The 142,963-nt window shown below is 47.3% G+C and overlaps 4 protein-coding genes across 10 annotated transcripts in view; 3 read left to right on the top strand and 1 right to left on the bottom strand.

Moving 5' to 3' along the window:
- Window positions 1-6,929, top strand: part of atp11c (ATPase phospholipid transporting 11C) — a 21,569-nt gene extending 14,640 nt beyond the window's left edge. Inside the window, exons 24-30 of the mRNA XM_047024536.1 lie at window positions 1-107; window positions 227-292; window positions 409-512; window positions 695-851; window positions 2,511-2,619; window positions 3,951-3,982; window positions 4,320-6,929. The exon at window positions 1-107 is cut by the window's left edge and continues 29 nt beyond it. Of these exons, the coding sequence (XP_046880492.1) occupies window positions 1-107; window positions 227-292; window positions 409-512; window positions 695-851; window positions 2,511-2,615 (539 nt within the window). The 3' untranslated portion in view covers window positions 2,616-2,619; window positions 3,951-3,982; window positions 4,320-6,929. The remainder of the gene's footprint in view (window positions 108-226; window positions 293-408; window positions 513-694; window positions 852-2,510; window positions 2,620-3,950; window positions 3,983-4,319) is intronic.
- An 880-nt stretch (window positions 6,930-7,809) lies between these two features.
- On the top strand, window positions 7,810-28,515 carry mcf2a (MCF.2 cell line derived transforming sequence a). 3 transcript variants are annotated; one of them, XM_047021565.1, is made up of 30 exons: window positions 7,810-8,578; window positions 13,006-13,074; window positions 13,208-13,322; window positions 13,857-13,947; window positions 15,725-15,844; window positions 16,311-16,427; window positions 16,667-16,816; window positions 16,981-17,096; window positions 17,256-17,370; window positions 17,468-17,587; window positions 17,861-18,052; window positions 18,169-18,360; window positions 18,542-18,713; window positions 20,283-20,362; window positions 20,529-20,614; window positions 20,752-20,818; window positions 20,957-21,072; window positions 21,653-21,722; window positions 21,873-21,965; window positions 22,071-22,163; window positions 22,389-22,514; window positions 22,617-22,838; window positions 23,224-23,316; window positions 23,507-23,585; window positions 23,738-23,801; window positions 25,110-25,210; window positions 25,342-25,454; window positions 25,852-25,964; window positions 26,159-26,262; window positions 26,497-28,515. In XM_047021565.1, exons 1-30 carry the CDS (start codon window positions 8,461-8,463, stop codon window positions 26,535-26,537), a joined length of 3,348 nt encoding a protein of 1,115 aa, XP_046877521.1. In that variant the 5' UTR covers window positions 7,810-8,460; the 3' UTR covers window positions 26,538-28,515. The 3 variants fall into 3 exon arrangements, with proteins under 3 accessions (XP_046877521.1, XP_046877530.1, XP_046877539.1); XM_047021574.1 differs by lacking the exons at window positions 25,110-25,210; window positions 25,342-25,454; window positions 25,852-25,964; window positions 26,159-26,262; window positions 26,497-28,515 and adding an exon at window positions 24,061-25,102; XM_047021583.1 differs by lacking the exons at window positions 7,810-8,578; window positions 13,006-13,074; window positions 13,208-13,322; window positions 13,857-13,947 and having other exon boundaries at window positions 15,826-15,902.
- Window positions 28,516-28,520: 5 nt separating this feature from the next.
- On the bottom strand, window positions 28,521-31,193 carry f9a (coagulation factor IXa). Its single transcript, XM_047024535.1, has 7 exons — window positions 30,921-31,193; window positions 30,807-30,831; window positions 30,457-30,570; window positions 30,140-30,274; window positions 29,606-30,003; window positions 29,332-29,458; window positions 28,521-29,215 (listed from the first exon to the last, which is right to left on the bottom strand). The coding sequence occupies exons 1-7, from the start codon at window positions 31,191-31,193 to the stop codon at window positions 28,635-28,637; spliced, it is 1,653 nt and encodes a 550-aa protein (XP_046880491.1). The 3' UTR covers window positions 28,521-28,634.
- A 7,524-nt stretch (window positions 31,194-38,717) lies between these two features.
- fgf13a (fibroblast growth factor 13a) lies at window positions 38,718-124,196 on the top strand. Of its 5 annotated transcripts, none has more exons than XM_047022539.1 (7): window positions 38,718-39,362; window positions 41,450-41,618; window positions 80,265-80,432; window positions 105,261-105,371; window positions 110,651-110,754; window positions 121,011-121,209; window positions 123,938-124,196. In XM_047022539.1, the coding sequence occupies exons 2-7, from the start codon at window positions 41,570-41,572 to the stop codon at window positions 124,072-124,074; spliced, it is 768 nt and encodes a 255-aa protein (XP_046878495.1). In that variant the 5' UTR covers window positions 38,718-39,362; window positions 41,450-41,569; the 3' UTR covers window positions 124,075-124,196. The 5 variants fall into 5 exon arrangements, with proteins under 5 accessions (XP_046878495.1, XP_046878487.1, XP_046878512.1 ...); XM_047022531.1 differs by lacking the exon at window positions 38,718-39,362 and adding an exon at window positions 40,881-41,154; XM_047022556.1 differs by lacking the exons at window positions 38,718-39,362; window positions 80,265-80,432 and adding an exon at window positions 40,881-41,154.
- The last annotated feature ends 18,767 nt before the right edge of the window (window positions 124,197-142,963 follow it).

Genomic DNA, 142,963 nt, shown 5'->3' with positions numbered 1-142,963 from the left:
GGTGCCCCTTCCTGTACTGGACCTTGCTGGGGGTCTTTCAGGGCCTTCTGTTCTTCTTCGGGGTCCGCTATCTGTTCAGTAACCCTGCCCTCCAGGATAACGGCCAGGTAAGTCCTCCTGATATCCAGAGGAACCCCTCCACCACCACGGGTTCACCCAGGCATACTGCAGGCGTCAGCAAATGCGGTGCTATAAATAGCCCCTCTTTTGTCTCGTTAACCTCCAGGTGTTTGGGAATTGGTCGTACGGGACGATAGTGTTCACCGTCCTCGTGTTCACCGTCACACTCAAGGTGCAGCTCTTGGTTTTCATTTCACATTTGTATTTATATTTGTTATTATTAAATTAGAAGAAAAAAAAAAGATATATATATATACATTCTTCATCCCTTGTCCTGTGTTCCCCCAGCTGGCTCTGGACACCAGACACTGGACATGGATCAACCACTTTGTCATCTGGGGCTCCCTAGCCTTCTATGTGTTCTTCAGCTTCTTTTGGGGAGGCATCATATGGTGAGGAACAGAGCCTCCTCTCTGGCCACACACCTCTCCCTGCTCTGCCTTGGGATTCTAATGTGGACGGTTGACTTCTTTTAGTTCATGACTGATTTAGGTGTCCAGCTCAATGACACTTGACCGAGAGCAGAATTCCTGGTGGTTAGTTTCCCCCCTGTCTGTCCTCTCCTCTGCCCCAGGCCCTTCCTGCAGCAGCAGCGCCTGTACTTTGTGTTTGCCAACATGCTGAGCTCGGTGTCTGCTTGGCTGGTCATCATCCTGCTCATCCTGCTCAGCCTGCTGCCCGACATCCTGCTGGTGGTGCTGCGCAAGCCCCGCGGACCCCACTCACGACAGGTACACACACACACGCATGTGCCAATGCACACACTGTCACACATACACCTTAGCATTGTCACGCACATTACTCTGTCACACCCAGACATCATCCAATATTTCATGTTTGTTTCTTACGTACTTTTTTTTGTTTTGTTTTTGTAAGTTGACGTTTTCCAGTTATGATGTTCACTTGCAGGATCACTTTTTGTGGGTCATGTCGTTATTGAGACACACGGATTCCAGCATTTCCATTTAAAATGTTTATCCTAGTTTCCACTGGATGGAGTTGGCTCTTGTCCATGACTGGTGATGTTTCTGTCCTGCAGATGGTTTGGTTTTGGTAACAGAGCCCACTCATCTAACAAAGATCACCAGAGCCAGCTGTTGTTTTTTGCTGATCTGGAGAAAATTTGAAGAATTATTCAATTTTGTCCGATACCAAACACGCTGCCTGCATAGAGGTGTTCAGTCATTTGGTTGTTCATCTCATCACTAGAATTCTCAGGGAAGATAGTCCCAGTCCTTTTGTGGAACTATGAGTTTTGTCCTGAAAACGTGACTGGTTGGTTACTGTAGCACCAGGGAGCTGTCCATCCAAAAGAACCTCAATGAAAGACCCTCCCTGCTTGTCTTTACTCGCTAACCTGCAGTCTTTCTGCTTACCTCCTCTGTTCTGAATCTTATCACTACTGTTACCCCTACTGCTCTCACTCTACCCTCTGTCTCACCCTGCGTTTGTATCTCTCTGGTCTCTCTCTCTTTCCCCTGCTGCTTGGCCCCTCAGATGAAGCATCGCCTTCCTTCCTCGGGGACGTCGACTATCTTCATGCTGTCGCAGACCGCCAGCACTCACAGCTTCTCCTGGAGTGACTGAGGTCTCTCCGCCTTGCTCTTTTTACCTCTCCTGGCCCTGGGTTGCCATGTTTTTCTCCTAAGTGTCTTGCTTAACCCCCCTACCTTGTGTCCCCTTCCCCTTCCGTTCCCCTCCACACCCCCCTTGTTGTGACTATGTGGTGCCTCCCTGGGTATTGCGAAGGTCAGGCTTGTTTCCTGTTGCCATGGGTGTTCCATACAGTACTTACAAGGGTCATAGTGAGTTTAGAATCGGTTCTTTCCCCTGTCAAAACGTGTTTGGTCGTTCACCCCAGATAGCTAGCTCCAGTCAGCTTGTATGGTAGCTATCCCCAGAAGCTAGTCAGCTAGCCACGATCATTGTCCTCCAGCTGCCTGTGCTGTTGTGCCTGCTGTCTCTGCATGATGCCCATTCAGGTGAATGCAGTGCACAAACACGTGAGGGTTTGACCTGCATGTGTGCTCAGACTCCTGCCAGCAGCCCTGCCTCAGGACCCACCGCAGCTGCAACGGCTCCACGGCAGACAATTGTGTGTGTGTGTCAGTGTGGATTTCATCAGTGAAAATTGTGACGAGAAGTATTAGTCACACATTTTTCCACAACCTTTCTTTGTAAGGATCAAACTTACGCAGGTTGTAAACTAATATTTTTTATCAACATTTTCATTTATGAAATTAGCTCTGGTGTGTGTGTGTGTGTGTGTGTATTATCCAAAATGCTTTGTCCACTGTGAGTTTGTGTGTACGCTGGAATGTGAGTGTGTGTATGTGTGTGTGTGTACTAGCATGGAGGTGTCATTAGTGTCTCTTGCCTCACCCTTCCAGAAGAAGCCGGTAGAATCGAGCGCAGGGGACCCCCAGGTTCCCCCATCTTCAGCCAGGCCCCTGCTCATGAGAACCTTTTCAGATGAGTCCAATACTGTGCTATGAACAGGTACCAGACTCACCTTCACCCCGCCCCAGAGACCACATAAGCCAATCAAAGACCTGCTCCCTTTAATCCAGCAGCCTATATTGTCAGGGTCAGCGACCCACTGCTCCACCTAACTTTAACAACAATCTAACAAGACGCCCCAAATCCTGCTCCCTAGCCTCCTCCACAGACGGTGTGTTGCTCTTTAGTCCAGGAACCCGGTTTAGCCCTTCAGCTACCTGCGTAATCCCCGGTTTCCTGTAGGAGGCGCACTTTCCTGCAGTGTACCGAGCTCTAATTGGTTGGCTGAAAAGGGTCTTCGTCATCACAGCCTCTTGGTTTTGCACTTTAATGACCTAAAAAAAAAAAAATTTGTTAGGATATTTTCTTTGTCAAGTAATGCACAGAGTCGTCAGATTCAGAGAAAGTACAATAGTTTAATGCTTGCCAGCAAGGACACAAAGTCTGATCGCGATACAAAGTTTGTCTAGCTTCCCAGTCTTCAGGTAAGACCATTTATATTACACAATCCCAAGCAAGGATTTAACTTTTATCATCTGCCAATCTCGCCATGAACATGATTTTGGTGGAGCACAGACTGAGCGGTAACGGTGTGTGTCCACTACAGCAGCGTGGGCGGCGAGTGGGCGTCGGCTTCCAATCCATTTTCAATGAAACCGTTGACGCTCGTGTAGGGCATTGTGGGAGCGGTTTCATTGAAAATGGATTGGAAGCCGACGCTCCGCTGTAGTGGACACGCACCGTAAGGATTATGCTTGTGTGCTTGAAGGGTCAAGCCAGAGAAAGATGAATGCTCTTCTCAGCCTGCCATTGGATGCCCTCTTAATCGGCCCCTCGCATGAGCTCTGTACTGTTGTTGATGTTTGACAACTTTCAATCGTTTGACAATAGTCCTTCCCAGTTGCGTTGTGGATTCATCTGTCATCAGGTGCAGTGGGTGTGTGTGTGTGGGTGTATTTGGGGTGCTTATCTGGACTGCTCAACTGACTATATGCCATTAATCCTTCTCCCCGTGGCTGGTGGTGCTTGTGGTCATGATTGTGTTCTTCTGTGTCACCTGGGTGCACGTTTGAACCTGCGTCAGCTGTCGGCCTGTTGGGTGTTTTTTTGTTGTTGTAATTTGTCGGTAATGCTCGGTACACGTCAAGCTTAGCTCACCGCATGTTGCGCCCAGCCCTAACCTGATGTCGAATGCTGCTGGCTCTCCACTGGGTCCTAATGCCTGCTGTTCTGTGGGACCGAGGGGCTGTTTGTGTAACACCAGATCCAGGTTTACACCTTTTGGCTCTGCACTGCACCACATGTTTAACCTCATTTTTTATCCCCCCTAGCTGTCAGAGGACTCCGTCATAAAGACCTCCAGGTAAAGCTCACCTGTCTCTCTCAGCGCCGCCCGCCCGCCTCCTCCTCTTCCCCCTCCTTCAGATCACCAGACACCTGGGTGGCAAATTAGAGCTGTAGTTTGCAGGACACCTGGGGCTGATTTCTGATGATCTCTAAGCCGGGAAGATGGGTCTAATCGGTTCTGCCTGTTTGGGTTTGTGGCCAATCCCGCTTTGATTCCGGGTGTGTTCCTTGATGTCTTATTGGCCACCGCTCTGATCATCTCCAAGTGATTGGCACAGGGCCGAGGGGTAATCTCAAGGTCAGAAACGTGGAGGGGCTGAAACAGTGTGTATGTGTGTGTGTCTCCTCCCCAGATCGCTGCTGTCACACCGCTGTCCTACAAGTACTTAAAGGAGGGGGAGTAAACGGGCAGCAAAGAAGACCAAGCCGCATCCTTCCTCTTTCAGGACTTGAAGACAGTGGATCTTTGCTGCCTGCCGTCCTGCCTGATCAGAAGGAATGAGGCCAACAACAACAACAAAAAGCAGAAAAGGATCTAAACAGAAAAGAAGCTCAAAGGAACCTAGAGAGGGGCTCTGAGTACAGCGCTGGTTAGAAGCTGCTGGTTCTGTCCCCCTCCTCTCCTGCTCCCTTCCTAAGTCCCCCCCCCACCCCCTCTCCCTCGCATGCCTGCAGTGCAGAACACTGCACCACTGGCCCACGCAGAACCCCCACTGCTCGTCCTTGTTTTTGGGTCTTCTTTTTGATCCCGTTCTGTCCATTGACTCTTCAGATTACGGGCAGTTTCCCCTGTTCCTTCTTGGGCTTCCCTCCTCCTCCTGGGCCCTGTTGTGTTGTTTGATATACTAGCTTACAGATTGAAATGAATGCATCTACGGCTGCCTTGTGAGGGGCTTCGGGCTGCGTGTGTTCCAGCAGGCAGTCAGTCGCACCTCCACTGTCCCCAAGAATGATTCATCTGCATGAACCAAGGCTCCACCCAAGGCCACATTCCACTGATGTTGCCATCGTCATTATATGTTCATCTTTCTGGAAGGTTTGTTAAAAAAAAAAAAAAAAGAAGAAGAAAAGTTGCGACAACATGCTGATTTTTAAATTGTATTTTGATCAATGATCCAAATTGTCCATCAATGTCCAAATTGAAATGAGTTCCTCGTTACATGTTATGTGATTCCAACCCAGTCCAGCAAAGACGTTGTGTTAGCTAGCACGCTGAGGTTACTGATAGAACGAGTTCAGGATATATTTGCAGTGTGTTCAATACTGAGGTGGGCCAGTGTGGAGACCACTCACCCCCTCATCTCTCCAAAAACGGTATGTTTGTTTGCGTGTGACTATGAGTATCCTATGCCTGTGTGTGACAGAGTTGAATGAAATCCGGGCAATGAGCCAGTGATCCAGACTACCTTTCTACCTTCTCATGTGGTCCGGTAAACCTGACCTGAAATTGTTTAATCTCAGTGATCATTTAAGAGAACTTTATTGGAGTTAGAAAATTAGTATATGTGTATATGTTCTGTCTAGAGTTTAAATAACTTTCCTCAAAGCCAAAAGCCAAGGAATGGGGAGATACAAAATGTTACGTCCAACTTGAAGCATCTGAACTGTAGGTGACGAACGAGGTGTGATTGTGTTTTAAGTTTCTGAGTTTGTCGTTCGTGTGCCTAGCAGCACAGTTGTACTCACAAATGCACACATGCACTAAAAGCCTAAATGAGGTATATTTGTCCCATTACAGGTTAGTTAGCCACATTGCTTGTCCAAGATGGGCTGCAGTGTGAAAGTAAAGGTCCACACTGCAGAACCATCTTGGTTTCTGATCACCATAGTTACCACTGTGAGGCTCCCCCTCCCCCCGGCCTCCTGCAGGCTGGGTGGGGCTTGGGTTAGCCTCCTCTGTCCTGTCCTTAGCGTTATTGCTTAATACATTCCATTTTACATACCACGGTTTGCATCACTTTTAGAAACTATCCAGAACGATTCTTTTTGTTATTTCTTTTTCTTCTTTGCAACGTGTAAAATCTATTTGACATATTTATTGTTACGTGTAATTTTACTCACAAATGTTCTATTTTTTATGACATAAATCTTTTTTATCGCCGAGAATGGATCAGCGTTTGCCAGTTCCTTTAGCCTGTGTTGTGTATCAGACAGATGTGTGCCCATGCCAACTCATTTGACGGTTGTCTCCCAGACACACCCATCCCTGCTCCCCTCCACCTCACCCTCTCGCATAGTGGGCAAACTAACAACGCCCCCAAGCCAAATGTTATAGAGATTTAACGTATTTCTCTAACCCACCATCTACCTTCATTAGGAGAGAAAATACAGTATTTTTCTTCACTCATGAGGTCCAGATTAGTTTGACAGGGGTGAGTAAACATCAGCTTTGGGATGTTTCTTTTCCAAACCCAGAAGGCAGGACAGATACCTGTTTGGGTGTGAGAGGCAGGTGGGTGGCAGCTCATGCCAGGGGGTGTGTCCTAGGTCAGGGAGCAGGAGAGGTGTGTGGGGGGGAGGGGCTTCCTGCATTGTAAAAAAGAAAAATGAACATAAACAAACCTTTAAAACATCAGAGATGCTATTTTCAAAGCTTATATCAAAAAATATTGGATTATCATGTTTTGCCTGACTAAAAATGAAAAAGAATGATTGTATTTTTAATGCAACCTTTTTCCAGCCACCTGTTTTGTAAGAAAATTTGAAACACCCATAAAAAGCGCAAGAGGCTCTATGATTGTGGAGACTGGCTGGATGATGGGGCTCAACGCTGGGGTGCGGGTGCTGCCTGGAAGTGGAGGCTGGCACAAGCAGGCACCTCACCCCACCTCCAGCCCCCTACCCACAGTCTCCAGCCTCAGAACTCTGAAACCTCAGATCTGAATGTACCTCTTTAAGACCAGTATGTTCAAGGCTGATCATTTTCTGGAATAAAACTGAATAATGTTTTGAAGAAAAAAAAACAACAACTGTTTTTGTGTTTTGCTTGGATCTTATATTCTACTGTGTGTTGTGCTGTTGTGGCATCCATGTTAGTGTTACGTCTTCAACTCTCAGGCCGTGTGTGTGTGTGTGTGTGCTGCGTAGGCTTGGCTGTGCTAAGCAGATGCTGTGCAGTAATGAGGTGGATGAGAAGCTTAAGAGGATGAACTGCGTGACTGGGTCCCTATGAGTTCAGACCTCCCACTTCCTGCTGCAGCGCCATTCAAGACGCCACACTGTGGCACCACACACACACGGCAGCCTCTGGGATTGACTGTGTGTGCGAGCAACTCTCTAACTTGCTGTGTGTGTGCATGTGGGTCTTACTGGAAATGTGTATGCAAGTAACTAAGTGACGTGCGGTGTATGTGTGTCCCTGTAAGTGACTTACTGTGTGTCTGATCTTAATTCATAATGTCTGCTGTGTCCTCTTCCTCTCCTGTTTGTGTGTGTGTGTGCTCTGTCCAGAACAGAAGCAGGTTGACTTCTGGGGGTGGAGGAGATGAGTGAGCCTCTCTATCATTATGTACACAATGACACCCGTTCATTTTCTCTGCTCTCTCTCTCTGTGTGTTTGTGTGTGCAGTTTGCATGGGCAGAACAATGTGTTGGCTTCGTGAAGAAGAGAATACAATTCTACAATAGATCCACTGTGTTTGTGTAGAGTCTGCGGAAGAGTTTAACAGCAGTGTCAGATAACCCAGCACTGCTGTAAGCTGTATGTCAGCCAGCTCTGCAGCCTCTGCCCACATCCTGCCCCAGGAATAGAGTGACCACTAAGAACAGACGGAGCCCAAAGGAGGAGGAGTCTGAAGTGAGAGAGGAGGAAAAGTTGGGAGGGAGTTGGCAGTGTGTCAGCAGCCTGTGCCTCACACAGCGCAGAGCTGACGCACCGAAGCCTGGACGGAGAGAGGGAGAGCGAAACAGAGAGGGGGGTGAGCGTCGAGCCCAGGGAGACGGAGAGAGATGTCCAGACGGAGAGGGTAGTGTTTGTTTAGAAGGGGTCTTCATTAAGGCACTGCAGTTTTTAACGCAAAGACACTTTCTAGGCAGAACTACTGTTTGTGTGTGTGTGGCTGTCTGGTTGTGTTTGTGTTTGTGTGTGTGTGTGTGTTTGTGTGAGGGGAAAGTGCATCATTGCAACAGAAGGACTCTTGACTACATTGGCAGGAACAGCCTACCATTGATTCTTGGTTTCAGTGAGGACAGCCCTTCTTCCTCCTCCGTCAGTGCAGTGCTGCTCTGCGTGGATGTGCTCCATGCAGCTCAAGGTGACTCAGGATCCTGAGACGGCACCAGGGATCGCCCCAATTGCAGCCCAGGACGGGCAGAGGCAGGTGGGCTTCCATTTCCACGCCCTCCCCCTGCATGTGGAGGAGTGACAGCAGGTCCGTCGGAAGGGTTCAGGAGGATATGAGGCCTTGACAGCGTCCAGCACCCTCCACTGCACTGACAGCCACGGACGTGGAAGTGGCTAACCCTGGGGGGAGGAGCGAGGGAGAGGGGGAGGAGATGGGCCCGGCCTCGGAGCAGGAGGAGAGCGGGCAGGACCAGGAGGAGAGTGAGGGAGAGATGGAGAGCTATCGCAGCCTGCTGCAGGCTGGCTCGGAGCTGGAGAGCACTCTGCAACGTGAGTACTCTTGTTCTGCTTTGCCCTTCCATCACTGTGCTCTCACCAGGCAGACGCCCTCAAACTCATACTTGAGGGCACATCATATTATTTCTGTACCCCTGTTCAGGTAGGGTATTGAAGTCCCCTCTTCTACACACACACACACACACACACACACAGGTCGAGGACTCTCCATATGTTACTGATGTTGTTGCTCTGCCTGAGGCTGGGTTGTGACGTTGCCTTGCAGGGATTATGTGGGCTATTTTTAAACTGGAACTAGTTTGTGTTTTTTTTCATCCACAGCAATCATCTGTAGCATAGATGGATGTTTGTTTGTAAGTAGGTTGCAGCCACATCTGGGTGGGCTTGGCAATGGCTCATGGCCAGGCCACAGATTTGACAGCTGAGCACCTTATGGATGTGACTTGACCAGATAAAGCCCAATTGATCCACATTTTCTTTCAGTAAAATTATCAGGGGGCGTTTCAGAGATGAGCCTTTAAAGCTGAATCTTGATCAGTTTAGACATAAAGCATGATGTTGCATAAACCTCAGAGGACACTGCAAGCATTCTGGTGGACATGAGAATGAATCAAAATAGATGGAAATAGACCCCAGACCTGACCAGAGGGCACAAGGGTGATAGGTGATAGATAACCATGTGATCCTGTTATCTACATGGCCCCCTCTCCCGTTCTTGTATTTCCTCTGAGATGCAGACACACACTGCTGAGGCCTGCAAGGACTGTTATTCTCTCATTAGTGCTGCCTCAATCGGAGCATCTCTGCCAGGAAGTGAGATTGAGGGCCCTCAGAGAAATTATGGTAGTGTTTTTCCTCTGAGCCTGGAAGTTAACAGGGACATCAGGAAACCAGTTACCCTCAGCTTCTATTTTTACCAGGTCTAGTTTGTTCAGCCTAACGATGTGAATGTAACCTGAGCCACGCTCCACACGTTCAGATGGACCTGCCAAGACTGAGGGAGGAGGGGGAGAGAAGAGGCAGGGGGGGGGGAGGGGGGGGAGAGAAGAAGCAGGGGGGAGATGAGGGAGGGGGAGGGAGGGAGAGGGAAAGAGTAGGTGAGGTCGATATGTGTTTATACATGACCTAGCACACAGTAGGAGAGGAGAGAGCTAGCAGTGACTTTGGTAAACAAGTTGAGTTATGAATATGTCCAGAGGTGGTCAAACACGTGTGCCTCTCCCACCGTGCGCTTTGTCATTAGCTTCCTGCAAAACAAACATCTTTTCCCAGCCATGTCCGAAGCATGGGAGAGGCTAAAAGGAGGCTGAATGTTTTAAGTAGATAATCCCTACATTGAACTTTGACCTGTGGGCTGTGTGACTGAGGTAAACTGGGAAACGTTGTATGTGTTGTGTACTGTGTGTGTTCTTTACATGGCCTCCTGCTTGATGTTCTGTAGGCTCATACAACCACACACCCACACTTCCAGATGCTTCTACATCATGCATCATTAGCACAACGTTTTAGGGAGCTAATCCACTGGCATTTAAAATCCCATTTCATTTCAGTGTGCACATTATACACAGAGGTCTAAAAAAGCTGCTTGCATCCTCGCAAATGCTAAATCAGGGTGCCTTAAAGCCTAGATGGGGAAGCGTGGAATTTCCTCGAACTCCCTCCACAAACTTCACCAGCTGTATTTTAATCCCATTATCACTCAAAGTGTTGTTTGGTAAAAATATCTGCTGACCTCAAGTAAGCGTAAGCTGGTGCCTTTGTGTACTATGCACGTTTGTGTGTAAGAGGGGGGGATTGCATGCTCTGTGTGGGATTTCATGCTTGTGACTGTTTCTCTCTGTCCCTGTTGTAATAATGTAGCTGGCTGTTGCTCATACATGCCTGTGTCCATGTGCTCTCTCTCTCTCTCTCTCTCTCTCTCTCTCTCTCTCTCTCTCTCTCTCTCTCTCTCTCTCTCTTGCTTTATTTTTCTCTCCATCTCCCTCTCTTTCCCTCTCCTTCTCTCTCCACAATGTGGCCTCTATAAGAAACCAGCCATGACTGCTCAGGACAAACCTTGTCCCCTCTATATCCTACATTCACTGTTTTGCACCTTATGGGTGATGGGTGATCAGGTGTGGTGGACACGTCATCTATTGCATACTAATCTTTCCCCCCCGACCCCTAAAAGAGGGATCTGTTTGTCTGTGTAGATACAGTAAACAGTCCTGACGCCGACTCATCCGAAACAATAGTCCTATCTCACTGGGCAGTTAACAGACACTATCTCACTGTAGCTGAGGGGTGACATCAGCCAGGCCTGATCTGTCTGGCTGACTGGAAGTCTCGTTCCCTAGACACTCTGGTTGGGTAACATCAGTCTCTGTGCCACAGGCAGAACAAACAGGGGCTATTTGTGTGTCCCAGACAAACAGTGGACACTCCTGTCACCTGACTGGCCCGGGGCTTTGATGAGGGAGAGCCGTCTGCACGGCAGCCAGACAGCAGCCTCTCTGAGAGGGCCCGGAGGCAGAGGCAGCCAGACAGCAGCCTCTCTGAGAGGGCCTGGAGGCAGACATCTTAGTTTAGCAGGCAGGGAGAAGGGAGAGGGCCACGTGATGAGCGTGCTTGCAGATTTGAATCAGGAGGAGGATGAAACCAGCCCGCATGATGAACAGCCCAGGCTGCTGTAGCAGCGAGGCAGCCTTCTCCCCAGCGTGTCTGGATGGGGTGGTGCTGGAGGGGAAGGACTGCAGAGGGGAGGGGGGGAGCGGAGCTGCGGAGACGTCACCAGACTGATTGTTATCATTTTTCTGAACAGTGTTCTTTGAGTGTTCATGTCTGGCGGACATGATGTTTAGATGTGTTTTTCAGTGATAAATGCTGTTTGGGATACAATGGGGATCAAGCTCTCTTTGTGTTTTGATGAAAAAGGAGAGAAGCTTTGCAGCGTGAATGTCTTGTTGCTCTCTAGCCATGCTTTTGTCCCACTGAACCCTTTCTGAACTGCTGGTAATGCAGGAGGTCTGGTTAACCTTCTGAACTGCTGATACTGCAGGAGATCTGGTTAACTGGAAGTATTCTGCCAGAAGAGACAGATAGATACAACAATTTGATGTTCTTGAACTTGACACTGAGGCAGTAATTCTACACCTTAGCTGTGTATTCTTAACCCGTCCTGTCCTACCTTGTCCTGGCCTGGCATGGCCTGGCCCAGCTCAGCACAGCTCAGTCCTGTCATTCTCTTGTCACTGTCAGACACACTCATTAAATATTCAGCAGCGACCAGTGGAGCTCATTATTGTCTCGCTGACATTCCGGCAGACACTATTACAGGTGGCGACGTGGAAGAGGACACTGCCGCACATGGGACACCTCTCTCTCCCTTTCTCCTCTCTCTCTCTCTCTCTCTCTCTCTCTCTCTCTCTCTCTCTCTCTCTCTCTCTCTCTCTCTCTCTCTCTCTCTGTCTCTCTCTCTCTCTCTCTCTCTCTCTCTCTCTGTCTCTCTCTCTCTCTCTCTCTCTCTCTCTCTCTCTCTCTCTCTCTCTCTCTCTCTCTCTCTCTCTCTCTCTCTCTCTCTCTCTCTCTCTGTGTCTCTCTCTCTCTCTCTCTCTCTTTCTCTCTCCGTCTCTCTCTCTCTCTATGTCTCTCTCTCTGTCTCTCTGTCTCTCTCTCTCTCTTTCTCTCTCTCTCTTTCTCTCTCCACCTTCCTCTCTTCCTTCCGCTCTGTGCCGCTGTTTGCGCTCCTATTCATAGTTAATGACCTCCAGTCTATTATTCATGAGGAAGATTGATTTGTGTGTGTGAATCAGCTGCCCTGTTGATTTGCAGCACAATGTAATTGTCAAGAAAGAGAAATCTTCACTTTGTCTTTTTGTGAAAGACGCAGAAACAGTTCCAATCATGCTGTGTTTTTGTCAACAAACATTTTGCCACACCCATAAGATGTTGCAATACGTTGATGATTGTATATGATGATTGTACCACTGCACAATACAACAGGAGAAGTAGGTATGTGAAGGTCTTGTATAAACGTCAGCATGAGGTGAACAGGTCAGCATGGAGCCGCAGCTGGACGTGTGAGTCCGTGCTGCCCCCCCCCACCTCCCACCCGGGGCCAAAAGGTTACAAGGAGGTTATGTGTAGCCTCCTGGAGGGTAATAAGGGGAACTAAGACACTGACAGCAAAGTGAGTCTGCTTCCGTTGATTTACGTCGGCACTGCAGTGTGGCTGTAGTACTTAGATTGACCACATGGTGGCAGTATTTCTAACTTCTACATTTTGCAGTTTCACCTGAAGCAGGCCTATGCAAAAAAAATGGACATCCCTTGACAGCATATCCATGGCCCTTTCCTCTACCATCAGATCACTCAGCACAATCCTACCCCCTGCTCACAACTATCTTCTCGTTATCCTCAAATTCCATGGATAATAAATGTACTCTCTCTCTTTCTCTCTCTCTCTTTCTGTCTCCCCTCAGAGGTGTCTGTACCTGTGTGTATGAAGGAGGTGGGAGGTTATATAGAGAAGCAGGTGGCCTACATCTCAGGTAGGCTGTTGGACTTCATATTCATCTGGGCCCCTTCCCAGCCTCTCATACCATGTTTACACGAGCGTTTGAGGGTGACCAAACATGGCTACCCTCATTGACACTGGATGTTCACATCATTGTTTGTTCCTAGGTGGCCGCGGCGAGGATTCCAGCGTCATCATCACCCTCCCAGAATGCTCTGCTTTCAGTGATATTCCAGAGGAATCTTTAGCCAAAGTCTTGACATACCTCACACTGATACCTCGGTGAGTGATCTCTCTCTCTCTCTCTCTCTCTCTCTCTCTCTCTCACTCTCTCACTCTCTCTCTCTCTCTGTCTTTCTCTTTCTGTCTTTCTCTCTAGCTCTCTCTCTCTCTTTCTCTCCCTCTCTCTTTCTTTCTCTCTCTGCAATGCAGTGTGCCCTCCCCTCAGTTATCAGAGTTAGTATTCTGAGCACAGACACAGATGGCTTCTGGTGCCCTCTGTAGCTACACCTCCAATTCAGAAATTCTAGTCATGTCCTCTGTGGTAAAACTCAGGTAAATCCCAAAGAGAAATAGGAACATAGGACACGTGCCTAAGGGCAGTGTTCCAAAAAACTGTCAGACTAAATAAAATGATATCCCTTTCAACGACATTGCATATATTAGGTTTCATTAGTGCTGACTGCGTTCTTTTTCAGTTGTACATGATTCCATTACTTTTCCTGCATAACTTTTCTTGTTGAAAGTAGGCTACACTGTGCATTTTGCGGTGGATTTAAATACATGTTCAAGGAGTTTCATTGCTTGTGTTCCCAGAGCTCGGCAGCCAGGCGTCAAATTTATCATCATTTTAGACCGAAGGTTGGATACTTGGAGCTCTATCAAAACTGCACTTGCCAGAATTGCGGTGAGCATTTTAAAGCCTCTAAGAAGACACTTTCTTATAAAACTTGATATCATTATTACAAGTGTGTGTGAGTGAGAAGGCTTATGCATCTGTGATTGTGTGTCACACTCAGCATTCTTAATACATTAACCACCTTTTTTGTGTGAATCTATTCTTCTTCAATCTTTACAGTAGTTAGATTTGCTCGAGTAGCTGTCCATGGTACTGAATTTCTGTTCGACCACTTCACGAATTTTGAATCAAGTCTTGATTGCTTCCGTTTTTGCACACACCTTTGTTCTAGTTAAATATGGGATAGTTTTAAGTTACAATTTTTTCATACGTACCCGAAGTTTTTAAAGGGTATGTTCTGTGCTGGCTTACTCACTGTAACCTGAGCCGTGAGGACACGAATGCATGAGCCAGCAAAATCTGCTGATGACGCTTTTTCGTTGGAAGGGAGGGAGGGAGACAGGAGGGAGGGAAAGATTTACAGACAGCGCTGCCACCCTCTTTGTGGCAGCAGCATCAATGCTGCGGCTGTACTCCCGCCGCCGAGAACTAGCAGCATATAGGCTACCTTGGCACCGATCTAGTAACTGGACGGTCGAGGCTCCCCGTTACAATGGCTTCTAACACCATGATGGCGGAGAGTTTCCAGCGCCGAGGGATACCCAGAATGCGGAGAACACCGGTAACGCGCTTTTGACTAGTTTCAATAAGTCACTGAAGAGTTATGCTCAAGTTTTGGTGGGCTAGGAATGCGGCAGAGCTCCGTTCCTTGGCTGCAGCTGGTCAGTGTAGCACTGCGGTGCAAACGGAATATAGCTTAGTCACCCGTTTGATGCAGTGAGATCCACTATGGGCCATCATTTGTATTAGTGTTTTTATCAATACTTTTCGTTCAGCGTTTTTACCTAGTAAGATTTCAGGTTTATGAATACCTCCTACATTTGGGAGCGAGGACAAATGAATGTCAAACGTAGATCGTACGCATACGCAAGAAGAACTATTAATGTTGCAATGGTATAATTTTCTGACCTTTGTCAGGCATCGTGTTGTATCATATCAAGTTGAAACGGTGTCATGCATGTAGACGTTAACCAGTAGCCTACCGCTGCATGGGACAGACCTACCCCTCATCATTGCACATGGGGGTCAATGAAAAAAGATTCATCCTCCAACTTCATCAGATCATGGTATCAAACGAAGCAATGTCAGAATCCATCTGAACCATGATCCCTAAATATTTTCAAGATAGTGGCTCTCTATCCTCGACCAACCCTGTCTCTGTTCCTCATTTGTGAAGACATTTTGCTGCACTGCAACTTCAGTACACCTGTCAGTTCACAAATATACCTGGATATCCCCACAGCAAAAAAGCACAGGCACATTAATAACAAGTGCAATTCATGTTCATCTTATACAAGCAGAACAAAACTGATAGAGGATTGTTTAACATGTGCAAGTCCCTGTAGACCCCACGTTCTCAGGCTAGACTCACCGGTAATCTGATTGACCGTGTGGGTGAGACAGAGTGTCTTTCATTCTGTGTAGAGACAGCTAGTTGATTCCCTTGTCAGAGTGGTTGATTGTGACTATTCCACCATGGTTAGTCATGCTGCTCTCCACTTACAGGTACAGTGCTATCAGTTCAAATAGCCTTTTTATGATCAGAGTTTCTAGATGGATTGGGGATTATTTTCTTCCATCCGTAGACTGGGGTCTAACATCCCTCTCTCCCCAACATCCCACCTCCAGAGAGGGGTCTTACGTATGTCCTTTCCCCCTCCCCCAGGCCTCCTTCCCTGGGAACCTCCACCTGGTCCTGGTGCTGCGCCCCACCAGCTTCTTCCAGCGCACGGTCACAGACATCGGCTTCCGTTTCAGCCAGGAGGACTTCATGCTCAAGATGCCCGTAAGGCAGCCCCTCCTCCTCCTCCTCAGTTACCAAACATGTTTCAACTCACCACAAGGTATACCTTATCCTTACTCCCTAGAATAACGCCTACCATCTCCTCTTAGATAAATACAGGTCTTTTCAGGGGACACACAATGCTAAATCATCTGCCACAATGGACAACGTATCTATTGTACTGTGATCTATCTGTGAAATGTTGAACAACTGAAGTCTGCGTGCCTCTACACCGGTCCTGGCTCTCCCCAGTGGTGTGGTCCTGTGTGAAGTAGCAGGCATACTGTCCAGTGCTGTTTCCTAGCCATCTATCACTGCTCTTTTCATAGCGACGCACAGGAAATGTTTAGGTGGCCATACAACGTATGCCTGCGTATCACGTTGACCACAGCGCTGGCTGGGAGCAGTGGCCATGTGTGTTGTGTCGTGGGTGAAGAGCAGCCCCGTCTCAGAGTGTTTGGTCCTGCAGGTTGTGATGCTGAGCTCCGTCACAGACCTGCTGCACTACATCGATGAGAACCAGCTGACCTCGGAGTTCGGGGGCACTCTAGACTACTGTCACAGCGACTGGATTGTCTTACGGACGGTAGGGTGACGGCAGCCACACTTGTGTAACTCACCTGACCTTTCAAATGACACCACAGCACCCGGCAACCTACGGTACATGCTGCCCTACACGTGCCAGACGCACAGCAGTGTGATGTCACATTGGGAACACACATGTCCGTCACGTCATTTGAGTCTTCGTAGACTCTTCAGCTTTGCTCTGTAGATGTCGCTGCTGGAGTGACATCACCGCTGCAGGGTCTTTGGCTCCTCCTACAGGCCATCGAGAGTTTTGCAGTGACAGTGAAGGACATCGCCCAGATGCTGCAGGCCTTCGGCACAGAGCTGGCGGAGACCGATCTGCCAGATGAGGGCAGCGCTATAGAGCACCTCCTCCGCTCACACACAGAGAAGTACAGGAAGCTCAAGGTAGAGCACGTCCCTCCGTGGCACAGCGCTTTAGCAACCTTTAAAAGAACGTCTCATTAGACACCATTAATGTCATCGTTTTGAAATGTATGAAATATTTATATCATGGTTGATATGTTGTCGGTTTTCCATAAGCGCTTCTCCCCTTTGCTGTCTCACCACAGGAGGCGATACAGTCTGTGTCAAAGGAAGGGCGCCACCTACTCTCCAGCCTGGAAGCTTCTGGAAAGGAGGTGGACTGCCATTGGGACGTGAGGCTGGACTGGGAGACTGTCCAGAGGTAGAACCTCAGAGTCGTTCAACCTCCTATCCTGTTCTTACAAAGAAGTCAATTTGTGACTTCAGAACGTTAAGTACGTTCCACCAGCTATGTTTTCTCTCTCGTCATTACCCTCCCTCCCCCCGTCCATCTCTCTCCCTCTCTCCTCCTCTTCTGCAGGCTGCTGGCTCAGCTTAGAGACATGGAGTCTGCCTTCGATGGCTTCTTTGAGAAGCACCACCTGAAACTGCAGCAGTATCTGCAGCTGCTCCGCTACGAGAGCAGCTTTCAGCAGGTACAGCTAACTCTGTGTGGGACAGTTAGTGTGTGTGTGTGTGTCTGTGTGTGTGACTCAGAGTGTGTAGTAAAACTCTGTGTTTTTACCGCATTAGATGGATCTGTGTCTGGAGCGCGTGTCGGTCCAGGAGAGGGCGCTCGTGCTGAGCGGAGACTCTCTGGCTCAGACAGAACAGACTCTGAGAGAACTGGACAGCCTTCAGAACCAGGCCCAGGTCAGTGGCTCACTGCTCCAGCGAGCACAGAGGATTACACTCAGTTATGCTGTGTATGTTGAGGTTTACTTTACAGTCGTTGCAAACCTAGTGCAACACTGTATACCTTGTTTCTTTTGCCCCGTTGATTGGTCTGTCTGACTCCCTTTGAGTTTGCTGTAGGATGATGTGGTTTATGTTATTATTGTGGATGTTGATATTGTTATCAAGGTTGTACTTGTTGTTGGTATTGTTGGTTTATATTGTTGTTGTGGTTGCTGTTGTTGGGGTCAGGAGGAGATTGGCCGTGCTCAGATCCTCATCCTCCACGGTCACCAGCTGGCCGCCAGCCATCACTACGCCATGGCCCTGATCGTCCAGCGCTGTAACGAGCTGCGCCACCACTGTGACACGCTGAGCGCCTCGCTCCGGGCCAAACACACACACCTCGCACACACACACCAGCTGCTCCTACGCCTCGACCAGGTAGAGGCACACCCGTGAATACAACCACACCCACTTTGGGGCATGACGATAACATATCCCTAGAGGGAAGGAAGTGTGCGTGATGTTTGATGGGCCTGTTTTCTCTCCTCCTATAGGCTCTGACCTGGTGTGATGCGGGGGCCTACCTGTTAGCCAATCAGATGGTCGATAAGTTCCAGTCGAAGGAGGGCGCCCAGGCTGCGCTAAAGGACATTGAGAAGTTCCTGGAGGGGGCGCCGTCCCTGTTGAGCTCCAGGCCTGATCTCCTCTCCATGGAGTTCGAGGCTGTCATCACCACGGAACTCCAGGTGACCACAATCCCAGAAGCTGTTGATAGCTTACATTCTGACAGTGTTCTGAAGCAGGACAGTAGACGCATGAGACACACGGTTTCATCTTCCGCTCCCTTCCCTCCTCCCAAACCATCTGCCCCGCTCTCTCATCTCTGTCCTTCACATCCCTATCTCTCTCTCTCTCTCGCCGCTCCAGGCTCAGATTGAGAGGACGTTTGAGAAGCACACAGCGGTGCAGGAGATGGTCCAGAACAGGCAGGCCTGCCTGAGGAAACTAGCTGACAAGCATGTCCGCCCAGTCCAGCTGGTGGCTCCTCGCCCAGAGAACCCCCCACGCTCCAAGTCCCCCCTCTTCTCCCCCAAACATGGTACTGGGTTCTGGCACAGCCTGCTGTGGACACAAGCACACACACACACACACTCACTAAAGCATGCATGTACGCCTGGGTCATCTCAAAGCCCGTGCCTGAAAAAATGACATGACAACTCAAGAAATATACAAAAGGAGATAAAGGTGTGTTAGGTTTGAACTACGCTGCTCTTCTCCTGGGAGGCTCACAGCTCACCACGTCTTTCATCATCCAGACCCTTCATTCTGCCCCTCCAGCCTTGGTCCAGTCCGTGGTCCCTCTCCCCTGGGCGCCATGGGAGTCTTCACAGCCCACCGTAGACCTTCTCAAACAGGGCTTCCATCCCATCACTCACTCCCTGGTCCAGCATGGCTCCATAGTGAAGTAATCAAAGCTGCCAACAAATCCTGTTTTAATGAGGAGGATAACACAGTGTTTAGGGCTTAAACCTGTGCAAAAGGCCCACCTTCCAAGCGTAGCATTAGCATAGTACTTTAATCAGTCCTTAGGGATGTACAGTCAGCCAGCAGGATGCCAGCCACAGTAGCAAGGAGCCATGTGTAGTTCATATACATTAAAGACCCTTTCATCTCCCACTAGCCTTCTGGGAATGGCAGAACAAAGGCTGCCATGCTGCTTTATGTGTGTGTGTGTGTGTGTGTGTGTGCGCGTATCTGTGTGAATATATGTATGTGTGTGTGTGTGTAGTATGTATGGTAAGGGGAGGGGATAGGCCTTTGCCTTTCAACCATTAATGTCGATCAGTGAGTTGCTTTTGCTGGTCCTGTGATGTAAGCCAGGCCATAATGAGAACCATGATGAAGCTCAGCTCCATCTCTGGAACACAGGAGGAAACTCCTTTCAGAGATGAAGGGAAGCATGTTAGATGTGATTCATGTGCTACTGTGTGATAACACTGTACACACATGCATACACACACACACACACACACACACACATGCATACTGTATGTCAAATCAGAGGCTGGTTTCTCATCATGGGTAAAGAGCATACGATAGAACCAGATCAAACGCGTCCAGCCAGTGAACTGCATGCGCTGAAGTGGTTGCTAGGCTCTTCTACAGCCAGTCTATTACCCTTGATTAGGTAAACTGTCCATCAGGGCTGGTCCCTGGAGTATGTATCTACCAGCCTGCTGTAAGGGGGTCAGGGGCAGGACATACCTACCCAGGAGACCTATAAAGCTCATATACAACCCCAAGGCCCAGAGCTCGTCTTAACAGGACCCATGGTCATGAATAAGACATCTCGATAGAAGAGAGAGCACCTCGTCATGACTTCATGACAAATCCTGCAGAGACACCACGCTGTTTGAACTTGTCATGATGATGTTGGGGTCGTGACGTGGTCCTGCAGAGACACCGTGCTGTTTGAGCTTGTCATGATGATGTTGGGGTCGTGACGTGGTCCTGCAGAGACACCGTGCTGTTTGAGCTTGTCATGATGATGTTTGGGTCGTGACGTGGTCCTGCAGAGACACCGTGCTGTTTGAACTTGTCATGATGATGTTGGGGTCGTGACGTGGACTCGATGGATCTAAAACATGACGGCTGCTCTTCTTTGCAGGCGTGGATGGTCTGAAGTTCACCTTTGATCTCTCTCTACCTGGGAAGAGGACGTCACGGAAGAGCCCCAACTCCAGGAAGGTGAGATGAAGCTGGCCAGTGGAGAAGGAAAACCTTTTCTCTCTAGACACACAATTGTGACACGCAAATGACAGTTCTTTCGCTGAAATTGTACTGTATTCTTCACCTCTGTGCTCTACTCTCCTCTTCTCACTGTGGAAGGGCATTGTACTGTGTGTTCTGTCAGATTGAGGTGATGCACGACTACCAGGAGAACAGGGTCTGTCTGTCCTACACCCTGGAAGGGGACGACAGCCCTGACCTGCAGAAACGGTAGGGAGGAGGACGACTCAACGGTCATGATCCTCGTTAAGACTCCTGTTCCCTTTGTTCAGTGGCCCCCTGTCTCTCTCTCTGTGTGTGTGTGTGTGTGTATGTGTGTGTGCGTCTTTGTGTGTGTGTCTCCACAGCCGTGTGATGAGGGAGCTGATCGAGACAGAGAGAGTGTATGTTGAGGAGCTTCTCTCTGTGTTACTGGTGAGCATACAATGAATACACACACACCCCCAAAGACACACACAGCTTCGATCTATTATTTGGTATTTTTAGTCCCAATTGTTATACAGTTGGTGTTGCCAGAAGCAGCGGTGGTGCTGAGTATGTGGGTGATTACAGGGCTACAGGGCTGAGATGGACAACCCTGCCCTATCAGGACTCCTGCCCCCACTCCTGCATAGCAAGAGAGACATCTTGTTTGGCAACATGCCTGAGATCTACAACTTCCACAGCAGGCAAGGACAAAGAATGCACACAGATGACAGTGTTTTGTAGAGGTTTATTATTTATTGTATATACATGAACAGATTGACCTATGATTGTTCTCATAAGCTGTTTTTTTCTTCTTCTCTTGATGTGTGCATAAACAATTGCACCCTATACGATTAAAATCACATTTACAATATCCTCACAGTGTTTTTTTACAGTACAGTATTTCACAAGCAGCATTTCCTGTGAATGAGAGATTTTTTTCCTGCCCACTGGGCCCGCCTCCCTGCTGTGCTGACTGGCAACATTGGATGACTGTGTGAGGCCTGTTAGCGAATTAGAGCTAACTAACTGCTGCTAAGTGGCAGTTGCAGTAATGACTGTCTGATTAAGCTGGAGAGGGTTCGAGGCAGACGGGTGGGTGGTTGGGGGAGGGTGGGGGGGGGGGTGCACAGTGACATCATGACCTCATATCTGATAGTCAGTCAGCAGGCCAGGGAGGCTGGAGACAGTACCTTTTTTGAGCCTGTGAATTGTCGGAGTATAGTGTGGTATTGTGTCCTGTAGTTGGTGTGTCACCTGCTGTGTTTTGACCTGGCTCCACAGGGTGTTCCTGCAGGATCTGGAGAGCTGTCTGGAAGCCCCCGAGCGGGTAGGGGCCTGTTTCCTGGAACGGGTGAGACAAGAATATATTTACTGTATGTCAAAGGACGTTTTTGACTGACAATGTCATTCATGTGTGTGTGTGTGTGTGTGTGTGTGTGTGTGTGTGTGACGGGTCCTTCCTGGGTGTTGTGCACTCACAGCAGGTGTTTCTGTGTTCCAGAAGGAGAGCTTCCAGGTGTATGAATGCTACTGTCAGAACAAACCTCGCTCGGAGACTCTGTGGAGGCAGTTTTCGGACTGTGCGTTTTTCCAGGTAGGGCTGTTTTGATCTTTTCTGCTCTGCAATCATGGGGCTGTGGCTTGGATGTCTTAGAGATGCTCCCTTTTTTCATTGTGCTTCATCCGTCTGAACCGACAGGAGTGTCAGAAGAAACTGGAGCACAAACTGGGCCTGGATTCTTACCTTCTGAAGCCAGTCCAGCGCCTGACCAAGTACCAGCTACTACTAAAGGTTGGAGACAAACACCAAAGTGCCACCACTTGTCTGCATGGTCCAAAACCCCATCACCACAGCATGACGCTGTACAAGAAAACATGAACCAATTAATAGATTCAATGAGTGATGAGATACCATCTAGATATTAGGTTAGCATTTGTCCTGTACAGTATCACTGTGTATCTATTGAGAGAAACCACCACCTGTGTGTTTGTCAACCTGTGTGTGTGTGTCTCCCAGGAGCTGCTGAAGTACAGCCCAGGCAGTGAGAGGACCTCCGAGCTGCAGGGGGCGCTAGCAGCCATGCTGGAGCTGCTCAAGTCAGTTAACGACTCCATGCATCAGATCGCCATCACAGGCTATGAGGTAGAAATCTTCAACACCGTCACAACACTACCTATAAGTGCGTGTGAGTGTTAGCAAGTCTGTCGTCCCTCAACTCCCCTCCGCTCTGACCTGTGTGCCCAGGGAGAGTTGAGCGACCTGGGCCGAGTGCTGATGCAGGGCTCCTTCAGTGTGTGGATCAGCCACAAGAAGGGGCCCACCAGGATGAAGGAGCTGGCTCGCTTCAAGCCCATGCAGCGTCACCTGTTCCTGTACGAAAGGGCCCTACTCTTCTGCAAGCGCAGGGAGGAGCACGGAGAGGGCTGCGACAAGACCCCCTCCTACAGCTTCAAGCACTGTCTCAAGGTGTGTCTGTGTGTGTGTGCTTACTCCTGTACCGCAGTCGCTGTCTGACACCTGACATGCACGACACATGCTTTCCGTCAGAGAGACTCCCAAATGGGATGTTTGTTTCGAGGTGCGTGTGCGCACGCGCCTGTCGACATGCCCACAGCCTGACGGAAGATGTCACACCACCAGCTGTTCCCATGTATTATTGAGGGTAAGGGGAGGAAGCTGCTACACACTGCAGACGGCTCTGTCGAAAGCAGCAGCTGTGTAGCATGAAGACGATGCGTGTCTGACACTTGACGCACGGCATGTTGTTTTCAGGCCCCAGGTTGTGTGTGGGGGCGTGTAAGTGCGCGTGCGTCTGCGTGGGTTAATTAACAGGAAGTGTGTCTCTGGGTAGATGAGCGCGGTGGGGATCACGGAGAACGTCAAGGGGGACGTGAAGAAGTTTGAGATCTGGTACAGTGGCAGAGAGGAGGTCTACGTGGTGCAGGTGAGGGCACCCTCCGCTGTGTCGTCTTCCACAGCGGAGGCACGCACCAGTGGTTCCCCCCTCAAGTGACATATTTAGTGGCTCTCACACGGGGCACCCAGCCAGCCCTATATAATATACATGAAGGAGTGTGGATGATGAAAGAGTTGAAAGGAGAGCAGCTTCCTGTCTTTGTGTTGCTGTCTCTCAGGCTCCCACAGTGGAGGTGAAGATGGCCTGGCTTAATGAGCTTCGCAGGATCCTCACCAGCCAACAGAAACTTCTCAAAGGTCGGGACGACACTGTGCGCGGCATCTAAGAGCGTGTTGGCGTCGGATTGCGTTTGCTGCTAACCTAGTTGGTTTCTTTCACTCTCTGTCACTCTATTTTTATTCTCTCCCCCCCCCCCCCCTCCCCTGACCTTTCCGCTACATTTTCTCAGACGAGTCGTGTCAACCCGGCCAAGCAGTCGACCACATCCAGCTGTCTCCTCCCCGGTCTGAGAGGTTAGTCTTGTTGCGTGATGGGTACCACAGCCTACTCACACACACACACACACCACACACACTCACATTCACACACAGTCAACCCTGGGGGCTCCGCACATGCTCTCTCTCCCATCTCCCTGCCAGCTACTGACTCACTGCTTGCGTGAAGTAGTGTGATGGGTAGAGCTTCTGCAGGACACAGGTTGTGTGTGTATGTGAAGGCCCCGGGCCCCCCACTCTGTCCTAGTGTGTGTGGTTGCCTGTGCCCCTCCTGCAGGGGCGTGCGTCCATCCAGAGGGGTCCCTAAAGGCTGTCTGCCGGGGCTGGACCTTGTCTCGCTCTCCGCCGATGTCTTTCTGTGTCTGCGTGCCCGGAGTCCCCGCCCCCGAAGCCCCCGGCAACGCCCCCGGCCACGCCCCCACCACCACCCCCAGCGCCACTGACCCTCCCTGACGCTCAGTGGTAAACTCAGGCCCAGCTCAGCATGGCCCGGCATGGGGCCCAGCTCCACCCAGGGCTGCTGTGTTTTCATACTGACCGTCATCTGCACCTATGTAGCCTGCGTGCCGGCTCATAACTGACCCCTCCCTCTCCGCCAGTCCTTATCTCCTTCAGGTCTTCATACTGGAGCCACCCCAGACATGGTACCCCAAAAGACTGCACCCATGTTTGCGTTGGATTTGCAGTTTTGCATGACATGCAAAAGAACCTAAATAAAGAAAAGAACAAGGACATTAGGTTACATCGGAATGTTTGGGTTTGAATCCATTGTTTTTTATTTTTTTATTTCTTCATGTCAACTTGAGACCTGCTTTGAAGATGGGTCTCGTATTTTGAGATCTGATCCAACTCCAATGAAACGATGACCCATTCTGGCTGTTTCGCTCTCCATAAACCAGTCCAAGTAACACGTTGAACACGCTTCCATTCAGGATTTGGACAAATCAAGACCAGATCTTTCCCAGGGCTCACCCGTGTGTGTGCTGAATGGGGTTGAGCCCCTGCAGAGTGCCTGTGTGTCGCCTCTTCAGAGAAGCTTGCTCCCTGGCTGCTCTCTGTCTCCCGCTCTGCTGCTCTGCTCCTGTCTGGCTGCTGACTGGTGGCCCGTAGCTTTGGGTTACGGAACACGATAGAATTACTCCAAGCCTCTGATCTAAGATCAGTATCATATTGCCTATTATATTGCCTTCCGTTCGGGGTTTGATTACATTTCGGGGCAGGCAAGCTGGTCCTGGATCTGTGGTGGGGGTCAAGTCTATCCAGAGTGTGTGGGTTTAGGTCAGGCAGTTCCATGTTTAATGTTGTGTTGTTCTGCTACTCCCACAGCAAACAGCAGAGGGCGTCAGTGAGCTCTGAGGAGACAGAGTCAGGCCGGAGCAGTCCAGACCCCCAGCCCCACTCCCCACAACACCAGCGCAACCGCAGGAGTGAGTACACACACACACGCACCCATGCCAATACCATGTGAATACCTGCTAACTATTTGAAGAGCATCTTAGTTTTTCTTGGAGAAATACTCAAATGTAACATGTGTACAAAATGTCCCTGTGTGATCCAGGCTGGCCTGGTGCGCCTCACTCAGTAGACGTCTGTGAGGGTCTGGAGGACTGGGGAGGAGGTCTGGACCCCTCCCAGCTGTCTGACACCGAGGAGGACGACCTTCTCCAGCTGGTGAGACAGACCTACCTACACATACCTGCACACTTCCCACACACTACTTATAAACTAGAGCAGAACCTGTCCTGCATGTTTTAGGTGTTTCCTTGCTCCAACACACCTGATTCAAATGAATGGTCGTTAACAGGCTTCTGCATAACTAGATAACGACCCATTCATTTGAATCAGGTGTGTTGGAGCAGGGAAACATCTAAAATGTGCAGGACAGGGGGTCCCTGAGGACCAGGGTTGAAGACCTCAGTACTAGAGCCAATGAATTGGTTACAGCCAAGGTCTGTATTTGACCTCAACTGCAGTGCAACCTCAACTACTAAAGTACTTTTCCACATGGCTCAGATCAGTGCATTTGGACCCAGTTGTATTGCTCCTCTAAGTGTGTTGTGTTCCCCAGTCACCAGGCAGGTACAGGGCCCTCGCTGACCTTCCCCCACACGAGCCCGACAACCTCACTGTCAAGTGTGGTGATGTCATCCAGCTGCAGAACGAAGACGCCACTGGCCAATGGTGAGCGTCCTGAGGGTACCATCATCTGGACGGCTGGATTCGTATGAGGGCCTGGCTGGATGTGTGTGATAGCCTGGCTGGCTGGATGTGAATTAGGATGTAGTAAAGCTCGGGGTAAGGATAAAGTCTATAAGATGACTAGATCTTTCCTTACCTCCTTTCACCCCCCCCCCCTTCCCTCCTCCCTCCTTCAGGCTGGTGAAGAACCTGAGTCGCAGACAGCAGGGCCTCATCCCCCCCGCCAGCCTGCTGCTGATCCTGGGAAACAGCAGCAGAGGACACTCCTTCAGACTGGGGGGTAAGAAGGGAACACACACTACCTTATACTGTATCTTACACACCCCACATCATGTTCTGGGTACATTATACCTTTAGTGCCACAATTGAACTAGTGGGTGCTTTGCACATAATTGGTTCTAGTCAGTTAATGTTGCTAATAGTAATGACAAGTTGCACCGTCCCAGTCATATACCTGAATTTAAAGGAAGCACCTCTCTCTGTCTCTGTTTCTCTCGCTCTCTCATTCCTAAAGATCCAGGGAATTTGAAAGGCAGAAAGCTCAGCTCACCCTAGTGGAGACAAACCTGGATCCCAGTGTGAGTGATGGCTCTATGGACAGACACACTGAAAAAGGAGTATCCTCAAACCGACCCACACATCTTCCCTGTCTGCTGTCATCGGCTCATAGCTCTGGTCTCTAAGAGAAGAACAATGGAGTCTGATGATCAACAGCAAAACTGATGTTAGCTGATCAATACAGATGGCAAGTTGGCTGGTACTTTTTTATGGATCATTACTTATGGACCTTGTGTGTTCTCTCAGGATGGACACACTTTAGACAGCAGAGGGCTGTACCAGCACAAAGACACAGGTGGTGTGGGTCCTGTTGGACAATCAACTGCCCTCTTTTGGGTCAACGCTTTTATCTTCCACTTCCTCTTGGAAACAACCAATGGCCTTTTCTGATTGGTTAGTGTAGCAGAAATGGGAAACTATTGGACATCTATGAACTCTACCTCGTGACTTATTGAAGAGGTTCTTAACCAACATGGCTAATCAGTCATACTTTGGTGGTTGTGTGTATGTGTATGTGTATGTGTGTGTGTGTGTGTGTTTTGTCAGTGCAGGTTTCACCTGAATAGTTTCTTAAAAAGATTTTTGTACATATGGTACATCTCTCATTTTCATTGCATATTATTTTACCTGAAGGTTTGTAAGTGTTGTTGGTTTATATTAATTTTCTCTTATACATTGCTCATATGTACCCAACACTCATTTCTAGGGCACCCTACTCTTACACTCTTATAAGAGTCTGAATGCCAAAACGTGCCGTGCCATAATGCCTTTTTACTCCTTCGTATTTTTATCTCAGTATTCTCTTTGAGAAGCTTGGTGTTGCTAAGCAATATCTAATGCTCTTTTGCTTCTGCCTGTGCTCAGAACTATGCTAACTTGCACTTTATTTAAGGCGAAAGGTCAATATTGTAAAAAAGAAAGGCATTTCCTGGTTTATGCAGAAGACTGTCACTCACATACCTCCATTTCACATCCAGGCTGACTGTGTGTCAGTAGGGATGCAGGCCTGCATACCAACGGTGGTTCACCTGTCACAGAGTGTAAATTCAGACATCCGAGGGGATGATGATGATGGATAGGCGTGTATTCATCAGCCCTGAGCTGTGCTTTAGAGGGCTGGGAGGCTCTGCTAGCAGCATGGAGCCTCACACTGCTGTCGCTCCCCTCCACATGGGGAGTTGTTTCTCTATGACAGCACAACAGAGAGAGGCAGAGCACGAGAAGAATGTTCTCTCTCTGCCTCTCCCTCTCTCTGTGCCTCTACATAGCAGAGGCAGTCCTCTGCCTCGCTGCCACCGCGAGGCAGTTTTTTTTGGGCTTCCCATTAAGGGGGATCATACAGCAAACATGAAGTATACCAACTGTGTCGAACGCTTAATTAAATATTGATTGCGGACTTATATGAATTTACCACATCAAATCAAGGCCTCAGTTGGTGGGCTGCCTTTGATATGCCGCGTTTGATGTGGAAATGAGCCTGGAAAGCAGCAGGAGTCGCTCCACACTACACATTTCGTATGTTATTAATTTATTTATTTGCTATCAAGTTGTTCCCTCGCAGCATGAGCTAGCTATGCAGCCCCGTGAAATCATGTCTATATAACGTTAAAAGGAGCAATGCTCGACTGCATCGCTGCTCATCACCAGCTTTTTTTCCCCTCTTAAAAGGATAGATTCGCTGTTGGAAGTCTTTTTTGGTGCCTTGATTGCAACCCCTATCCCAAATGATGCACATTTTGCACTGAACTCTGATGTTCAAAAATGTTAATGAAAAATTGCTGGAAAATGCTGTGTCTTGACAAGCGCTGTTGGCTTGTCACTGAATATTTCTTTTTGGAGGCAAAACGCATGGTACCTGAATAGTGAACAAACTGAGCAGATTTATAATTTTTATTGTTTCAAAAGTTATTGTTACCAATTTGTTATTTTGTACAGCTTCAATATTGTACATAGACAAATAAAAGTATTTATTGAACATTGTTTTCTTATGTTTGACCAGGAATGTGTGTTTCATGTTACTGTAGTAACATCACATGGAAAGCTTTTCTCGTAGATAGGAGTGATGTATTTCTGAAAACCGAATACTACCCCTAGTTACTGGTCAACAGATGTCAACAGGCTGCCTCTGGTCACCTGCATGACATGGCGTATCCATCGGTAGTAGTGGGCCACCCTGGTGTACACTCCATACTTCCCCTCCTTGGCACACTCCTCCCCCCAGCTCACGATGCCCGTGAGGAACTGGGTGTCATGGAAACGGTTTGTGTGAGGCCCCCCGCTGTCGCCCTGGCAGGCGTCCTTTGCCACGTCTCGGTAACCGGCACAGAACATGTAACGGGTGATGCGGGCGCTGCTGCTCTCCTTACACTCTGTCCTCTCCGTGAAGGGAACCTCCACCCACTGCAGCATGCTGGCCGTGGCCCCCTGGAAGCGCGTCCTCCCCCAGCCGCTCACGGTCGCTGGGGAAGCCTCCTTTATCAGGTTCTCTGTGAAGTCCTTGGGGCCCAGGCAGACGGGCCGTACGTTGGCAGAGAAGGTGATGGGGGTCCGGAGGCGGAGCAGGGCGATGTCGTGGTTGTACAGGCTCTGTGTGGAGTCGTAGAGGGGGTGGGGCACGTGCTGGGCCACCTCCCGGTCCTGCTCGCTCCCTTCCTTCCTGTTCACATTGTGCTCGCCTGTGGGAGGGCAGGATGCACAGGAAATGACATGATGTTCAGGGATGGATACTGCATAATGTAAGATTCAACAATACAAATCCGGATACAGGAGTGTGTGAGAGAGAGATTCTTACCCACTCTGACGAAGTAAGAGCCGTGTTGGGCCTCGACCAGACAGTGGGCAGCAGTGATGACCCACAGCTCACTGAGGATGGAGCCTCCACAGAACAACTGACCACTGGACCGTACCACCAACGCCACCTTGCGGGTAGTGACCAGGAAGTGCGGTTTACAGGACATACTTATAAAGCAGTCTCTTTCCATCCTTGAACCCCCCCTTTCATTTACGGATGGTAATCCCCATTAATAGTCCATTACAGACCTCTCCATCCACCCAACCTCTCTTACCTGCCAGGGGATGTCCCCAGGGCTGGCTGCGTAGCCCCCAACGATGCGAGTCTTATCAAACAGTGTTTCAGTGGGAAGGATGTCAGTGGGGCGGGGCTTGGTGTAGGCCGTCATGGTGGGGCGGGGCTTGGTGAGGTGAGGCTCTGTGGGGGGGGGCTCGGCAGGGCCGTACACCCAGTTTGGCAGTCTGCTCCGGGAGCGGCTTATCGTGGTGGTGGTGGTGGTGGGAGGCCGGGCTGTGGTGGTGGTGGGAGGCCGGGCTGTGGTGCTGTCTGAGGTGGGGGAGGGAGCTGGAGGGATCTGGGCCACTGTGGTGATGTTCACCAGGCCTGAGCTCCCCTTGGTTAGTAGAGATCTGGTAGACACCATCCGTGCATCTCTGCCACATGGGAACTCCACTGGTGAGGTGGCAACACACACACACATACACACATTGGGCTAATAATGCTAATCCACCCTAATCCACTGCTGTTCCAATGGCTGCATTGGTTAGATAGTCCTGTGGGGTAGGTGGTTTGTAAATGCGTGGTGTACCTTCAGGTAGACAGGTTTGCCTGTCCTCTGCCAGCTTGTACCCATCTGCACAGTGGCACTGGGCCCCGGCTGTGCCCACAGACCGGCAGAAGTGGCGGCAGCCTCCGTTGTTCATCTCACACTGTCTGTCCGTCACTGTGGAAACCAGAGGAGTCCAGTATCATTTTTCTGTCATAAATCATTGATAGACCCCAAAGAGAGAGAGGGAGAAAAAGAAGGGTGTGTGTGTGTGTGTGGGGGGGGGGGGGGGGGGGCTGGAAAGAAAGAAATAGAGAGACAGAGACAGAGAAAGCAATAGAGAGAGGGAGATCACTGACCTATCTCACAGTTCTTGCCGGTGAAGCCTGGCTGACATAAGCAGGCGTAGGAGGCCAGCATGTCTCTACAGGATCCCTGGTGCTGACAGGGCTGAGACCTACACTGGTCCCCATCTGACGACACACAGCGCGTGACACCTCTGAGTGCCGAACCATCTGGCACAGCTAAACACTCTGGCAACAAGTCTGAACCCTATTACTCATACACACGGGCACGCACACACATACACCCACTTCCACTCTCCCGAGATATCTCTCTCATGAGCACACACGCACGTTTAGAGGAAGCTGGTGAATCACACAGCTCCGTTTATGTCAACATGACAGTCAATCATTAAGCTGAGTTCTACCTGCATAGCCGGCCCAAAACGCCATCTGAAAATAGAAACTTCGGTTAGAACGATATGTTTTCAAACTTCAGGACCTCAGCAGGTAACGGTATCCACACACACATGCGCACCCACCGTCTTCTCGTCGTTCTCAAAGACTTCTCTGGCTTCCTCCAGGTCACACCGCTCCTCCAGACACTCCCTCTCCAGATTGCCTTTCAGAAGTTCTTCAAACAGGCCAGTGTTGGAGCGTCTCTGTCTCCTCAGCACTGTATCGGCTGCCTGGCCTGACAGGAACACCTCGCCTGGGTCTGGGCCTGGGCCTGGGCCTGGATCTGGAGCACCATAGCCTAGCAAACAGTCCAGCACCAGTAGGCACCACAGCAAAGATAGATGGACTGCCACCATCCCTGTTGATTAAACATATGCTTCTAGAAGGTACATACATAACCACAATCCCACACGCTCTTAGCTTTCATTCCAAAGTGCAGCAGCTGGGTGTTTACATTTCATCACAAACGTTTCTCGCTGTTTAAAAAAAAATGTCTTTGCCTTTAGCACATAAAGCACTTCATAGTCATAATAATACTGATTGATGTAAAAAAAATCCACCAACAGTTAAAAATATAACGGAAAATGTTTCATCCACTTAACAGATCCCTCAAAAATTCAACTTGGATGTTTGCTTCACAATATTCACCACTAGATGGCAGGCAAGTACTTGAAACTAAATCCTCAAACTGTGTCAAGTTGACACTGTGCACTCAGATCAGTCAATAGGCAGACTGAGGTGGTTCTCCAGGGGTGTATTGGAGAGTGCTGAAGCAGCAAGCCCACCAGGATCCTTGTTTGAAATTCAACCCCAGTGTCTCTCTGTGGTCTACCAGAGGGGGTCCCTTAGCTGCTTAGACAGAGGGGAGTATCGACTGAGGCCATCTATATTTCATTGAGTCATTAACAAGCTAAATAATTCATACTTATGTAATTAACACTGACCCCTCAATATGCAGTCAAGCTCTGCTGTAAGACTGTCAATCATTTTATATTGGAAGTAAATCACATGAACTCAAACATTTTAATATCCTAGGACCTAGGCTAAGAAACCAACAAAGGGTTAGCTAACTTGAAAGAGATATAAGTATATATATAAGTACAACAGAACTCTATTTCTCTATTTCTATCAACAGCACCTTGCTTTAAAGTAACAAACAACTCACTGTGTGTCTCACCTTTGACTCTGGCTGTCACCATCCAACAAACCAAACAAGCCTCAGGTTGATGGACAGGAAGGCTGGAGGAGAGCAGAATGATGTATAAACCTGGGGCGTATTGATCTAGTTGACGTATTCTCTCTCTCTCTCTCTCTCTCTCTCTCTCTCTCTCTCTCTCTCTCTCTCTCTCTCTCTCTATCTCTCCATCCCTCTCTCTCTCCATCCCTCTCTCTCTCTCTCTCTCTCTCCATCCCTCTCTCCCTGGCTACCAGGAGTCCAGAGCTGGGAATCTCCACCGGCTTCAACTTGATTAGGAGCTACAATCTGGGATCAGGCTAGGCTCAGGCATATAATAACACTCTGATACCTTCTCAGTGCTATCGATCCTACCGTAGCTCATGGAGGGAGTTATCGAGAAATGCTGGGAGACTCTGGGCTCCTTCTTTTATAGATTTCAAACAGGGCCATGTTGTTGCATTTTCATGGCCTATTGAAGGTCTCTCTTTGGGGAGCAGGTGTAATTTGTGGTGAGGTTATTTCTTCGCTAGTAAAACATGACCAGATGGACCCTCCTCCCAGCACTGGGAGAGCAATCAGATCTTCTTCCTGTCCACCATGTCCACTACAGTAGTTTTTCTGCTGCCCATAATAACAGTGAGAATGCTTTCCAAGGACTGGAGCCTTATCTGCCCATCATTCAATGAAAGGCTTTGATAGAATTGGGGCTGATGTCCCTTACATTCTTATGGTGAAATCCATCTGATCTATATATAGAGAGGAGTTGAAGACTTTTACCCTCACAGATGCAAACTTGAATTAATGAGTGAATCAGGCCACTAGGGGGCAATGTTAACAACCATGTGGCACAGAGGAAGGAAGCCGCCTGACTCCCCTTTGATCGAACTGTATTACCCAGGAAAGGGGTGCCAACCTGGGGGTGGAACTGAAGCCAGTCCCCTTACACCCTCTGTGGAAACCAAATAGGGCCTGTCTGTCCCAGTAGAAAGCCAGACGGTGCGGCCCTCTCTGTATTGACGACAGCGGAGCCAAGCTTCCTGACTCCTCACCCTCCAGACTCCAAACTCAGCGAAAAGTCTTAGGAGTAAAGCTTAGCCTAATCTCTCGCTTAGTCGTCAGTCTGGGTGAAGCCTCACATCTCTGTAAGCTTGCAAAGGCTCGCAGTCACCTTACATCTTCATCACCAAATTGAAGAAAGGGCTCCTCAGACTCATGATTGGAGGACTCTAAAAAACCTATGGCTTTGACGCCATAGTAAACTAGTGTCTTTGAGTTGCATTCTGTTGTGGAATTAGACTGGGTAGTGCAACTGGCAAAATGTCATTTACAGTAAATGACCCACCATGGCTGCATGAGAATTTGGATGATGGCTGTGCTGGACCTCCTGTCTGCTGAGTCCCTCTCTCTGGGTCTGTCCACCTCCAGAAACCTCCTCACGAGCACAACGTGTCTGGAGGGACGTTGAAACGATGACAATCACCTTCATCCTTCGATACTGTAATCATCCCAGAGGAACCATGATGCTGATGAGAGGCTGTCAGAGTTTATTAAGACTCGACTCCAAGGAGAGAGAGAGAGAGACAGAGAGAGACAGAGAGAGACAGAGAGAGACAGAGAGAGAGAGAGAGGTTGTGAAAGTAAATCTGTGTGTTTATTGTCGTGGCTGTGTCGGGCGTGTGAGGAGTGTCCTCCCACTCTTCAGGTAGGTACATTAATTGCTCTCCAGAGATGTGGGAAGGCAGCGCGAGGTCAGCCATTGGAAGACTGCCGCCCGCCTCTCACAAAAACTGGATGAAACGAGGATTACAGTCGAGCGGGTGGGAAATGCTGTAATTATGTCCACTCATGGTTGAAAGTGAATATTTTGGGAAACAAGTGAAGAGAGAGAGGGGAAACAGAGGTGTACGTTGCTAACTGAGAATAGCAAGGAGTCTGAGAATAACCTTGAGGTAACTTTTTGGTCCACTCTTCCTCAGGTCTAAGGCCTTGAGAATGCAGACTTCTCAGATACTGACAGTGGGCGTCCTTCAGTGGTGTAGTCTGGTATGAAGTAGTGATTATAATTTCATTCAACCAAACCCCCCTCCCTTGCTGTCCCCACCATCGCATCACTGCTCATTTATAAAATGAATCCACAGTGTATCATGTAAACCTACATGACTGACTTCATTGCTCTGTCCACTGCTATACAATACTATATTGAACTAGAACAACTGAAACCTGGAGTTGAAAGTGTGTACAACAGTGTATACTGTGAAGGACTGCAGATGTTCCTATTGCCAAAGGCCCCCTTTACAGTGCAACACGGAGGCTTGTACCATCCACAGGGATCTCCTCTGAAGTGAGCTCCATGAAAAGGCCCCACAGGCCTCAAAGCTGCCCCCCTCCCTGCCTTCCAACCCCCTAGATATAGCCATTGACATTAATGTGATATTTGAGAGAGTCTACCACTGTTAATTAGCGCAGTCGTTCTTGAGTCTGAAAGGCTAATGTTTCAACCCCGTCTCTCTCGCTCCGCCTGCGTCTCTCTCTCTCGCTCCGCCTGCGTCTACACCAAACCAAACACGCTGACATTTGAACAATCTGCTTGATATTTTGCCAGTGATGAAAAAATTGAGCTCTGGCTCACATCATAGCAATGCCATCCATTGCACTGGGATGGACTCTGCGGAGCCCAATCAGGTGAAGTTCAGCCAGCAGTTTGCCTCGGCTTATGAGACATTTAGAAGCAATTAATTTCTGTTTTCATTGGGAGAAAGTGGGAATGGTACAGGCCAAAAGTCAGGCCATTTAAGCTGTGGTTTGAATTTGAAGCAGACCTGACAATCAGACAATGTATTCATAACAAATCCATCTTGCACATCACTTGAGTAAAGTGAGATATTCCACCCTGCTCGCCCCCCTTCCCCCTCCCTCTCTGCTGTCCCTGGCGCTGGGAGCTGGGATGCAGGCAGCATGACAGGAGCTCCGGGCACAGGGATGTTCAGTCACCGTTAACTAGCTCCTGGACAGCACTGCCTGCAAAGCTCACTGTTTGCCGACTGAATGTCAAACATGATTCAGCTGAAAGCTGCAGTAGGCATAGACGAGAAAAGAGGTGGAGTAATAGAAAGAGACAGAGAAGGAGAAGAAGAAAAAGGAGAGAGAAAGTTTTGGGGATAGTCCAACTAAGAGATTCATCATGTAACACAGAACTAACAATCAACACTTGAGTCTAAATAATACAACAATTTAAAAAAGAGATTAAGAAAGATAAAGATCTATGTTGTGCAGAACTGACATACCCTGATAAACCCAATTCATCCACCCCTCTGCTCTGTGTTTGATTGTGCCTAAGGTCACATTGATTGGATGGGTCTGACTGGGAGAAGAACAGAGGTCAGAATAAGCCTGCAGGCCTTTTAAAGCATTACTGGGACAGCCTTAACTACAACCAGGGGATGACCAGGCCAAGTCTTCATCACCAGGGGTAAATGGGAATCTGTCAACCACTGTGATTTTGGCACAACAAACAACGATAAATCACCAATCCTGATGCCAAACAGTAAGTCAGTGACTGAGTGGACATGAAGAAGCAATCTGGAGTTTCGTTGAGTCAATGATTTAGGGTGTGATATGATGCAACCGAAATACAAAGTGAAGTCATGACCTATAACCTTTGCCCCTGCAGGTGTGAACGGCTTATTGACATGGGTCAGGGCCATGACCTCAGGGTTAATGTAGCTTCACCCCACGAGAAGCTACATTGACCCTGAGGTCAGAGACAAACATGAAGGTGGAGGGAGACAGCCAGGTTAGAAAAACACTTGTTTCATTTATATTCTCTTGTAAAGAGAATAAATGGTTGTCAACCATTTTTACCAGGACCTGGAGATGGAGAAACGTCTTTAACCAATACAATAGCTGCAGTAGTTAGTGTGGCCTACCTTACCCCAGAATATCGTTTCGGAGGATGAAATCCCACCCAGCTAGTATACAGTCCCCATTCAGGGGCCTGTACAGTACCCACCCTAGACCAGCATATGCTGCTGTCATCACCACCGCCGCAATGGAACCAGAGGGATTCCCTTATCAGCATCTTCCAGAACACAGCTCAAGCAAACATCTGCAAACAAAGGCATGTGACTAAAGCCCCATATGGCGCAACACACAGCATAAAACACTGTTCCCTCCATCCCTTCCCTTCCTTCTTTCTCTCTCTCCATTTCTCCTTTCATCCCTCCATCCCTGTCGCAGAAAATCATCTTGAGGCTGATCTCTAGTCGTTTCAATACTGTCTTCACCACACATCACCTGTGTGATTTTGCAATCCCCAGATTTGCAAACCACGCCCCAACCCCAGGGCCCGTGCTCCGTGTGGTTCTATCCAGTTGATTTGTAACTCTGCTCCTTGTGCCGATGAGGTTTGTTGTGTTAGCTGGGAAATTGATTTGGAATGAATCATTGTGGTGAAGTGGGCACTGATTGAGCAGAGCCTGTAGGACCTGCATGCTGCTCCATAGACTGGGGGAAGGTTCTCAGACTAGGAACCAATAATGAAATCACATGACAACAGGTGAGAACCCTGCCTATCCAGAACAGAGCTTCTATGAGAGGATTTCTAGAACTGGCGTGTGGTGGTGGGATGTGATGATCATCATCAGAGGATTGGAGGCCATGTGGTTCTGGGTCAGGCTGAAGCTGCTTGGGTAATTGTCACTTCCTGGTACACCATCTGTCTATCCTCGCAGCAAGGACGGTCTTCCAAGGACACATGCGCGCAAACACACACGCGCCCTTCAAAAAGACTGACCAATCTAATAATGCCATGTTATCTGGGCTCATCCTGCCCGCTAAATCTGCTGTAAACATAAGGTCCTTGTGTCGGACAAGATATACACAATGTGTTGTGTGTGTGCGTGTGGCTGTTTATGTTTGCAATCTTGAGTCAGGCATCGGACATTTGGAATAGGATTAACATGGTTTGGTTCCCCTTGATGTTTCAACCTGGCCAACTCAATGGAAAAGTATCATGTCATATTTGAGTGTGGTTCAATTGGAGGACCATTCTATGTCTCTGCCGGACAGAGGCCTGTGCTATGACATCAGTGAGAACAGAGTGTAATAGTGAGTTGATGGGGCAGGGGGCTGGGTGCAGGCAGAGGGGGCGTGTCTTCACTGGAAAGGTCAGGAGGGCTTGCAGCTAGCAAAGCAGGCTGGGCACACAGTGGGAACACCACCCAGTGACATTTACACAAACACACACACACACAGCATTATGAGTCAGCAGACCATGTCACCTCTGCACACTGACTGGACGTAAAGGCAGCAGTTTGGGAATGTTAGAACTGTGCGTCATCAAGAAGTCATCATACTTTCAAAGTCATGATGTCTGACCATGACAATTTCAAGGTGAGTCACATTGTACAGTTGATAAGAAACATAACGTTCATTACATATATAATTACTGTAAAGTTTGTTTTAACTAATGCTCACTTTTTTCACCTCTATTTGAGGCCCCTTAATGGGCCAACATGAACTGAGTGCTTGTCTGCATTTCACATCATCATCATCACCCTCATCACCCTCATCATCACCATCCTCCACACCTCGTCAGTCCCTCTGTGGATGTTGAACATGTCAGCTCTTCATCCAGGCACAGCCTGGCGCCCCCTCCATGCTTGGGCCCCGCCTGCCGGATTTCTGACGGTCCTCGGAGTGGAAATGGTGTGAAGACTTCTGTTTGGACTTGAAAAAGAGATGGAGAATTCACACCAGAACCACTCTCAACCGACTGGAGGGATTGTAAGATCCTTGCTTAGAATGTGACGATTCCTGCCAACTGGTTCTTTATTTATCTTTTAACAAACTTTAATAAACTGTTAATAAACAAATTAATGAGAGACAGGGACAGAGTTGAGGTGGAGGTCAAAGGTCAGATTTGTGCCAGGGGTCCAGTGCTTGTGTGCTCTGTATTGGGGTATTTCTTAGATCCAGAGTTACTAACCTGAGACAATCTTCAAGCTTCACCTCGACTAGCTTTTTCTTTTGCTTGACACCAAAAGCAACACTCAGCAGTTCATTACTTATTGTGATACCTGCAAATTTGTATTTGAGATCCTGTTGTTCCAATGTCTGGCAAGATTGCACCTGCAAAAAAGATTGATGTTGTACTCATGACATGTCGATGTATTATACACAATGGTATTCCGCAGCTATTCAGCTAGTGACTGTGGTCAGCTCTCGATTGATCCCCAGACTCCATCTACATCTCTGAAGGCCTGCCCTGGTCCTGATAACTTGGCTCACAGGCAGATAAATCCATTTTCCAGAAACACAAATTTGAGGTCAGCTCCCTCTTCTCTTACCACAGAGATGTAATCTTTTTTAATGGGTGACAGCAACAGCAATACAGTGTAACTAACTTTTATCAAAGAACCCCATATTTCTGTCTCTATTCTCATCTCAATCATTTGTCCATTTTCCAGCTTCCTTTTCCAAATTGGCAATTTTTTGTAAAAAAAAAAAAGCTGCCCTAAAATTGAAATGTCACTATGTTGAAGGACATATATCACAGGGGGTTCCACCAGCATTTATGGCCCTCCAGGGGTCAAAAGTCATGTTCAAATTGTCAAATGAAAAATCGAATTCTGACTTATTTTAGTTCAGATAGATTTAGAAGTGAAATGTGTATTTTTTGTCTACTGTAAGTTTCATTTAACACATGTAGCCTATCTGATTTGATGGTTTGCCTTTTGATGGATTTATATTTAAATGTATTTTGTCTTCACCAGATTGTAATTCGTCCCTTTAGTCATTACACAGATTATGAAGAACTGAACGAATCTGTTAATGTCAATTAAGGAGGTCTCCTAAAGGGGACGGCTGACGACATTGGTTGAGGAATCAGTACTGGCAGTGTTTCCTGAACTGTCCCACGGGTATACGACGTGAACATGCAACCAAAGTTTTGACAGGAGTCCTGTTTCTCCTAAAATAGTAACCAAATAGATCTTGTAACACTCTACCACTACGGGTTTTTTCCCCCAGTCTCGGAAGAACAGACCTGCAAGAGCCAGGTGATGAGACACAACGCTGGCAGGGGTGATATAGGACTGTTGGAGTTGCTTAATTTCGTGACACAAATTCAGAGGAAGACAGGAGAAGATATATTAAACAGTATAGCTTACCAAACTATTTGTGATTTTGCCCCTACAGCGGTGTTAATTACCTTCTAAATTGATCCTGCCGTCATGAAGTTATGCACATTTCGCATGTGTTAAATGAGGGATAGACACTGACCTTTACCGTTTCTATTTTCATTTTCTCGTCTTCCCTCGCCAAGGCCATCATTCACTATCAACACATGGTAAGATTGATGTTATTTTATAACACATTTAGCACATTGACAAGACATAAATCTAATATTTCTTTACTACAACGTCTTCCAACTAAAACATTGGTGTCCATTCTGATGAGGTACAGCATGGATTCGGTAGGGATAGCGATGTGAATTGTCCAACTGGACGATAGTATGGCTAAAGATCAGACCTTGATGTCCGTTTACAGATCAATTAAATGCACTGTAGAGATAATACATTGTGGGTTTATAGACAACTAAATATATTAGCTTGCCTGGTGTACTGTTATTATCTATACTTAGTTAATGTGTTGCTTATGACAACTGTTAAAGGCTGTTTAAATATTCAAGGCACTAAGAAGTAAACTGTTGATTTTGAATGTGGCGCATTAAACTACACGTCCTCTTCGAATCATGCTTGTAGTGTCCTTTACGGTGTTAGATCAACTTGTATCGACCCATTGAAAGTGGCACAGTATGCCTTCCACTGCGCATCTGTCATTCAAGACTTTGGGGGATTGAAACAACACCAGAGACAGACTTAACATAGCCTACCTTTCCCCATGGAACCGTGCACGAACATATCACTTTTGAATAATTGCATACAATGAACATTTGAAACTTTGGATTAATTAATTTGTTGGCTGCAGTGCAAATGTAGGATACTACACGTTTCGAATCAGCTGTCTTTTGCCTTCAGTCTTGCACCCAGGTGAGCGCGCTTCCAGGATGGATTCGATTTTGTCCAGCCCAATTCCTAAACGTGCATGACTGCTTATTTGCTTTTTCATTTTACCTTATCTAGTTGCTTAACTTCTTCAAAATTACGAACGACATCTGCCAAATATGTGTTGGAAATATAGCTAAAAGGATGCGTAAAAGCCAGCCTACTTTTGTTTTATGACTATAAAGTGTTTCGTCTGTCACTGAGCTGAATTGTCGTGAAGTAGCCTAGGTGTGTGCTGACGTGTACACTTCCCACACCATATGGTGATACATTTGTAAAGCACATTGGTCTATGCTGATTAATTCCAATGTTTGCTTTTTCATCACCATTAACTTTGCTGCTACTGGCAGAAGATGTTTGTTACACCTTACATACATGTATGAAGAGAAACAGACAAGCTACTCAAAGTAACACAATGTAACCCAGCAAAAGAAGAAGAAAAAATACGAAATTGATTGATTTAAGTCATTTTTCTAGCTATTACTGCGCAATCTGCTCCACGGCGCTGTCCATGATTCTTTGATTCATCTGTCATAGCGCTCCCAGTCCAACATGTATGCTACGTTTTACAATGGTGGATGAAAGCGGACATGTCGGCAACATAATGAAATACGTGTCGTAAATGCATTGCTGTTATTAACTTTGAGATAAATCCAGTTTGTTTGCATACCTACATTTGTCATATATTCTCCAGGACCGTTTTCACTTTGTAGATCCTGTTGATTCGCCTTTATTTCGCGTAAGCCTACATCTGATGCTAGAAAGGAATAGATAAAGCTTCACAATAAAACCTGGTCGCGTAGGTTGTAGGCTCGTGGATGGCATTTGGGGATATATCCCGTGTGCGCAGAGTTTAGTTTCTTTGAGGTGATCTTAATTTGATCCCCTTTCCATTTCTCTGACGTCGACTGACACCCGCTGGAAGCCCTGCGCTAATTTTCTTTGCTTTTTGCTTCATTCCTTTGTCACAGCTGAGAGGGTCGTGTATTTGTATGCAACATAGCGGAATTCATGGTGAAAGGGCATTTCTTTATCAATGTGCATTGATGTAGCAGAAAACGTGGAGGAGATAAGGTAAGGCCATTTAAAGACAGATATAAAATATTGACGGATACATGCTCGGGAAACATTTATTTGTGTTTTTCCAGACTTGAAACCCATTTGCGCGTTTGTGAACTCAGCGGTCGTGTTGCGTGTGTGAGTAGAATGTATCAATAACTGGATACATCCATTGATAGCTTTTGCAATCGAATACAAGTTCGACATTATTGCTTCCAGTGTTCTCCTTCTTTCTTTTTTTGCACAACTTGTTTAACCTTTTAATCATATTAATTACAAGACTATTTGCATTTTTCTTTATTTTTTACAGAACCCTTATCTCAGCATCTGCTACATTTGTTCAAGATTTCATTGAAGAAACGGGCTGTAAGATACTACAGGGATTTCGATTCTTGTCTAAATCGGGAATTACACATCCAAACTGGGATCTATGAGCGGAAAAGTGGCGAAGCCTAAAGAAGAAAAGGATGCTTCCAAGGGTAAGAACAAAGTCCCTAACGCACATATTCTATTCCTAAATAGCTGGTGTAAAGCGACCGTGCGTCCATTCATCTCCAGCACAGCCTTTGCTCACGCTTTGAGATTTCTGGAAACAATAGTAGCTTGCCCACTGCATGGCGCGTCATTCTCCCAGAACAGGGTTGCTGGTCTCGTTGAGAGTCAAACAGCATGGTGGGCAAAGGTTATGATGTGCATGCTGCCTATAATTGTTATATTTTCTGTTTTGACAATCTGTCTTGGTCAGACAGTAGTGTAGGCTATCGCATAAGACACTATGTGTCCAGATAACAGTGAATTTATTAGACTATTCTAAAGCAAATATCCTCAATGGAATTAGAGAATGGTCGCACTGTCGCTTTAACATGATGACAGTGGAACAACAATGTCACTGGCATCCTGTTGAAATATCCCTCCGTGTTTCATGCTTGCACCTTGCCCACATTTGCTCGACTCTCAAAAGCACGTTTTGATACAATTACAGTATTGTACGCATGGGTATGACGCGTGTCCACGATGTGTCTTGCTATCTTTTGCGTTAATGGCCAGACACGATGTCACAGCACGTCTCAACAACCCGCGCTTTGTTTCGGGATGTAAACTGGCTGTCCATTGCCATGGAGACAAAGGGTTGATAGGATTGCTAGAGAAACATCAGCGAGATTTAATCGATGTGGTCTCTACACCGAGGTTTTGCATGACAGTTTGTGTGCTGACGTATTGTATATATATACATTAGGCTACTGGTTTGATCAGATATTTTTGATGATTGCATTACATCAATTTAATCACTTGCAAAGAAAACCATCAAGACAGGATGCAGAACTCGACAGCAAAAATGCCAATTATATAATAATTTCCGTACCTAATTTTTGTAATGAAGTAACTTCTGACCGGTGACTGATAATGCCTATTTGATTTCAAGTCACCATCTGAACTTGTTAACGCATAGGCCATCAGCCAATTGACTCAAGGCTGATTAGTTCCTATCCATGTCCCTTTTGAAAAGGGTATCTTCCTAGCGCTTGAGAGTTGAAATGTTAGACGTGCATAGTTGGTCACAGTATGACCGTGAAGGATGTAGACTACACATATTATGTTATACTGGACTGGCAAATAGTCCAAATGTAAGTAAAACCTGAATAGATTTAAATGTTTCTTAATTCAGAAGGGAAATAATGGGTATACTTGCTGTCACCCAAAGCATTTGAAAGGTTCATCGTGATGGTTTTGATTGTTACTTTTTTTCGTATACTTAGGTGAACATGGATCTAGGCTACAGCAGGCACCAACACTTTCATTTTGGACCATTTTTGTGCCCTGCAATTTCTTAAAGAGGCTAATCTCTGTGGTCGGTTAGATGAACAATTGCCTTCTGTATGTTTTCTGCCTGATCCACTTGATTTTCAGTGACAGAAGTGCATGCTTTCATTCAGTTATTGAGATATGTCGGTATCATTCATGTTTGGTTGTCATTGGTGAATGTTGAAATGTAAATACACAGTGTGTCTCAAGGGAAAACAGGGGAAGCGTGAGTCCGTTATTCGGCATCCTCTTTATTCTGTTTTCAGTGATGTGTCAATCTCTACATCTTTGTAATCTCTTCCCCCAGTTCAGCTCAACATCTCTTTTTCAGAAGGACATTGGATTGTGCAAGTGGAGAATAAGAATAGTGCAGACTATGGAACTGTTATAGACTTTCTTTCAGAATCGGACAAAACTTGTTGTCTCCCTCATCTTGTATTGTGTTTGGACCAACGCATGGTGTGATGGTCCTTCTCTCCAGAGCGAGAAGTAGAGTCGGTGAGGAACATTACTTTAATAGAATAGAGGGATAAGAAGCAAACCCATCTATCCCCCATCCTCTGGCTCACTCAGTGAAAGGCCATGCTTCACTGCTTCATATGATAGGATAACATCCTGTGCTAGTAGGAGCATACCGAGAGAGAAAGAGAAAACCTCCAATATCAACTCATGTTCCTCAGTTTGTGTTCGCTTCCTGGTGTTGCTGTGAAGCAGAGTCCTCCGGACAGAGTGTCGCGTCAAGCCACTGTGACACAGCCTGCCCCCTCCCCCTTCTTTGCACACACCTCAAACGGGACAAAAACGTGGTTACATGAAGGCAGAATCTAGTCTGCATATCCATCTTGTCATGTGACAATGAAGCTCAGATTTGACAGAGGGTGTATAGCGACTTCTTAATAACCCCAGTCCTGTGGTCACTCATTCTTGCTTTATTTACTTTAACGGTACAATAACATAAGACAATAGACAAGACATTGGCTCCTCCCAGGGGACTGGACTATGAAGAGCAGACCCCCTCTCTCTTCATTCAGGACTGTTTCAGTGGACTAATATACAGAGCCCCGACCAGAGCAGAGCAGGGACACAAGTCGTACATATTTGCAGTGGGATTGATTGAGCCAAAGGCCAGCCACAGCAGAATCAATAGATTTCCAAAGAGGAATCTGGAGTCCCTTCATTAATCACAAAGATGACAATCCTCTCCTCACTGATCAGACACCTGCTCTATTCTCACAAGCAGCGAGTCAGAAGAGGCGGAGGCCCAACAGTATCATTAGAATCTTTTGATGTAGTGTCTGGCTCCGTCTAATAGGATGGGGGCTGGTAGCAGCAAACACAATAGGGATATTAAAACACTGTTTAAGTGTTTCCACAGTCTGCTCCTCTCGCTGGCCTGCCAGGTTTGTTATTAACACTACTGCTGGAGGCAGAGTGATGGAGCAAGGCTAGCTTGTCACCCAGTAGTTAGAAATCACCCTGTAACAAAGCATATGCTGTTCTGTGGGAATGGTCTAGACTTGGTCTTATATTTTGTACGTCTATCCTCGACGGCCCTGCAATTGGGGAAGGAAAGTCTAATGGGTAAATTGCGGACCATTAGCGAGAGGTGTTCAAGGCAAAAGTGCTTTCTTTTTTCTGAGCCACATGACGCACAGACCTAATTTTCCATTATCACCCTTGGAGGCCAAAATAAGTCTCACACTCATGTGCCTCCTAACTAGTTAACCACGCGTGTGCGATGGCGTGCCGCTGGTGCCGTGTCCTGTCAGTTTTCTTCGGTGCTGCTGACGCAGATCAAGCTGCTCTGCCTGGAGGAGCCTGGCTCGTCCTCGCCCAGGCCACTCATTAGAGACCTGCCACTCCGCATCGCCATGCGGCCGCTGATCCGCCCAAATGTTGGGGAACGTTGGGGAGGCTGTCTCCTCTGCTCCGCTCTCAGCCCCGTTTTGGTGACGGACGGACGGGTCGAGATGTGATTGGTGCGTTCTTAATGATGGGGACGATTTGGCCTGCCGACCCCTTTTTTATCAGGCTCTCTCTTTCTTTCTCTCTCACACTCTTTCCCTTCCACCCACCCACCTTCCCTCCACCCTCTCTCTGTCCCTCTCTCTCTCATTTCATCCCACCTTTTTCCCTGTTCTCTCATTCTCTCCCTGCCTTACCCCTCCGTCTGTCCGTCTGTCTCTTTCTCTCTCGCTCAAACTCTGACTCTCTCCCCCATTTTTCCTACTCCCCTCCCTCCCTTTTTCTGTGTCCTGCCCTGTCCTCTTCCACTCTGTGGAGAGCTCTACTCAACAGTGTGACATCACCCAAACGGCCCCCTCAGGGTGAGCTGTGGACTCGTTTGTGGTTTCACATGATATTAGTCAATTGTTTTCTTTCAGAAGCCAAGGAAGGGAATTCTAAATATTATATTATGGACTGTACAGTATGAGAGTCTTTTATAATTTGGATGTTTTCTTAATGTTGGTTTGTTTAATCAAATGTATCTTTTGTTTATTGAAGGGAGTTTGTTTCTCACAAGGCCTCCATGTCCTCACATCCACTCTGACCCCAGAGAGCTGCGGAATGTTCTGGTGCAGCTCACTCATTCCTCTGGCCGTAAAATCTCTAAACTCCTGGGTGTTGGGATGCTAGTCAGTCAGGTTGCTGGTAATCCGCCCCAGCTCCCAGAGGTGACTGGCTTTGTAAGACCGTCCTATGGGAGCCCACAGGATTCTGCCTGTCATTTGCTGGACTACAGAACTAATCGCACAAGGTCACGTAACCCTCTAGACTCGACTGTGTGGTACTGGCATTTTCTGTGTTGCACTGTCTTACAGTGTGTCTACTCTATTTCTTATCCCTCTCGTATCATCTCCTCTCCTCTCATTCACTGGAACTGGACAGATGTAATCCTCATTAAATAATGTAACCAAGAGTGACAAAACGATATACAGTATGGATTAAAAACGTAACTTCTTATACTGGGTGATTTTGCACCAGAGGCAGCTTGAGGAAGTACCTCAGTGATGATCAGTTCGGATTGCATCTGTGTTGCTTGCTGGTCTGTTTCTGTGGACTCCAGGAGTCCAAGTTAATGATCTGAGTTATCAGTCCACCTGAGTTTTCTCATCTCAGTAATAGCTTTCATCATAGATCCTCTCCCATTGAGGTGTGGGATTAAACAATAATTCAGGATTTTGGATTACAGCGGGGATGGAATTGTTTTACTTTCAGAAATGCGCTCCACGCTAGTTTATTCCCATCTCCAAATATAATCCTCATATAATTGTGGTTATGTGTATCAAACAGCCATGATGACAACGACCTCTGGATACAGAGACAGAATATTTCTGAGTAGGTACTTCTCTGCGCCAGTGCCTTTGGCTGGTGTCAGTACAATATACTGAACCTGATGGTTACAACAGCTATGGGCTGTCTAACACGATTTCCAGTCCTTTCTGCAAGAGGGTCTGGAGGCCATGACACTGTTCCCAACAGGCCTATCATCTGGAAAGATGGACAGAGATCACTTTAGCCGAGAAGTGTGCTTACAGTGCCGCTGTGAGAGAAGGGCTGTGACGAGATGTCGTCGAACGAGGGTACTTTGCTCTCCACAAAAGACGAGGCTGATGGAAATGGGAGAATGAACAGTTCCCTCAGTAATACCTCCGCCAGGTGTGCCTCAATCCCCCTAATCTCAATGCTAATAGTCCAGGGGAACATGAAGGATCAGGCTCTCGGAGCTGCAGCCAGGAGGCTTGCAGCAGCTCAGCTGTCCAACACAGCCTTTGGCGGAACCCGGTTCAACTCTGTTCGGTGGTAACCCCTAACAATAGCACGCCCACCATCCCGGACGTCATCGCAGAGTCTGTGAAGTGCAGCCCCCCTGAGACAATGTGACGTGTGTGTCCCCTGGGGATGATGGTGTCTCTGGTGATGTCATCAGAGATATTGACAGACAGAAGGAGGGGGGGGGGATGCTCCTGCTAGATCAGAACCAGAGCATGCTCTTAACATTGAGCGTGCCCTCCACGCCTTGGTGGGGAGAAAAGAGAGCGTTATGCGCAAATGTACCCATGAGGATTTACTGTAGGCTGCTGTGACTTGTGATCCATACTACCCGTTGTATGTTTGTAATGTTTGGTGTTCCGACATGTTCTGTTGAATTAGGGAGTGGAGCACTGCCCAGCATGGGTAGAGATCAGCTGTTTAGGGTGAGGTCACAGAAGCAGAAATGACAAGGTCAGCGATTGCCCATCAGCCTCAGGTTATAATAGAAAACAACTGGATACTCAAGCTAGTGGAGCATAAAATAACATCCTGACTACGCAGCGTAGAGACGGGAGAAGACGTATTTGATTCTTGTCAAAATGTCATCAGTGATGGTACATTTGTCCACGTCATGTCAAGGTCCAGAAGTCACTTACTGTAAAAAGGCTCTATTTTAAACTGTGTCAGGGATTAATAGTTTGTCCAGACACAAACTAATTAAAGTTGGTGAAAATTTTAAAGGGGATTAAGGGGAGGTAAGAAAGGGAGGCGATAAGGCCGGACCAGTGGTAATGAACGGAGACTTGAGGCTGCAGCACAGTGGGATGCGAGGGGCTGTCACACGGAGGACCTGGTTAGTCCTGAAGGTGAGCCCGGTGAGCCTGCGTTCTGACACCTGAGATCAGTGTTGGCTTGAGTGTTAGCCTGAGTTTTGGCGCCAGCCTGCTTGCCCGCAGCCTGAGACTGAAGCAGAGATTAGCCTTAATGTTGGCATTTGCAACGTGCTCCAGTAGCAGCCCAGGGCTCCTGATCACTCAACTGTGCGTTAGAGTGTGAGGCAGCCATCTCCTTGGCGTGTACGGAGGCTGCTGATGTTTTAACAGGATTATGGTCCTCCCTTCCTTCTCCAGCCTCATTTAACCAGCGCATTAAAAGCGGCACTTCAAATCAGCTCCCATCAGCCAATGCATCGTGCCAGCACTCGCATCGAGTAAAAGACAACCAAGATATATACCATTAGCACTTGGCATGGCTTCAAACACCTTCTATAGACAAGGCAAATTAGCCTTTCCATGACAGCTGACCGTGTAGTTTAGCTTGATTGGTGGTTGGGACGGAGAAAGAGAGAGAGGCAGGGAGAGAGGCAGGGAGAGAGAGGCAGGCAGAGAGAGGCAGAGAGAGGCAGAGAGAGAGAGAGAGAGAGAGAGAGAAAGAGAGAGAGAGAGAGACACCGAACCATGCCTTGGTTAGCAATCCTCTCAGGTCATGCTGGTGGAGGGGACCGGGGACGGGAGTAAGCAGTTTTAGGGCCATTAATTACAGTGTCCCACCGCCCACCCCATCACGCCCCACCTGCACCACAAGCCTTTCTGAGGTTAATGCTATTGACCTCATTGATCTGTGGGTCACTCTCCAAATAGCAGTTTCATTAATTCAGAAATGGCCACTCCCTTGAGGCGTGGCACTGCTGAGCTGAGTCCTACTGCAGCTCACAGGTGACTGACAGGCGGGTGGGGTCAGGGGTCATGGCGTTCATGTGTGGAGGGACAGTTGGCGGAGAAGGGGATGGGTGGGGAGTGGGGGGGGGCGGTAGTGACCAGATGACAGTAGTTGTTACAAACCAGCTGATCACTATGTTAGTCATGGCTACATGAAACACATACTTTTTCTGTGTGTGTGTGAGTGTGAGCGGCTGAGTGTCTGTGAAAGGAAGCGATAGAGGGAGAGGGATCTAAAGAGGAGGGGATAATTGTCCTATTCCACAGACACCTCTTAAGAAGAATTATGATAAAAGTCAGGTCAGATAACTGTGGGCCGTCTCTTGATAGGTTACTCCGAGTGACAGTTCCATATTCAAAGCATTTCTTTGCCAAGTATTGACCCAACTGGGGCTTGAGTATGAAACATGATTCAGTCTGTCATAAGTTCCATTACTCATAAGGACCTATTCGTTTAGCTGGGGTGAAGAGCGAGGATGGGGACTGCATACAAAGTGAAACATTTACATAGATGCTTAATGGGTTAAATGAAGTGATAAAGGCCATATCACTCAGCTCAACTGATGGTTATCAGCTGCCTGATTAAGACTGCGTGTGTGCATGGTGGTGTGAATGTGCAGCACGCCACAGAGTATTACACGGCACCAAGCCCTTCTGTTTTGGTGAAGAAAAAAAAACAAGACATTGTGAGGATGATTTCTAAATATAGCAGCGATCCTTCGCTGGTCCCTGAAGCCGATTTTACACAGTCTGGAGTGGCAAGCATTACGGCTGTGCCTGCCTCGTTCACTCGCTCTCTCTCAGGAGAGAGACATCATTTACATAATGAGACGCAGCCACGGCAACAAAGCCCCAGTGAGCGCAGGAGCCCTCAGTCAGCGAGGGCCTCCGAGGTTCCCTCCTCACAGATCCTCACACTGCGGGGGCCGTGGGTTAGACACACACACCTAATGCACATGCAGACACACATACCACACCCTTACACACACACACATACACTCTGAACAATTACACAAACAAACACGCACACATACACTCAAAACAAGTACAAACCCGCACACAAACAGCACAAACAGTGTGCGTGTGCCCCAAGAGATGGGCCCCTATCGAGAGAGGGGGATTGGATTAGTGATTACACTGAGGGGCTGTAGAAGAGGTAGAGTCTCAGGATCGGAAGAAAGCAGCTGTTGAGCAGTCCCCTGGCTCCTAGGGGGTAGTAGATTGGTGTGTGAGGGGATTTGAGTGTGTGTGTGTGTATATATCTGTGTTTGTGAGGGAGATTGTGTGTGTGTGTAGAGAGAAATGTTTGAAGTGTGTGCATGTGCGCGAGAGGAAGCGTGTGTGGGGGTCGGTGTGTGGAGTGTTCCACCAGGGGTGATGTGAGAGCGGATTGGATCGTGTGAGGGGGGATGCTGGGTCTGAGACCAACAGGATCTGAGGCTGGGCTGTGTGAAATGGTTGTGTGAGAAGGAATTGAATTAGACTACAGCTTGTCTGGTGTGTGCAGGTAGGGGTGAGAGACTAAAATGCAGTATGAAATACGTCTCGGAAGAATGAGGAAGTGGGAAAGAGAGATAACACTGGGGTGAGAGAATGAGAGGGGGAGAAGTAGGGACCATGTGTCCACACATCCCCCTCCTATTTAGTCATGTCATTGGAGGTTTTACCACGGTGAAAGATCACTCTGAACGTGGCGGATAAGCCAGTGAAGGAAGCGAGAAAGAGAGACAGAGGCCAAAGGAGAAAAAGAGAGTCCGACATCCCTACAGACCCAGACAGAGAGAGCCGTAAAGGGAGCGAGAGAGAAACCTAGCTCGCAGAAGAGATCAGTCGTGATGTAACAGTAATCCCTGTCAGTAGAACTGACTGTCATAAAAGAGATGAGCAGGGCTGTGGGCGAGCTGAAAAGGTTACATGCATTAAGGACAAAACACCCCAGCACTGCTTCAAAGGTTACCGTGTTCAATTAGGACAGTACCTCTGACTAAACACTATTTCACTGTATCACCCTTCAGATTGATATCATGGCAAATCTTTCATGATAAGGTGGTGTTGCACCTGAGGTGGGTGGAGTCTCGAGATGGGGGGGTGGGGGGGTGGTTGGATGAACTGATGGTGAAAGCTACTGGTCCTCCGCTGACCCAATCCTCCAACCTGCCCCATTGTTCCCTCTCCTCAGGAGGTGACCCATAACTCCTAACGCACTGCAGACTGCACGTTTGTGTGTGTGTGTGTTCACGGTGTGTTGTATTATTCAGAGGAAGAAACACCTATCTCAGCGATCTCCATTCCTTCACTGCGTGCGCTGGAGGGCACAGTGACCTCCAACCATGCTACCTTCCACATCTTTCATGATTCTCATCTTCACTCAGAGGTGTGTGTGTGCTCTCCTGCATGCCAGCATCCTAGCAGGATTAGCATGGCAGTCTGTGTCCCACTGTGTCTCACTGTCGACCAGAATTGCAGGCATCTGGTGTGTGACACTAACAGTCCCAAGTTTGGTGTAGGGGATTACAACAGGGTTCCAATATGCACAAGCAGATTTAATTGGGGGTTTACGACTGTTTGAGGTTCGAAGAATTTTTATGTGTGTGCTTTTGTACCACCGGTATGTAGAATGTGTGTGTGTGTGTGTGTGAGTGTGATAGAGAGGCTCAGCAGTGTTGGAGCCAGCCAGTCTTCACAAGACGACGTGGTGCCCTGAGAGCAGCCACATGATAGAGTGTTAGCTGTGTGCTGCAGCTCTGTCTTCTGCCCCCTCTCTCCACACACACACACACACACACAGTCTCTCTCTCTTTCAATTCTGTTTTCTTCCTGTATATGACCCGCATCAGAGTACATTTACCTAAGAGAGAAGAGGAGTACTGATCTCTCTGTAGGTAGTTTCGTACTGTCAATGTTTATTCGCTAGTCTATAGTATTTGCCTGTAAACAAGAGCAGCCTTGGGGCCTGCAGGAGGGTTTGCTGTGGGCCGGTAGGAATCTTAGGGCAGTGAGACCCTGACAGACCGTGCCTGGGTAGGCACACAGGCCTCACAGGGTCCTCAAGGGCACTGGAGACATTTCAACCCTCACATTGCCTCTTCTCTCCACCCCCGGAGCTCTCCGTACCTTCACGTCAGCACGCCCCTCCATCTTGTCCTCCTCCAAAGGCTGTTTGATGCCATTTTGAAGCCTTTTTACATTTACATTTAGTCATTTTTTTTATCAGTATGCCATGTCCTTACATGACGTCATCATGATTCATTCAGGTCGTCCCCGTTGTGTGATTGTGGTATGTGTCATGGCTGGAGATGAGTACGCCGGTGATGAGGCTGTGAGAGACTCAGCCCGAGGTGAGCACTGTTCTTGTGATGAAGAGACAGCATCTTTAGCGCCATGAGTTCCAAAATATAACTCTGCTTTCACACCTGCTCTGTATAGCCCAGTCAGCCATCGCACCTAAAGCTTGCGCTGTGCCAGACTTCTGAGAGAAGAAAACCCTCAGAAACAAACAAGTGTGTTTGGGTGTGATATGTGTGTGTACTGGTTTGCTCTTTCAGCCGCCATTGTGCCTTTGAACTGGTCTTGAAATGTTTTTTTGTCTTTTCAACCAAGCGAAAAGCCAACCCCGTTTAGGGGAGAAACAGCAAATAAGGACCATTATGAGGTAGCTGTGCTTTCATCTGTTCAGCTAATAGGGGTCTGGGGGCGCTGATAACGTGTGAGTGTGAGTGTGTGTGTGTGTGTATGTGTGTGAGTGTACTGTGTGTGTGTGAGTGTACTGTGTGTGAGTGTACTGTGTGTGTGTGTGTGTACTGTGTGTGTGTGAGTGTACTGTGTGTGCTAGATAATGACTGTGAGCCGCCCCCCAAGGGTGGGTGACAATCAAGACCACCCATGGAGCACACCTCCAGGTTTGTCACACACACACACACACACGCGCTTCTCACCCGCCACTTGCCATCATAGCGTCGTGCAGCGCTCATTCTGCCACAAAATGGTTTCCATGCCTCACACAAAGGAAAGTGACCCCCCTTTGCTGTAAAGCTTTAGAGCCCTTCATGGTTATCGACTGTCAGGGTTTTACTGTGGAGCTCCAAACATGGCCGCTGCTCTGTGGTCCTGGTGCAGGATGGGAGGACAAAGGCCAGTGGGAGTGCAACGGAAGCAAGGAAGTGTGTGTTGGAATGGTGCAGATTTGGGCATGAAACGTGTGTGTGTGTGCGTGCGTGTGTGTGTGTGTGCGTGCGTGTGTGTGTGTGTGTGTGTGTGTGTGTGTGTGTGTGTGTGTGTGCCATGCTGTATGCTGCAGAGCTCAGAGGGACAGATGGCCGCTCAGCTCCTATGTGTTCTCCTCCCAGTGGCTCTGCCTCTCCAACCTGCCTTGGCTTTGGGAAAAGATACACACACACACGGTTACAGAATATGGGTTTGTTTAGCCCTGTAGGCTAGCCTGGTACCTACTCTGCGTTAATGCAAACCCTGCTGCTGGGAATGACCTGACCTGCATTAGAATCCTGGAAAATTTCTCTGGAAAAACCTGCATCTACCTCTCCCACAGCGCTCCATGAGGGAAACCATCACCAACCCCTAAACACTCCACCCTGTGTCTTTGTGTATGAATGAGAGAAAGAGAGAGAGAGAGAGAGAGAGAGGGGAGAGAGAGAGGGGAGAGAAGTGACAGGGATCGAGAGAGAGGATTGCGTCATGAACACTGGCGTTTGTGTGACATGTAAATGTAGAGGCAATAAGGAATCGCTTATGCGGAGACTGGAGACTCATGATTTATTTAGACGGAGAGGAATGAGGAGAAAAGGTTATATTCCAAGCCTGTGGTGGGATTGATGACTGCTGCCCCAGTACTGTGCACACCACAGTGAATTACACCTCGGGCCCTACTGGAGTGTGTGTGTGTGTGTGTGTGTTTGAGTGATAAAAAGGGGAATGTGTGTGACGGAATGCAGCACCCATCCTTTTGTCTCTCTCTCTCTCTCTCTCTCTCTCTCTCTCTCTCTCTCTCTCTCTCTCTCTCTCTCTCTCTCTGTCTCTCTCTCTGTCTCTCTCTCTGTCTCTCTCTCTCTCTCTACCCCCCCCCTCTCTCTCCCCCCCTCTCTTTCTCTGTCTCTCTCTCCCTCCCTCTCTGTTGGCTGTCTTTTTTAGTAGACTTGGAAGCAGATCAAACGTTGGGAGTGTGAGAACAGGTTTACAGGGAGCAGGGGCGCTTTTCACTGTTTGCTCCTGTTTTAAACTGTGTGTGCGTGTGTGTTTGTGTAGACAAATCTGCCTCTTGGATACTGACGGTGCTGATTATCACTGCATCACCACTGAGCTTCTGCTGAATGTGTGTATGTGTGTGTGCTAGAATGTTAACATAACCTTAAACTAGGGTGGGTAGAGCACTATTTAGCAGTGTGTTACTGCTAGCTCCGGGTTCTATCTCTTGTTAACTTCCTCAGAGTCGAACAGTGTAGCGTACAACTGTGTTTCCGCTCTCTCCTTCCTTGGTGAACCTAAGCTCTGATAATTGCCCCCCCCTCCTCCCCTCCCCCTCAGCGCTCTTATGAAAAAATTGAATCAAAATCTATGCTGAGCATAATCACAGGATTGTTGAGGCTTCCAAGCCGCTTTTCTAAACTATTCTGAGCGGAGCGTATTTAAGGGCTGCTACTGCTGCTAATTATCTTGTTTGTCTTCGCAAAGTGATCTCCGCCCGCTGCCGCCCGCTAATGACTTGTTCCGTTCTCCCTGCTGGGCCTGGGGACGGGAGCAGGCATCGCCCGTCCAGGAGGGTCTACTGACCGTCACTTTGTTAGCAGGCATTAGTAGGACAGCCCCATGGGGTCCGCTGAAGTCTTCTGCGCAGGTTTTATCACAGACAGCGCGGCGGACTTCTCAGAGGACCTCTCAGAGGGTGTCAGGTTGTATGAGATGGAGGGGGGGAGGAAGGGAGGGAAGCAGGGAAGGAGGGAAGGAGGAAAGGAGTCATGCGTTTCTCACGGTCATGCAGCGCTATAGAGAGAGATACGGGGGATTGTTAACTAGTGCTTGTTGGCATTGCCAGAGAATTGTTCAGCGCATGGATATGCATCTGTAACTGGGAATGGAGGGCTCCACTTGTGGAGACACTGATCCCTCTCAGAGACTGTCAGCCATAATGTGCTATTTTACGTGAAAGTGCTCTTTAACTCCCCCTCCCTCCGTGTTCGGTGTCAATTTTAATGGCACTCTTTTAGCCAACGAGGTAGTAATGCTGTATGTCAGCAGGGAGTTTATGGCGTTGTCTCTGGCGTATACATGCTGGCCTGCAGGGGTGAAGGTGGGGGGTGAGGGGGTGAGGGAGGGAATAGAGGGGCAGGGGGTTAATAACCGGGGAGGGCCATGGCTCCAGGCAGCTGAGCAGGGGGACATTACAACCTGCTGTTAACCCTCTCCTGCCCTACACTCCACAACACACTCCACATCGGGTGTCCTAAGTGAGAGACACCAGGAGAGAACGAGAGTGCACATCACAAAATCTCACCTGAATGCAATGTACACTCCAATCTCTGGAATACTCTCTGCTCTCTAAAACACACAAACACACACTTGTACAGACTCTCTCTCACACACACACTTCTGTGTGAGCACACGCTAAGTGCCTCTGTCGGTGTGTAGGAGAGAGAGATAAAGGGGGCTTTCACTCATCTGGGACCCAAGTGTCTATTACCTGTCACCCTCCCTCCCTTCCTCTCTCTCTCTCTCTCTCTCTCTCTCTCTCTCTCTCTCTCTCTCTCTCTCTCTCTCTCTCTCTCTCTCTCTCTCTCTCTCACACTCTCTCTCTCTCTCTCTCTCTCTCATCCCTCTATCCCTCCTCCTCCAAGCCCCTCTCCTCTGCAGGCCTGATTGGCTTTCCCTTTCAGCTAGATGAACTGCTGGTGACCCTTTGACATGTATGCACCAGGGTCACATGCTCCTCCGTGACATCACACAGGGGTTGTGATATTGGAGCAGGGATGGAGGTTCGATAGAGGTCGGGGTGGGGGGATGGGGCAAGGGTGAGGGCAGAGATTCCATGGTGCACTAGGAGTGCTTGAGGAAATGTAAGCCGCTTAAGCAGCACTGATGTTGTCATGGCACCCCCCCTCAACAAGCTCATGCTCCCAAAATAACAGGCCCTCTGGGTGCGGCTGGATAAGCTGCGATGGGGAGTCTACCCCGGCCCACTCCGGACCAGACTGGTGCCTTGCACAGCCCGGCATAGCACAGCCAGGCATAGCACAGCCCGGCATAGCACAGCCAGGCATAGCACAGCCCGGCATAACACAGCCAGACATAACACAGCCCGGCATAGCACAGCCAGGCATAGCACAGCCCGGCATAGCACAGCCAGGCATAGCACAGCCAGACATAACACAGCCCGGCATAGCACAGCCCGGCATAGCACAGCCAGACATAACACAGCCAGACATAACACAGCCAGGTATAGTACAGCCCAGTCTAGATCCATATACAACGTAAACCAAAACCTAGTTACAGCCTTCTCCAGCATGAAATAGTATAGCCATACAGAACACTACAACCACCATTGTATCTATTTAATTAAAACCTGGTTAGACTACGTCCAGCGAGTCCTAGCCCAGTCTGTAGACACGCTAGCCCTAGCCCAGCCTGTAGACACACTAACCCTAACCCAGCCTGTTGACGCACTAACCCTAGCCCAGGACAGCCTGGGTTCCAGTCCATGCTATTATGCTAATACCCTAGCTCAGCTTGTCATCTTCCTAACTGTGAGAGGGGATCACCCATCAGGCCATGCTCTTAGTTGGCTCACCGGCACGTGAACCGGGTAAATGAAGTTAGCGAGCGTGCCGTCAGCTGAGCCCTGAGTGGCTGCTTGGCTGGGCGTCGGCTGGGGAGGCCGGATTACCGCTGTCACACACCAGCTCTCTGAATGGGCCTGGCTAAGTGGGCTCGGTTAATTGTGTCAGAGAAGAAGGGCTCGCCACCTCCTCTGAGACCGCAGACACAGAGAGGTGCTTAAAAGTGTCCTCACAATTCCCCCCCCCACACACACACACTTCATATCTCTCCCATGTAGGTCAGAATGTAGGCTAGCCTGTTCATTGTGTGTGGTTGATGTTTGTGTGTGCGTTTGGTTGCTGTGTGTGTGTGTGGGGAGGGGGGGGTACTGTGTGTGTGTTGTCAGTACACAGCTCTGAAATCTGTCCAGATGCGATGAGCTCATGTTCAAATATCACCTGTCATTTTTTCAGATGAATTATTCATCAAATCTAAATAGAAAGGAGCTGACAAAATAGCTATTTCTGGTGCGTCTAATTTACATGGGGGTAAAAAAAACATCAAAGTCGCGCTGCCCGTGGATGTGTGATGTCACACTTCTGCCTATTCTAGACACTGCCATTGGTAGGGGGACAGACAAGAGATAGTGAACTCTTCAGTTGAAAGTTCATAGCTCTTTAAAGTATGCAGTTGTTAATTGATATTGAATAGTTTCTTTTGAAAGGAAAGCTCAGCTCTCAGATATAACAGACACAGATACTGCACTTTCTGTGAGTCCAAGGTGTGTGTGTGTGTATGTGTGTGTTTTGTGTTCTTCATGTGTAATCGCTGAAACAAACGAGGGGTGGGTGTATAACTCTCTTTTTTTTTGTTCTTTCCTTTCTCTCTCTCCCTACGTCTTTTTCTCTCCCTCCCTCCCTCCCTCCCTCCCTCCCTCCCTCCCTCCCTCCCTCCCTCCCTCCCTCCCTCCCTCCCTCCCTCCCGGGGGAAGCAGTATTATGCAGTGGTGGTGCTCTGGGAAGATGAGAGGAAGTTATTCATGCAGAATTCCTCCCCGTATATCAAAGCTGGGCCAGACTGATAGCGCCTGACAACTGTTACGGCACAGAGTCATCTGCTGTGATTGCTCTCTGAGTCATGGCCTTCATCTTCATGACTCCTCCTCCTCCGTCTTCTCCTTCTCCTCAGCAGCTCTGGTGCAGGCTCCAACACGCGCCGACCAACCAACTCAGACAGCTACAAAACACTACCCGCCGCCCTCCCCCCCCCCCTCAAGGTCAACCATGCTGATTGGCTGTGCTCTCTTCAGCTCTCCAGCTCTCTGGCCTGTAGTATGCATGGCTACTGGCCTTGTGTACCCTCCGACGCCCTCACCAGCCAGCCTTCGCTCGAAGGCGTAGTTGCTTCAGTCATAAGCCCGGTGCGTCACTATTATGGTTGTCAGAGTCAAGGGCATGAGGTTGGGGCCAGTCAGTGGGCCCCTGACTGACGCTGAGCATCACCTAAAACACAGCGTTCACTGATTGGTCGCTAAGCTGTCATCATGGCCTTGGCAAAGACTTCGTCCACCTCTGAGGGTGTGCCGTTGTATGGCCCAGGGCTGAGGGTCAAGGGAGAGGGGCAGAGGAGCAATGAGAGGGGGAGGCAGAGGTGATGGGGGAAGGACCTTTGGTCTACGCTGTGGAGAGGAGTGTCATATTTCAAAAGGGTGCCTATTGCTGCTAAGGTGGCTGTGTGGTTGGGGGCTGTGAGGGGTGTTTAGAGTGTGTTCAGGGCCCCCCCGAGGAGCAGGTGTGTGACATGTTGAGGGATAAAGGGAGAGGGGGCGGCAGGCAAGCACAGACGGACTTCACATGGCATTTTACCTTGCTGCTCTTTCAGTTGGAAATATTGATTTAGAACCTTTTCTTTTCTTGTCCCTCAGCACACAGAATTCTTTTTTAGATTCAGAATGATGGTGTAGGCCCTAGTGGGCTGCTATCGACTGTCCTGTTTGTCTTTATTACACCACAGGTAATGATATTGAGGTCGATTAAAGCAGTCACAACATAAACATTGTTTCTATGATGCTGTTTTTGTTGTTGTTTACCCCTGTTACAGAGGCGGCTGCCGCTTTTCTCTCTCTCTTTCCCTTCCTCTCTCTTCCTCTCTCTTCCTCTCTTTCTCTCTCTTTCTCTCTCTCTCTCCTTTTCTCGGTTTGCATTTTACTACCTGTCAACCCAGGCCTTCTTTTCGTGAAATACAGTTCAAATACAGTGTACAGTAGACCTTATGATAGAGCTGGACAGCGGGGAACACATGGCACAATGCTCAGTGTTTCAGTAAAGTTCTGCTTGGCCCCCAATTTTTTGTTTTCTTTTATGCCGGCAATAAGTGAAGCTGTGCTGAAGTTAGATTCTGGGAATTTCAGTGACATAGAGGTGTTTTATGCTTGAGAATACTGCCTTTGGGGTGTATGACAACAACCCTAATGTGTTGATATGTCTCTCTGTGTGTGTTTGTGTGTATGTTAGGTCAAATGAAGGACAGAGACAGCTAGTCATGCATAACAGCACCTCCTAGTCTGTTCTGCCTAGTGCCTAGTGGTGTTAACATGTTTCTGTGTGTGTGTGTGAGTGAAAGTGAACCAGTAACCAGTAAACTTAACCAGTAATCCATACTCTGCCTGGCCCCCATATGTCCCTGTTCTCCAGCCTGCTTTCACAGGGGACTGGAGAACTCTGCCCTGACATTAATAAGGTTCTTGATTGAAGACTTCCATGAACATCTGTAGGGAACAAGCAGAAAAACAACAACATCCTCCCTAAACAATTTAATGCCTCCATGCCCCCGGATCGCCAGCGGGCACCCGTGAAATGGCAGTGGAACACTTTTTTTCCCCTCACTCCCCCTCTGCTTTATACTCCAACCCCTTCTTCTGGAGGAATTACACCAGGAGGACCTTTTAGAACCCTCTAGAACAAACCCCCAGAACATCGAGCAGACAGACGGTGCTGAAGACTGGGTGGGTGTTGTTGCTGTGCTAAGCTTACTCTCTAACTCCAGAATCTCTTCCTGTCCTAATGATGGCTATGCCTCCGCGCAGCAATAATCAAGTAATTAACTGAGCCGTGAAGTGTTGGTGGTCATAGAAGGCTCATGTAAGCAGTGAGGCCTTCAGCATGCATCCGGGGGAGAGCTTTTGTGATGTATATGAATCTCGGACCAGTTTGGGTTTATTCTCAGTGTAATTTCATCTACTGAATAGGACATCTGCTCCCATGGTACTACAGACACAATAACTGGAGAAAATGGACGTCCTGTCGATATGCAGTATCTCTATTTTCTCTTTCTCTCTCTCTTTATCTCTCTCTCTTTCGACATCTCTGCGACATTTGCATCAGGTTTGTGCGGCAGTGTAACATTTGTGTCCCATATACTCTCCGATTGAGCGTAAAAAACTAAAGGCCAGTGATGTTGTTGCACAGATGAATGATGAGCCGGATAGCTCATTAGTGACACAAAATGTCCGCCTTGACTCAGAATGTCAAACTTTCAAGGGTTTTGGTCTTTACTTTAGGTTCAGCAGACACAAAGATTACTTTCAATCTTTACCCAAATATATTTTAAGTTTCGTAGTGAAAGGTAAACATGAAAGTGTGCTTGTCAATTGGACTGACAAATAGCAGTTTTGTGCATGTTCATGCACATCAAATATGCAACATGACATAAACAAATCCCAACTGACAAGAATTCTACTTCAGAGGAACATTACAAGAACAAAGTGGTTTCAGCAGGAGGTTTGGGAGTCAAGTCGGATTTTGACTTAATTTGAAATCTGGGCAAATTGCAGTTACTAGTGTCTAACATTTCACAAAGAAGGTGCGAACATGGTTTATGTCCTGCTCATTTTCCAGTGATAGTGTACATGTTTTGTTTGAGGTGCACTCCAAATCTTGGTTTCTAGGAGAGCAGATGTACAGTAATGAGAGACGTCCATGTTTTAGCACTTAACCTGTCAGTAATCATTGGGATTTTGAACACAGATGGACTTCCCTTACCTAATCAACAAACAGGCACTCTGGAAGGTACCTATGATGTACCAATTCATTCCTAATTGATGGGATTGTTCCCCATTAAATAGATATAGACTGGCTCAGACGGTTCAGGACCCTGGGGACAAGCCAGCTTACTCAACATTGTAACATCGTCATGTTCCATGCAGCAACCTCTGAATCCGCTCCCCCCCTCAACCCCCCACCCCCCAACTCCTTGGCTGTTGTCATGGAGATTATCAGTGACATCTCTCAGCTGCTTGATGCTTTGAGGCGCCTACTCTTCCACGAACCTGACCTATTCTAATGTATACACTGACTGACTGGATGGATAATTGGCTGGCTGGTTGACTGACTGGTTGTCTCTCTGGCCAAATAGCATTATAAATGATTTGCTGCCATAGAAACTTGGTTTCGTACACGGATAATGGATACATACATGACTATTAGCAGTTAGCAGCAGTAACCGAGCGTCTTTCTGCAGGGTGTGTGGACACCTTCCCACTTCCCGTCTGATGAACACTTGCATAATCAATCAAGAAATTCAATAATTGAATCAATAAATGGATCAATGATGCTGGAGCGGTAAAAATCCCCTTTTCGCTAACATGTTTGTTATATGCCTGCTAAGTGCTCCACAAAACCCTACTCCCTGTGGGCTCTCTCCAGTTATTCCCTTGCTTCTCACCTCATCCCTCATCCTCCCCCCCGATCCTCCCGCCAGACCCCTCCCCCCAGATCCTCCTCCCTCCCCCTCCCCCACACGCAGGCTGTTCTGGAGCAGTCCTTAGAGGGTGGCAGGTACGCACTGTGGCTATTATTTACCAGTGTCTCTATGTTTTACATGTCTCTTTTTCCCTGTCTCTGTCTTTTTCTATGCCTTTCTGTCTCTCTCTCTTTCTCAACATATATCACTTCTCTCTGCATCGTCTCTCTCTCTCTCCCTCTCTCTTTCTCTCTCTCTGTAAACATGCTGACGGGGTAAACATCAACTTCAGCTAATGGCCTTTCAGGCTGTCTGTCTGGCTCTCTGACATCACAGTGTCTTCAGACAGGGAACGAAGGCTTCCTGAATTCTGACCAGAGTAAATGTCATTAAAGTAATGCCCTGCTCATGGTAACCAACCTTTATTTAGATGATATCTAACTATAATTAGAAGCCCAGTGAAACAGACCTTAATGGTATATAGCTTACAGTGAGTTCTAGGAAAGAACCTTGTTTTCCTTACCTTCCAGTCCTCTGGCCTGGTTACAGTTATTGTTGTTGGGATTTACTGTCTGTGTGATTAGGAAGGGCATGACAACTTTTCATTTTCACCTTTTTATGCTGTTGTTCTCACTTGTTGTGTTGTCGTTCCAGTTTGCCACTTGTTGTATGTCTGTAATAACAGAGTGCAGAGCAGCTGTCTCAAGCAATAATCCTTCTGATCATGCTCTGTAAACAGCAGATAGTAAACCCAGCCTGGGGGGCGCTGTGTGTTGGACATCAACTATTCGTACCACACAAACAAACACAAACACACACTCTAATACTCTTACACAAACACACACACATAAATTCACACCCACCCTCACACATACGCACACACATGACCAGGCTAAGAAAACACTCAACACACACACAACTCTCCTGGTGCTGCTGTACAGTATGTGAGTTGTCCTTTAAAAGCACCTCCCTTAAATAACAGGTCACCACCCTGGGGAAATGAGGCATTCTATTTGTAGCTCTAGTGGTTCTTGACTGGTCACTGGGGTACTCCCTGAAGGCTGACCCTCACTCTCAACCAAAAAAAACAGCAGTTGGCCTCTGTCCTGGTTTGACTTATATATCCCAAAATATAAATATTGTTAGCCTTTTTCCGCTTTATTTTTGATAGTGACAGTTTGAGTTTGATCCTTAATTAAACCTTTAAGAGTGTCAGAGGAGACAGCTACTGTGCACTCGTTGTTTCCCTCCTTTTCTGCTCAGAGATGTCAGTTGTTAACGTGATCATGTTATCATGTTACTGGAGACCCCAGTGTTTCACTTTATACCTCCACTCTCTCTCCTTCTCCGGCTCCCTCCTCCTCAACTGTTACTGAGAGGCAGCAGTGTTAGCTTAGCTGCACTGTGTAAGGTATTCATGAAAGATACACAGTTACATGTCTGGATGGCCTGGCTGAATAATTCATGCAATGGAGGAGAGCTAAATCCTCTCTCTCTCTCTCTCTCTCTCTCTCTCTCTCTCTCTCTCCTCTCTCTCTCTCTCTCTCTCTCTCTCCTCTCTCTCTCTCTCTCTCTCTCTCTCTCTCTCTCTCGCGGGCGCGCTCTTTCTCTCGCTTTCGCTCTCTCGCTGTAGTCCTTCCTGTTGGGCTCTCAAAGTGTGTAATGGGCTCTGTGTAGCCGTGAAAGCTATGGGTTCCAGAAAAAGAAGTTACTGAATACATCCCCCCCATGCCCCCTCACACACAGGTCCTTGAACCCAGGTTGCACTTTATCTGATGCTTTGTACCCTGATGCTTTGTACCCATGTCTTATTCATCAGAGGGCTATCCTGTTCCTCCACCAGTTGCAGTCTTCACCTGGGTTCAGAGCAAAGTCTAAACTCTATTTGAACCTCTTTTGTCCCACCTCCGCCCAACAGCAGTACTACGAACAGTTTGCCCTGTTTTTCCAGTCAGACACAGCACCTGAGTGAGTTGGTAACGGAAATAAACGATTGTCTGCGACTCCGTGCATATTTGGTGCCAGACACACTTCGTCTCTCTTCCTTCTCTCCTGACAGGAAGCCTAATGGTTCATTTTGGTGAGGTGGCCTGATGAAAGCCTGCACTAATGGCTATTGTTTGTTTGCAGCGCTCGGTCCTCCATGGTTCAGTTGAAGTCTTACCCCCCCCCCCCCCCTCCCCATTACACTCATCGACCTCCTGACAGAATGGGGTTTGTTTGTTTGCTAGACTTGTTGCAGGCCTTTCTTCATTCTGGCCCTTGCAAATGACTTGACAAATGGCACTCATTTCCTCCTGTCTGGGTGCTGTGCATGGAGACTCCCTGGGTTTTGTCTTGGCTAGTTTACCTCTCAAGATGGAAGGCTACAGGGTTGGCTTGGTGACAGTTTCCATCTGGGTTGTAGACAGTCTTGCTCCACTGTACTCAGTGGTGGTGTTCATCTGGCGGAAAGTCATCTCGACAGGCTACAAGGCCCGGTTCTGTTCAACATGAGCTCTTATGTTGCTCCGCGTCCAGAGTAATGCCTGTCAGATAGGTAATCAATAGCCGCCTAGTAGTCCACTATCCAAACCCAGGCAAGGGGACGAAGGCTGGAGGGGATGTGGAGGTGTGGACGTGGTGAGATTGGCTTTATCAGCTGGAGCTGATACCAGAGGAGTCTACATGTCTCATTAGAAATGGGAATTATGGAATTGGCTGGACTGGTCTGATATGTCCAGTCCACATGCCCAAACATACACAGGTCATATCCTTGTTGACATCACATAGGAGAGGGCCAGGCAGGGGTTAAGGGAAGAGAGGACACTGTTGCACTGTGTGCTTTATAGAAGAGCGGTGATCTGGGTCTGTTTCTGCTCTCCACAGGTAGAGCTAGCTCAGCCCCACAGTGAAGAGACAGGTCAGGGGAGAATCAAACCGAGCCCCTGTTCCTCCTCTCTCTGAGCCCACAGCAGTGCAATAGCATTAGCTGTGTTTGCCCCTGAGCCAGACGCTATCATGATGCCTGAAAAGGAGCGTTCTTGAATGGGGAGCCATGAGGCCTGCTTTGGTCCTGAGGCCAGCTCATACACTGAGCCATCACCTCTCAACATTGGCTTTCTCTCCCAAAGCCCCTGCACAAAGAACACATTAGAGTGCCCCTGAGCGGTGCCGGGGAGAGCTAGCTAGGAGAAGCGCTCTCTCTCTCTCTCTCTCTCTCTCTCTCTCTCTCTCTCTCTCTCTCTCTCTCTCTCTCTCTCTCTCTCTCTCTCTCTCTCTCTCTCTCTCTCTCTCTCTCTCTCTCTCTCTCTCTCTCTCTTTATCTCTCTCTATCACTTTCTCTCTCTCTTTATCTCTCTCTATCACTCTATCTCTCTTTATCTCTCTCTATCACGCTCTCTCTCTCTCTGTCTCTCTCTCTCATAGCCTCACATGAAAATACAGTATGTACACTCATATGCATCACGCACTGACACCAACAAACACACACACACACTCCGAAGCTCACATACAAATACAGACTGACATGCGGACAGTTCTGTCTACTCACACACACACACACACACACACACTCAATGCCCTAAGGGCCCCATGGCCAGATGGACACCCAAGCCTCGTCCGCCTGCGCACACTGCAGCCTGTTTGCTGCTCTGTGTTATGTAAGCACATGAAACACAGGGCGGCACGTGTGTGTGTGCGAGTCACAAGAAACAAAGACAACGGGGCTCTATCAGGGAAGCTGGGCCTCAGTCTGCCTGCCGTTATGAAGGAGAGCTCGTGTTTGTTCCCATCTTGTTAGAACCCAACGTTCAGCTCTCTATTGCACCTTTGTCTTTCTTTTTTCCCCCTATGTCCATCTCTCTCCACTTCCAACCTCATATGACCCAGAGGTTTGTATGTGTACAGGGCTGGCCGATGTGTGTCTGTGTGTGTACTTGTAAAAGTTTGTAAGAGTGAAACTCGTGATTTTGATGGAATGACAAGAGGATGTGACATCCTCTCAGGAGAGTGTCTTGGCAGGTGGTCCTAAACTCATTCTCCCACAGTCTTTTTAGAAGATGAGTACAAACTTCCACACCTACACCGCACATGTTTTGGCAATCATCTCTCTAGGGGGTTCGGTGGTGGGGGGAGCTAGTGGAAAATCATACCTAACACATTTTCCAAAGAGACATCAACATCAAGGCTTATTCAGTCTGATGTGCCTATTCTCCCCTCACTGCTCTTTGCTGTTCAGCCTGCCCCACATGCAGTACTGGACTGGTTCGCTGGGACATTGATTGGTTCCATGTACTGGCCTCTAGGGCTGCATTTAGTGCCAAACCTATCCAACGACTGTCTTTTTCACGCACACATACACCCAGACACATACTGTACACACCTGTGCACACACACACACACAGTGCACACACACACACAGTGCACACACACACACACATTCATCAGCTATCCTGTGAAGTGTTGCCAGCCCTCTTTCCACTTGGCCCAGGACCTTGAGTTGAGTGACCAGTCAGAACAATGAAGCGTCCCTGGTGGCAGGGAACAGCACCCTGCTGACTGGCTGCCACTCTTTCTTCACTCTCCTGATGCTCTCCACCTGGATCAGCACTCAGAACTCCAACTCCCATGGGGCCATGTGGGTAATCTGGAGAAAACAGCTCTGACAGAGTCATCAGTGGTAATGATGCTCGTTGGCTGTTTGCCAATACTGTACAGCCCCCATGTGTCCTCTTCTAAGCCCTCCCGGAGATTGGGAAGAGGTGTGTGTTTGTCCGTGTGTATCAGTACGAGTCTGAGTGTGTGTACGTGTCTCTGTGTGTGTAAGTGTGTGTGTGTGAGAACATGTGGCAGGTTAACAGAGGAGGGTGACTGATGGGAGGCGAGTCGAGGGAACAGCCTCCTGGCCTGAGAGGCAACATGGATAAATTCAATTTCTATCGACTGAACTCTGAAAAGAAATAGTTATTGGGATTTCAATTCACACCCATTGGAATGGCATTAACCCTAAGTCTAATATTGAGTTGATTGGGTGAGCAATGCATTGGGCCAAACAGTGTTCTCTGTGCCACATCAGTGACCTCTCACAGTACACCATGACCCCAGCTCACCTGTCAAGAATTAGGAAAAATGATTCTATGGATTCCTGGGAGAGAGATAATCCGACACTCCTGATAACCCTGGCTGCCTAGCTGCACTCTGAGGTTTTAACCATACTTCCTGAAACCGCACTCAGCATGGGGCCACTTATGTTTCTAGGCCAATGTGGCTATTTTCAATTCCTCTACTTATGGCTTTGTCGCACATAAAGCACCAAATGAACCATCATTTTAAGCTTTGTATTATTTAAAAGGTGCTCCATCAGTGACGTACAGGGTGGGGCTTTTTTCTCTGCAAAAAAGGCTGCCAAAGCAGAAGCTGAGCTCCATCATGCAGCGTTCATGGGCAGGGTAGGAAGGTTAGGATCCCGCTGGCCAGAATGTGTTCAGGAAGAATAAACATTCAGCTCTTCAGTCACATGAGCTGTCAGCGGGAAGAGAATCCTGCTTTTGGTTGTACTGCAGAGGCCTGTAAGCAGACCGACCTCTCTGTGACTTTTAATCTGTTCATTGTATAGAATCCTGGGCACTGGCTGCCCCACACAGTGTTGCTTTGGTAGACAGAAACATTCCAGAAACCAGACAGGTAATGTCTCCACTATAAACATATTCATAAAATGTGACAAACGTTATAACATTATATATTTCCCATGTGTGGGATTTTTTTTTTCTTGACCTTTGAATATTTCATTCACCTCACAAAATCCACACATAAACAAAAATGCAATTTGCTTGACTTATTGCTCTATCTATCGGCCCGTTGCCGTCAGTGTGTGTGTGTGTGTGTGTGAGAGGCAACTGTACAGTGCTTTGGGTGTACCGTGAGGGGCCATTAAATGCTCTAGATAAATGCAGTCCATTTACCATTTATATCATCACCGGCCTCAATTAGTCTCAAATATGCTCAGAATCATGTAAATGATTCTGATTTCATGTACTACAGCTGCAGTTTACCAAAGAGGAGTTGAATAATGCTGGGTGCACACCACAGGATAATCGGGCTGATTTCTTGATGGTTCTGCAGATTATTTGATCAGATTTTCCCTTGGTGTGAGGTGTGTTAAGAGTGACCAAACCTGCTGGGAAGAACGTCGGAGCCGCCCCGATCGCGAATCGTAAATATTCAACGTGTTGAATATTTTTCGATTAGAAATCCTGATGTGTGGGGGGAGCAAAACGGTTTAGTCTAGGATTTTTTTGCCCTCATGTTTGTGGTCTCTCACATTTTGAAAATCTTAGAAGATTTAAAATATATATTTCAGTGTGTAGCCAGCATAACTCAGTGCTTTCGTCAACTGATTCATTTAGACAGAGCATCTTGTCAGGGATGATCATTGTTGTGTAACAGACACATTCTGCTCTATCAGCTCACTCTGAGCGACTGGCAAAGATCAGGAGAGACCAGACCATTTGGGTTTCTGTAAACACTGGATATTTGCCTAACATTGACAGAAAAAAATATATATAAATAATGATATAATCCTAGAATCAAATGGCACCTCATGGTTTTGTGTATCCCTCTGACGTGTTCCACAGAAAGGCCCACCAGGTTTGAAAGCCACCACACACACAGTAATGCTATATACTTGATGAGTTATTAGATAATGTGGGTATTTTGTGACCTGTTTGCAGCTTTCTAAATCTCCTCTTTGTATCAACCAGGGCTTTTTATGTAAGGGGATCTAGACTGCCTTGTTGGGACACTTGGGACAGTTAGCACAGGACAGATGGACCTCTGGTCATGGATTTGTCTCTTTGACCGTGTGCCTGATAAAGTAGCAGGGTTTAACTTTAATATTAGATTAGTCTTATTATATAGTCTGATTAGTTCAGTAGAGGACAGGAACAGGGTCAACAAACTGATAAAAAAGGCAGGATCCATTATTGGTATGAGCCCTGATTCTCTGGAGGTCATCACGGAGCAGAGAACCAGGAGGAAGCTTAGGACTGTCCTGTCACATGACGACCACCCCCTGCACTGCACTTTTGTTAGAAGTGGAAGGAGCAAACGTCTCCTGTTACCAAAGTGCTCTACAGAGAGATTCAGGAGGTCTTTTGTTCCTGCAGCAGCTAGGCTTTTTAATCATGACTGCTGATTTGATTTGATTTGATTGTATTACTGCACATTGCTCATTTGCATGTTATGTATTCCCTGTTTTAACCTTCTATTTTTACTGTGGTAGTGGACCACACTCCCCCTGTGACTATGCTTGTTTTATGTTGTTACTGTATTCCTGTTTTGTATGTTGTACAGACTATGGTGGCAAACCAGTTTCCCCATTGGGGATCAATAAAGTAAATCATCATCATCATCATCATCATCATCATCATCATCATCATCATCATCATCATCATCGTCTTTCTTTTGATAGCCTTTTTCTTCTTTGTTTCCTGTTTTTTTGTCTTTTTGTCATTGTCTGTCTTTTCACCACAGAACCCTTTGACATGCCACCATCCAAACTCATGGTGTTTTAAAGTCAGTCCACCTGTCTATAAAACTTTCCAGACTCTGACAACCCCCCCCCCCCCCCCCCCCCAAGGTCAGAAGACCCCTATTTGTCTTTACTCCTCTGCCAGCTGCTTCCCCTCATTGTCCATGAAACCTTTGCTCTCTCTCTCTCTCTCTCTCTCTCTCTCTCTCTCTCTCTCTCTCTCTCTCTCTCTCTCTCTCTCTCTCTCTCTCTCTCTTGGTCTCTGTTATTCACTGTCTTTTTCTCTCTCTCCCTCTGTTTCTCTCTATCCTCCTGGCCATTCGTAATGAGCCAGCTGTGCTCCTGTGTACAGTAGGTGCTTTATGAAAGAGCCAGGGGGGGGTGCGGCTGTCCTGCCTGTCTGAGCGAGCTCTCTGGTTGGTTGAGGGCAGAGGTGGACATTGGCCTCCATCAGGGCTCTGCCAAAACCACTCTGTCACTCTGCTGAGTGGGTTACTGTCACCGAGGCAGCAGGAGAGGCTGTCGATGGAAGAATGGCTTGTCCAATAGGAGACACAGGTGGCAGTGCAAAGGAGAGGTCGAGTGTTAGTCCGTCATGGGCTGACCAATGGTTGGCCAACCATCTCGATAGCATCATCTGGATTGAAAATGACCAGCGGCCCAGTTCCAGCAGCCCTTCCGTTGTCTTAATTGGCTTATTTTCCTTGTGTCCTTCCCTAGGCTGACTGACTGACGCTCAGGATAGGCATTTGTCATATCACTAGGACCTGTCCTGGTGTTGAAGGGGAGGAGGGAGCGGCCTTCCCAGGGAGGCTGTTTAAGACTGTGAGGAGCTTCCGGATGATAAAAGCTCAGCTGAGTGTGACGAGGGGGCTGAAGCGGTGCAGAGCGCAGGCATGCCGGGCCCTGACAGCTCCACATTAACTTATAGAGATGAATGACGGGGGGGAAATGGGCCCGCTGCACTTAGCCATCGACGAGCTGGGGCGACCAGTAAGTGCACCGGGGCCGGTGACAGGTACAGGGGGCCGGCCACCGTAAACAAGCCCCTTCAAGGACAAGGGGACCGGGGCAGAGGACAGAGAGAGGGAGAGAGGGAGACACAGTAGAGGAGGAGAGAGGCAGAGAAGGGGAGGAGAGAGGAAGATGAGGGGAAGAAGAGGAGGGGGGGGAGAGAAATGGGACGGGGGAAAGGAGGACAGGAGGGATGAGGAGAGAAAGAAGGACAGAGGAGGAGAGAGTGAGCAGGGGAGAAGAGAAAGGGACAGAGTGGACAAGGGGACAAGACTAAAGGCCTTGTTGTGAGAGGATTCAAACCACAAGTGATTGATCCTGTACAACAGCAAGGGAAAATATGTTTTTCTCATTAGTTCTCTTGCAAGCCAGTATTAGTAACATTATTTGTAAAACGCCAACGGTATTGATGAGAACTCATCAGCAGCAATTTGTGTTCTCCAGCTGCTCACGGATGATTCATGATTTGTTTGTTTACTTGTTTGAAACATGTTTGTGTGTGTGTGTTAGTTTGCCAGCGTTTAGCGTTTAGCTGTGGCAGGCAGTGAGTCCTAATGACCCAGCTTTCTCTGTAATCTGAACCCTTCCTCCCGGACGCGTTGCCACCACACACACGGGGCAAAGGGGCCAAAAACTGTTATGTAAGCTGCTCAACTGCATACAAGCCTGCTTAGTGTGCACAGGTGCTCTGAGAGATGTGTATCAGGGTGTGTATTCATTGGTTGTTATGTTGGTGCTTGTAGTTGCTCCCAGTCTGTGCAGGGGTCAGATATGCAGGTGTGTGTGTGTGAGTGAATGCATGTTGGAGATGGGGTGTGGGGGGGTGCCTGCTGCATATGGTGTCTGTATGCACATTCCTTGGGCCTGTGAGATACATGGCAAGAATACAGCAGTGCTGGGGCTTAAGGAGCTGAGGAGCAGTTTGTCAGCTCTGTGCTGATTGGTTCATCCAGACAGCCGGCTTGTTCTCTGGGTAATTGAAGAGCTTGATTAAAGATGTGCTGTAGTCGCTCCAGCAGGAAGCATACGCTTGCCCTCTACGTATCTCCTGCTCAGAATAGACTGTTTGGTGTGTGTGTGTGTGTGTGAGGGTTTAGGACATGGACGTGTACAGTATGATGGTCTCTGAGTGTGTGTGTGCTCATTCCTGCAGGGCCTTTGAGCATTTGCGAAGAGAGAACGCCACTTGTAGGAGGAGGAGGGAACGGGTGGGCTCAGAGCAACAGTGTGTGTGTGTGTGTGTGTTTGGCACACAGAGCAGGAGGTGGGCTTTGAATATGAATACGGCCGACTTTACTGGAATACTCGAGCAGCAGTTCGATATGACCCGTCCCTGTCACATACAGATGAAGTGTTTGAACATCTGCTTCACTCTCGTAAGCACAGATGGAGCTGGACTTGATCAGTGTGGCAGTGAGATTCCTCCATGTGTACAGAGCCCACTTAGCCCAGTTAAGTTCGACTTTATGAGATTTAAACGTAAACCCTTCCCTCCTCGTCACTTGCTGCACTTAGTTATATATTGATCCCATTACGCGGTGCATCCTCGACTGTTTCTATGTCTCTGTGTTACTGAGCTAATGGGAGGTTAAGCAACGCTCCGATGGACTAGCGAGCTTCACAATCCTATTTGCTGCTGTCAGCTGCTAATTGCGGCGAATGTGATCCTTAGCATTAATCCGCCTTAGCGCCAGAGCCTTTTTGATTCCTGTCTGCTGGCTAGCCCTGCTAGCCTCACAGCCCACACACCCTCCGGGAAGGGGGGGTTGGAGGGGGGGGGGTCATTCTGTTTATTTGGCCATCTGTGTTTGCACTCTGCATCGTCAGCTCATCAGGGCCAATTGGAGGATACCTTTGAGCTGCACACCTGTCACACCTGACGGGCCAGGAGCTGCCTCGATATGGAGACCAGTGTGTGTGTGGGTGGTGGGTGGGTGGGTGGCTTAACGAGTGTGTGTCAAACCAGGTTCTATCAGAGCGCACTGTTAACCAGTCCGATGCACATCTGACTATGAAAGAACAAGGGAGCGACACAGGCGGCAGAGGCAGAGAGACAAAGCTGGCAGAAAGAAAGAAAGAGATCCACAGTCCCTCACACCTCATTTAACTTTGTGATGGTTCTCCTGTAGTGAGGCTGGAACGTTGCCCTATCGTACTCCTGTTGTGCCAGCCTCCAATGGAGGTTTTACAGTGTGCATTGTGTGGCGTGTGCATGTGTTTGCGTCTGTGTGCATTGACACAGAAGGACTACATAGAAGTGTCCAGCTAGGGAAAAACTCTTCTCAGTCACCACCCTGAATTGGCTTTGTCGTGATTGGGGTGTTTGGTGTAGAGTGCAGTTGTAGTGTTTGTACAGAGATGACTGTAGTGGTGGGTGAGCCGTGTTAGATGTGAAGGAGGAGACCTTTTCATATCTGCTGGAGCTGCTCTTCTCCTCCCACATCTCTCATTCAACGCCTTTGGAGTCTTTTCATGATCAGGTTGGTCCAGCAGCTTTTGGTTTTTAAATGGTCACCTCCACTGTGTGGTTTCATTATGTAGTATAATGGATGTGAGTGAGTTTTTGTTGAGTTATTCCGTTCTCTACACTACCCTGAATGGCTGCATGTGTGTGCTTGAGTTTGTGTGTCACTCATCTGTGAGTGTGTGTGTCACTCATGTGTGTGGGTGTGTATGTACAAGTTGATTTACATACTGTAGCCTACATACATATGTACAGCATGCATATAAGCGGAACTGCCTCACCCGGAACATTCGGTTCTCCATCTACCATGAAGACAGCCCACAGCCATGAGCATATTTAGAGAGGGAGTGTGTGTGTGTGTGTGTGCCTCATCCATCCTGCTCAGCATCAAGATGTGGGATTCAGGAACACATTTCTTTTGGACTCCCAAATGGACTCCCCACATTGATTTTCCTCTCTGGTCTGGCATACTGTCAACCCCGGTTATACGTTACAATGATTTACACCTCCATTAGGAAACTCTCAGCAAACAGCCTGTTCTGAGCGGAAGTAGGGTGAAGTAGTAAAACTCTTTTTTTGTCAAGAGAATTTCAATTATGAAAAGTATTTTCATGACTTTCTTCTGAATTCCAACCATATTTGATGCCTTAGTCTTTCAAATGTTGTTGTTTGTGTTGGTGACAGATACAGGACAGTACGAGAGGGTTTTGGAGAAACGCCACTCAGACGTTGGTTGTATTGCGTGGCTTTCTGAGAACCACAGAGATTAAAATGGAACCCTATCCAGTTATGTCATGATTTCACAGCTGACTGCTAGATTTCTGTGGCCACAGAACAAAACAGGGACGTTTCAATGTGCAAATGTTGCTTTTACATCAGTACGGTGACGCACACTAAATCCTAGTTTGCTCTGCATATTATGTGTTGTATCTGTCTTTCAACCTTTGATGCAGTAACCTCTCATGATGCCTTGACATGGAATACACAAGCTCACACACACAGACACACTGAAGCGCCTATGCTCACACACGTGACTCATCAGGAGGGATTGTGTGTGTGTGAGTGTGTGTGTATGTATGTGTGTGTGTGTGTGTGTGTGTGTGTGTGAGTGTGTGTGTGTGTGTGTGTGTGTGTATGTATGTATGTGTGTGTGTGTGTGTGTGTGCTGTAGTAACCCTGAGGCCAAGGTACTGTAGCTGACTAAATGAATCAGCGTTGGCATATTGCAAGGTCACTCTTTGACTCTTGATCATCACAGGCTTATGTGATCAGGACTGTGTGTGTGTGTGTCTCCGTCAACAGTTCCATCTCCTCAGACACACAGTAATGGCAGCAGCATTAGTCTCCCCGCTCATGTGTAGCTGTCACAGGGCCTCAGAGTGATGATGGAGCTCTTCTGTGTGACAGTCTATCAGCCCAGAGATGACTCCACTCACTCTGCCTCGGTGCTCCAGCTCCGGTGGCCCTCCCTCAGGTTCTCAAGCAGCCTGCCGGGAGCTCCTGTTGGACCCGTCTGATAAGACCTAATAGGAGCCTGGAGGAAGAGACTAGAAACTAGCTACCAGGCCTGCAGTACATATTCTGTGATGAATATGGCCTGCACAGCTGTGTTCTGGGCACCCTCTGTGTGTGTGTGTGTGTGTGGGGGGGGTGACTATCAGATGGTGGTTGTTCCAGGAACCCCGCCCAGACAGAGGCAGATGGGGTTGTAAACATTGATGGAGGGTGAGTCAGAGATGTGAAGCTGTGTGTGTGTGAGGGGGTTGGGGTAGCAACAGGAGGGGGAAGAGGGGACCATGGCAGGGATGGGAACAAGCCATTCAGCCTCACTCTCTAGACAGCTAAATAAAACAAGATGGCTGACCCTTGTTTGCCAACATAGTCTCAACAGATTTAGTACCCATTTATACAGATTAAATTAATTTGTTTCCTGTTGGAAGTGCCTGACTTCAGCCATGACCATTCAAGTAATCACCAGCATTAGCTGGAATGGTCTGACCTGTGTCTGCCCTCCATTTTACACTACCTACATGGAATGAGTCGGGGCAGGAAGTTTCAGGGTGTCCACCATAGAGGGTAAGATGGCAATGCAAGTTGTTGTTACTCCAAACGTTATCCAAAACCCACGAAGGATGACTTCTACAGTGATTTCAATGTTTATGAGAGACAGTGAGTTTGCTTGTTTGGTAATTCTATCTAGCACATGGGGAAAAAATAAATACTGACAACGTGGCCAACACCACGGATGAGCCATCTTTATTTGGAGCTTCTAAGCCCCTATTTTAATCATTTTGACATTTATCCAGTGATGGAACGGTTGGTTGGAGGAGAATTTAAGAATAGGTTTGGGGACGATCATGTGACTCTGAGGAGCTGATTTGCTTCAGGAGACAAGCTGTGGAGGGAACAAAAAACAACAGAGAGAGAGAGGATGAAAGAGGAGAGAAAGAAATCTGCAAACTCATTCTGCGCTTCAAAGCGGACGGCGAGTTCACCTCCTCTCACTGTCGCTGGCGTCGGCAAGGTGACTCGCAAGGCGACCAAAATAAAACTGAATGCATATCTGGAGACAGAGCTATGCTCAAAAGAACTGGATCCCAGGAGACAATGTGCTAGATTCAACCACTGGTAACACCATAAGGAGGACAGGCTATTTCAGGAAGGCACACCTTAGGCTGCAGATCTGTCTTAATCCTGAATCTGATTTGGATTGAGAACAAATGACTCAATCTTGATGGATACTCCTGACTTCAGTAAATTGTAGGAATTCCTGTTCATAACTTGTAAATCATAGGTGCCACTTCAAATCTGTGACCCCAATCTGCTCTCAGGCAGTGTGTGTGTGTGTGTGTGTCAAGCCAGGAGTGGTCGTTACTCAGGGGCCTGACAGGGACACTGCCCTGGTTGATATCTCGACACATGTCACACGTCCTTGAACCTGTAACCATGTGGGGGTCACTCAATGACAGCGGGCATGTGTGGACGTGGGGCTGATGGTGCTACACTGTCAGAGAGAGAGAGGCAGTGCTATCCAGGACTGGTTAACATATGCAGCGGAGTTGTCCCAGCTTGCAGCCTGAGAGCTAGGGCATGTGGTTTGAGGGTGGTGGTGGTGGGGGGCGGAGGTGGCGAGGATTTAGGGGAGGACAGGGGTGGGGGCTTCTTGAGAAGATAAGCAGGCATCAGAGGTGAGGTGCCTCCCTGTGTCCATCATCAGAACCTCTCCCCGCTCTTTAGCTCTCTCCCCCACCCCCAAGCCTGCGATTGGCTGTCACTACAGCGGGCAAGGACATCCATTGTGGGCTGCCGGGCGGGCCTGGCAGCCTGTAGATCACATCCCATCATGCCACAGGGTGACAGCTCATTCTTAGTGGCTGTGGAAGGGGTATGCGGGGTGCGGGGTCTTGGAGCAGTAGGAAGCACGCCTAGAGAGGGGTGGGATGGGACAGGGAGGGGGCATCCATCAAGCTCCCCTCAGCCCCCCAGCACATGTTCAAGAGGTAGAGAGGAAGAGGGTGAAAAATCCCCCCCCCTACCCCCCGTCTCACATTTTTATTGCCTCTGATGAGGTGGCAGTTAGCAGGGTCATTAATAACCACATGCTGGATTAAGGCATTTAGGAACCTTTTCTGGAGTCTATCTCAGCACTCCATATATGCTCTCTCTCTCTCTCTCTATCTCTTTCGTTCTCCCACCGCTCTCTTTTTCTGTCATCCCCTCCTATAGGAGATTGGATTGTCCCCCATTCAGGGCCGTAACTACCATTGAGGACACCGAGGTCGTGTCCTCGGTATTTTTTTTTGTATTTCAGTTTTTTTTTGTGCTTAAATCGTGGTATATAAACTCAAAATAAAGTACACGTGAAACTGACTGCAGGACGATGATCTTGGTCTCCCACAAACCGTAACGTGATTTTATACTTGAAGAGCCGAGTAGCTCAAGAGTTGGACATACATGCTGCGCGTCATCAACAAAACGTACTGTCGTTATGGTAACCACCAAACACAAGTCGGACGCTGATGTTACCGCCATAGACCAGAGCCATAGAAAAAGAATTTGCAGAATCTTTTTCTATGGCTCTGCCATAGACATACCGCTACTGTTAGTGAATAGCCTATGTTAGTTACAGTCACTGGAAGAGGAGCGCAGCAAACTAAACATGTAGGTTAAGAGAAGTTTAAGTGGCAGATGACTGTGAGAAGAAAGATTCATTTTCATGTGGAAATATTTGTATTGCAGCAACGTACTACTCGGATAAGGAAACATCAAATCAAAGTTTGGTTAACTCCGTCAGTACCGGTTGTCAATCAATTTCCACCGGTTGAATCAACATTCATTTTGCGATTGATATGTCATTGATGTGATTGATTGAAAATGAAATTCAGTGGCAATTGGGAAATATCAAACTGACTCGCTATCGCTCGGTCGATACGTTCCAGCCTCAGTTTGATATTTCCCGGCATGACCGAACGGTCGAGGTTAGTAAGTAGTTTATTATATGGCAATTTTAGATTCTTTTCATTTTGTAAACGAAAATAAATGGTACCTTTAGGCTAATTGTAGCTAGCTCTCAAGTCTTCTCACGGTGTGTTTCATGTGTTGCCAAGCAACTCATTACTTTTTATAGAAAGCTGACAACATGGTTCTGCTAAAATGGCTTTAATTTCATCACAAAATAACGACACAAGTGATTCAAAGAGTCTGGTCTTCATCCTCACTTTCGATGACAAAGCTTTTCAGCATCATCTGGATAGTAAAACTCAGCAGCTGACTTGTCCATATCGCTCATTTTGAAGCTGACGTCAGAGGGCAATACGGATCCGTATTGACCGGCGAGGAGGGCAATACGCGGCTGGGGTGACTACTCATTATCCAATCAGAACGCTCGTACCGTCGTTGCCATATAATTATAATTTTTAAAAAATGGTGGTAACTTGCCCTTACTTCATGAGTCCCATAAAGGTCCTTCAAAAAGCCTCAGAATGCCCCATGTTTACCTCAAAATTTCAAAAGCTCCACACCGCCCCATATTCAAAAGTCATAATGATGATGTTTTTGCTCCTTAAGACTCAATAAGAGAAAATGGCCATATTTAAATAATGTAATTTAAAAAAATTCCGGGGGAGCATGCCCCCGAACCCGCCTAGAAGTTCTGACTCATGACCTCAGTATTTTTTGGGCCCTGCGTACGGCCCTGCCCCCATTCATCTCTTTCTCTTGTTCGGCTCCATCCCTCTCTCTCCCTTCCTCCCATCCGCTCTTGCTGCCTCCTTCAGATCTAGTCTTCAGATCAGTGATGCAATGTGAGAAGGGGAGCCAGGCAGACCACGAGAGGTGAGAGATGAGAGGACAAGAGAGAGAGGAAACCTGGAGTGAATGACCCCACGTAGCAGTGAGCAGTTTGAAGCTTGACCCCTGTCTGAAGTGAATGTCTCCCAGTCTCAGTGCGGCCAGCAGGAGGCTCTCTCCACGCGGCCTGCGGTCCTCACAGCCCCCACTAGAGACGAGAGCTGGCTGACTGCTGGCCCTAGCAGACAACTCTGAAGGCAGACACTACTGTTCTCATGAAAACAAACTTTTTTCAAATCACAATCCAAGCCTCCAAAGTCAAAATATACCGTCAATTTAGATTTCCTACAGTCAGTCCACGTCCCACAAAGCACGTAAACGGATGACTGTGAAGGAATAGAAGTTGTGTTGATGTTGTTAGTCAACTGTAGAAGGACAGTCTGAAAACGTTTCCACTCACTCTGCCCCATGAGAGACGCAGAGGGATTAAATAGGGGTCAGGTTCCACGAAGAATGAACTGAGTCTGTCAAAGTATACCCAAAACACGTTTCACTCTTCAGCTCTTTGTGCAGTGTTGGTGAGTGGTGTCTGGAGAGGAGGTTGGCTCAGTGGTATCATCTCAAACTGGGCTTTTACTTCCTGCAGCAAAACAGTCTTTGTTTTCTTTCATGATTGTGTTTCTCTCAGTAGCTGTGTAATGTGTGTGTGTGAGAGAGTGTTATTTGAATCAGCAAATGAGTCTATTCCACTTTCCCTTCCGTGCTACTGGTGAATCATTTTGCATTCATTTTGACAGCAGGAACAAAATATGCAAATGTAAGACTCCCATTATTTGGTGCCGTGGACAGTATTCAGCTCTCATGTTGTTTTTACTGACAAATGTGCATCTTTGTTCCTAGCCAAGGTCTGCACACAAGTCCAATTATTGCCCAATGTTGAAACACATTTGTAACCCTGTTGCTATATCTGTGCTGGAAAAGAGGGTTTGTATACATTATGGACAGCAGCTTCTAATGATATCACTCTGTTCTTTTAAAGGAATGGAGTGAAGCTGTCCCTCTGTTCCAAACTGAAATTAATTGGTCTCGTAGGATTGGGCCTATTCATGTCTCCATGTGTGTATTCCTGTCTGTATGCCTGTGTGTGTACAGTAGAGGGCTGAGTGTGTTTGTGTGTAGTAGAGGGGTGAGTGTGTGTGTGTAGTAGAGGGGTGAGTGTGTCTGTGTGCAGTAGAGGGGTGAGTGTGTGTGTGTACAGAGGGGTGAGTGTGTCTGTGTGCAGTAGAGGGGTGAGTGTGTCTGTGTGCAGTAGAGGGGTGAGTGTGTGTGTGTACAGAGGGGTGAGTGTGTCTGTGTGCAGTAGAGGGCTGAGTGTGTCTGTGTGCAGTAGAGGGCTGAGTGTGTGTGTGTACAGAGGGGTGAGTGTGTCTGTGTGCAGTAGAGGGCTGAGTGTGTCTGTGTGCAGTAGAGGGCTGAGTGTGTGTGTGTACAGAGGGCTGAGTGTGTGTGTGTACAGAGGGGTGAGTGTGTGTGTGTACAGAGGGGTGAGTGTGTGTGTGTACAGAGGGGTGAGTGTGTTTGTGTACAGAGGGGTGAGTGTGTTTGTGTGCGTGTCACTGGATGGACTGTACGTGTGCGTCTGCCGTGCTCAGCAGTGGGTGAACGAGTGCAAGGAGGTGTGTGCTCACTGGCAACAGAACATGGAACAAGTTGACAGTGCTAATAATACTGCATTCATATTTAACTTTCAGAACAAAGGAGAGAGAGAGGAAGAGAGAGAGAGGCTGTTGATTGGACCTATTGGACCTATTGTATTCCCTCGGACGTGGAGTCAGGCTAGAATCAGACCACTGATAGAAAACGGAGTGGGATGGTGAAATAGTAGAGACCGAATCTGTGGGAGAGAAAGTAGGTTGTGAGGTTGGTGGTGTTTGGTAAATGGATCAGACTGCCTCTCCAGCTCAGAGGGCCCCTGGAGCCAGGAAGGGCGTCTGGACTCCCAAAGAGGGGGCAGCGTGCCAGCAGCTGTCATCAGTCACCCAGAAAACCTTTTGTTTTGTCATTTGTCCGTATTTGAACAGATAAGACGTTGCCTGTGCTGTTTTTCCAGAAAGGCCCACACATAAGAAATTATAATTCGAACAAACAAGAAACAATTGTTAAAAATATGAAATGTTTAGCTTCTCGCTGTGTGAATTAGGTCAGATATTTTCAGAATCTAATCAAAGCTGATAGCCTTAATCGCTCAGAAGGAAACAGATAAACGGAACCGAGCGTTCCTGTCAGAAAGTTGATTGTGTTTGTGTGTTTGTTGGAACCCTGTTCTGAACTCTCTCAGAACATGATGAGAAACTGTACTCCACACGACCATCATGCATGTTTACATCCGGGCTGCTACCTCATTCCAGACCACCTGGTGGCTCTGTGGCCTGTGCATGCATCTGCTTTTCTGCTTGCAGAAGGGGTGGAGTTGGGATGGGGAGCAGGTATTGAGGGGTCACAGGTCGGGGTCTGTCACACCTCGGTCTGACCTCATGCTGTGGGTCTGCTGGCGGATGGCCAGACCTGCATGGCCGCCCTTCTCTGCCCCGGTGTCTCACTCTCTCAGCCGTGGGACCAGCTAGCTAGCATGCTCATATTTAGCACCTAGTGTTTAGTAGCTGTGTGTGCCACTGCTCCCTGTGCCGCCCTCTGCTTTGTGTTTCTGTCCAGCCCTCCCTTCCTCTTGCTCACCCTTTTCTTTGCAGAAGTCCTTTGAAGCTCCCACTGTGGTTACTTTGATTGTGTTTGGTTTAAGTTGTTCAGTGAGCTTGATGTTCTCTCTCTCTCTCTCTCTCTCTTGCTCTCTCTTGCTCTCTCTTGCTTCGTACTGTCTTTCCCTCTGATTCTCTTTCCACGTCTCTCTATTCTAAAAGACTCGATTGCGATAATGCTAACCCAAGCCTCATTTTGAATGTCTTTGATTTGCCTGTGTTTCTGCCTTCTGTTCCTGTAGTTGTTGTTGTTGTGGTTTGCGTTTGTGGTGAGCTCTCTAACCCCAGTTCATTTTGTTGTGGCACCACCGCAGTCCAGGATGATGCGGCCCCAGGTACCCAGGAGTACATTATGTTGCGGCAGGACTCCATCCATTCAGCGGATATAAGGAGTAAAGGGTCCCCCTTTCGCGCTAAGTGTCATGAAATCTTCTGCTGCCCGCTGAAGCAAGCCATCCACAGAGAGAGCTCAGAGCCCGAAGGTTTGTTCTAATCCCGTCCTTGTTTCTTTGCTGATGCTCCCCCCCCCCCCCCATCCTCATATTCTGTCTGGACTGATGCTTGCACCCCCCACCCAACCCTGTCTTCCCACCCTGTCTTCGCACTCCCTAAACTAAGTTTTCTTTAATTTCCGTTCCATCTTTGGAAGCATCTGCCCTGCTTGCGTCTCCCCTGTAGTGTGTGTGTGTGTGTATGTGAGACTGTGTATAATGCCCTAGGCCTGAGAACTCATTTGGTTTCATGGAACTGGTTTTCATCTTCCCTGCTGTGTGTGTTTGTGTGTGTGTGCTTGTACCTTAAGTCTGCTTACAGAGCACAGCATCGGAGGAGGCGGAGCCTTGGGGGGGGGGGGGGGGGGGGGATATGTCATGCCTTACTCCATCTCTCCATCTATCTGTTACCCTGCCAGTAGATTACTAAGATTTGAGATTGCAACCACGTGAAAATGCTTTCCCTTTCCAGACTCCCAGGCCGTTTGGTAAAAGCACGGTACACGTTGATTCCCCCTGACTGCAGAACCCCCAATACACAGAACACAGTTGCGCGTTCCGCCTGGTCGACGGGCAACTGAGTGTTGTTGATTGACGCAGCTCTCGAGACGGGTAGCCATGTTGTTCACCTGGGCCGATGGAGAGGAGAATAGGCGAAGCGCAACAGATTGAGCGTTAGAGGGAAATAGAGATGGAGAGACATTGAGTGTGAGAGAGAGGGGTGGAGAAAGAAAAAGGGATGGAGGACTACAGATCTATTATTCAGTTTGGCTGCGGCTCAACATGGACGTGACTGCATTTCCAAAAGAGGGAGAGAGGAAAAGGGAAAGAGAGAAAAACAGAGAGAGGTGGAAAGATGGAGAAGGAGGAGACACCGGCAACTAGTTCATCTGGGCGTATGACGGACTGGTGTAATGTGCTCCATGTTTGTGCCCCCCCCACACCCTCCATCTCCACCCTCCAAGCTCTGGATGCCCCGATAGGGCCAGCCAGGCGCCGTAGCACTGGGGTGGCTGTAGACATGCCCCGGAGAGCTGGGTGTATCTATGGGTGTATCACAAAAAACACACACACCCACACACACCCACACACACACAGTCAGCTGCACTGTACCTCCTGTTTCATCCTGAGCCCCAGGGAGGCCAGCCCTATACTCTCATCTACAGCATCTATCCACACACTCTGTTTTATCTGTCTGTCTCATCTGTCTGCTCCTGGGTTCCTCCCTTCTATTTAATCCATCCATCCAGCTCTCTCTCTCTCTCTCTCTCTCTCTCTCTCTCTCTCTCTCTCTCTCTCTCTCTCTCTCTCTCTCTCTCTCTCTCTCACACACACTTCTAGCTAATCTTCCCTCTGTCAGACTTTTCTCATTTCGCTGTTTCTCTCTCCCTCTCAAGTTTTAATCTCAGCTCCCCTTCCCAATCATCTGTACCCCCTTCTCCCAATCTCCCTCTCTCTTACTCTCTCTCTTTCTTTCTCTCAATGTCTTTCTCTCTCTCTCTCTCTCTCTCTCTCTCTCTCTCTCTCTCTCTCTCTCTCTCTCTCTCTCTCTCTCTCTCTCTCTCTCTCTCTCTCTCTCTCTCTCTCTCTCTCTCTCTCTCTCTCTCTCCCTCTCTCTTTCTCTCTCTCTCCCTTTCTCATTCACTGTTGAGATTAAACGTGGTGGCCAAAAGGCTGATCTGTGTACACATTCTATCCATAATTCAGTTTAGGGCTTTGTATACACACACACACTCTGTCAGGTCAGATACACACTCTAAGTCCCCAAACCAGTCCCAACTCCGCTCCTGTTATTTACCAGTGTACCGGCCTCGCAATTTATGGAGCACTCAGCTGGGTTCTTAAACAGGCCTGTAAACGTGTGTGTGTGATAAACTCAGCCACAATGTCCTATTGCCCTTGTCACTACCACAACCATCCTCCCTGTCACAAATCACCGCTGGCTCTGGCTCTGCCCCCTCCCCAGGAGGTGGTCTCCTACTGTATGTACAGTAGCCGTCCGATCCAGCCTCTCTCTCCTCGCGGGCGCCCCGCCCCTTCTCAGGGAGAGGGAATAGGGCGGAACACCTGTGCTGCTTGCTATTCAAACATATTCCATCCTGTCAGTTGGCGTGACGGTCCCGCTGACAAACGAACCCGTCTGCTGCCCGGCCAGGCGAGCAGGTGACAACACAGACATGACGGGAGTTAGCAGACTCATCTATTTCCTGCCCCCCCCTCCCCTTCCTCGCTTCCGCCTCGCACCCCACAGGCGTAGAATGCATTCCAGTCGTTTGCCATACAGAGGAGAGGAGGCTCTGTAATTACATTTCAGGGGGCCCGTGTCTCTCCTTCTAATGCCTCGCCGCTCCCTCCCCTCTCCCACACCACCGCCGCCTCCATCCCCCCAAAGCCCTGTTGACAAGCAGCCACACAGGTACACACACAATCAAAACATGCACAAAACACATGGCCTACCTTCATGTCTCACCCCCCCCTGTGAAAGCTACTGCACCTATTTATGTAAGTGTATACATAAATTAGACAATGCATGAATAAATCATGTTTATGATAAATTGTTTGAGCCCTGGAGGAGGGGTGGTTGGTGGGGGGGGAGTTAACATTGCTTCAATGTCACAGCAACGTTGTCTTAGGAAGAGGTAGGATGAGCACTCTACAGGGGTTGTGCATCCGACAGACACCGCACCGGGCCGAGGTGTGTGTGTGTGTGTGAGGTGATCCTTGTGATCTAATCATCATCCTCACGTATAACTCCCAACACCAGTCATGCGTGTACGGTACTGCATGCTAGCCTCCCAACACTTACTCCACTCTCAAACACACATACACGCATACACACACACACACATGCAGATTTTTTCACGCTTGGGGAAAGCGTTGATGCAAAGTTCATATTTACTTCCTCTGGGCCTTGGTCTCCAGGGATAAACAAGTGGCAGAAATTGTGCATGACAGCATCAACAGAGAGAGGGGGAGTGGGTGAGGGAGAGAGGGAAATGGAGAGAGAGAGGCACTGTTGGGGCATTGGAGTAAGTGAAGTAGAGTCAAGTTGCCAAGTCCATTAGGCTCCATCATGGTCTATTTAATTAGCACTTCACTCCCCATCCCCTCTCTCTCCTCTCTTTCTCTCTCTCTCCTCTCCTCATTGCAGCCTCTGTCAGGGCAGCCTGCTGGTGAGAAATGGAGGGAGCAACACACACCTAGAAAGAGTGAGATAAAGTGGCGAGACAGACCAACAGACAGAGAGACAGACAGACAGATAATGTGTTTAAAGAGAGAGACACACACAGAGTGAAAGCGAGACAGAGACAGAGACTGGATATAGTATAGAAAGGCAGAGAGAGACAGACAGACTCAGACAGAGAGAGACAGGCTGGAGGCGGAGGGTAGATGATATCTCAGAGTGACTGTGTCTCCACAGGGAGTTGGGCTGAAACGACCGCGAAACAGAGAAGTAAACAGACAGCGAGATGGAGATGGTTGTCGACAATGAGTGTCTTTACCTCCCTTATCTGGGGACAGACAGATGGTGTATGCGAGTTCTCTGAGGACTCAGGAACTCTCTTTGCTGTCCTCTGTTGTCTTAGAGTTGTGTTGTCTCACCTTGTGCTGTCTGTCCCCTAGGGATGCATGGTTATCAGCAGTTCATCTGGTGTGGGAACACTAGACTGTCTCTCGTCCCTGAGAGGATGACCGGCCCAGGGAAGACTAAAGTAGTTAGATGTAGTTACACAGCCCCCAGTATCAGCCATGACATCTCCTGCTCTCAGACCCCAGAATTCCCTTTGGCGCCTATTGTGCCCTACCTGTCCACTAACGCAGAATCAGCTCCCATGATCCTCTCCGTCTTGCACCCTTATTGTAAAGTGTTACCAAATTCGGATCCGACTCTCCCACCGCCCCTCCCCCCCTCCCCCCCTCCCCGGCTTCTTTTCCCTGGAGTCACGACAACTCTGACATGGTGCTGTTAGCCTAGCATGCTAGTAGACGTTTTGGCTGACAGAGACTTCCTTCAAGGGCAGGGGTGGGCCTTTCACAACTCAAGGGTGGTGGTGGGGGGGGGGCATGGTTACCTGTGGTTGTGTGGTAGCGTCAGGGGAGGTGCGTGTAGGATTCCCCTCGTGTAAACAAGGCTTAAGCTTCGTAAGCAGTGCAATGAGGCACGGTGTTGAGTCAGCCAGTTGTTAAAGGGGCTACCGGAGTGTTCTCTGACAGCTGGCGTGGATAGACACAGACCACACACACATATCACACACATCAAACACACACTGGAGTGTGCTTCCCCCGAGGTACTCACACCAGCACAAACATTCAGACTGGCCCAAGGTACCAGTGTAATACAGCAGAGAAAGTGACACATCAGACTTCAAGGGCCATAAAGTCATGGTGCACACCCGACAACATCCTCTAGTGTTTCTATAGGAAACGCACTGCTCAAGGGAAATACAGCCAAGCCCCTTCAGGCCAGGATATGACAGGATTGTGTTAGGTCTAATGCCATAGAAAGCCAGGTCATCCTTTAGCTAGTTGCATCTGGCTGAATCCTAGGTGCTCACCTGGGTCGGCTGTCGAGACGTATCCGGTCCTGTTTGAGAGTCCCCGCGGACCCAGGACAAATCTGTGTGTGTACCCAAGTGTAAGAACACCCCCCGCTCCCCTTACACCCCCCCCCAAAAAAACCCCAAACAAACACAAAAAAACTAAAGCACACATCGACTGCCTCATCGCAAGTGTCATCTCTCTCAGAGCCTTGCTGTCTAGAGCAGTTTCAGCCCTTTATCTGACGATCATGTCCTACTCCACTGTGTGGAAAAGCCATTTCAGCCACGATCAATACCCTTCCGCTCCACAGATCCATTTCAAAGTCATTTGTGCTTTTGTCTCGACTCTGTCACTTTTCCCCCTCTCACTTTCACCCAAGCAACGCTCTCATTTCCTGTCAGATGTTTCCGAAAGTGCGGCAGCGGGACTGAGACAAATCAACTTCTCTTTATGAGCCTCAATCTCGGCTCCTTGCCATAGCGAAAGATATACTAGAGAGCGTTAAAGACGTTAAAGAGCGGAAAGGAGTCCTTCTCGACTTACTGGCACTTACTGTGCAGTTAAGGGTTGAACAATGGTTGTTATGATTGTGTGATTCCCACCACCTCAATGCCTTGCCTCGTCCTGGGAGCTCCTGAAGTCTCTAGCCTGAGAGAGAAAGAGAATGCAAAAGAGAGAGACCAAGGAAGAGAGACAGAGAGAGACAGAAAAAAAGACAGAGTGAGAGAAACAGAGACCAAGAAAGAAAGAAAGAGAGACAGAGCTTGAGAGAGAGACAGAAACAGAGACCGAGAGAGAGAGAGAGGGAAAGAGAACGTGAGAGAAAGAGACAGAGGGAGAGAGACAGTTGCCCCAACACACACAGACAGGAGGGTCACACTGGGCGCCGGGCAGGGTTATGTAAGGCCCTGGCGTGTCTCGTCCCAAGGGGGTCACCTGGCAGCCTGCCAGCCTGCCAGTCTGGGCCTCCATTCCACTGGGATTCACTCAGACACCCAATTTCTCCCATCATGTCTCTTGCCAGCTACTGGGCTAAGAAGCACGGCAGAGAGGAGAGGAGGCAAGGGCGTGGGTGAAGAGGGGAGGGGAGGAGAGGCTGGGGGAAGGAGGGGAGAGGAAGAGAGGAAAGGAGTCTAAGTGAGGGGTGTGTCGAGGCACTCTGGATGCCACTGGGAGTCCTGCTTACTCCATTCTACATTGAACAGACACACACAAACACACACATAAACAAATACACATCAAGTACAGTAGTAATGTAGTCTGGTATGGAAGAGATGTTGATCCAGTAACTAACTGACTGCAGTGAAGTGGAACGCACAGCTGTTAGATGTGAAAGCAGTGGACACCTAGACTCGGTCTGTAACACAGTGCACCAGACATCGATTTTAGTCTTTCCCCCCGCTCTACTTCAGAGAAAAAAAAGGCTTGTTTGTTTACTTGCTTCTCAACTGCTAGTTGTCTGGACTGGGTCCAGGGATTTTTAAAGCTGCTTTAAGTCGACAACGTTATTGCATCAGCCAACAACTCGCTCCAAAATCAGCTAGGCACAGAACACCTTACAGTACATAGTCCAATTTCTAGGTTGGTTCAATATAAACATGTGTTAAAGACAGACAGATCATGTGTTATAGTTTGGGGAACACGTATTTGCCAAGGTGTCAAAGTCTTCTTTTTGCTTATGCACAATATAACCCAAGGTCATTCTGGACTGCGGAATTATGGAACGGATGAGGGAGTTTTCTGCAGAGTTTCTCTCACACACTCTGTGTGTGTTAACAGGATGCTGGTCTGCTCCTACTGTATTCGGCTATCACAGCCATGTCTGATGTGTTTGGTTAGACGTGGCCCCATCGTCACCACTGTGCATATTTGATCAAGACGGCATTATCGTTTGTGTGTGTGTCTGACTGTGTGAGTGGCTGTGTGTGTCTGATTGTGTGTGTGTGTGTGTGTGTGTCTGACTGTGTGAGTGGGTGTGTGTGTCTGACTGTGTGAGTGTGTGTGTGTGTCTGACTGTGTGTGTGTGTGTGTGTCTGACTGTGTGAGTGTGTGTGTGTGTGTGTCTGACTGTGTGTGTGTGTGTGTGTGTGTGTCTGTCAGTTTTATAGAAGAAAATCAGTCTGATAAAAAAGTTGATTTTGGTCTCCTCCTTTTCTTTCCTCTTCTCATTTCCACTTGTCCATTTTATCTTCCCTTGTCCTCTCCTTGCTCCTCTCCTCTTTCTTCTCTCCTCCTCTCCTCTCCTTTCTCATCTCCTCTCTCCTCTCTCTCCTCTCCTCTCCTCCCAGCATGCTCTGCTGTGTTCCTAGATACACCATGCCACTCCATTACCCCATGTGGGTGTTTATCAAAGCGGTGATTTAGTAACTCAGTTTGCCCCCATGCCGTGTCCTTCTTACTCAACAGCCTGTGGCCTGTGGAAGACTGGGTAGCACCTCACTAGTAGCGCCCGGTTCCTATCCGACGCCCGACATCCCTGCCTGGGCATCCCACATAAGTATGCAGGCCACAGGACGGCCTCCAGTCATCACCGGAGACCCAAATTTAATTTTGCGGCTTGCGAACGAACAAGGGGGAAGGATGAATAAGCAACGCGTGGGTGGAACTCGCGTGGTATTGAGCTGCAGCACGGCTGCCAGCTGCCAGTGAGGGACAGAGCAGAGTACAAACAAACACACACATATGTAGGGATGCGTACTCACATACCATCCCGGGTCAGTTGGCCCCAAACCTCCAGGCCTGGCCAGCCTTTGTGCTTGTGCATTGTACATCATGGGCATTTGTATGAGCACCTTAATCTTGCAGCTGTTTAGATAATTGTACACACTTTAATGTAGTATATCCATAAAAAATGTGGCACCAGTACTGGCAGCTTCACATAATACACACACTTGCGTTTAAACACAGAACATTATGTGCACACACACACTCCAATTCACACGCACACACACTAGCAGACGTGAAGTACAGACACTTAAGCAAACGGAAAGAGGCACTTACTGTGTATTACTTACACACAGCTTGCATATGCATATTGCACAGCACGTGCAAAAAACAAGCACACCCGTGTACACAGCACACACAACCCCTGGTATTCAAACAAGTTGACTTGAACACACACTTGTGTGTTTCCCCCGGCAGTGCTGACTGGGCTGTTAGCGCAGCGTGGTGAAGCAGCGGTCCGTCAGACCCTGGGCGGGTGTTCTTGCCTCTGCTCTGTAGGCGTGTGAAGGAGAGAGGCCTCGCTTGCATGTTCCAGATGATGTAATGAACAGCAATCAGGCAATCAGGCAGGCAGGCAGGCAGGCAAATAGGCAGGCAGGCAGGCAGGCCAGCAAACAGGAAAGAATTGTTGATCATACGCGGACCAGTGTTGGCCGCGTCTATCTGACCTCGTGTCAGAGCACTGTTTACCTCTTCTGCATGCTCTGACCTACCATCCGCCCAACCAGGCTGCAGATTACTGGTGGTCCGGTCATCTAATAAACATCTCTCTCTCTCGGTCACAACCTCCCTCACTTCTCCCCTCCCTCCCTCTTTCCCTCCCTCCCTTCCTTCCTCCTTCACTCCCTCTTTCCTTCCCACTGCATATATTCCTCCCTTCTGTATACTTCCTCCCTCCCTTCCTCTTTCATTGGCTCCTACCCTTCCTCTCTCCTTCCCTCTCTGCTTCTCTCATCTGTTCCTCTCTTCCTCCAGGTGTCTGTCTCCTTCAGACCCCTGGTCCCTCTGGATGTGGCCCAGTGTTATCTACTGCCCCCGGTGGGCTGTTCTCTCCTCTGTGTGAGACATGTTCAAACAGCTGTGTTGTTATGGGATGGAATGGCCTGCTTCCTATCCCTGGTGAGACCCAATCTGCCCATGGTGGTTAGAGAGGATAAAGTGTGGTAATGCGTGCCCCCAATCACATCAACTGATCTGCAATCATCCGGGGGGGTTGGTTCAAAGAAAAACCACCCAATCATATTAGAGTATGACCCCTGACCCCGGCATGCCACTGGAAGAAGGCTGGCCTGGTGGTCTAATGAGGGGAGAGAAGTCCTCTTAGTCGCTCTTAACCCCTCCTAACCACTCCTAGCCCCAATAGCCCCTCCTATCCCCTTCTAGCCCCCTCCTATTCCCATGCTAGAAACGTGCTATTGTGAAGAACAGTTTGTCTTTTGATTTAGACTGTTCAAATGCCCATGCTTTCAGAAAGCCTATTGTTCATTCATTATGTTTGAAATAATACTCTTCTGCAGTTAAGACTGACACATGTACAACAAACCCAGAGATGTAGAGAGTGAGAAAAACAATTAACCATAGAAAAGACAAATTAAAGGAATTTTCTATTTGCTCAACTCTCCCGTACAGACAGCATCACGGGCAGTGTCACTGGTGGGGTGATGTACAGCCAGCATCACGGGCAGTGTCACTGGTGGGGTGATGTACAGCCAGCATCACGGGCAGTGTCACTGGTAGGGTGATGTCTGTGAGGGAGCGGGGACAGCAGACCGGGTACTAGCTCTGCTCTCAGCTCTCACACGAGAGAGAGGAGCCAGAACAGGGAAACTGAAACACAACAGAGAAGGAAAGATTTCACTCCCCCAACCTTGACAAAATCGTACATATAGTGGCTTGCTTGTGATGTTTCGTTTTTGAAAGCGACTGTGTCTCCAGAATGGAGAGAGACATCTCTGAGGGCATCTTCTTTTGACTTTGGACCTGTCACATGCTACAGTGGTATCAATGTGAAGGAGATGGAAGAGAGAGAGGAAGACAGAAGAGAAGAGGGAGATACCGGAGGAGAGGAGGGGTTGTTTTACTGCAGCAATGTCAGACACACACACACATTTTGAAACTCCTGACAAGTCTGTAAACAGGTGGGGCCGTGAGCCTGTCGGTGAATCACTGCTGAGATTAAGGCAAATATGCCTTCGTTCCCCTGTGTAGTCTCTCAAATCTCCACGAGTATGTCAAACACACACACACACACATGATGTGCTGCAAGTTAAAGAGCTAGACTGGCGGACTTGTCTGTGGATACTTTAGACCCACCTCGCAAGACCGCCTTTTTAAAAAGTAGCATGAATATTTCAACAAGGTCTGTTGCCCGCTCTGCTTGAGATGGTTCAGAGCCCAATCAAAGTGCACTGCAGTTCTCCTGCTTGTTAGAGAAGGTTGCTTTCCTGTTGACGACGTCACACAGCTTTTAGTACTGCTGAAGTCTTTGGTCCTCTTTTGACTTTGAGTCTGACTCATTGTAAGCTCTGTTGGTCTAATATCCAGCAGTCTAAACAGGGACTGAGCTTATGCATCTGTAGTAAGCAGTGTGCGCTGTATACGCTGTGCTCTGTATACGCAATGCTCTTTATACGCTGCGTGCTGTATACGCCCACAACGTAGTAAATAGCTGTTTGTTGTGTATGTTTAGATTAAAGCTACCCAGCATTTCTGGCATTTGTCTCAGGTAACTTAAATACTCCATTGTTTGTTTACAGGAATCTTGTGTTGATTCCATTATACGACAGTCTCCATTTCAGAAAATGGCTGTCAAATGTAGACAAGTTTAAGAGGGGGAGCGAATATTTACCTGCCCACTTTCATCATCTGAGTCACCCTCCCTCCTGTGTCATTTTCAACTGAGATGAACGGTTTTACCTCAGGTGGGGAGTTGGTGGTGGTTTAAACTCTGCACATACGAGCAGTGCATCGTGCAGATTGACCTAATCACAGTGCGCCATCCCCGGCACAGGGATCTGTTGCTGAACACGTTTAATCTTATTATCATCCTCTGCAGAGCCGTACATTCAAACCCTACAGAGATCCAGTAGATCCAGCCAATCACCACATACTGCACTGTATGTGGATCAGAGAACTCAGCCCCCTCCTGCCACCCACCCTCAGCCTGTCCTACACACCCACCCCCTTGATCAGTTGGCAGGGACACCAGGGCTGCCGGAATGCCAGGCATCCATGCCAAGTTTCTCATCTAAAGAAATCAGACACCTTCCTGGAGGTTATATCTTAGGAATGTGGGTTCACCAGACTACACATCCTTACCTAACCCCCCCCCCCACCCCCTCCCCTGAACCCCCCAGGAAGCCCTCCCCCCTACCGGTTTACATTTGGTTTATGATGGACTACCATCTGTTAATTCGACAAGCTTACAAAAACCTTCACAGCTATGTTGGCAGCAGGATGTGATACGATCTAGGCTGATATTTTGGTTGATGCTAAGATTAGTGCATAGCAAGGTAGGGGGCTAACACTGGAGCTGTTGCATTCTATTTAGAGAGCAAACACTTGGTGGTTTCAAATGAACCCAGAATCCTGCCTCCTTTGACTCGCACCTCATTCTTCTTCGTGACATCCCTTCAGGGTACTCAGATGACGTGTCCAAGCTGGGTTGGACCATAAACTAAAGTCCTTTTCATGCTTCTTTCATATGTAACAGGTGCTGGTATTTTGGTAGTGTTTTACAGATCATGACATTGCTGATGTTGTCTTTGTAGAGCTTTATGTAGAGCTTTCAAATAATGCAACAAATTTGAGTTTTTTTGTTTACTTTTTCACACTTCCCCACTGGCAGGTAGGGGTGGGAACAACAGCTGGTTAACTCCACCCCAACCATGTTCATATGATCCTGCCTGTTTGGTCTCTGAGGGAAAGTGAGGGAGCACAGTGGGGCTGAGGTGTCACCCTCCATGTATTGAGACACAGCCTTGACAAGTCCTGTCTCTAGCCTCTGTGATGGATCCCCTTTGCTTCCCCATCTCATCCCCAGAGCCAGAGCCTGAGCTTCGTCTCAACACAGGCAGGGCTGCAATGTAGGCCAGCATCACTTCAAGTAAGACTCTACCGGTCTCAGAGATGTTCCTGTTGGAAAGGGTAAAATTAGACATGTTATTAATAAAGACAGACAGTGAGAGAGACCTCTATTCTTTCTCTTGCAGTAACTACTTCCCTCAACGCTTTCTATGTGTGTATCGATGTGTGTGTGTGTGTGTTTGCCTTTACCATCATATGCCTGTCACCCACTATAAAGATCATCCATAAGGGTGCGAACCCCAGCCTAGGATATCAGGAGCTTTGGGCCAATGAGACGTTGCAGATTATTGAGTTGGAAATTAAAGCCACAAGTGCTGTTTCCATGACGTATTACTGACATCTTTAATCCCCAGAGAGTCGTGTCACCCTTGGCCTGCAGTGATGTACGTTATTTCACACAGGGCTTTCCTTACTGAGTCCTAACACTGGGACTGTTCTGCTCTGTGGTCTGGGTTGGCGGGCATAACGTTTGCAGGCTCTGCCTTCTGTCCCTGCTTTGTGTTGGCGGGCTCCGATGAAGCCATTTGCTGTCTTGATAACTGTCATTTGGAGACTCATGATCAGATTTGGAAGGCAGGCTGTGGCAGCGCGTCAGCGAGGGCGGCCAGGCGCGCGCGTGTTGGTGTCTCCACTATTTGGAGAACGTAAGAAATCGGAGAGAGGGTGAAAGTTTGAAAAGAAAGAAAGATGAAGGAAAATGTATGTGTATGTGAGTGCACTCTGTTCTGCATGGGTCTGCATGTGTTCAGTATGCGTGCGTCTGTATGGGTGTTTTGCCAGTGATGCTGTGATCCCATTCTCTCATCTCTCTGTTAAGGGATTGAGAACTAGGGTGTTAGCAGGAACTTATACTGTAGTTAACCCAGAAAAGGAAGCCAGCTGTGCCGGGTTGATCCAGTACTGTCTGTATGGCCTGCTTCTGGACTCAGGAACTTGCTCTTGGCTTGACCTTCTGGCAGCACACAATGCGCAGGATATATCTAGAGAAAGGGTCACTAGATCACTCTGTTCTATGCCATCTAGATCTAGATTAAGTCTAAGGACATGAACCCAGCCTTAGTTCACTTATGCAGTTAGGCCCACCTCTTTCTGTTCCATGTTGACGTATCACCCTTCAAAAGTGTCGACAGGTTTTTAATCTGGTATTTATGCTCTCCATGACCCCCTACTCAGTTGTCGTTCACAGAGGCTTTTAAACGCCCCCTTCCTCTCAACCAGGTTCACCTTAATTATGGTTTACCCACAAACCCCTGGGGAAGCCAGGGACACGGTAGTCTCGTCATTGCACACACACAAGCAAACAGACACATACAAACACACGACAATTTTCCCTGTCAATGTACATCAATGCACTGACCTTAGATGAACATCAATGAACATGGACAAAGTCAGTCCAGTACTTTGACATCCTCTCATAAATGTTTAATAAGCACTATCGAACGTCAAATAAACCGGTCTTCTCTTCTTTTCTCCTGTTCCCGGGAACGCCAGACAGAAAGGGCATGTCAGACACGGTTAATTAGACTTTTACTAGCTCTTAGGTTAGCTGGGGGTCCTCTAGTTCTCTGGCCTGCAGCTTTTCAGACGAGTGGCCCCTCCCATCCATGTTGGCCAGCGCCCGGCTGTGCCACCGGGAGACGTGGGTCGGAGGAAGCCGAGTAATTGGGGCGAACCGGAGGCCCGCCAATCTCCCGTCTGTGTGTGTGTCATACTAATGAGAGAGCTGTGTCGGCCAGAGACTGTTCATTCACATCAGGGCCACTCTCCTGGCCCAGCCATTTCACACACCGTTTGTCGCTCTGATTGAGATTTCTCCATGTCGTTAAAGGGCAAGCGCCCATCTCTGAGTGTGTTAGAGTCTGTGTGTGTGTGTGTGTGTGTGTGTGTGTGTGTGTGTGTGTGTGTGACTCAGACATGCACACTGGCAGGCACCGCCGACAGTGAACGGTCAGCTCTGCACCCGGGTGAGTGAGTTCCTGATTGACGTGACTAGGTTCACGTGAGTGTTCAGTGACATCGTCCATGTCTGTGTGTCATTGTCAGACACGTGTGAGAAAGGCATGGTGGAGACTTGAGTAAGGACTAATCTAAAGTGGTAGAGCTCTTGTGTTTGTTTTCATTATGCTATAGTATACATTCTCTACAGTATGACATGGCACACCTCGCCGTGTGATTATAGAAAGCCCTTCTAAAACACAGGGACATTAATCTAATTGTGACTTTGGAGTGATTCACAGTTTCTCACCAAGGGCCATTCTGCTTCAGAAGAGCCGGCGGTCACAAATATCCAGTCAGGCACAAGAAACCCCAAGCACTTTTCTCTATAATTACTTTCCATTGACATATGAAAGGCCATAGATGGACAGTCTCCATTTTCTTTGTGACAAAAAGCCCTGCAATTATTCTTGTGGGAAGGATGTGCAGCACAGTGCTGGTCGTGAGACAAAGCCTTTAAAGCGGTGAAGATGGGCTCTATACAAGCTGGGCGTCACCATGGGAGAAGCCAGGTTATCCGCTCTGCTTCGTATCCTGGATCCTTCCTGTTGGGATTGACAGGAGAGAAACACAATGTGGAGAGTGAGAAAGAGACTTTGACATTGTCCATCTGTTTACTGCTTAGTTACTTAGTTACTTAATTTCCAAAACAGAAGAGCGTCACTCTCACCAAAGACATCTACATAACGTAGGCCTGGTGTGAAAGAAGTTTTGGGCCTATATGTACAATGAATGTGTTTCAGGAAGAAGCTTGATACAATGTATGTTAATTCAACTCCATTTGGTAGATATACCACCTGTAGTTTTATAACACCTAACTAAGAGACATGAAGTCTAAGAGACATGAAGTCTGGGTGACCTGATAGGGTTCTTGTCACCTGTGGGGAAGAGACAGTTGGTCTGAAGAAAATGTGGATTCAACTGTATTGTTCTAAGGATTTAACCAATGACAGAAGAGAATTGGTATAGCTTCAGGTGTGTTTGTTTGAAACAACGAGGAGTATAAGAAAATAACTAATCCATAAAATACACATAATTTTTTCTTTCGAATGTGCTAGTCCGCCGTCTGTTGAACAATGTCTGCTAAAAATTGCCAGAAAGACAGCGCTTGGATCGGAAAGATCAAGGCTGTGGTTTCGTGAGTGTCCAGAGAGACAGGGAAAAATGGCAAAGGGATTTGTCACAGTTTACGGACAGAATCAACAGCGATGGTGGCAAAGGAAGGAATTGCAGTTTCAAAATTGATACCACGGAAGGGTAATTGCCTAACACATGCGCACACACAACCAGAGACGACAACTACACAATGACATTTTGTATCCTGATTAGGAATTGTATTGAAGCTGGATTTTTGTTTTGTTTTTGAAAAACTGTTTATTGTTGGATGACATTAATTAAAAAAAGAAAAACTGTGGAAAAGTGAAAGAAGTTTTGGGCCTATATGTACAATGAATGTGTTTCAGGAAGAAGCTTGATACAATGTATGTTAATTCAACTCCATTTGGTAGAGATACCACCTGTAGTTTTATAACACCTAACTAAGAGACATGAAGTCTAAGAGACATGAAGTCTGGGTGACCTGATAGGGTTCTTGTCACCTGGGGGGAAGAGACAGTTGGTCTGAAGAAAATGTGGATTCAACTGTATTGTTCTAAGGATTTAACCAATGACAGAAGAGAATTGGTATAGCTTCAGGTGTGTAGGATGGACCAATGACTTTTGAGAACTGTCGTATCTATAAAATGGTCTGTTGAAGAATGTTCTGGGGGGTTCAGGGCCATCAGCTGAGTAATGCTAGTGGGCTGGATTCTCCCGGTTCCATTCTAGAATGCTAGATGGAGCTGTATGGAATTGTCTTTGTGTTATTGTCTTATGTTTGTGTGCTGATGATGTTATGTTGGTAACGTTATTATGATTAAACCTACGTCAAATAAACATTAACTCTATACTTCACCCGACTTCAGCTTGAACAATTGATTGTCTGCAAAAACTACCACGACACCTGGATAGCCATAAAGAACAGCTTTAATCCAATAGCTGTATTTTGTGGACAAGCGGGGATGTGTGACAGGGTTGAGACATGCAGCTGCTTCCCTGCATGTCTGTTGGTCCCCACGGTGGAGCTGGAAGCAGCTCTCTTGTGTGGGTGATGGTCCCACGGTGGAGCTGGAAGCAGCTCTCTTGTGTGGCTGATGGTCCCCACAGTGGAGCTCCTCTGTGTTGGAGGGAGACCCAAAGGAGACAACAGCAACATCCTCACTTTCCCTCCTGTGATCCTGGCTGTATATATTGTTAGTCCACCAGACCTAGGGGTCAGTGTAGAGTTCCAGGTCTGGACTGTCAGCCTAAGGCCTTCCCAGTCCTCCCTGGCCACTGCTACTGGAGGCTGGAGGAAGGGTCTTGCCTTCCTAGTTATTCCCTCACCCCCTGCACACTGCTGCTCTCTCACTCACACACCCTCTTACGTATGGACAGTCTCCATGGCAACGCTTGCCATCACCATGGTATTGGTGGTCTGGAGTGATGCAGTGGAGATGCTAGTATGGCTGCTGTTTACCATCGCTTTCTTTCTCTCTCTTTCTCTCTCTTACTCTCTCTCTCTCACACACACACACACACACACACGGTACAGCATGTTGTGGGACTGCAATGCCAAATCAATGCCAAATTTGCACGGCAAATACCTCATTCAATTCCTGCCTAATAAACACAAATAATGCTATTTCATAAGGTAATTGATTTGTCAAGACATTATTGAAAGACTGAATGACTGATTGACATTGACTTTCAGTTTGTCATTACAATTACTCTTTTCCCCTCGAAAAGTTCCTGGTTTTGTCCTCTGTTCAGTAATGCTGAAGTAGGTACTCAAAGCTATCTTGGATATCCTTCTGTTTGTCCTCCAAGTCATTTTCTAAAAAATCCGTTATAATACTGGCTCTCTGATCTACCTTGATAGACTTAAACAATTAATATAATAAGATGGTACTAATTGTTTGGCTATATCTAATCCAGAGGTCAGTATGGTCCTCAACCTTGGGAGCGCTCATTCCCCCTGGCCTGGGTGCCTCAGCGGGGCTGCCCCCTAGTGTCCAGAGGATGAATTGGCATTCAGCCTGGCCTCACTCAGCCTACATCAGAGGTGATGTCATTGGTGCTGGCAGCGGAGCACAGGACGGAGGCAGGCTGTGTTGTGCGGGAGCTCTGTGACCATGTTCACAGTTTGAACAGCACACAGTCCTGGGATCAGTAAACGCCATCTGTGTGCCTTTGAATGGCAACAGGCTGTACAATATTACCCTGGCTGGCACTCAGTGGACCTGGTAGAACCTGGCACAGCCCTCTTTAACCCACACTACAGCGCTGGGTGGGTGGGTGGGTCATTGGTGGTGCTGCTGGTTTGAACATTTCTAATATTGTTTACTTGTGAGTTGTAGTACCTGTGGCGCAGTGGAGACACAGACGAGGCCACCGTAGCCTGATATTCTAGGGCACTACTGTAATCAATATGCCCTGAGCACACTGGGATCCTGCGCACACACACACACATATACACACACACACACACACACACAGATACACACACACAGATACACGCGTGAAACACACCTCGTTGTCTTCCTTTCCAGTGTTTTCTACTCGTCCCAATCTCTCCATCTCGCACCCGAGTTCACGTGGTCTTTATTACCCTCTCACAGTCTGTTTTTCCCCTATCCATTCTCCTTGTATCCAGCTGGGCCTCCTGTGTCCGTATCTCCCCGTGTCCTAACTCTCCAAGACACAGCCGTTTCAGAGCCGTCAGTGTTATCAGAGCTCGCGCAGACACACGTGCATCTCCAACCTGCCCAAACGCATGAGCAGAGGCTCAGCAGGCATGATCGAACGCTAACACACACACACACATATGCATGCAACCCCCCACCCCCAGTCTCTCCTCAGTGAATCCATTACTGCGGCTGTTGTTTATTGCAGCCCTCTTCCTCCCACATCCTCCCCCACTCCCCCTTCCGCCTTCCTCTATCCACATTGTGAGTGATAAAGCCAGCCATCAGCCCACAGAGCTTCCTTGTCACCATGACGGATAGCCTCAGCTTATCTGGAGTGGGGTGGAGAGCAGGGGCCTGCTGAAGTCAAACCTGAGACCTAGCTGTCCTGCCTGTGAATGGAGGCCTTATCACATATACAAGACTGAGAGGTGGAAGGCAGAGCTGGGGACAAAGGGACCTGATGGTCCTGTAGGGAGAAAGGACAGGGTCCTCGTTCACAGACGCCCAGGCCCTCTGTGAGTGAGATACATCAAAGCGGGGAGATGACAGTGCTGGAGAAGGAGGTTTGGGGTCAGGGGTGTGGGGCTCGGGGGGCTGTGTCCTGGGCTCTCACATTAGCTGTGGAGCTCTGCTTTCCCTGGAGAGCCCATGCTCATTATGATGCGGATGCACTCATGACAGAAGGGAAGAAAACAAATGCTTTCTTCAATAACACAGCTTTTTCACTCCACATCCGCTGTAGATCAATATCCTGACATATTGAACCCCCCCTGGAACAAATAACCCAGAGTGATATTTTTGACCTTCACTTCATGCTAAATGACAATGACTATCTGCTGAAAGAAACAGAAGCACTTCCCATGTCGTTGTATGGTTTTGGTTCCAAAAGAGGAGCCATTCTCGATAACCATCAATTAAGTATCTCATCTTTTAGTGCATGTTATTGATTTGCTAGCTCCATTTTGGTTCGAGCAATGTGATGGGTCGTTTAAGCCAGGATAACGTTTTCGATAAGTCTTTAGGTACATGCTCTAACAGTAATCTACAGCTAGTCACTTGCTCCACCTAGTGTTCACTCCTGTGTAAAGCAATTAGTTGGCCTTGCTGAGATACCCTCAAAGGCAGCATTTCAGTGTTTCCCACACATAGACTAATTTGTGGCGGTGCGCCACAGAATCAACACCGGCCGCCACACATTGCGTTTCGTAAAACATTTTTTTTATCGCTATTTAGGTAAAAACACGCAGCGTATTCGTTCAGCTGCATTTCCTTTCCCTGCTCTCCCTCCGTCTCTTTCACGCACGCGTCTTTCTCACATACACACACAGTCACTACGTCAGCACACGTTAGCAACAATGCATACGCCGTTCTAGTGAGACCGACAGCTACATCAGAGAGCCTTCAGCATTAGTGCCGTAGCTAAAGGTCTAGGAAAGTTGAGGCTACTTTTCGCTAGGTACCGACGGACACGTCTTAATCGAAGGTTCCCCTTCGTTCTTTTGGTGAGAAGTTTCAAGAGCTAGCTACTTACCCGGCGTCATGGAGCCGACCAGTTAAATAGTTATTTAGCACCCTGTATGCAGCGTCACTACCTGCATATGCAGAAATTATTTGTTTGTTGTTGTTGATTTAGTGAATTATTTCGACCCCCCCCCCGCCACATATAGTTTTCTAATCTGTGGGAAACACTGCATTTTATTTGCTGTCAGAGCATCAACATCTAGTTTTGGTCTGATCATGATGAATATGGAATAGTGCGTTGCTACAGTACTGTAAGCATTTAGATGGTGTATGTCATGTCATATGTAACGTTCTGCAACATACAACATGACTTAATTGTACCCAATGTGACAACTTTGTGGATATTTGTATCACAGGGTATCCACGGCTTTGGCTTACAGTAATACTATATCTTCCTCTAGACGTGGACAAAAATCACAGGGTCATAACAATAACTGTGCACTTTACACTAATGTTAGTATCCGTGCGCCGGTTGTCTAAGGTCAGAACCAAAGCAACTGTGCAGTTTGTAAAAAAAAAAAAAAGATAAAATACAAATAAACTACTCAAAATGTCAAGAAAAGAAGAACGGGAGAATGTGTGTAAAAAAGCTCGACGGATGCCTGTTGTCATCCCCGTTGATGTAGGTCGATGCATTAAGTCGAAAGTGGAAAGGCCTGCATAACCCGTTTACCGGGCGCATTATCGTATCGCTTTACATCAATTTTTTTGTAATATGAGAGGAAACTATTCTCTGCTTGAGAAGGAAGTACAATTCCAGGCTTTATTTTCCATCACTATTCTTCAGACTGATCACAGCAGTTTAGAGCACAGCAGTTTAGAGCATACACGCCCGCGTTTGCCGGAAGATCAAAACCTCCAAATGAATGTTTAATGACCATTTTAGCAGTCACAATGGCAAATGTCCGTTAATGATCTTCCTATAACTGGCCCCGCCTCGATGCTGTCTCGTCTACGCCTTTGTCTTTGATTTTGCAAAACTTTGTTGCATATTCTGGCTTTCACTGGAATAGCCTACCAGAGGACTGCTTGTAGTTAAGACACTGTCTGTAGAGAAATTATGACTTTCCCCTTGAGAAAATCAACTTCAGGTAGGTTTCTACTTGTATTGAAATTGTTCTATCTCTTTAAAATCTGTATATAGGTGTCCGTGACTTCAATCCTGAGATTGCATGTTTTTAGAATGTGTCCGTAGGCCCCTTGGAAGTCATTGAAAGTGTGAGGAGAAATATTTAAGCTTCATTCTGCATGCTTCATTCTGCATTCCTCACCAAGGCGCTGTCCTTGGTTCTGAAGTAGCATCCGCCTCACGGATATGGTCACTTTTTGCATTCACTTTTGCACTGTATTTCTCAGTCTACGTTTTATCAAGTAGGCTTAGGCTATGATTCAAAATGTTATAGATTGACTGTGATAATTGTTTGAGGGACTTCCTTGCCTTTTATTAAGCTTATTATCAAGTTCCTTGTGTCCTAAAATGAGGACAGAACTAAAGTTCCGTGTAGACACTAAAGTAGCTTGTAGATAGCACAATGTACAGTACACTATATGTGTCCCTTCCCGTAGCTTCAGGTTTGGGCTCTAGATGGCACCATTGATTGGGAATACCTCTTGTTAAACATGTACTCTGCACAGAAAACACAGCGAGACATGGTGGGGTGGAGGATCTTAAATCACCACTCATCAGTTTATCTTGTACGCACTTTCTCGCAGTTGTACGGCGATTCACGATAAACAAATAACAAACGTTTTCATATTATCTGAGTTACTCGCGCTCTCAGTGATTTTACGCAAGACAGGGCAGTGCGCTATTTGTTTTTCTTTTTGAATCCACGTTGTGCATGCGCGCTGAAATATAATGTGTATGGAATAAAACTATAGCCTCCAGTTAAAGAAAGAAAGCTTAAAGTTTAAAATCAAAACAAATGGTCACTAAGTTTTGCTCATGCTTTCATTGAAAGCATGAGCCCTCAGTGCCATGACAACGCTCAGCTAGAAATGTGGGCGAACCTTCTCGTGTTGTTTCCACGAGCTTATCTCTCTGTTTGTGGAACAAGCTGACAGCTCATCTAATTTAGCATGTACGAAACTGCCTGTTGATGTTGTTGCTTTTCAGACGTTTGCTAGTTTGTCTTCACCCGGACCCGCAGACCGAGACCAATTACATCTCCATCTCCTAGCTATGGTTACAGAGATTCCCACTTGAAAACACGATCACGTTTGTTTAGGTGTCAGCCACACGTACACAGTCCTGCCCGAACACAATGTTCGGGTAAGGTGACAGGCAATATGCTCCTTTCTTATTCAAGAGTGTGATTACGTTAAGTTAAGACACATTAAACCAAACTGTTTTTACGTCATAAATGCAATGAGTTTGCAGACTAGAGGGTGAATCTCTGCGTGCGTATTTATAAGGGGTGAATCAAATGTCTGAGGGAATTGGGTGTAAAAGATTCCCCACTCTGTCTTCCTTACCTCACTCCACCCCTACTGCCCCCCCCCCCCTCCCTTAGTTCTGCGTCTATGTGGGATGCTTCCACGGAGCTCAGCAGTGTAGCTCAGTGAATCTGAGCTCTACTTGGGTCGGAGATCTTTCTGCATCTGAAATATAGCCCTTTGCCTGCTTTCTTGATATTGGGTTTTATGCATTAACATGCTTTAACATGGATTGGGATCTCTTAAGAGATGTGTTCAACCCCGCCATGTGGCTCTGCAGATAGCTTATCCAGAAGATCAACCCTCCAAAACAGCATTGGATTCGTTTTCTCTGCGTTTGCAAACAGGTGTTTTTTCTCTCCTCTGGATGCGCATTGAGCGCTGTTCCCGACCACCTGCCCTCACTTAAGCTCCACTTCTCTTTATGTGAATGTATGGTCTCGTGTGGTGTGGGACCGTGTTGAACGGCTTCGTGGATCAGGTTTGTGCGTGTCAGTTATGGTGCTGAAAAAAGACATAGTTGAAGGATGCATGCGTGCTGAAACTCTTTGTGCATCAAGAGTGGAACGTGTGTCTCCCATTTTTTTTTCGGTAGACCACTTTTTTCCAGGACATAAAAATGCACCATTGCGGAGCGACGCCCAGGCAATCATGAGAGAATGATCATCTAGTATATCACTTTACCGCTCTAGCAATAGGTGCTTTATATATTCAATATTACATATTGAATAAGAATTTCTGCTGAATTGCATACTTATGGTTAACAGAGCATGATGGCATTTTGGTAATAAGGACAATTTACGTTCCAACTTCTTGTCACATTCTCTTTATCCACTGCAAGAAGAAAGGAAAGGGGGCAGATCGTTTTTCATAGAACCTGGAGGTTTTCTCAAGAAAACCGTCAAACTGGCAATGGCTGCAGCGATAGCCAGCTCCCTTATTAGGCAGAAAAGACAAGCAAGGGAGCGGGAGAAATCCAATGCCTGCCGCTGCGTTAGCAGCCCAAATAAAACCAAGGGGACTTGCGAGAAGCCCAGCCGACTAAGCGTCTTCTCTCGGGTTAAACTATTTGGTTCCAAGAAGAGGCGAAGAAGGCGACCAGGTCAGATGAGTGCTTTATTCATTCTATTCACAATGTTATCATTAAATTGTTGCGTCTTCACTTAACCAACTTTTTACTTTTCCGCTTAAATAATCTGAAATTGAACATTCTTTAGTGCGTTTAATATAGCCTATGTCGTATTTTTGGTTGATAGCTATGCAAGATGAGCAGCCTGTCTGAACCCAAGCGAACTGAGTCCTTTCCCACGTGGATAACAATTGTAGTTGATCGACAGTAAGGGTGAAAGGAGACGATTCAGAGTGCATTTACTACAGAAGTAACATCATCATTCTAAGTTTGTTTATTAAATCCCAGGTGGACTACAAAGGAAAGCCAGCTAAGGAGGTTCTTGTTTAATAAAAGACAAATAGCTGGAAGAAGTTCACGGTAGAAGGTCTATTGTAAACTGTATTTGCATAGTTATGAAATGAAAGCCTTAAACCAGGTTTAAGGCTTTCTTGTATGATTGTACAATATTGTATGATATTCACATTGGATCCCCAGCACCACGATGTAATCAGAATTGCAAAGACTGTAAACATGCTTTACAATTCAAATCACAGAGCCTGTGACTGTACCTTAATGAAGTGCAAACATGAAATGCCCAACAACTGTTTTGTTTAATCAAATCTTTGATATCATTGTTATCAACTTCTATTTCCAAGGCAACCTGTCCCAGTGGAGGTTGTGGTTTATAAGGAGCTCTCTCTTTCTTGTTCTCTCTCTCTCTTTTCTCTCTCTCTCTCTTTTCTCTCTCTCTCTCTCTTTCTCTCTCTCACTTGCTCTCTCTCTCTCTCTCTCTCTCTCACTTGCTCTCTCTTTCCCTTTCTTTCTCTGAGCTACTCTAAAGTGTCTTTAATGAAGTTATGGATAAGGGGAGGCTCAGTCCCCTCTGGGGCCTCCCTACCCCGGCTCCAACCTTCAACCTCCAGTCAGAGCCAGGGCTATCACACTGCTTCTGATACTGACCATAATCTAATATGATCTGTCCTCAATTCCACCAGCTCCGCCCTGCTCTCTCTGTCCATCTCTCGTTTAAGCTATTTGGCTTTTTCTTTATCAGTCTGCCTCCCGCCTTCTGTAGCTCTGCCCTTCCTCTCTCTCTCATTGAGGTTTACAAAGCTGCTTGAGCCAGGCTGCGGGTTAATGAAGATCATGGAGGCTTGCTGAGCATGACTTAATTCCACTCCACATAAGTGATTGTTGGCTTTAGTAAAGTGTATTATGCAGGTGAAAGTCACGGTGCTTCCACAGTGTAACTGGCTGTGCTTGGTGGGGGGTTGGGGGGGCGGGGTGTGTTCCTTCACCTTCTCCCAGCTCTAAATCCCAAAGCTAAAACAGTGAAGGGACGCTCCTGGTTTGAGGCTTACGTAACCTGTATTTAAAGCCCCTGCAGCCAGCTGCTCAGAAGTTCTGGAAGTGTGTCTGAGTCTGTGTGTAGAAGAATCATGGACCTCTGTCTTCAAATGGTTGAAGCAAACATATGTTTATATTGTAGCTAGATCTAGTTTTGCAGGGGTAGAAAGGGAAGTACTGAAGATTGGGTAGATGAGAGGAGATGAAAGGTTCAGTTAGCCACAGTAAAGCTGTACTCAAGACAGTCACAGGGGAAAGGACAGCACTTAAACGAACATGACACTTACGACACGACCAGCATTCTCAGTGCAACCAACAAGGCTCTCGCTCTCTCTAAAGCTTGAAAAAAATAGTAATTTTTTCCTGAAGCAAAAATTGAAATGATTTACTGTAGAACCATTTTACAGATAAAAGTTTCCATTTGGAAACCATTTTGTGTCAGAAAAAGGCTAATGGAAAATTATCGTGTTGAAAAGGGAACATTTGCATTCTTCAGATGATTCTGCTGATATCAACAGTAAACAGTTCTGTATAGGACCCTTTTATCGTACCTAGATTTGGAAAACAATTTGGTTGTATTTATAGAATCTTCAACAGAGCGAAGGAATGTTTTTCTACCACACAAAAGTATCCCTAGCTGTACAAAAATGGTTTCCTTAAAACAGGGCATTTCTCCTGGGGGCACTAACGCGATACAGACAGTTGACATTTAAAAACAAAATCAAAGCGTCTTTTATCTTAGAAAAACATTTGCTCTTGGTTATGAGCTCATGTTCCTGTAATCGCAGCCCTCAGCGGCAGCGCGACAGGGCCCTGTGTTTTCCATCCAGATTGCCCCCACAGAGCTGGATGCCGGACAGCTTAACAGGAGGATCCTCAAGCTGTTTCTTCATGTTCACAGGTCCGGCCTGGTGTCTGGAGCCTGTGGCAGGGCTGTGTGTACACTCCAGACCCCCATAGTCTGAGAGCAGTCTGACAGTCGGACCACCATAGTGACAGTCTGTATACCAGAGCTGCTAGACCCAGGTTTTCAGGTTTTTACTTGTTTGAAAATAAGGTGGCCTGCGCTTGAGAAGATGAATGATGTCTCCAGCGTCCTTTGCTTAATTGATAGTATCTCATTGTGCCTCCCTGTCATGACACACCGTGATAAACGAGACCAACCTGCTCATAGTTTTGGTGCCGTCAGTCTGATTTTCTCTCCCCCCCCTCTCCTGTCTCCCCCCCCTCCCCCCTCTCTCCTGTCTCACCCCCCCCCCCACCTCCCTCTCTCACTCCCTCCCTCCACAGAGCCCCAGTTGAAGGGGATCGTGACAAAGCTGTACAGTCGGCAGGGCTTCCACCTGCAGCTGCAGGCTGATGGAACCATCGACGGCACAAAGGAGGAGGACAATGGCTACAGTAAGTGTCCATGCTGCCTTCCTTGCCAGCCCTGCTCTTGAGCACTACGTTCAGCATTTGGAGCACTTTATTCTTAATCAATTATCCTTATGTCTTCATAGCTAACTACTCTAGTTCTTATGGTAATAAATAATAAAGGCTATTCCTCAGTGATAGTCCTGTAAGGGAGTTTAACATGTATCTCAAGTTTCCCATCCAGTTCATGCTGAGCTAGTGTTACGGGGGGGGGGGGGGGGAGTTTGTTTCCTTGACTTTCCCCACACTCGTACTTGAACCGGGTCTTCTAACTCTATAGCACCACTGTAAGCATGGTGTCTGCATCTTCCTCGGCGTCTGTGGTGGAGCATCAAGGCTTTGATCTGACTAGCTGAGGAAGTCGGTGTCAGCCTTCTCTCTCTCAGTCTTTTGAAGTGTTGCACATATTTACAGTTTACCCTATGTACTTCCTTATTCACACAGATTGTTTGAGTTCAGATGTATTCAGCCACTGGTATGAAAGCAGTTTTACACACAGACCACTCCTCTAGACTCTCCATTTCAGTAGAGTTCTTTTGGAATGGATGAGAAATCGTCCTCTTTAGCAAAACCACGCTGTATTACTTCCTGTTTTTCATTCTTGTTTGCTTCACTGCAGTAGCTGATTGGCTTTTTTAATCTGACCCAGAGCTGCCGTGGTAACGGACAGCCTCTGGTAATCCGTCCCATATTGATAGTCCGCTCTGGCTAACATTACTCCCACAACTCACAACACTTTGCTTTTCAATAGGCTGATTAAAGAAGGGATCAATGGGATCAAACAACATCAGAGAGATGGATGACCAAACAATTGGACAGGCAGACAGATGGATTTCAATATAAACTGGCAGACACGCAGACATGAGATTGGACCTACATATTGAGACAAATACATATTTGAGGTATTACATACTTATTCCCGAAAAGTCCTCCCAGACTGGCATAAGTATCCTGCTGAGTTTCAACTGGACAGCCACTAAAGCAAGAACAGGAAATCATTGTCATGTTATTTTACTGCCTAAGGTGAATGCCAAATACACAAGGCTAGGATAGGTCTCATAGTATTCGTATGAGATCTGTAACAAGAATGGGTCTTTTAGATTTGCATAGGTATGGACTTTTTTTTTTGTCTCATGCTTTTACCTGTCTGCCAGCACCGAGCCACTTCACACAGCCCCCCTGGGAATGACCACGAGATGTGATTAAGGGACTTTGGGAATAGATTCATGATACCTGATACACCATTCCAGACAATTAGCGAGACTATAAATGGATATGGCATGTCGGCAACTAAGTTAGAGTGACTTTATTCAGTTAGTCGCTTTACATATGTGACACTTATATCTCAGAAATTAACACAGACGTATCTAGTCAGTCATGAGAAATAGGAGACTTGGTAATCTGCTGATTTGATTATGTTTGTTTCTCTAAGATGAAAAAGGGAGAGGGATGTTGATGGCAAAGCTATAGAAAGCAGCCTACGTACTGGAATGAGATTGAGGACACGGATTGGATGCACATCACATGCTGCCAACCAACTAGCAAACCAGCCAATTAACCAACCAGCCAACCCACTCCTCGCAACCTTGTCTCAAAGCTCCATGAATCTGCAGCTCAAGTCTGTGTTCTGTCGTGAACACTTACATAACTACTGGCTTGTCTCCCCCCCCCACACATACAACACAAAAAAAATTGTTTTGAAGAGAAAATTAAAAGAGCTGCAGAATAAGAACTACAGAACAAGTGAAGCTCTTTGCACCGGTCCAAATATAGCGTTGTTAGGCGCTGGGTGCTCCTGTCTCCATGGTGACGGCAGCGCAGTCCTCTTGGAGCTCCTGGTGTCTTGTGATGGTGGGAAGAAGACCTACTCAAATGTATGCATAAACTCACACACACTATATTCCGCTCTCACTCTCTGTTTTTTTGTCTCTCAAAACAAGACTTACATCATTCGCTCTAGCGTTTCACAACACAGGATATACAAAGGTATGCATTGACTCCACTTCTCATTTGAGCTCATCTAACTAAAGGGATTTGAATACAATGTAACCAGGGCAGACTGGCTCTGCTAACATGACAGGTTCAGTATTTCACACCTTTTCATAAAAGGTAGGTCATAGAAAACAAGTTCCCTAATCTTTGTTACTGTACTTAAAGCTAAAACTAAAAGCTAAACTTTTTCAGTAGTCATGGGATCTATTTCTCAGCCACACTTCACACACTTTGGAGGTTTGGTACCTAATCTGTTGTTATGTTCCACATTCGAAACTATGTTGATGGGTTCCCCGGTCAGGCTCAGAGGTAGCACCAATCTGTGTCACCCTCCCCAGGTATCTCCAGTTTACAACGGTTCTACTGAGAAGATCTCCACTAAGTTACATTTACATTTATTCATTTAGCAGACGCTTTTATCCAAAGCGACTTCCAAGAGAGAGCTTTACAAAGTGCATAGGTCACTGATAATAACAACAAGATAGCCCCAAAACATTGCGGGTAGCCAAAACATGAAGCACATATTGTGAACAACCAAGATAAGTGCCAAAGGGAAGAACCATAAGAACATGTAGTTAAACAAGTTACAATTAAATAACATGAATCGCTATAAGTGCAAGTGTACCGGTAGAAAAGCAAGCAACAGTAAAAATATTTCACAGCGAGTACAACCATTTGAATCAGTTACCACTAATCAACAAGAGCAACAAGTCTCTAAGCAAGAGTCATTGTGATCCTTGAGGAAACTAACATTGGGACCAGCAAACCATTCCTAAGTATCGTTGTACTCTCGGAACAAGTGCGTCTTGAGCCTTTTCTTGAAGGTGGGGAGACAGTCAGTGTCTCTGAAAGAGGTGGAGAGTTGATTCCACCACTGGGGGGCCAGACAGGAGAAAAGACAGGAGACAGGAGAAGTTCACTAAATGTCCCTGTAATGAGTCATACTGTCGGTCTGCTCAAAACCAAGATAATACTATTCTATGAACGTGTCAGTCAGTGTCAGTATACTAGGCCATTGTTTAATAATCTCACACACATTCACGCACAAAATCAGGGAGACGGAAAGAGTGCGAGAGAGCCAGCGGTCGTGATGACCTCCCCCCGAGCCTTGCAACCCCCCAGCCCTTACCCCTCCCCGCCAGGACAAAGAGGTGGCAGAGTGGGTGGTGGAGGTCTCATCCTCCTCACTGAGTGCCCAGGTGGTTTCAGAGAAAATAAATGAGCTTCCCTCTTCATCATCCCTGCCAGCAATACCTGGTAATCCCTTGGAAATGAAGTGGTCTGCAGCATTGTGCGTGGGTGTGGATATGCATGTGCTTGTGTCGTGGCAGGTATGGATATAAGCATGAAGGACAGGGTGTATAAAGAGGGAGTAACATGGTGAGATAGAAGGAAGAAGTGCAATATTATGCTGAGATCCCCCGAAGTAGGGAGAGGCTGCTGCATCAGACACGTACGAAGAGGACATCATTAAACAAGCTTCCAGATGCCGTGTAACGGGTCAACGCACCGGTGGTAGGACCACTGCGGTGGGACGCCACACCACTTAACACGAGAGTAAACACACAGAATGTGACCCACAAAGTGCCTGGGCCCTCCCTTGCCCAGTGCATCTAGGAAGGACTGGAGAGATATGGCTTCTGGAAATAACTGCTCCCGTGTCAGTGCTGAGTGGAAGAGGCAGCAGATGGGTTGAAGGGGGAGAGGGGGTGGGGAGTGAAGGGGCAGCGGTTTTAGGGAGGTTGGCTGGGTCTTGATGTGGATTGGTTTAAGAGGCTGGAGAGGTGTAGGAGGGCCCCCTCTGTATTTCTGGGGTTTTGAAGCCAACTTGAAACAGTCACCCAGCCCTGCAGCGGGTACAGCTGTTTACCAGTGGGGATGAAATATTCATCCCCATAGTGCTCGGTTGGTTGGGATGAAAGCCTAAGGAAGAGTGACAGTAACAGAGATAGAGATGGAGCACAGAGGGACACAAAGAGACAGTGAGACAGAAGGAGAGAGAGGGTAACTACATTACAATATCTGGTGGGGAGGTCGAGCAGTCTGTCTTTTTCTCTGGAGAAACAAAGTAGACTTAGAGCATCTTTTAAGGCAACCAGTTTGGCAGATCGAATATGGAAGGTGATCTATCCTGGAGCCAGTTGACTGACATAGCATTAGAGACAGAATGTGAAAGGACAACAAAGGCAACCTTTCAGTAGACAGCTCTCTTATCACCTGTCTCTGGCCTGCTGTACCTGGCAGTCTTTCAGCTCCATAGGAACTCATGTGTGTATGTTTGTGTGTGTGTGTGTGTGTGCGCTGTGAGAAGTATAGCGTTTGAGCAGACCTTAATCCCTCCACACTGCCAGATGTGACTCTTCATCCCATAGTCTTTTTGACCCAGGCCAGTGGTAGAAGATGTGGGGGAAACAATACCAGCCAGCCAGGAAGCCAGGGCAGCAAAGCCTACAATATGTCACATAGTGCTTTTGTCTGTGTATTGAAAGTGCAGTATTCAGACCACAGATGGCTTGTTCTGTCTGCCTGTTCTCGGGGAATGGAGAGTAAGAGAGGAGAAAAGTGTTTGTTACGTAATGTCTAAAAAGTTAAGGCGGCTGGCTCTATATTTGCTTACTCTCTTTCCTGCCTCTTTCACTCTTACTCTCTCTCTCTCTCTCTCTCTCTCTCTCTCTGTCTCTCTGTCTCTCTGTCTCTCTGTCTCTCTGTCTCTCCTCTCTCTCTCCATCTCCCTGGCTCTCCTTTCTCTGTGTTCCTGCAGTCCTCTGTGGCTGACTCCCTCTCACTCATCCTTGGCAGAGAAGCTGGGGGTGTGGCGAAGGGAGATTGTCAGCTTCCTGGCTCACAAGGTGACAGTAGGGAAAAAAGGTGTCCAGGAGGATCTCTGGGCTGAGGAAGATCTTTGTTTAGCCGCTAAGCGCTAGCTAGCACTAGCTCACGGTTCAGTGGCTTCAGAGCGTTGGGAATGTGGCTGGCAGTGGAGACAGGAGTGCAGGTTGTGTATGAACCTGAGCCTACCTCTGGTACCCTGAATTGTCTCAGGTCATTTAACGATGTTTCCTCCCTCAAGCTGTCTCCCTGGAACACTTCCTAATCAAATACTTTTTAGACTGGAGGTATAACGCAGTTTTCACCTCTGACTAACCTCTTTGTTATTGTGTTTTTGTGTTTTTGTGTTTCTCTTCATCTCTTTCTCTCCCCCCCCCCCCCCCCCCCCCCCCCCCCCCCCCCCTCTCTCCCTCCCTCCTTCCCTCCATGTCTTCTCTCCTTAGCCGTGTTCAACCTCATTCCAGTTGGGCTTCGAGTGGTGGCCATCCAGGGGGTTCAGACCAAGCTCTACCTAGCTATGAACAGCGAGGGCTATCTGTACACATCAGTAAGTCTATTGTTCATCCCTTTTTGCTGTGTGTGTGTGTGTGTGTGTGTGTGTGTGTGTGTGTGTGTGTGTGTGTGTGTGTGTGTGTGTTTGTCGTGAGTCAGAGTCTCACTCAGGGCTTGTTTATTCTCTGTGTACTGAGCAGAAATTGTAATACTCTTACCAGTCTTTTTTCTATGCTTAGAAGTAGTCACCCTTTACTTGACTACTTGTCACACACACACACACTCCTCACACACTCCTCACACACACACTCCTCACACACTCCTCACACACACACACTCCTCACACACACAAACACACACACACTAAGAGCTTCTACAGACTAATTGTCTCCTTACACCAACGTGTCTAGTCTAGAAGTTACAGCCACGTTAGGATAAACTTCTCTTCATCCCCCATCTTAGCTGCACACAACAATCACCATGCAGAAGAGCAGTCCACACTCACATAACAGACCTGTCCCCCAGTCCCATAGTGCCGTCCATACTGCTCCCCCCCACCCTCTGTCTGTGTCATGTGTAGGGACAGTTGCTCCCAGTAGTTTACTATGTGGTGTGAACGCCTCCTTCCTGCAGGTGGCCAGAGTGGGTGTTAGTGGAAGGCCTGGCACCCTGATATGCTGTGGGAGGCGTTGACAAGTGTGCGTTTGTGTGTGTGTGTGTGTGTGTTGGCACGATCATCCCTGTGTTCGCTTGTGCTTCCAAGCTTATATTTATCTAATTAACTTTATCTCAGTGTGTGTTTGTGTGTATTTGTACACAACCTCACGCCCCATGGCTAACCTTCGGGGAGTTGTAGGCAGATGAAATGCCGGTGTTTTGGCAGTGGTCCGGGTTACTATGGCGACATGAGCAGCTTGAAGCTGATGCAGTAAGTGGGCTGAATGAAGCTCTAGTACGCTATCTCCATTACTCCTACCAGAGAGAGAGAGAGAGAGAGAGAGAGAGAGAGAGAGAGAGAGAGAGAGAGAGAGAGAGAGAGAGAGAGAGAGAGAGAGAGAGAGAGAGAGAGAGAGAGAGAAACAAAGGGGAAAGAGTCAACACAGTTCTCTTATGTCATCTCTATGATAAGTACAATTCAAATGTAAATAGGAAGTAGGCTCCTTGTGAAGCGGCCATCTCCAATGCATTTCATTTCAGTCCATAATACCTGGTGTTGCTCACCTTTTGGTGGAGTAGACTAAACCTTTCATTCTCTGTCCAAGACTCCCCAGGTTGGAGCCAGACTGACAAACTGGGTTTCAGATCAAATCATTAAAGAGCTAAAAAATTAACAAAAGTAAATTACGATGTTCAGTAATGGCAGCTGGATCTTCATCTTTGATGAAATGTGCAAAGCAATTAATAATTCAAGTCGCCAGTCAAAAAAATGATCCTTTTCATCTGCCCCGCAAAATGTCACCATTGCACAGTGTGTGCGGGCGTGACTCGCAGGAAAACACACACGTAGCCCCCAGAGTTATACCAGATGAGCTGTCAATCTGCAAAGGTTTAATCAAAGAGAGAGCATCCTGATGATAGAAACAGGCTGCGGCAACAAGTGGAACCCTTCCCACCAAGCCCGACCCGAGCACTACAAACAGCAAACCTACACTAGACACACGTATACAAGTGGCAGTTAGCAATCTGATAAACATCCTTTCTTACTGAAATCATCCAAGTGAAACTTCACCATCACAAAATGAGTTTGTCTGCTAGCCTCCCAGGCCTGGTCTACATCAGGAATCTAGAGGGTTCCCTGTGTAATTATCTGATCAACCCAAACAGGCTCGCAAACACATCTACGAGGAACCTTGCTGCTCAACACGCCTGAGGGGCCAAACAGAGAAATAATACTAAAGAAAACGTTCCGCCCCCCCCGCCCCCCTCCCCCAACACTGTATTTAACAACACTCAACCTGGTGAGTGGCTTTAATGATATGAGCTAGGCAGTCGATGATTAAAATCTATGTATGTGACAACTCGCTACTTTAATTGAACACAAATTGATACGGCAAGCCTTCCCGGACTAGGCTACATAACATCCTCAGGTTAATCTGTATCAGAGAGAGAGAGAGAGAGCTAGAGAGAGGGTGTGGGATGTAGAGAGAGAAGTCAGTGTGTGTGTGTGTGTGGGGGGGGGGGGGGGGAGGGGGTGTTCCATATGCATACAAGGCTTTGAAGCCCCCTGGCTGTATCATTAGCTATGTTTCACTCATTTCCATTTGGATGTTTGTTTTAAACCGACATCAAGGTTGTATTCCATATTACACTTAAAAACAATTGTACTCATATGTTGTGTTACCTTAACCTTTGATCAAGCTCCTTAGAATAGGTTAAATCAGTGATTACCTGGCTCAATTACAGTAACACATCATGTCTAGAATTTTCACTAAACCTCTTTGCAGCTGGTGATCTGAGCTAAGATGGTGTTGTTCCTGGAGCAGGAATAATGCATCCAGCCATGTTTATTGGATGATTGCTGGTTGTAAGTTCTGCTATGGTAGACTAACAGTTGCCTGTAAGCCTAACACTGAATCCAGCCAATGGCAGGCCAGCTTTGCAGGGAGATCCCCAATCAATGGTGGCGACGCAGTGGATGGCGCAGGTTAGCTGGGGAGGGGGGGGGGGGGGGGGGGGGGGGAGCCACTGCTCTGAGCTTGCTCCAGAGGAGTAGTCCCCTTTTGGATGGTGTGTGTCTGTGTGTTGTCTCATCTCACATACAATGGAGACATTTCTTCATGTGCATGAATGTCATCTCATATTCTACCTGTTCCGATATTTCGCAGATATCTGTGCTTGAAGTATTTGATCCCCTTCTGAGATGCCTCTTGTGTGTGTGTACTGCATGTTCTGCATGTTGAAAGACAGAACACGGGAGAGAGGAGTGAGAGGAGGAGTGCACGTGTGTGGGTGAGAGACCAGCAGGATGGGTTCATTCAGCGGTGTCACAGTGTGTGGGAGAAAAGGGAATCAATTAAACATGCGTTTTTCACTCCATGTTCTCGTCTTCTGCACTCTCTTCTTACATAGAAGACTCGACTTTGCCCCACCATACATGCTACACTGTCTAAGGAATTCAATTAATTAAACCGATTTTTTTGTTAACAAAACCCCTCTCAGTTCAATGCTTTTTTTCTAATCAAGTAGTACACCTCTAGAAAACCCTTTCTCATGTATTCTGTTTTAGTTCTTGCCCTGGGATCAGTGGCAGCCATGGAGGATGGGCTGGGTGTGTTTGAGGCAGAGGACAACACTCAATAGTGTCTGGGATTTCTCTGGAGGTGCCTTTGATGCGGAGCCATGTGTTGTCTATGGTGGGTCTGTGGGATTAGACCCTGGAGCATTAGAGTGTTAGCGTTGTCCTGTACAGGCTTGGAAGCTCTGCAGATACTTGCGTCACGTGCATAATCACTATACTATTCACACGGCCACGAAGGAGCTTTAAACTATGCTTGGCAAAAGGCTTGTACAAAATCGACATAACATGAGAAGATGGACACAGTTTTTAATTCTACTGAAGCCTAGTGAGTGAGTGAGTGTGTGTGTGTGAGAGGGTATCGTGTGTGTTTAAATGAATGTATGTGCCCGCGCTGGTAAGCCGTTGTTTGATATGTTCTCTCTTGACACACAAGCTTTTACAACCATAGAGTAAGCAAGCACAATCCCTTCGCTAAATAGCCTCACCCTCATCAGGTTTCTCTCCACTGAACTGCGTCATTAACCAGCCAGGGTGTGTGTGTGTATGTTTGTGTGCTCACTTCTATTTGCCAAGGGTCTTATCCAGCAGCTTAAAAAGAGCCCAATTCTATCCTAAAACAAACCAAAATAGTAAAAGTGTTATTGTCCGGGATCGTGGAAGCATGCTTTTCAGCCCGCTGGCACTCAGTGAACAGGCTGGGAGGCTGTTAAGCTGTGTGGAGCAGAATACGTTTGCCCGACACTCGGCGCCATTCGTTTTGTGAGGCTCCCGGGTTCTTGTGTTGTGGAAGAAAAGCTAGCAAACTGCTCCTCCTTAATAGTATTGGCATCATTGGTGTGATTAGAGGTAGAATATGGCTGCAGCCAGATGTGCATGGGGTAGCACCCCATATGTATTGATCTGGGCTCCTCCATAGAAGAATCCAGCCAATAACTTTACAGTGGGAAATCTAATCCATTATGGTAGTAATTCTCATTTTGCCTTTTGAATGGGGTGTGTTAATGGGTTTTAATTCCCCTTGTGCCAACCTTTGATTTCAGCTTCAGAGTGAATGATAATGGATTGTGTTTCCTAAGCTCCCACATCAGTTGAATATTCATGTGAGTGTCTGAAGACTACAACATTTGGTGCGCACGTGCGTTCGTCATGTGCCTTCTTGCTCTGTAACTAGGTGCATGTGTGTCCTTTTGAGAGAGAGACAGAGAGACAGAGAGACAGAGAGACAGAGAGACAGAGAGACAGAGAGACAGAGAGACAGAGAGACAGAGAGACAGAGAGACCGAGAGACAGGGAGACAGGGAGACAGGGAGAGAGAGAGTGTGTGTCTGTGTGGAGGGATGTTATAGATGTGCAGGGGAACCATCCTGTAGTATGTCACCCTCAGTGCTGGCGTCAGCCTTTGAACCCCCCAGTAGTTAAATTATATGGATCTGAGGCTCTACGACTAGCCCGTAGAGCCTTGTGTGTGCATGTTTTTCTATGTATGTGTACCTCTTTCCTCTGTGTGTGTGTTTGTAGTTCTGTGAGTGTAGTTCAAAGTGTGTGTGTTTTTGGTGTGTGTGTGTGTCTACCCTCCGCGGGGAGCATTATTGTGAGAGACACCTGCGGAGAGAGAAGTGCTCTGGAGCGTTGGAGCCCGCTCTCTTAACCAATAGGATCTGTCATCCCCCCTCTGACGTCCCCCTTTTCAGTGATGTAGGGAAAGAGGTGGAGGGAGAGAGGGAGTGAGGGAATGAGTGATTTCTGAGATTAAAGGAGAGTGGAATAGTGGTCAATGACTGCCAAACCACTTGAAATGGGGGCGAGAGATAGAAAGAGAAATATGGGTGCTGTGAGAGGAAAAAAAGCAAGGAAATGGAGAGACGTGGAGAATAAGGCGCTTCGGAGACGAAGACGAAGGCTTTTAAAGATGGACAGAGTAAAGATGAAAAAAAGGGGGAGAGATGTGCAAAAACAGAGAATAAGCTAAGAACTCAAAACTCAAAGAAGTGAAAGGCCGCAATGAACTAGCGCAGTGCCTCAGTCACATACATCTCACACACTTGCGCACACTCATGCACAAACACACCCACACACTCGCAGTAATGCACCAACCCCATCCGCCTTCCCTCGCCTTTCTGTCACACACTCACGCCCGCGCACACATCCAAACCCTTCGGTCGTCTTTGTGTAGGAGTCTAAATGTACAGATGCAAAAATATTGACGTACGGAAGGAACCTCGTGTCAAGGTAGGGGAGACTATGTTGGTAGGGGAAGGTGGCAGGAATTTCCTTCTGGTTTGGGTGGGGGAGGGGGGGCGGTGGTTGTAGTGGTTTTGGGGGCTAGCAGGGTTTCCCCATGCAGTGGAAAGGATGGTGGGTCACAGGGCTCTAAGCAACGTGACTGCAGTACACAAGCACAGATTGCATGCCTACGTGTGTGTGTGTGTGTTTATGAATGTTCTTTTCACACACACTCTGGCTTATCTGCAGTATGTTTCTACACAGGTTCCATCCAAAATTGCATCGTAGACTATTGTAATCATAGATGATTTAACTCCTAGAATCTCTCTCTCTTTTATCCCTTTGTTCTTTGTCAGCCTAATTAGCTGGCTCACTAATTATGTTACCGTAGAATACATGGTTGTTTATTGCGTATTTACACCACTACCCTGTGGTGACAGAGACTTGAATGGGAGGCGGGAGGGAGAGCCTCCAGCTGGGTCGCGTCAGGGCCGGGACTCAGCTCATCAACTCTCTATGTGCTGTTCCTGGGAAAAAGCCCATCTTTTCTAATGGGATCATTTAAAGGCCATTTACGCACACTATTTCACCATAGACAGGCATGTTGTGTGTGTGTGTGTGTTAGAGGGTCCGTGGGCGTGGGTGAGGGCACGACTGAGATCATTTCCATGCAGATAGCTTTTCCCTCTCCATCTCAATCTTTTTCAAAAATGATGTTCCCTCGCTCCAATATGCAGTGCTGATTCTAGCTGGGACGGAGGGGTGATTAAAAAGATGGGGATATGAGTTTCACGTAACAAAGGGCATTTACCATTGACTCTAGGAAAACCACTGGAGCCTATTGAGAGGCATCTGAATGTATCTGTCAGTCACAAGCCTGAACAAGTATGCACCCCTATTGATGGGGTGGGGCATCCCCCCCAAATCTGGCAATCCTCTCTGTCTTGGCGCAAAGAGTGTACGCATTCGTGTACGTGTCTGTCGTCCATCGACTTTCACTCCACTCCACGGTGACTGCGGCGAGCCAAATCCACATAAGCTCATTCATGGAGGTAGAACAGGAGTCCTGGCTCAAAGGCTGAGTGCTTTCTCACAGAGCTGCTGGCTAGCATAGCTAAAGACTCAGCAAGCACGACACAGCTCTGTGACGGATACTGGCTAGCCAGATTAGCATTGATGCTCATAGTGTGTACCAGGAAGCACAAGAAGTGTCATAGAGGATTAGAGGGGCCAGAGAACCAGAGGAACAGAACCATCCAGAGTGTACTGTGCTGGAGTGAGAAAGTGTTGCTGATGTATTGTGTGCATTTTTAGAGGCTTTTAATCAAGTGGCCATGTCTCCACACAGGCTACACAAACGGCATGTCTGGCTCCAGAAGGCTGGGTGATGCATTGTTGGGCCACAGAAGAAACAAAGCACAGAGCATTAATGGAAAAACACCCCTATTACTGCCTCTTTACACTGCCGACCCTTATGTTCAGAAAGTGTTTCAAAGCCATCAGTGTGAAGGTTCAGAACCTTCCGGCAGCTATCTCTGTTTTGGGGCGAGTTCCATCAGATTCCACATCAGATTCAGCCTCCCTGCCTCAGCCTTGCTCTAGACATTGTTGTTGTTTATGCAATTATCATAATTATAATTAATTACCTTTCAGCAGATTTTTCGGTTTAATCCGAATGCTCTCTCCAAAAGTAGATTTGCATTTAGGCACGGGTTCAATTGATTTTAATTAATCTGACCTTCAAACGGAGGCATTAGCCCGCATCGCTGCCAGCGGAGCGTTTACGTAAGTGCCACAGCCTTTTGGGAAATATTTTTTAACTGTAAAGAGGATATGCCGGTAGGTGGGTGGAGCACCTGCTGTTGTCATGGGGACTGTGTTGTTTATCTATCCTGACACAGACCAACTGCTTTACCTGGTACATGGAGATACAGGCACAGACACCCACACTTACACATACAGATGTGGACAGACACAGACAAGCCAGACAACAAGCTCAGAAACACCCCAGCAGGACCAGAGAGGCAGGGATGAGCTCAGAAACACCCCAGCAGGACCAGAGAGGCAGGGATGATCTCAGAAACACCCCAGCAGGACCAGAGAGGCAGGGATGAGCTCAGAAACACTCCAGCAGGACCAGAGAGGCAGGGATGATCTCAGAAACACCCCAGCAGGACCAGAGAGGCAGGGATGAGCTCAGAAACACTCCAGTAGGACCAGAGAGGCAGGGATGATCTCAGAAACACTCCAGCAGGACCAGAGAGGCAGGGATGAGCTCAGAAACACTCCAGCAGGACCAGAGAGGCAGGGATGATCTCAGAAACACCCCAGCAGGACCAGAGAGGCAGGGATGAACTCAGAAACACTCCAGCAGGACCAGAGAGGCAGGGATGAGCTCAGAAACACTCCAGCAGGACCAGAGAGGCAGGGATGATCTCAGAAATACCCCAGCAGGACCAGAGAGGCAGGGATGATCTCAGAAACACCCCAGCAGGACCAGAGAGGCAGGGATGAGCTCAGAAACACTCCAGCAGGACCAGAGAGGCAGGGATGATCTCAGAAACACCCCAGCAGGACCAGAGAGGCAGGGATGATCTCAGAAACACCCCAGCAGGACCAGAGAGGCAGGGATGAACTCAGAAACACTCCAGCAGGACCAGAAAGGCAGGGATGGCCAAATACAAACACTTATAGAAATGTTCCCTTCATGCCCCCAGCTGTAAGAATATACTCTGTCCACCGGGTAGTCAGTAGCAATCGGCTTGTTCTGGTTGGTTGCAGCTCTCAGGTCTTTATAATTCTAGGTATCTTGAGTATTTAGACCAATTTGAGCAAGGTTAACCAGGGGCCTGGCATAGAGACCGAGGTCTGTCTTCAGAGGAAGTCTCTGTGGTGGTGTCATGGCATCTGTTCCATGTGACAACATGCCTGTGTTCTTATCACCTTCTCTGGGCTGGCAATGTGTCTGCTGGTGACAACCTCGAGGGGCGAGAGGAGAGGGTCACTGGTCCCTTCTGTGTGAGGCTGAGAGCCAGGTGTTCATGACTGAGGTAAACTGGGGTCGGGAATGAGAGATGACTGGGTAATCTGGATGAGTTAGAATAGGACCATTTTGCTTCATAGTAAATACAGATTTGTATTCCGAGCATGATATTCTTTTTCTCTGAGGGTTTCACCGTTAATCCAATTTAAGATCATTGTGATGACTGTGCATTGTACCGTAGACACATAGCCATATAACCCAGAGTAGATACAAGTTTGGACACCCGTTTAATCATTCTAAGTGCTCCCTTTGGATCTCCTGTGCCAGCGAATCCATGTCCACTGACGCTGTTTATTGACGAGCTGCTGTGTGACAGTGTCACAGTGTTAGTCATGATCGCATGGCATATCTTCACACTCTCGCTGGAGGGACACGTCATCTGTCTTATCACGGACATCCACCAACGCATCCTCCCCCAGTTCCAGTTTAACCTTTCCCACGATGAAAGTCATATATCCATTCTGTTCTCTAATTAACTCTCTTTACGCTCTCGCTACATCCCACAATACTTGATATTTCCCCCTGTACAACACAATGACATTTCAAGTGTCATTTTGTCGTTTTTCTTGGGGCACAGATTGGTCCCAGGGAAGCTAATGAATCAGAAAGCAGTTGGAAAGTAATTAGCAGACAAGAGAAAGCAGGAGAAACAGCCGTGTCCTGAGCTGTGACTTGTGTTGTCTGACCAGATAAGTCCAATTATGTTCTATGTAGACATATTTAAGAACATTCCAGAAATGTAATCAAATATTTGAGGTGATGGTCACACGCTGACACATTCACACACACACACACAAATACTGTATATCCACGTATGCAAATACACAGACACACCAACATCCACTTTTGTGCACACACACTCACACCTGTCGGTAGTGCGCTGGGAGAAAAACTGCAGCTTTATGTTTTACAAGCCAGGGGAGTGGCAGTAATGATGTCGTTCTGGGGAACTAAGACTTGAGACAAATGTGGACAGCAGAGGGGAAAAGATGACACAAACTGCAGTTTGGTGTAGGGGAGCAAAATGAGGTAATTTGGAGAAAGCTGGAGAGAGAGGGTGGAAGAGAGGGAGAGATATGACAGAATCTGACAAATATCTCTAAAGAGTCTCTGAGGCTTCCAGTGGATCTAGCTCAGTGCCCCACGCAACCGCCAATTCATTAGTAAATGAGAGACAGGGGAGCCTGGACGTTATGCAACATCTGCAGCACATACACCCATACACACTGTAACGCTTGAACCTATTGGTTGGCATTTATAGATTCATTTGTTTATTTATTCATAGAAGAGAGATACAGGTCGTCATTCTGTATAGATATATCATATATTATGTAATGATACTGTAGATATAAATAAACTTATTCCAGAACAATGCTCAACATGACCAATTCCTCCTCCAGCTTATTAATTGCTCCATACATAATAAAATATTTAAAGGATGAATGTTTAATCATAGCAGATCTTTAATTAATGATCCTCTATATCTTTGTCATATAGGACTAAATTATTCAACATGATGAACATAATAGCTTTTGAGAGCTTTTAATTTGAGATGTGGCAGTCTTGAATCAGATGCTCTAAAAAGACATTCTGCTTTGGTGTGGGTGTTGGTGGAATGCTGTTTTTTCAGCCCTTAGTTGTAGTAATGAGGTTTCACAAGAATGAAGACCTTGAATGTTGCTCTGAGTGGTGTCCACCTGGTACACCCCTCAGCAGTGTTTCATCCTGACTTCTCTCTCTCTCCCGTTTCCCCCCGCTCTTTCTGCCCCCTCCCCCCCCCCACCCCCACCCCTCTGTCTCCTCCCAGGAACACTTCACCCCAGAGTGTAAGTTCAAAGAGTCGGTGTTCGAGAACTACTACGTGACGTACTCGTCCATGATCTACAGGCAGCAACAGTCGGGTCGAGGCTGGTACCTTGGCCTCAACAAGGAGGGGGAGATCATGAAGGGGAACCACGTCAAGAAGAACAAACCAGCAGCCCACTTCCTCCCCAAGCCTTTGAAAGGTCAGTTATTGTTCTCCCAATGCAGAGTCTTGCTTCCAGGCTTCCATCTGTGGTTGTTGTTGTTCCTATTCTCTTGATCTAATGGTGTTCTGCGGAGCACTGTGTCAGGAGAGTTCTGTCATGCAGAAGGTCTTTTTAAAAGTCTGTTGGTTATTCAGTGTGTTCTGGGGTGATGACTAGGTCCTGTAGTATTCCAGACACGTCAAGATGGTGCTCCACCCGTTCCGGCCAGACATCCTGTGGGGATAGTGGTCGTAGATGAGTAGGGAAGGAGGGAGGGGGTGGTAGGGGCGGATACAGCTCGCGCTTTTGAAAAGTCCACAGGTCCTTTCATCGAGAACAAGACACAGACTTACCTGTCAACAGAGTGAGCGAGAAAGAGAGAGAGACAGACAGAGAGAGAGACAGAGAGAGAGAGAGAGAGAGAGAGAGAGAGAGAGAAGCATCAACTAGATGAAAAAGGAGCTTTCAGATGAGATTCAGCCTCCGCAAGAAAAAAACTACGCTGGCTATGTAAATTACTCACCCGATGAGGAAAGAGCGCAGAGACATTTCTTTTGAGGGGCTGATCAATTGTTAATTGTTACGTGCCGCTCGGATTCTAGTACACAGAGAACGCAGACTGCGCTGGATTCATTGTGACAGAGACGTCTGTATTGATGCATCGTTAAAAAGAAATCGCAAGCTTTAAGAATAGCTTTTCCCTACAATAAGGGCGTAAGTTCATAGAGAAGGGAAAAACGTTTCCCTACGGCCGAGGAGGAGAGGAGCGGCTCCTGGTTTTCACCAGACGTGCCCTTTGGGATCTGCTCCTTTCATCGTCTGGCCAGCACCTCGTTAGGAACCCTCATCTGCCCTCTGAAATCTCTGCGATAGCTTTACACTTTCTCTTAACTACCCATACAGGGGGCCCAGCACACAGCACCACCCACAGAATGATTGCCTTGCCGTTCTCACAGATAGAGATAAAGAGAGAAGCACAGAGAAATGGAGGGACACAAGTAGAAAATAATAGGTAGAGGGCGTGCATCAACAGTTATGTGTGAGAAAATACAAAGATGTAGTGCGCAACTGGAGTATTTTGTATATATTTAAAAGGCAAAGAGTCATTGTATGCAGACAGGCAGAATAACAAAAGTACAATGTGCTGGCTACGAGATTCACTTTCATACCCACGCACGTAAAATATTCATTATTACCAACAACTCCAGATTATCCCAAAAACAAACATCCCTTCTCTAAATGTATCTCTTATCTAGAATTCCAGATGTAGCTTGCAGAGCTTTAGAGAAGGAGAGGACATGAGTGTGAGCGAAAGACAGAAGCATTTGTTCCGTCAGCTCATAAAGATTGGGAGGCAGCCGCAGCGTTCCAGCCGCAGCATTGCAGAAGACCAATTAAAGGAGTTGTCTCTGCACTGGCAGCGCCTTCTCCTCCAGCCGCTCCTCGTACCCCCGCCGGTTCCAGATCACCAGCCCCAGCCCCCATAGCTTCGCTCCCTACTCATCCTCACCTCCCTTTTTCTTCTTCTCTCTCTCTCTCTCTCTCTCTCTCTCTCTCTCTCTCTCTCTCTCTCTCTCTCTCTCTCTCACACACACATTTTCGCTCTCTTTTTCAATTTCTCTTTCACTCTCGCTCTCCTTCTCTTGCTCCAGATCTTGTGTGGTGGGTGAAAGGGTGTGTTTGATCTGCGTCAATTCAGAGGCAGTTTGACAGATCCTTGCAGACTTCCTGTGATGACACACACACACCCACCACCAGATTTTTCTGTAACACTGGGTCGGGAAAAGAAAATGACGGAGAGAGAGAAGTAGAAGAATGGAACCATAGAAGAGTGGATGGATGGATGATCGTAGAAAAGACGAGGTTGGAGGTGGAGATGGACCGCAAGCCCAGGTTCAGGTGTTCAGCTATGCAGTCGCATCAACGCCACTGCTAATAAGTCCCAAATCGATCCTTGCTGCTTCTCTTTGTGGTCCTCTATTGATTTGCTTGTGGAAGCAGAAGATGCTTTGTGCACAGTTGCTGTCACCAGAAAGTCAAGGCTAAAGGAAAGTGTCCTTGTAGCGTCAGGTTGCAGCCTTCACCCCCTCTCCCTCAGGACCAGGCCGTCAAACAGCATTGTGGGAGACATGATCCCAAACCCTGCATGCTGGAACCCAAGAATTTCCACTTCAGATGATGGCAGTCTCTCCTGGAAAGTTAGCGAGAGCATCGTACATCGCCAGTGCACCTTGTATGCAGCGTGCACGCAAGGAAAAAGCACGAAAAGCATCTTGAATTACTTATGTCTTGCAGTAGTTATAAGAACACTTTCTGTCCTCAAAAAGATGTTGTAGGTTGTTGCTCTCTCTGCTGCAGTGTGCATGGTGTAGTGTTACAGTCTTGAGTGATCCACATCAGAGCTCCTTAATTACTGGTAAACATTTTGAGCAATGGAATTGAAGCGAAATGGTATAAATTGACAATTACTTCTATTACATTGTATTCTATCCTAATATGTTAGTATTAAGTTGGATAATTATTCACCCACAGCACACCCCATCATTAGGTTCATCCTACGACTGTCCATGAATTTTTCATATAATTTTTTCAAGTCCATGACTGTGTTCTCCTCTGTAGTTTTGTCCGTTCTGTTTGTCCCTACGTTGGCTGTGTATAGCACATGAATTCAGCTCCAAACTGCGATGACTCACTGCCCTGTCCTCTGCTCTGTGTGTCTCTCCAGTGGCCATGTACAGGGAGCCCTCTCTCCACGACCTGACGGAGTTCTCCCGCTCCGGTAGCGGCACGCCCACCAAGAGCCGAAGCGCCTCGGCCGTGCTGAACGGGGGCAAGGCCGTGAGCCAGCACGAGTCCACGTAGCCTGGCGGGGCCGAACCCTAACACCGCCACCCGGGCCAGACGAAGACGCCTTACCTCCAGAAGAGCGTAACTCCAAGCAGACTTCTCTCTCCAAAACCATCCACGGCAACCACCACCACAAACACCACACCACAGACCACACTAGAATACACTCCATTAGGTCAATCTTTCTTTTATCTACTCATTGTAGCATCAACAGCAAACCACGTTACACATCAATCCCACTTGACTTATATATAAAAGAAGACACTTGCACAATGTTTATTTTTCTGTATATCACTCTACGGGTGTAACGACTGTGTAACAAGTTAGAGCATCCTTTAAGGTTTTCTTTTTCTCTTACCAGATGACAGTGGCCAGTTTTCCTAGGTTCTGTTCATTTAGACAACCCACAACCCTTGCATCTGTTCGCTAGGTCAGTCAGGCGATCAGGGCAACTACATTTGGCCTGCCCAGGTTGAGAAACGCCCCTGCCCTCTGCATCACCAATGCTTCTGTGAATATGAAGCTACACCCCCCCTGGTGGTGTGGGCGGGCCAACCCTGCCGGAGCTGCACTCAGCCAACCAGAAGGTAGCTCTCCTGTGTTCTAGCGCACACGCTCAGAGACTGAGCTTCTAGCATCGGAAAACAAAGCCTACACTCAGCTGACCTGAAACCTGGTGTGGAAAGCATGGCTCTGAGACGTCGTGGATGCACCTTTGCAAATTTTCTGAATTCGCTGAGAGCTTTTTCTTTGTTTTATTTTTTTATCTCTGTTGTCCTCCCCGTTCCCCAATCCTCACCACCACCTCTCAGAACTTGTGTTTTGTTGCTGATTCCAAGGTTCCAGAACACCAAAGATAGAGCTGACAGAGTGTCCCTTTAAGCTGTATAAACCACGCCAATATAGAGGCACAGCTGGAAATGCTAGGAAACACTATTTTGGGGGTTTTGTACGTTTTTGACAAGGCAAAGTGTTTTAGGCTCGAGAGAAAAGGAAATGGAAAAAGCAATTTCACAACCCATGGGAGTTGTAGACTGGTTCAGTGTTCTGGAAAGTGCACTCTCAGAAAGAGAGGTAGAGAGAAAGAAAGGGAAAGAGAGGTATGATTTGACTGTTCAGTGTCCCCTCTGTTTCTATTGTGTCACTTTGTCTCTGTCTTTTGTCCCTGTGATCTGTTTTTCCCCCCTGTGCTTGTGTCATGCCCCCCTGCCCTCCCCGCCTCCCCCAACCTTTATTGGCCAAGTCTGTACTCCATATAGACATGCTAAGGCCCCCACCCAGGTCTCTTGTTTCGTGTTTGAGTAACTTATCGTGGTGACAATTTTCTATCTAAAAAAAAATTATAATGAAGAAAAAAAAGAATACCGTGGAATTTTAGGTGGCTTAAACATTTTATAGGATATGTCATATTTGTAAAAGTGGATATAAAAAATCGTACAAAAAAAAAAAAGACGAACATCTTCCGTTTCTTGCACAGGGCATGTATGAACACGGTTGTGTACAGAGGACCCCTTTTTTGGGGCGAAGTACTCTTTCCCTTGAGCTGCATAACTTCTTCATATGGTACATGCTTTTGGGAGGCTTTTGTTCGTTGGTTCTTTTGGGGGGTTTGTAGGTGAACCTATCTGTTGCATGGAGACAGCTGGGACTTCTGGACTAGAGCTGCATGATGTAGGCTATGTGTATTAACCCATGTTGGATCATGTGTTCCAATCTACCAGGATAAAACTGAAAAACAACACGTACAGGCAGACAGTGTTCTGCCTGCTACTTTCCAGTTGTTTGTTATTTGTTGTATACACAAAATGCACTGAATAAAATGTTTATATTAAGATATACTTTTAAAATGTGTCCTCTCTTTCCTTAATTTGGACTCACTTTCTTCAAACCTATGCTCCATAATCTGCGATCGGATAGTGATACGGTGGATAAGGAATACATTCATATGAAATGATCCAACGGGTTCTGTTGGTCACATATGCAGCCACTGAACACACTCCAACTGTATAACAGGACATCAGATAGTGTTGGTGCAGCATTAAGATAGACCTACTGAACACATTGTAGATGGCTGGTGTCTAACCATAAGGGAGGATGAGTACCTGGGCTAAGGTAGACCTTACCATCAACGTTTTTCAGCCCTTTTACCGCTTTTTTGTTCTTTTAAGTTGATATTAATAGTTGTCTTCTCTCAGCCACACCACCATAATAAAACGACATTGAATGTTTACATAGAAGGGAAAGTAATGACAAAGCTGACACACATTCTCACTTCCACAAACCCAGATGAATCAACAGTAGCATCATGTCTTGCATATGCAAAACTTGTCTCCTCAAAAGCTTAAAGGGTCAATACATAATCAAAGTGCTGTTTATTGATGGCGAGTGCTTGTATGGGTGAATGTGTGGGGGTATGGTTATGGTGCTGACATGGTAGAGAGGGGGTTACTGGTGTAAGATCTGGAGACAGGACGAGGAAGCCACCCATGTCTCTGGGGAAGCAGAGAACTAGGCTGGACCCTTCCTGTTTCTAGCCTCCTATGAATCACCCAGGGGAGCCATGATTGGCCTTTAATTGCCTGTGGACTAAAGGATCAAGGAGGGGCTTATGGCCTTCAGTGGTCCAAGCTCCCCCAGAGACAGGGATCCAAAGCCTGGTTTAGCATGACTTCCTGCTTTGTGAGGTTCTGGAGAGTGAGAAGATCTGAGATTAGAGAGAAGCTATCAGTGCAACTGACCGGATGCCCTCTGTGTTCCCTCCCAATGAGGGGGCCTGCATGTGGAGCACGCAGTCACGACACTTGATGTAATTAGCTCTACAAAGGCTGCACGCCCCCTTCTGATTGGCCCAATGTCTCGCAGAACACTCAAGTTACGCAATCTGCTCCCCCCTGTGGGCCAGGAGGACGAACAAGGCGGTAATGCTAATTGGTTAGCTAACCCACAGCCCGTACGGGCTGATTTGAATGGGAAAGTGAATGACACTGAGCGCTAATATGGGCACAGCTCCTCAGCCCCTCCATCACGTCAGAAAGGACTTGTAGCGCTAACGAGGGGTTCTTGTCCCTTATCGCCCTTTCTGATTGGGTTTCACCTGCCGAGCATGCAGGGAATTATGAAGATGAATGATGGCGAAATGTAACTTGGATGTTAATGGGTAAAATGCCTTGTAATTACTGGATTGACAAGGGAACTGTATGCTCACACAAAGCACTATGTGTTAACATGATATTACACCTGCGTGTATGGTTTTACTCTCTTATTACCATTTGGATCAAATCACATCCTGTGTAACCTTGACAGTGCAAGCATGCAGTAGGCAGATTTACTGGTCAAATATTGGACTTACGGTAGATATACAGAAGAGCTAGAGGATGTGGGCCGGCTAGCCCATGCTGTACAGGAGGGGTTCTATTTCATTGTTACATTCCTCTGACATTGACTTGTGTGGAACAGAACAGGCCCCCTTACTTCCACCAACATCCCACCACCCCCAACCCACCCACTGGCTCCCCTGGACCCCATGGCCACTCTTTTATAGTCCCTCTCCATCACACACATCCAATCCCACCGTACATGAAGAGCGATGGAGGACAGCAAAGCTGTTTGCCAACCAATGCAAGGTGGCTGTAGCCAGTGGCTTTCAATCTGTAGACATACAATACAGTTAGACACTGATGAACACTTTCTCACACAAGCATCATTAGTGAACTGAGCACCACTACACAACGTGGTTGTACCCAGGGGGTTGTACAGTACATACTCCTATGACATAGTGTGTCTACACACAGTCTTGTCTGTGTGTGTGTGTGTGTGTGTGCGTGTGTGTGTGTGTGTAGAGGGAATCCGATCCCTTCATCTCAGGGATCTTTAATCCAAAGTGGAGGGAGATACAGTAGGCACACTCTCCAATTAAACCATGTCAGCCTCATTAGTGGCAATGGGCAGTACAGACTGGAGCCCTAATAGGCTGAGCTAATATAGCCTGAGATATGAGCTACTTCACCCTTCATATAGGCTGACAGATCCCTCTCACTCTCCCTCATCCTCTTCTCTCTCCTTCCTCCGTGTACTACATTCATTAGCCAGACAGTCCAATTCATTAACTAACAGGGGGAAGAGTTTTCTTGTTCAGCCATGAGAGGGAGGAAGAGACAAAGCTCTCTCTCTCACTTGGCTATAGTATACTGTAGTTGTCTCTCTCTTTCTCTCCCTCTCTCTCTCTCTCTCTCTCTCTCTCTCTCTCTCTCTCTCTCTCTCTCTCTCTCTCTCTCTCTCTCTCTCTCCCTCTTTCAGCCCCCGCTGCAGGTTTGGGGCTATGCTAGGCTAATGAGACATTTCTCTGTGTGGGATCTGACTGAAGAACAGATGTCTGCCCTGAGGGTATATCATGGAACGTACACACATAAGCACACAGACTCACCAGAGATTCACACTTGAGAAAACATAAAGGCATGTAAAAGCACTCATAAGACATGCATTTGAACTTAGAAAGCACAAGGTGCAACATATTTGGAATCCATGTCATACAATCTACCCTGGCACGAAAGTTGATTTGTAAGAAAACTGCTGTTCCATTTTAATTAGATTTCAATGCACTTTTAATGCCTTTCAAACAGACACAGGTGATGCACATATCAGTCTTCAAAGGCTATGAGATCTGGCTGGCTATCTAGCAGTCAGTGATCATCTGTCTGCTATCAGGAAGAGACGTGAGGAAGCATGATTCACAGAGGGCTGTGTACCTGTGAAAGCTCCAACTCATCTCCTATCTCCGCCAACACACTCAGATAGGCCCCAGCAGCTCCACCCCTCACATTAACACCCCCTTTCTCTAACCCTCCATTTCTCTCTTCCTTACACGGTTTCTCTTCCCTCTCTCTTCTCCCCCTCCTAGAAATGTATCATCAGTCATCTGCTTTCCAGTGCCATGCTGAGTAAATACATAATTGTGACCCTATAATACAGTAATACATAATAGGTGTGTTTGCACATATGTGTGTGGGTTTTCCATGTAGTGTAGAGTCAGCATTAACACCATGCCCGAGCCAGGGGCATCTTCACCCTCCATTTCCCCACTTATCTATTTTTCATGAGACTTAATATTTAATAGTGATGTGGAGGTTTTTTGTATTTTTCACAAAGATGTGATATAACCTATATCACAATCTATGTAACTAGCTATGCTAACATGTGATGTGCCTGGTTGCAGGTAGCCGCTCCCACTATTCACAACAGTTATGTTTAAAAGATTACAATTTCCTAGCTGCCAGTCAAGTAATCAGTGCATGAAATTGCTGTAATTGCAAAATGTTCTCATGTGGTGCCACTTTGATCTCTGTATGGGCGTTGGTTTTCTGTGTATTCAACACCATGCAGTCACAGGAAGTATTGGTATGTTTTTGTGCTTCAGCTGGACAAGATTGAACTGACTGACATGCGCACTGTACCTTGAATGAGGACAAACTTAAAAAAGGACACATACACACATCCTAGTACTGCCTGTGAATGGTGATTCTGGGTCCGGTGTTCTCAGTGATTGCTGGGTTTTTGTCTTCCAGTGGTAATTGAGCAGTGGCTGATCTAAAGAGAAGTTTCAGACAGTTTCCATTCAAACTGTTTTGATTGGGAACATCTTGTGAATCTTATTGCTGGCGCCGCTGTCTGTTTGGTTACCAAACATTTCCAGAAAAAAAGAAGTACATGTTTAAAAAGTCCATCGAATGTCAAAAAACCTATCCGTTCGAGGCCAAGACCCTGGAGACTGGAGGGAGAGAGAAATAAATGTGGAAGAAACCAAAAACAAAAGCTTACAGTAACATTTGAATAAACAAGGAATCACACGATGCAGCAGAAAACAGTTCTTCAAAACCCCTAGAGAGAAGTAAGAAGAGATGAGTGGCATTCCAGTTTGATTATTGTAGAAAAGAATGTGAGACCCAGCAGGCATCTCTGTTTTCTGCAATAACAAAAAAAAAAAAATGGCTAGCTGTTGATAGAACATGGTGACAAAACAGTCCTACTGAGAATCCTAGCTTGCCCGATCCCTCAGATCATGTGTGGAGCACTTCTGCTCCACACAGGACTGATGAAATGCAATGAAATGTCCCACTCTTAGAGTGACTAAAAGATAGCCTTGGGTGTTGTAGATGTTTCAAGCTTTTCACAGGACTAGTACAGCCTGGGAATTTGGGTCTAGGTCTGTACCCCATCATCCACCACCCTGTCTTGCCCCTCCGGTGCCCCCTCTCTGCCACCCCGCTTGGTAAACCCCCTCCTCATGCACCAGCAAGCTGGTTTCATCATCAGTAGATTACCCTGGGCATAGCGACTCATGGTCCCCACCCTTATCTGTCTTCCTGGAACATCAGAGCTCCCAGGACTGCAGTGAGGAAGAGAAGAGAGCCTGATAAGGCCCACACAGCCACTGATAACAGCAGCCACGAATAGTACCACGCCACAGCATTTCCCATCAGGGGGACACAACAGCTGGCAGAGTCAGTCCTGAGGGTGAAACTGGCCGAGTCCATGAGAGCAGAACAAGACGGTCTGGATGAAAGGGGTGAAGGGGGATGGCCGGGTCCCTCCTCCTTCCTGTTCAACCCAAAGTTGAGGGTAAAAGTATTGCATTGAGGACAAACACATGGCTTACTGTGAGGAGGTAAGCATTCCCAATGGTCCACTTTCAATCACTGCGAGTTAAGAGTTAATACATGTGTGATGAGCTCCCTTACCACCTAATCCTAAGTGAAATGACATTGGTACATAGCATGGTGTTCACAGAGAGGCTTATGCAAGCTAAGTGCTTGTGTATTCAGAGTGCAGTGCTACGAGTGAGTTCACTGGAGGACAATTTAACATAGTACATGGCGAGTAGCACTTTCAGCCTACGAGTTATAGAGTAACCATTATTTATTGGTACAGAGGTGGAAGATGATGACAGCCACCTGCTGGTCATCCCCTCAGAGGGGGAGGACACTCATTGGAAATACCAGGTGCTGATGGTTAACATTGTCCTTAAACACATTCTGCACTGTGGATGGCCTGACCCAAGAATACTGGAACAGGTTCTTTCACACCACAGTGTGGGATTATGTAGTGTGAATTTTGATGAGTTAAGAAAGGGTCTGGGTACTCCTATGTTTAGAGTTGAGTTGATTCTATGGGCCAATCACATAGATGCAAACCCTAGATGGTAATTTCAGAATATAAAATAATATATACCTTATTTTATTATGGCAGTAAGCGTACATCCACGTTGAATAGGGTAGAATTCTGAAAGCTATGCTGTTCCATAAAGATCCATTATAAACGTTTTTCTGTCTGCATCAGGCGCCAATTATTCCCTTGTCAAGAGAAAATACATATTTTGCACACGTGTTCCTGCCTGCACAGTGACAGCTTGGTGAGAACATTTCATATAATTCCTAATGTGACATTCTCCCACTGGTTTGAGTTAAAACAAGATGAAAACATGTACCTTTGCAGGTGATAACATGCGCCAACATCTAGACTACACACAAAACATGATTGCTTCCGTAATACACAGCACGGAAATCCTAAAAGGTTCTGTCTGCCCGAAATGATAACATGTACTCATTCTCCTGCCAAAAAAAAGTGGGATTAATGTAATCCAGGCATCAAATACAATCCACTCAGTAAATAAATAAACCCTAGCTAATAATCTGGGACAATGGATTTAAGGGCTTTAAATCCTGCATGATGGTATATGTAGATAGTAGAATAGATGCCACCCAGTGCTCGTCACAGTAGGGCTCTCGAAAAGCTGTGCCCTCTGGCCTGAGAAGCACTCCACCACTGACAGCTGTGATCCAACCTCTCTCAGGCCCCTCACAGGTCACCTTGTTCAAACTTGTTGGTTTACACACAGGACCACACCCTTCCAGGATTCACTGTGTTGCTAACAAATAGATAGTTGATTTTTGACTTGCTGATTTTGCTACTACATCAAATGGTGCTCTGAGACACACACCTTGGGCGGGCCTTAGTGTCATGGCAGTTAACACATTCAATGGAATCTGAATCTGCTGCTGTTGACTCTTGGACTTTAAGGGGGTGTTTTCTCTTGTGCAATTGATTTATTAGGAACGTCCTTTCAGTATGACATCTGATTTTATTTTAAAACAACCAATGCAAAATGACTGAACGTATTTAATTGCTACGTCGAAAACCTGTATCATCAGATTTACCATGGTGTACTTAAAGCATCATTGATTAACAATGAATGGAGAGGGCTAGAACATTGAATCCATCCATCACCAATAAGTGGTTTTTCCGCCACGTAGATGGACGTAGATGGAATCTAACCTTGGAAGGCTGTGAGGAAAAACTATCGGCCAGCCTTAATGAGGGAAGAAGTGTGCAGTGGCCTCTAAAAGGACAGACTACAGTGTCACCTTATTGTCATCCAGGCTGGGAAATTGTCTTTGGTCTCGTATTACATGAGACTTGCCTATGGCAATGTAAAATTCTCACTCTATTTTACTACACACACTGATATTGTTCATCTTCCTGTTTCACACAAAGCCAAGCTAAGTCTTCAGGCCTGGAGGAGAAAAAACATTATGAATACTGCCATTTCCACACTCACCTGCACTGCACATGCTCAGGGTCTGTCACCAGTGATATGAATCATCTTTTTCTATTTACCATAAACAGCTAGGCAATCCACCAAGGAACAGTTAACCTTTCTTCCCCTGCCTGGCATTGACTAGGATAAAAAAAAACTATCCACTTCTACAGCTGCTCTCAGTATACAGTGTTCTGCGCATTCTTAGTTGGTACATTGTTTTGCATTTGTGGTAATTAGAATGATCAAAAAGATGGTTCTCCGCCTCCCTCCCTCTCTTTTTCAGTCTCCCTGCTCATCCATCTTTTTTTTGTCCCTGTCTCCACCCCTATCTACCTCCCTCCCTCCTGTTCTCAGTGCAGGAGGGAATCCCAACTTTTGTCTCACTGCAGTGGGTTAGGAGAAGGATTATGTAACAGGGAGGCAGACAGTGGGCTCTAAACATGCAACCAGGCAGGCAGCCAGGCACAGAGACGGGTGGGATAGTATTATCGAATATTCATGAGGCCTCTGCAGCATCAAAAATGAATTCTTCTACCCTGTTTGGACTAGGGAGACCAGTACAGCCACATTTCAGCCAGTCTCTCCAAAGCTGGCCTGGTAACAGATCTCGTTCCACCCCCTGCAACCTCCAACACACACAACCTATACAGAGGAGGAGAAGAAAGGATCAGGGAATTGAGAGAGGGAGGAAAGGTAGGAGAGGGGGAGTGGAAGGCATGTGTACTCCTATCTCACAACTCCATTCATTGTTCATGGAGCTCACAGTTGAGTTGGTAGGCTGTAATGGTTCCTATTCCCACAACATGAAACACATTAGACGTTTTGTGATGTTGGGTTTGACTGTTCTTGTTTATAAACAATGTAATCAAAACGGACCACAAAATATGCAACAAAAGCAGCTTTAATATCCTGTGAAATGGTCTGTCAGCAACCAAGGTCCCTAAGCATCAATATTGTTACCCTTATCAGATGTCTGCTCCGACATGATTTACAGATCTGGTATTTGTAAAGAGACATTCTCTATTCAACAGTAAAACTATAGTGTGCTAAACGTATTTCCGCACACACTAACACACACTTACACACACAAATAAAACAACCTGACTCATAACCCGAGATGAGAGAAGAGGGGAGGAACCCTGGGTGTGGGGAGAGGAGTGAAGCGTAGGACACAAAAACAAGAGGACAAAAAATGGAGTGACAGTGTTATATAAATGGAAGGCATGGAAAATACAAATTGAGGACAGAAGATAAACGGAGGACAGAATCAAAGGCTGTGACTTTCTCCACTTGATCAATCGCAGGCTGTTTCCAATAATTGAACTCTTCATAAGGATCCGGGGGGGGCATTGTGTTCCAAGTGACGGATGAGGGAGCTCTGTAGCTCTCTGGGATGAAGCACACCAAGCCCTTTATTTGTCAAATGTGTTCACCCCTATCCTCACTCACTCACACCCACACACAATCACACGGACGCACACACACACACACACACACACACACACACTCAAACTCACGTTGTGCAGGGCACTCCCTTGGCCTCTCTCCATTTCCCTCTCCTCCATCTTTATCTCTCCGTATCGCTCTGTCCATCTCTTTCCCCATCACTTTCCCTCTCTGGAGTTTTCTTTTCGATTCTGCCTCTCTGTTATCTCGGTGTTTCTTCTCGCCGGTCTTCCCTCCGGCTCTGTCTCTCCTTTCCCTCATCCTACTTCATCCTCCATCTCTTGTCTGAATCTCTTTGTTTGATTGTTATCAAGGTTGCTCACACAAACAGCTTATTGGAGCAGTAATTGCTTCAGCCCCCACACTCCCCTCCCGACCCCCCCCCCTTCCCTATACTCTCCTCTCCCCTGGTCTCCGCCTCCCTTTCTCGTTCTTCTCCTTTCCTCCCCCTTCTCCTTCTCCCTTTCTTCAACCTTTTCCCCCCCACCCCTCCTCCTCTCTTTTCCTTTCCTCTCCTTCTTACCCTTACCTCAGACCCAATCATTCCGTGTTGAGGCAGTCTGTCAATAGGAGTGTGGTGTTAAGGGCCAATAATGCATATAGAGAGGCGCGATGAAGCTGCCTGTCAATAGCTGTCTATCGGCTTCCCAAGTGGTGGAGACATAGGCTCCCCTGGGAGACAGGATCCCCTCAGAATCTGCCAGCTGGAGACAGCTTGTCAGCATTCTCAGATGCAGACCATGCGTTCAGCATGGACTGTGCACAGTCTACCTTCAGCATGGACTGTGCACAGTCTACCTTCACCATGTACTGTGCACAGTCTACCTTCACCATGGATTGTGTGCACACTCTACCTTCACCATGTACTGTATACAGACAGTGCAGTCATCATCCCCTGTCACCACCATTGTCAGAGCAACAATATTTGGCATTGACGTTGGCATCCCCTTACTCAATTTCACTGTGACTGTGTTTGGGATCATGATCATCATAAAGCTGGGCAACCAACACCCATCCCCAAGAAGGATGTTGGGATGCATCTTTTCTCCATGACCTTTATTTTCTCTTACTTACCCTTCATTACCTTCACAGCCTGAATCCTTTCGATATGGAGTTGTGACAGAATAGTGACTCAGATTCAAAAGTGTCCGAATTATTGATGAAGTGGAGGAACATAGGAAGGCTGTGGTTCACAAGATGAACGCATCATACACAGTACTATCTACACGCGCAGCGAGTTTAAACATTCACTGAATAACGATCCACTGTAAACACTGCTAACAGAGTCGTAAAAGCCATGTACAGTGACGGCAGCAAGCTAGAGGTGCAGCCAGAGGAGCCAGCGAATCATCAGATCTTTTATTAGCACATTCATGAAGAGTGTTTACACTGTGGACTTAAAGACGGTGGCACTGAGACACATTCTTGTCTGCCAGGCTCTCTGAGTGAGCTTGTAGCAGCAGCCAGCCACTGTACTGTATCACACACACAAACATACACACTAAAAATTGACATCCATCCTATCAATAACATAACATACCGACTGCATAGAGTAAAGGCAAGCACACTTCCATGTACATGCATCCAGCCTACACAGGGAGGCTGTCTCCAAACTCTAACAAACCCAATGCCTCCCTAGCTTCCATCTATACTGAATGACATAACTGCTATCTTCTTCCACTTACGGATACACCTTCTGTTCTGTGCGTCCTACTTACTCAGGGAAATGTTCTGTTTGCCCCCTGTGTGTTCTGAAAACCTAATGAAGGCTCCCAGGCTCTGTCAGTGCAGGAGCAGCTGTGGAGAAGGAGTGAGGCCGACACACAGCAGTAGTCTCAGGAGGTGGGCAATGGCACCTCTACCGTTGACAGTACGGGGGCCCAACCAGGGGGGCCAGCCGGAGGTGATCGTGCCTTCATCCTTCCAACCTATTTTGGATGGGGGGGTGGGGGGGTGAGGGGTTCCGATGAGGGGTTGTGGGGTATATTAGACGGGGGAAGGCCTCATTGTGTGTCAGCTAGCCATCGATCAGGCACTGGTCCAGGAGAGAGGGTTTAGGGATGGGGGTGGGGGGATAATTGAGGGAGGGTGGATGGTGGAGAGGCAGGTTACCTCCTGTCATGGCCTGACGGGCACAACATCAATTCTTTCTACCCTAGGAGAAGGGGGGTGGGGGGCTGTCTACAGCCTGTTGTGAAGGGAGAGAGAATGGACAGTGAGGTGAGAGTGTGTTCATGTGTGTGTCTACAATGGGCTTCACAATCAGCCAGAGCTAAGACAAAACAGTGGTGTCAGTGTGTATTTATGCACGTATGTAATAATGCTCGCAAGGCATCAGTGGGCGAGACTGGTGGGGGGGGGGGTGGGGGGGTGGGGGACGACGACGACGACTGTGTGTTCTAGTTTGTGTGAGTGGGAGGCCACGTGCATGTGTTGGTGAACAACATTCTTACAGAATGATGAAGTGTTGACTGTGCTTCACTGATTGCCTCAACTGTCTTGTATTATTTACTGCATTAGGCAGCCCCTGACAGTGATATGAAGGGCCCAGAACACTGCGGAAGAAATCAAAGATCTGAAAGATGAAGTGAAGAGGGGCTGGAGGAGTGGGACGTCATGGGCACTCTGTGGGGAGGGTGCTAGTTGCCATGGTGTTGGTGTGTTAGCACTGGAATGGTGTTGCTGGGCCGACTGGAGTGAGACAGCTGTCTAACACACCGACAGATGGAGCAGATTTAGTTTAATGGAAAACATAGCTGAGTTCCCTTGTCGTGATGTCCCTGTTGATACACACACACACACACACAAACACACAAACTCTCACACACACACAAGCACACAAACACACACAGATACCTTGAGTCAGTCTGGGGAGCAGTGTTGTTCTCAGGGCCATTCCCCTGACAGCATGTTAGAACAGAGAACCATGCTGCTGAGTTACGTCAGGATCAGCACCCATGTCTACCGAGCAGGGAAGCTAACATATACACTCTCCAGACACAGCTAATTGAGAACATATTCTGTTGATTTTGTTGGACATTGTTTGCTGGAGAAAAAGACCTCTCGAGTATAATCATGCTGTACCATAATTCATTTGTTTTATTCCTGGAGCTGAGCATCCTCATAACAACTGAGAATTGAAGCTATTTTTGAATAGGCAATAATCTTTGTGGATTTGCGTGAAGGCAAACACAAGCATACACACATACTGTACACCCCAGACACACTCTTTACAGACACACACACACACACACAAACATACAGTAGTTATACTCACATGTGCACAAACACATTATACAAAAAGTTACTTGTGCGGGGCTTTGAAGTACACTGACAGTAACAGGAGTGGAGTTTCTGCTGTTTTCTTGTTTTCGAGTGTCTGAGATGTTGTTTAGGGTTGAGAAAGTGAGCTAAACTGAGAAAGTTGAGGGAGCGGGAGAGAGAGAGAGGGAAGGAGGGAGGTAGATAAAAGATGACACGAGAGAGGTGGAGAAGCAGAGGTCAGCACAGAGCAATAACCAGAGGAGGATTGCTGGACTGAACTTTAATTTACTTGGCTGATATGTGCACTCACCCTGCCTAAAACAACTTTAAACATAGCTGGGAACGATGAGATACAGAGGTAGCTCTCTCTCTCAAACCTTCCACTCCAGATGCCATCGCGCCATATTCATAAGCATTGAATTAGACTGGATCTGGACAAATAAGGGAATTGTAATTCTGCTGATATAAGAGGAAATTCAAAAATAATATTCTGCCAACAGGTACAACGTTGATAAGCAATGCAGCATTTCCACTGCAAATTCCATTGCTCTAATTGAACATTCCTCCCTTAATGCTCGGAAAAGAACAATGTATCAAAGATGGGATTTTTGCTCGGTTACTATGGGAACGGTAATTGGGTTAACCAATACCGACCTTGTTCTCACCGGGGCTCTAAACTCTGCAGCATTGTGTGGTATCATTGCGGATTAGGCACGGTGTACTGGATGCAATCTGTCTGCAGAGTTCTCCCCACTGAAAATGCTTTGCCCTGGCTAAACCAGCTTATTGTGATGTTGTGTAGGACCATGTCTTATTGTGATGTTGTGTAGGACCATGTCTTATTCTGATGTTGTGTAGGACCATGTCCGCAGGGAGAGTGGGCTGTGACTGACTCATACGCAGCCACACAGCACATCTCTGTCAGACACAGACACGTGCACTCACACACACCTCACTCCTTCACACGCCACCACCCCCCTCCCAACCACTCACTATCTGCACGTTTGTGCATAAACCATAAACAAATCTGACCCTGATGAATATGCATACCCTGCAGTGTTTGTGTAGACCTGGGTGAGTGAATCTCTAGCACAGCTCTCCCTAACAGACTTTGATATCTACACCCATGTCAGGGTTGTACCAAGTCACTCTCCCCATCCATCTTCCTCTGCGCAGGAAGGAAGGCAGATCGGACAGACAATGGAAATATTCCAATTCGAATAATTTCCTCTCGGGAGGTTGGAGAGGATCAGGGTTATGAAAGATGAGGCAGTCAGGTCCAAAAGAAGGAGGCGTGCTGTGGCAGAGATGGAGGAGCACAGTCACACTGAGCCCTCTGAGAGTGCTCAACCTGTACCTGGGCACACACACACCTGCACACACACTAACACATACACACAAAGAAATATACAGACACACAAACACACACACAGACACACACACATTGACGCGTACACACAAATGGTCATATGCACAAAGACATACATCCACACTCACTTTCACATGCTCACAGACCTAAAGGTTCATTTCCACATAGACTTATCGAACGCATGCATGGAACTCTGGTCCCAGTGCATATACTCAATGCATTGATTCCGACAGTAAAGCTTTGGCTGGCAATTCATCATTTCTTATAGAGCAGTGTGCAATTTCTACACAGTCATAAATCACTTAAGCTAATTGCCCACAAGATACAACTGATTTTGCTGGATCAGAAGTACTTATATGCAGCACTGTCCCATAGTATGGATTTGAAGTTGTGTAACTGTTTTTCTTTGTTGTGGTTGATGTTTTGTTACCAGGCTGTCATACATGACGTCTGATTGGTGGATACCCGTGACTCCTGTTTCTGTGCTCCCAGAGCCTTTTTAGCTAGCCTGTTTCCTCGTCTAGGCACAGTCACAAATCCTAATGGTGTGGGATGACATTGGCTTTGCATCATTGCTTTGTTCTGAAAGTGTCATAAAGACAGTCTGCCATGTATCATTGTAACAACACCATGTTGCAGTTTGCTCTTTAAAGAAAACCCCCTCTAATGCCAGTGATATCTGTTGATAGACCAGAGAACAGTATTCTGTGCATGTCTGTATGTTAGCCAGAGTCTTAGATGGATTTTGGAATAACTCTGTGCACTGTAATATGTATGTTGTGTAGTAATATGTAGACAGCAACGACACTTCCCTAATCTGAGTGCGGTGTTTTAACAACTTAGCCAGCCGTGGAGTCCTCACTTTGACCTTCACTGACCTGTTAGTCACAACACGGGCAAAAATATTGCGCTTTTGTGTGTGTCCTTTCTCAGTAAATCTAGGAAAGGGTTTGTGTTTGAAGGCAGTGCAGTGTGTACATATGTTTGTTCTTACGTGTGCTTTTGTGTGTTTGTGTGTGTGTGTGTGTGTGTGTGGGGGGGGGGGTCTGTATATGTGTGCGTGTGTAAGGTCAGCACCAGTTGCAGAGTCGGTACCAGATATTCCTGTGTGTGAACAGCCGGAGCACAGCCCCAGCCCAGGGCACTGACTGTTAGTTCACCATTTCCCCATCCTAAAGTGTCCATTGCCCTACATTCCCTCTCCTACCCAAGGCTTTTTCACTTTCACCTAGTTAGTGAGTGTGTGAGTGTGCATGTGTTTGTCAGCACTTGTCTGGACACATGAACCCCTTGCAACCACCCTCTGCCTCAGCCTCCATTATTAATGACCTGAGGGAAGCCATCTTGGCACTTTCCTGACTTTGGCCTCTTTCTTTGTTTCTCTCACTGCTCTGCTGCTGAGATCAGCCTTCACCCTCCTCCTTCACCCTCCTCCTTCACCCTCCTCCTTCACCCTCCTCCTTCACCCTCCTCTCCAGCCTGAAGGCCCACCGTCACCACCACTGTCACCATCGCCCTCCCTCACCTGGGTCATCCTGGCACGACGGGGTGGTCAGGTGTGCACTGACGAGCATTTCAATGTCATGCGTTTGGAGAAGTCTGAGGGCAAGCATACATAAATCCTTAAGTTTCCACTTGTAATCAAGCAGCGGCATGCTCGGAGATGTGAATGAGGCTGCTGGAGAAGATGCCCCGTGCTTTCAATGAGACCTGCTCATGAAAAATTCAGTAGAAGGGCCACAGAATTTTAGGTGCATTCATTTTTAATTAAATAATCTCTCTTGGTGCTCCTCCTCTCTCTCCTCATGTTTTCCTTTTTTCTCTTCCTTCCTAGCTGTTTACACAAGGCTTAAGGCGAAGGCTTTCACTCTTGACTAAGTGGGCCAACTTCCTGTTGTTTCACTTCCTACGACCTGTTTGATGTGGATGTGGCCTTTTGTGATTGGTTCCATGCAAGGATGCTTCACACTGACACCATTTGCCAACTGTAAAGGAAGAATTCGAGTGGCACTGTGTCGATCTGAATAGTCAAGGGATATGGTTTTAATACAATTTATTAGACTATACAATTACATATGATTTAAACAAAGTACTTTGTGATCCGTCTTGGCGAAGGGTGTGATAGCCACAAATCGTTCGCAAGAGTGATTATCAGCCAGCACTCATGCACTGCCTTATATAAACTTAAGATCAAATGGCATTCTATATGGTCAATCAATCAATGAAACAAACTCTGTGATTGGCCAACTCAACTTGGTGACAGTTTGAAACAATACATCTCCCTAGCGATTGTTTCACTGTTCTTTGATGTCACAGCTCTCCCCAGAGCAGTAGATAATAAAGCCACAGGGGTTGACCAGTCAAATGGTCAACTGTCCTTTGTGTGACCATCTTCAAACAATACTTTTAATTAACACAAACAATGAAACAGGACACAGTCCTTCTAGCCAAAGTTCAGAGCAACTGTCTCATTGACCCCTTACAGTAACCAGAGGACAGAAGGCCATATAAAATGCTTCACCCATCCCCCAGGGCAAGCTGCCCACAGAGCCATCAGCACCTCACATTCCTTTGAACTCAACTTAATTACCTTCCCTTCCTGTCTCTTACCAATGAACATAGAAGATTATAGATTTCATACACATACATCTATGCATATGACCAACATTTCCATTACATTTCCATTCTTTTTTTTTTTAAACAACACCATAATTCAAACAGTGCATTGAGAAAAATAAAAATCAACATCAAAAGAAGTATGCAATGCAACTCAGTAAAAAACATCCATACCGAATACAAACATACACAAAGCAAATGTATTCCCATCAATCTAAACATACCCTTATATTTAGAACATCAGAAGCAAACACATTAATATCTTCTTCTGTAAATCTGATTTCATACTATCATTCACATTGACCTCTTCTTCCATCTTCAGTTGGCTATAGGCAATCTTCTTTCAGGCAGTGTAGTCTAGTCAAACCAATTGCAAACGACGATCAAATTGCTCACAGCAACTTTCAAAGAACTGCACTATGCGCACAGACTGAGTTTTCCTTGGTACTACGCAGAACGCGCATCCTCTCCTTCCGTCTCCAGGCAAGGCGCACGCTCGCCATGGTTAGCGTGTATCCACGTTGCTCTCCCCTCGACCCTAACCGCCGAATTAGTCGTCAGGAGAATCTGGTATGGTACCAGGACTTGCGTTTCAGGTCCTTCACCACGATCCAGTCCCCTGGTATCAAATCATGCAGCGGTCCAGTCACCGGAAGAAGAATAACCTCCACCTGCCTGTGAATCTCACACAAAGTACACTACAAAGGGTTGCACAGTGATAAACAAGCACACTCACAAAGGTCAGTTAAAAAGTTAACTGACTTCTTGTCGTCCGACTTCATCTTCAAGATCCCATTTTCTCATTCAACTGAAGTAATTGACACAATGTTGACTCCTATCAACTCCAAAAATAACTTCCTTAACCAAGTGTGACCCATTATCATTATATATCCTCAAAGAAAAGAAAAATCTAATTGAAGAATAATCTAAATTACCAAAAGCTTGACCACTGAGCCCAAATCTGCCTGAAATGTCTAAAACTTCTTCCAACAACTTCTTCTATCAATCATCAACAATCATGAAACAGTATCACTTCTCCAAAATGTAACTCTAAAAAACTCCTATCAATAATCAAATAGTTTCTCTAACCTTAAACGTGAAGCTTAACGTGTTAAATTCCCTTTTCCCATATTACTTGTTCCACATATGAGTCTAACAAAATGAATATGCAATCATTACAAATCCCCATGTATGTTAAAATTAATATATCACACAAACTGTAGAGGCATGATCTTTCCATGTGTTAACTGAGCAAAATCTCAAGATAAATGTGTTATGCAGACCATACAACCTCCATTTCATTCTCATATCCTTCCTTTTTCCAAAATGCATTTTCTTGTGGATTAGTCCAAATCTCCATTCCACCATTCCTTTCTCCATCCGTCTGCTGCATTCTGTAATTCTTGTCAAATATACTCAAACAAAACACAATTCTCACTCTGGGTTAAATACAGTCAAACATTTTCAACTTAGCAGTATTTCATCAAACCCCCACAATCTTACCACAGAGCCAAACTTCTGACACTAAAGTCATAAAACCATAAAACCCCCATAGTCACTTTCTGTTTGGATCAGTCAGTCATCAGTCAGTCATAAATTACTAAACGTCATCTCTT

The sequence above is a fragment of the Hypomesus transpacificus genome, chromosome 1 (genome assembly GCF_021917145.1).
Source record: "Hypomesus transpacificus isolate Combined female chromosome 1, fHypTra1, whole genome shotgun sequence".
Lineage (NCBI taxonomy): Eukaryota > Metazoa > Chordata > Actinopteri > Osmeriformes > Osmeridae > Hypomesus > Hypomesus transpacificus.
This window is presented reverse-complemented; position numbering and strand designations above follow the sequence as displayed.

Excerpts from the sequence above, each read along its gene's own strand:
- fgf13a (XM_047022539.1), top strand. The coding sequence starts at position 41,570 with ATGAGCGGAAAAGTGGCGAAGCCTAAAGAAGAAAAGGATGCTTCCAAG. Across the intron at positions 41,619-80,264 it reads AGAAAAGGATGCTTCCAAGG|TCCAGGATGATGCGGCCCCA; the intron begins GTAAGAACAAAG and ends GCACCACCGCAG. Across the intron at positions 80,433-105,260 it reads AGAGAGCTCAGAGCCCGAAG|AGCCCCAGTTGAAGGGGATC; the intron begins GTTTGTTCTAAT and ends CTCCCTCCACAG.
- mcf2a (XM_047021565.1), top strand. The coding sequence starts at position 8,461 with ATGGGCCCGGCCTCGGAGCAGGAGGAGAGCGGGCAGGACCAGGAGGAG. Across the intron at positions 16,817-16,980 it reads AGAAGTACAGGAAGCTCAAG|GAGGCGATACAGTCTGTGTC; the intron begins GTAGAGCACGTC and ends GTCTCACCACAG. Across the intron at positions 22,515-22,616 it reads TCGCCATCACAGGCTATGAG|GGAGAGTTGAGCGACCTGGG; the intron begins GTAGAAATCTTC and ends CTGTGTGCCCAG.
- f9a (XM_047024535.1), bottom strand. The coding sequence starts at position 31,193 with ATGGTGGCAGTCCATCTATCTTTGCTGTGGTGCCTACTGGTGCTGGAC. Across the intron at positions 30,832-30,920 it reads TTGAGAACGACGAGAAGACG|ATGGCGTTTTGGGCCGGCTA; the intron begins GTGGGTGCGCAT and ends TTCTATTTTCAG. Across the intron at positions 30,571-30,806 it reads GTTTTGGGCCGGCTATGCAG|ATGGGGACCAGTGTAGGTCT; the intron begins GTAGAACTCAGC and ends GTGTGTCGTCAG.